At 38.3% G+C, this 144,179-nt stretch overlaps 4 protein-coding genes, 1 long non-coding RNA gene and 1 other non-coding gene across 6 annotated transcripts; 2 read left to right on the top strand and 4 right to left on the bottom strand.

The window, feature by feature from the left end:
- The first annotated feature begins 19,492 nt into the window (after nt 1-19,492).
- Nucleotides 19,493-22,791, top strand: LOC135072313 (uncharacterized). Its single transcript, XR_010257404.1, has 2 exons — nt 19,493-21,850; nt 22,379-22,791. It is a non-coding gene; the product is annotated as an uncharacterized LOC135072313 (long non-coding RNA).
- Nucleotides 22,792-38,222: 15,431 nt separating this feature from the next.
- On the bottom strand, nt 38,223-53,447 carry LOC135072071 (uncharacterized). Its single transcript, XM_063966014.1, has 3 exons — nt 53,383-53,447; nt 41,132-42,497; nt 38,223-40,958 (listed from the first exon to the last, which is right to left on the bottom strand). Exons 1-3 carry the CDS (start codon nt 53,403-53,405, stop codon nt 39,246-39,248), a joined length of 3,102 nt encoding a protein of 1,033 aa, XP_063822084.1. The 5' UTR covers nt 53,406-53,447; the 3' UTR covers nt 38,223-39,245.
- Nucleotides 53,448-57,298: 3,851 nt separating this feature from the next.
- LOC135072312 (lymphokine-activated killer T-cell-originated protein kinase homolog) lies at nt 57,299-61,877 on the top strand. Its single transcript, XM_063966243.1, has 5 exons — nt 57,299-57,570; nt 57,656-57,951; nt 59,391-59,589; nt 60,172-60,378; nt 61,215-61,877. Exons 1-5 carry the CDS (start codon nt 57,471-57,473, stop codon nt 61,370-61,372), a joined length of 960 nt encoding a protein of 319 aa, XP_063822313.1. The 5' UTR covers nt 57,299-57,470; the 3' UTR covers nt 61,373-61,877.
- A 3,881-nt stretch (nt 61,878-65,758) lies between these two features.
- On the bottom strand, nt 65,759-102,627 carry LOC135072070 (ankyrin repeat domain-containing protein 29). The gene is made up of 8 exons (XM_063966013.1): nt 102,236-102,627; nt 75,325-75,435; nt 72,701-72,799; nt 72,176-72,274; nt 71,584-71,682; nt 70,987-71,184; nt 69,567-69,662; nt 65,759-68,504 (listed from the first exon to the last, which is right to left on the bottom strand). The coding sequence occupies exons 1-8, from the start codon at nt 102,245-102,247 to the stop codon at nt 68,328-68,330; spliced, it is 891 nt and encodes a 296-aa protein (XP_063822083.1). The 5' UTR covers nt 102,248-102,627; the 3' UTR covers nt 65,759-68,327.
- A 1,502-nt stretch (nt 102,628-104,129) lies between these two features.
- On the bottom strand, nt 104,130-140,929 carry LOC135072069 (zinc finger protein 624-like). The gene is made up of 7 exons (XM_063966012.1): nt 140,863-140,929; nt 140,462-140,559; nt 112,807-114,734; nt 112,213-112,707; nt 105,377-105,472; nt 104,822-104,978; nt 104,130-104,428 (listed from the first exon to the last, which is right to left on the bottom strand). Exons 3-7 carry the CDS (start codon nt 114,732-114,734, stop codon nt 104,237-104,239), a joined length of 2,868 nt encoding a protein of 955 aa, XP_063822082.1. The 5' UTR covers nt 140,462-140,559; nt 140,863-140,929; the 3' UTR covers nt 104,130-104,236.
- Trnam-cau (transfer RNA methionine (anticodon CAU)) lies at nt 128,536-128,607 on the bottom strand. The gene has a single exon. It is a non-coding gene; the product is annotated as a tRNA-Met (tRNA).
- Nucleotides 140,930-144,179: the final 3,250 nt, after the last annotated feature.

Below are 144,179 nucleotides of genomic sequence, written 5' to 3'. Positions count from 1 at the left end.
TTCTTATTTTTTTTTTTTACTAATATTTTGTCTGTTACTTGTTAGGTAAGTTAACTTTACTGAACACACGTCGGGAGTATTTATTTCGTGAGAAACAAATATTACCTCAGACAGGAGCAAACTTGCAATGTTTAAAAGTCGTTATAAGCGCATAGACGCTATTCGAACTTAACATCATAACACTTGTTCCGCCTGTTTTTTTTTTCTTTTTACTATCCCACGTTTTTTATTGCCGCAGTAATTCTGCCAATGTCAAGTGTTTAGGGAGACGCATACATAAATTAGTCTGCTTCAGTACCACCTCTGTTAAAAGTCACAGTTGCGTTGAAAATATAACTGAAACGGAGACTGTCTACCCGTCACAATCGAACTCTTCCAAAGAATAAGATGCGATCACCCGTTTTCTCAAACATTACTATGACGTCCCACAGTGCGCGTGGACGCACAGGGTGACACATGAACGAACCAATTACAGAGCTTTATTAGATTTGCATTTACTTTATTGCATTAGATTTGCTGCTTAACTTAAGCAGCATCGTTTGTGAATACGGGCGTAAGTCTACTTAGCCGTACTTACTCTTGACAAAAATGATTTTTCCATGGTAGGTACACTGATACAACTAAAAATTGCAATCAAGTCCTATCTACCCACTTTATGATGTCTTCGCAATTAAATGCCTCACATCACAATTTAATATGTCATTGCACTGGAATGCACCATCGCAATTTAATGCGTCACAGCAATTTAATGCGTCACAGCAATTTAATGCGTCATTGCAATTTAATGCCTCAATGCAATTTAATGCGTCATCGCAATTGAATGCGTCATAGCAATTTAATGCCTCATTGCAATTTAATGCTTCATTGCAATTTAATGCCTAATCGCAATTTAATATTCCATTGTCTGATTTCATCATCACTAAACCTTGTTTGGATAGTGTAGATTTTACTATGTTCTTTTTTTTTTAAAATAGAATAGGTATATCTACATTATATTATATTGACTGAACAATATTATTTACTTCAGTATTCAACAGATTTTATTATACAATTATACAATATTCAGTATATAACTGCTCTTTAGTAACTATTTCAATTTCAGTATTTATCTACTCTATTGTAACAATTTAATGTTCAGCATATACTGCTGTTAACAATTTAATAGTCAGCATTATTATTTTACTGCTGATAACAATTTAATGTTCAACATTATATAATAATGCTCTTATGTGACAATTTAATGTTCAGCATATACTGTTGCTGACAATTTAATATTCAGCATATACTGGTGCTGACAATTTAATGTTCAGTTTATAACAGCTGTTAACAATTTAATGTCCAGCATATACTGCTGCTAACAATTTAATGTTCAGTTTATAACTACTGATAACAATTTAATGTCCAGCATATACTGCTGCTAACAATTTAATGTTCAGTTTATAACTGCTGTTAACAATTTAATGTCCAGCATATACTGCTGCTATCAATTTAATGTTCAGTTTATAACTGCTATTAACAATTTAATGTCCAGCATATACTGCTTCTATCAATTTAATGTCCAGCATATTCTGCTGCTAACAATTTAATGTTCAGTTTATTACTGCTGTTAACAATTTAATGTCCAGCATATACTGCTGCTATCAATTTAATGTTCAGTTTATAACTGCTATTAACAATTTAATGTCCAGCATATACTGCTTCTATCAATTTAATATCCAGCATATTCTGCTGCTAACAATTTAATGTTCAGTTTATAACTGCTGTTAATAATTTAATGTCCAGCATATTATACTGCTGCTAACAATTTAATGTTCAGCATATTTTGCTGCTAACAATTTAGTGTGCAGCATATACTGCTGATAACAATTTAATGTTGCATTTATAACTGCCCTAATATTTTAACAATTTAATGTTCAGGATATAACTGTTCTTATGTGACAATTTAATGTCCAGTTAACACTTTGTTGGACTGTACAATTTAAGAATTACTTCCCAAATGACACTACTTATTCATATACATTGCCTTTGGGAGCAGTTTCAATGTTATTAAACGAATCAAAACTATGACGTCTGTTATGTAAGCGTTCTGTCGTATCATCCTTTACTACCTGAACGCTCGTGAACGTTACTGTCCATTATTGTGTTAAATTTAATAATTGCTGTTATGTAACAATTTTATGTTTAGTACTGTTCTTATGTGTCCAGTATATAGCTGCTATGTTGCTTCTATAATTTGTGTGCATAGGTTGATGTGTGCGTAGGTTGGTGTTATAGTTTATAAACGTTTCAAAAATAAATGTAAATGTATAATCCTTGCGAATTATTTATTTTGTTAATTCAATTTATTTTATTATGTGATGAGGTAACGACATTTGGCCGTTAGTAAGCACCTTTAGATAGGTAATGGTATTGTGAACATAATCGTTTACATGTTGTAAACTCAAAGTGCCAACAGACAAATCTTCGTATGTTTATTCTAAATATTGATCAAGATAATAATCAATAACAGTGAAACGAGTTTTATTTCAAATAAATATTTCCATTAATTCATTTCTCGATTAAAGTAAATAGTACTAACACCTGGGTTATAATTGTACACCTACGCTTATGGTAAGTCAATAAATAAATTGCCATAACACTACGATTTATTTTTAATAGTGACTATAGTCACCATACGCCATCGAGCGGAAAAGGTAATTTATTTTATATTAAAATATCACCAACATGTTTATACTAATCTAGATTTGTACAACAATTAGTAATTAAATAATTCATTTCCATGGCATTAACCAATTTTAAGCATAGAAGAAATGGGTACTGCTAATTTGGTTTGAGTGTATTGCATCAAACATTTTAATTCAATCAATAATTTAAAAATAAATACCATTATTGGATAGTGATCGATCACAGCATTCCTCTAGTTAATTACGTTGCATGTATCTGCTGTATTTTACGTAATTGTATTACTGGATAGGTAATTAAACTTCTGCTGATAATTTGATTGTTAAATAATAGATATTTACCTAGCCCATAACATATTTTATGACTATGTCATAAATTCCTGTCATATTTCTATGCGCAGACCAGATTAACTTTCAGTATAAAATAAATGATTTTAATATTTTACTGATTATTACTTTTCCGCTTATTTTCGTGAGTGTGTTATATGTATAGTCACTTCTTAATGTAGGTACAATGTTACTAACGTAAAATATTAAGAATCGTTTTACTGCAAAACACACCCACAACAAAAAGTATTTTCGTTATTTCTGATCGATAAAATAATTTTAAAAACACCATCACTTATCTTTATTATTACAACGGGAATATCACTCTTCACACATTTACACTTTGGTGGCTGAGAAAATATAAAGTAAACACTTCATATTTAAGCACAATCTAAATAGATACTTTGTTTGAAATTAATAATGTTCCGTGAGTTAATTTATAACTTTGACTTATACATGTACCTACTCACTTCTTTTTTTTTTTTTTTAATGCACTCCTTTTTAATCCTCGTCGCCATTGTATTGTACACCTTTATCTCCGCCATTAGATTATTATTTGGCTCGCCTACGCACACAGCACGACCTGCCCGCACCACGGTCGGACGCCGAATGCCCCCACCGCCGACTAGGCTGTGACGTATGCGCTCGAGACAAATGTCTATACACTACATGACTGTTCACATTTACACGGATCGTCTAGAACAGTGTTTTTCAACCTGTGGGTCGCGACCCCCTGGAGGGTCGCCAAGCCTCACTATAGAGGGGTCGCGAGAAGTCGTAAAAACTACCTCAGTAAAAAACAGTTAAGTTGTAATTTATCCGAAATCTAATTATTGAGCAAATGCATAAAATGTTCTATAGGTTGAAATATTCGGTTCCTAGGTACCTACAACATCTTTGTAACATTACAAAATGTATGAAAAAAAGCGAACGGTCGGGGGGTCGCAAAATATTTTTTTATACTAGGGGGGTCGTGTCTTAAAAAAGGTTTAAAAACACTGGTCTACAAACCTCTCTTACCAAGTAACCATACTGCACTCAACAGCGAATAAAATTACGATTATTTTGTATTCCAGGTAGAGCAACGCGATGTGCCGGGCATCGACTGCGCGCACCTGGCCATGGACACGGAAGAAGGCGTGGAGGTGGTGTGGAACGAGGTGCAGTTTTCCGAGCGCAAGAACTTCAAGGCTCAAGAGGACAAGATCCAGATGGTGTTCGACAACCTCACGCGGCTCGAGCACCCCAACATCGTCAAGTTCCACCGGTACTGGACAGACACACACAATGACAAGCCGAGGGTGAGTTTACACCAGTATTTTTAAAAGAAAAAATGTTGATTCTCTAGCACCATTATACTATTCTAACCAGCTCACTCATTTCATATTTTTTGACAAACTGTCTTCTCTCTTTTTCTCGTTTCATGATCATTTTTAATATTTTATGGGTCAATGTTGTCTCTCTTAAAATGAAGCAAATGTAATATCAAAATAATGTTGTTAATTTCCCATCATCTATTTTAATAGCGTAAATCAAACTGAAGTCCTAATTATTTTGTAATTTAATGAAGCTATGATCCCATTCACTAACACCTAATTAAAATCTATTTTTGTTCAACAGGTTTTGCAACGATAGAATCCTTAAATTCCTTGGTAGGAATATTTAATCATAAATAACCGTCTTTGTTTTCAGCGTGGGCGCGGCTGATTTGGCTCTCGATGAAGACCCGAAAGTTTTCTATAAAATTTTCTTTACAATTGGTTTTAAAAGCAATAATTTATACATTCCAGGTGATATTCATAACGGAGTATATGTCATGCGGCTCGCTAAAGCAGTTCCTGAAGCGGACGAAGCGCAACGTGAAGCGGCTGCCGCTGCAGGCGTGGAAGCGGTGGTGCACGCAGATCTTGTCAGCGCTCAGGTGAGACCAGTAGAAACTGGCAATCCTGCAAAGGAATAAGGTCTTCTAACAGGAATACCTCATTGTTTTTATCTCAGGATTATGAGCAAGTGTATTTTTGTAGGGATGTTTTGAATAATATACGTTCAGTGTGCTTACCATGAGTTTACGTTAGGTGTGCTCGCTAGCGAGTATGTCAAAAATTTCTATGAAGATTTTATTTCTTGAAAGTAGCCGCTAGGGGCGCTGCACAATATGTCATACATTAAAATGACATTTTTTACGCAGTCGCTAGCGAGCACACCTAACGTAAACTCATGGTAAGCACACAGGTCACAATAACTGTCGTATACAGATTTTTTTTTCTTTGCCCCATGAAAATTGCGTTGTCCCTAATCCACGTCTTTTATTTTTATATGGTGTATTAAATCTGTATGCGACATTTATTTTTAAGCTTGTATAACATACTCGTTAGTTATTTCAAAAATGACTTGACTGTCGATAAAATCAAGTAGGTCACGGTTTGTTTGAATGTGTCCGACAGCTACCTGCACGGGTGCGTGCCGCCCATCGTGCACGGCAACCTGACGTGCGACACCATCTTCATCCAGCACAACGGGCTCGTGAAGATCGGCTCTGTCGCGCCCGACGCCATCCACCACCACGTCAAGACCTGCCGCGAGAACATGCGCAACATGCACCTTATCGCCCCGGAATACGGATGTAAGTACACCCAGCACTCGTCCCCTCCGCAAAACTTACGGTTTCTTCTGCTTGGATTCTTGCATTACCTCTAGCTTTTTCTGCATCCCTTTTCGAACACTTTCAAACGATTAATCGGTGCCATTTTTTGCTCAGTGTAGAAAAAGCGAGAGCTGCGTACCAGGATCTTAGCAGGAGAAGCATCACTATACGTATTTATTCCAATTTTGTTTCCCTCGAATCAGCATCGCAAATGGTGACACCAGCGATGGATATCTACTCGTTCGGAATGTGCGCTCTGGAGACCGCCGCTCTAGAGATTCAGGGGAACGGAGACTCGGGCAGCCACGTCACGGAGGAGCACATCGTGCGAACGGTCGAATCCTTGGAGGAGCCGAGACAGAAGGATTTCATATACAGGTACTTTTGAGCAGGTTTGTGGCGACTCACCGCCAGGTAAGTGGTGCGGGTGAGTTGACTGTGGCTGTGACTTGTAAGGGTTGCCAGGTCCAAAAACACAAAAGCCGGACTATGTGCTTCATTTGGCCGGACATTTTACCCTAAAAGCCGGACATGCGACAATTAGTGAGCTCACGAGTGAGTACTATCATCATCGGTTGCCTAACGTCCTGATGCGTGCGTACCTTATTCTGTGGCTCGACTTTCGCCTGGCGCGGCAGCCAAATAAAAAGCCGGACAGGCCGGACACGCAATCAAAAAGCCTAACTATGTCCGGCTTTATCCGGACGCCTGGCAACCCTGTGACCGTGCTGTGTGTGAGTCGCGGGCGGGCGCTAACCGGCGGGCGGTGCTTGCAGGTGCATTAACAAAGACCCGGCGCAGCGGCCCACGGCGCGCGAGCTGCTCTTCCACCCGCTGCTGTTCGAGGTGCACTCGCTGAAGCTGCTGGCTGCACACACGCTCGTCAACACCACTGGTGAGACATTTATTACACTTTACTTCAACTGAATTAAGATCTATTGTTTTAGCCTAAAGTCTGTTCGCCGAGAGTTGATAAAAAAGTTAAATATCAGAGGTTCTAAACTCATTATAAATTGCGGCCAGCTAATTATTTTTGTCGATATAATGAAAAAGTTGGTAGATTATTTGGCCCGGCCTTTTTTTTGGCCTGGATTCTCGGCTCGGTTATAGGGTTTCTGATTTCTCGACATATTTTTTTTCTCGAGTTTCGGGAATTCTCGAGGCCAAAGTCTCGAGTTTTCTCGGGTCTCGAGTCTTTTAATTAAAACTGTTGAAATCGGTTGAAATTTAATAAAAACACAGGTTTTTTAATCTAATACACCTACTTTTATATCAACAATCAATATTAGAATTTAGTACCACTTATTTTGGTAAGAAAAGAAACAAAAAATAAAATCTTTCATAATTAATATTAACTAAAAATCATAACTTAGTTATTAGCTAAAGGAGCAAAAGTCATAAAGTCACGTGTATTTTAAGGATATTAACAATAAAAATAATTTTGCTATTTGGACTTGTTTTCCAAAGAACACAAGTCCAAATAGCAAAATTATGACAAATAGTTTTTTTATACATACAGTAGAATCCCGATTATCCGGATCAATTAAAACCAGGGGTGATCCGGATAATCGAAAATCCGGATAATCGATTTCAAAGTAAAATCAAACAATAATTAACTTTTTACAATAGAAAGGGTTTTCAATACATCATTTTAGAGTCTAAAAATCTAAATTTTATACCATTGGTCATCCATTTCTTTTAACAATTAACCAAAAAGACGTCCGTACCATGTTACGGTGGCGGCGCCTTCGGTTTTTATGGGTCCAGATCCTGAATCGGTAATTAGAAACCATGAAGAATGAGTCCGGATAATCGGATATCCGGATAATCGAAGTCCGGATAATCGAGATTCTACTGTATAAACAAAACATTTTTTTTAATAAATTTTTAATTACAACGACTTAAATAAACGTATTTACGAGGAGGCACGAGTATCTAACCTAACAGACAGTTAAAAAAAATTTCAGTTTATTTTTAATTTCAAAAAATCAGTCCGCGTTATACATATAGCATACTCGTAGGTGAACATTATTACTTAGTTTCGATTGAGATTATTACTTGCAAATTAAATAAGTTAAAAAAGGGAAGACTAGGCCAGTCTAAAAGCAACGTTAACCTATTAAATAAGTAATTAAAACTTACTTTTGTCTAAGAAAAATAGGCTTTCAAGAATATTAAAGCTTCAAAATCGAAACTCGAGAATTCTCGAGCTCCGGTAATTTTTTTCTCGTCTCGAATGAAGCCAAATTTCTCGAGTTTTCTCGAGTTCGAGAAAGCTCGAGCAGAAACCCTACTCGGTTACAATTTAATTTTGGACTACCATTTATAAGAATGTTCTAAAAATACCAATTGTCTACCAAAATCTACTAAACGATTTCGCACTACTAAATCATAGGTCTCTTTGCCTCAAATCTACCAAAAAAGTAGAAATCTACTAAAAGTGGTCACGCTGTGGCCGCGCCGCCCGCCGGCCGGGGCGCTTGACGACAGCTGCGTGGCTCGTACCATGGTACTCAGTGCGCGTTGTGACAAACGACGCCCGCCATACAGAATGCGATAATTAAGCGACAGTCGCTATTGCAAGACATTTCATAATATTTATCAACTCTCGGCGAACAGACTTTAGGCGTAGACCACCGACTTTTAGTTGGCCGATAGTCAGGCTCGATTCTAATTTGTATGAAGAATCTGCCGATACCAAATCGGTGTACTGTGCGCACTTTCATACAAATCTCCATACTGATCAACAGCCCGAACCAACTATCGGCCAAATAAAAATCGGTAGTCAGCGCGTAGGCTAAAAGTTGCTTCATTTGTTTCTACACCTTTTTTACGTGCTACTCGTATAATATTCATAATTTGATTTAACTTGTAATCGGCTGGACAAATTAATTGTTCAAGATAGTTAAATTATTTTATGTTAATCATTTTTACTCGTAACGTACACGCAGTTGGCGATAAATCCACTGTATTTACGACAGTTTAAGTTGCGGTAAACGGGCGGGTAATCTGTCACTGATTTGTACACTTTAATGTTGAGTGAAAGTGATCACGCAGTCGTTACTTTACATTGATATGATGTAACATTTTTAAATAATAATATTTGTTAGCTATACTAAATTTTCAAAACAAACGGCGAACAAACCTCTTTTCCACAGTGCCAGCCGCGTGCTCAGCCGGGCCCGGCGTATCTCCGAAATGCAGTTTGTTTGTGAAGTATTAGCACATATTGATGAGAAAGACCATAGTTCCATAGGGGCTGGATCCCGCACTCATTAGATTCACTTGATTTTGGAAATTGACAAACGCTTATGTGGTTGCCGAATTAAAGAACACACCGCTGATGCGCACGGGCGTCCTTCCGAACTCAAAAACTCTTGCGTCACTGGGGGGCGTCGCAATCGCAATCGCGAGCCTAGCTCCATAGGATTGGAAAGAATGTTGCCAGTTTGTGATTAAAAAATGCAATTAAGAAAAAGAGCAAATTCCTTCCAGTTTGTGTTGTTTTATCTTAAACTAAAATTAAGAAACTAATAAATATATTTCGGTACGAAACATACCGCTCACCTTAAAAGTACCGAGTATCTTTTAACAAGACAAAACCTACGATAAGAAACTTACAAGTATCTAAGCTATTTGTAGAGTGAAACCTAACTATAAACCTAAAACTACTCTAGCTTTACTTAGATGCAAAACGTACTTACTCCCTACTCAACAGGAAGAGGACACATCTTAACAACAGCTCGTTTGAAGAACGACTGTCCAATTTGTAAAGTAACGACCCGACAGATCCCGTCAGGACCTGGGTGTAAGGCGTGAACACGCGCAAGTCTCCACTGCAAGGGAGGAACGTTGTCTTCGCGTAACACCACAATCATACCCTCACGAATCGGGGCACCGCGATTACTAAACCACTTGGTTGCTTGTTGAATATGATGTAAATACTCAAGACTCCATCTCTTCCAAAAATGTTGAGTGGACTGTTGGATGAGACGCCATCTTACTAAGCGGCTAGGATTCTCATCCACTAAAGAAATGTCAGGAATTGACGTTAAGGGCTCACCTATTAAAAAATGTGATGGAGTCAAAGGGAGAGGATCCCTTGAGTCTGCACTTAAAACACAAAGTGGGCGCGAATTGAGAATCGCCTCTATTTGACATAAGAGCGTATGCATCTCGTCATATGTCAAAGTTCGTGTGCCGACCACACGATGAAAATGATGCTTAAAGCTTTTAACACCCGCTTCGAATAGTCCACCAAAATGACTAGCGTATGGGGGTTGAAAATGCCAAGTGATGCCTTGACCAAGAACTTTTGAATTGAGCGTAGTTTGTACTACGTCATTACGCAAGAAACTATACAATTCCGTAAGATACCTATCGCATCCCACGAAATTCTTTCCACAGTCTGAATAAATATCGGTACACAAACCGCGTCGCGAAACAAAACGCCTAAGTGTAGCTAAAAACGCTTCTGTGGAAAGCTCCGAAACGATCTCTAAATGTATAGCCTTAACGCTCATACATACGAAAACTGCTACATAACATTTAACTATTTTAGCGTTACGAACCTTATTTGCCCGAACGTAAAATGGACCTGCGAAATCTACCGAAGTTTTTATGAATGGTCTGGCCGGTCGCAAGCGAGCTGCGGGCAACAAACCCATTGACGGCTGCGTGTGCGCGGGGCGCGCACGAACACAACGGACGCATCGATGAATGCGTTGGCGGATGACGTCACGACTTGATAATATCCAATACTTTTGTAAAAGTGTATATTGGGTGCTTTGAGCCCCACTGTGCAAGTTTGAAACGTGAATAAAATCAATTAGTAAATAAGTTAAAGGATGTTTTTTAGGTAAAATCAATTGATGTTTTGACTCAAAAGATAAAAGCGATTTATGAATTCTACCGCCAACGCGAAGCAACTTGTTTGAATCTATAAAAGGATTAAGACGTTTTAATTGATTTGATGGTGATTGCCCATTCCAAATCTTCAAAATATCATCATTGAAAACTGAATGTTGAACAACTCGTATAAGTCGATTCAAAGCGAAATTATACTCTGACACAGTAATGTGTTTTGAACTCGAAATATTGACCTTTCTACACTTGTGATAGAAACGAAATATCAAAGCCGTAACACGAACAAGTCTACCGAGTGAAGAAAAACGTGAAATAATTTCTACGTCCTCGTTTGGAGTAGAAGTACTCGAACACAACACAACATTACGCTTTTCTTCATCAGTAGGAAGAACAGGCTTTGGAACAGGCCACATACTTTCATCCTCGCTCAACCAGCGAGGCCCATGAAACCACATCTCATGGTGCAAGAAAGCAGCGGGTAACATGCCGCGCGAAGCAGCGTCCGCGGGGTTGTCGGCCGACGGGACGTGCCGCCAACAATCCGCGGGGACAATATTCAATATCTCCGTAGTACGGTTTGAAACAAATGTTTTCCATTCATGGGGCGGTGAACGCAACCATGCTAAAACAATACTTGAATCCGACCAAGTATGAATTTGATCACTTTGTATTTTATCACTATAATTTTGTAACACCTTTTTAATAAGTTGTGATAACAAAACACCTCCCATCAGTTCGAGACGGGGAATAGATACGCGACGCGTAGGCGCGACGCGTGTTTTCGCTAACAATAAGGACACACACACACTACCATCCTCGCGCTGCGCGCGGAGATAAACACATGCTGCGTATGCCTTTTCGGAGGCGTCTGAAAAGCCATGAAGCTGTAATTTACAATTTTGAGGGAAAACATGACGCGGAAAGCTAACTTTAGATAATAGTGGAAGCTGACTTGTAAAGCTGGCCCACGAATCGACTATGTCTTGTGGTGGGGTTTCGTCCCAGTCCACAGAAGAAATCCACAATAATTGAATTAAATGTTTTGCAAATAAAGTCACTGGAGATAAAAGACCGAGAGGGTCGTAAATACGTGCAATTTCTGAAAGAATGGACCTCTTTGTACATTTTTCAGAGTAACTTTTCACACTGAAACCAAAAGTATCTAAGTTCGGGTCCCACTGCATGCCTAGGACCTTAGTGGATGAGTCATTCTCCATGTGTGCGAAGGGCACACTTTCGCACCGCTCACCATGAGAAACTGTCGGCTGAGAACCGAGAAGTAAGGCGGGAGAATTACTATGCCACTTGTGCAACTCAAAACCTGCGGATTGACAAATACCTATCAACTCTTGTTGTAGGGCGAGAGCCCGTGACTCATCACTTTCACCTGATACGACATCGTCTACAAATACGTCGCGCATGAGGACCTGCGATGCGCGCGGGAAGCGTGCGGCCTCGTCATGAGCGAGCTGCTGAATGGTGCGAAGAGCAAGATAGGGCGATGAGCTAACTCCAAAGGTCACAGTGCAAAGTCTATAATCGCGTAGGGGCTTCTCGGGCGAGGTGCGCCACACTATACGCTGAAAATCCCTATCCGATTCACGAATCATAATGTTACGATACATTTGTTTAATATCAGCTGTGAAAGCAATTAAATGAATGCGAAATTTTAATAACACATCAACAATATCTAAATGAAGCTTTGGACCAATTAACAAATTGTCGTTTAGAGAAAAACCGTTTGTAGTCTTAGAGCTTGCGTCGTAAACTACTCTGGTTTTGGTGGTTTCACTAGATTCTTTGACCACGGCGTGGTGCGGTATATAATAGTTACCACCTGCAGCTGCTGGACTATCGACGGGCTCCATGTGGCCGAGCTCTAAGTACTCCTGGAGGCACGCGTGATAATCATGTTTGAGCTGCGAATTGCGCTCGAGTTTGTACTCTAATTTACGAAATCTAGAAATAGCAATATCCCGCGACTCGCCGAGGGGCGGTGCGTCAGGTTTGAAGGGAAGAGCGACCACGTATCGCCCACACTCATTACGCGTATGCGTGTTTTCAAAAAAGGATTGACACAAAAGTTCATCAGGAGTGAGAGACCTTTGTTCAGAAATTGTTTCTAATTCCCAAAATCGCTGGAGGTCAAAGTCGTCGTTAACAGAGCTGTGACACACCTGGACCGGAAGAGAAACCTCAGTCGATGAATTCCAATCGAGTTTACCCAACAATAAATAACCAAAAATACTATTCATAGCAATTGGTGAACCTGGTAGACCCGTGATTGTGTTATGCAATAAAATTTGAGGGATAATGTCAGCACCTAAAAGCATTTCCACTGGTTGTGGTGTATGAAAACTCGGATCAGCTAAAGTTAAGTTTTGAATATGAGACCACCCTGTATAAGGTAATTGACAAGTAGGCATTTGTGTTGTAATTAATTTGGGCAAAATCAATGCATCAACATGAATCGAAGGTTGCGATTGATTTCTAGGCGCAATGAAGAAAGAAGCCACTCCCTTAGGGTAAACCGGTTTGTTATTATTTATTCCATAAACTTGCGGAACGTTCACACGTCTACGTGAAATACCTAAACGTTGTGCACACGCTTCCGAAATGAAAGTAGCCTGGCTGCCCGTATCAATTAAACAGCGCACGGTTGATAACTTGTGATCATCAATATAAACATCGACAAGTGCCGTAGACAATAGCACCGTACTCGTACGCACAATAGAATCGTTTTCCTTATCTCGAGTTGACGTTAAAGTCAGCTGGGCATCAGTCGTAGAAACAGAGACAACATTATTACACTCCGCCGTGAGCGGGAGCGGGACGAACTGATTAGTACCGCTACTCGGATCGAACGCTTTGTTTACATTATTGTCAAAATGAATTAATGTGTGATGGCGCTTCTGACAATTCCTACACGAAAAATTGGATTTACATTGGCTCACGTTATGGCCGAGATGTAAACAATTGTAACAAACACTTTTGTTTTTAATAAAAGAAAATCGATCTTTTATTGAAAGATTCAAGAACTTAGAACATTTCGTCAACGTATGTTGAGCATCACATAACAAACAATGTGCCTTATCGCTATGCCGATTAGGCTGAGTGTTGCCTGACACGTCAGAGGATTGCGGCGCGAAGTTCGCCGCGAAGGCTTGTCGCTGACCGGCGGCCATATTGCCGCTAGGGGGCGCCGCTCGCGAGCTAGACTGTGAGCCAAATCTACCGCCTTTATTGTTAATAATTTTACTCGACTGCCCGAAGTTATCGTTAGAAAACTCCTCAGCGACAAGTTCACGCTCTAAAAATGAAATGAATGTGTTGACCTCTGGAATGTCTGAAGGTGAACACAATGATAACTCGAATTGCTTACGAACAGATGCGGGAATTTTACGTAGTAAAATGTGTAACAAAACGAAACTCCATTCACTGGTGGGAAACTTCATTACTTCAAGAGGTTTAATGTTCTCTTGGAATGTATTTAATAAGTTACGTAAATCACTCGTTGATTTTACGTTACAAGATGGAATGTTGAGTATTTTATCAAGATGATTCGAAGCTATGATTCTTTTGTTTTCATAACGTGAAGTTAATATTTGTATTGCTACGAAATAATTAGCATCAGTGATTGGAATGGACTTTATAAGGTTAAATGGTTCATTTTTTAACGTAAGAAGCAAATACCTAAACTTTTCCGCATCCGTGTAGGCAGTATTGTGGTGAACGAGAGAGCAAAACAAATCGAAATATGAATTCCATTCTGTGCTTTCGCCAGAGAAACTGGGCAAAGGCAAAGTAGGTAATTTAGCATTACTAGAAAATTCTGAATTAGCAAAGGGACGACTCATTCGTCTGCTTTGCTCCTGACATTGTTTTAATTTATCTACTTGAGTGACAATTGCATAATACGAATCGTCGAAGTCGTTTCTAATTTTGATTTGTTCCTCTTTATTGAATGATTTAGATTTAATGAGAGACTTTTCGACTTTAGTTTGCAATTTGCTAAACTTTCTTTGAAGAGCTGACAAATCTTTGGTACGTGAAATGAATTTTTGAATATCTGTAGTTGCAAACTGTAATGTTCTCTTTAAATCGTCTAAAATTAAATCTCGCTCGAAAATATCCTGAACACATGAACTACTACTCTCGCTATTGGAATCTAATGAGGTCTTGGAATCATTTTCCACTTTCGATTGCGCCATTTTGCGTTACAAAGATGGTCGCACGTGGAATGAAAAATGTGGTACGTATGTACGCTACAAATTACGATAAAACTACACAATTGGAAGGAAAATGAAAATTCGGGTCGTAGGACCAACAAATAATATGTTAGCTATACTAAATTTTCAAAACAAACGGCGAACAAACCTCTTTTCCACAGTGCCAGCCGCGTGCTCAGCCGGGCCCGGCGTATCTCCGAAATGCAGTTTGTTTGTGAAGTATTAGCACATATTGATGAGAAAGACCATAGTTCCATAGGGGCTGGATCCCGCACTCATTAGATTCACTTGATTTTGGAAATTGACAAACGCTTATGTGGTTGCCGAATTAAAGAACACACCGCTGATGCGCACGGGCGTCCTTCCGAACTCAAAAACTCTTGCGTCACTGGGGGGCGTCGCAATCGCAATCGCGAGCCTAGCTCCATAGGATTGGAAAGAATGTTGCCAGTTTGTGATTAAAAAATGCAATTAAGAAAAAGAGCAAATTCCTTCCAGTTTGTGTTGTTTTATCTTAAACTAAAATTAAGAAACTAATAAATATATTTCGGTACGAAACAATATTTTTTTATGTTAGCAATTTTTCTATGTGAACTTTCCACGTATTTTGCGTGGTGGAATTTCAGCAATCCCGTTTTACTTTTCTTGACTTCACGTATGTTTGAAATTTTAACTAAAAAAATTGAGGATCAGCCCAGAGGCTGGTTTCTGGGCCGGTACTTAATTGAACAAAACCATCTAATAATAATATGACATAAAAGTGTAAGATACAAGTTTGAAGCTGACTACTCACAGCATTAGCAGCAAACGATTATACAGGGTGTTTGGCGCATCGTGTGCCAAAATGATTTGGCGGATAGAATGGGTCATTTCCTATATTTTCAGCCCCCATAACACGTTCCATACCAGGCGGCTACTTTTAAATTATTTTTTTTAGTAATTTCACCAAAATACCCAAATCGTATCATTTAATTTCGATTTCAAAAAAAAACTACTAGGCGCAGCCCTAAAGTAAATATTTTGTTTTGACGTGCATTAATGTAGGGTTGCATCAAATCTAAATTTATTGGCAAATATCATCTAGTTTTTTTAAAATTCAGCTTTGAAGTTTTCCGAAAAGTTAAAAATGGACTGAACATTTAAGTTTACATGGGTACAATTTTTTTTTTAAAAGAGATAGCGATCTTCGGATTTTATCAAAACTTCTCTAGTCTATCCTCATTCAAACGGTATACTAATCTTGTTTAAATAATAACAACAACTTCACAAATTCCTTAAATTAGTGCATTGACTCTACTCTGACTGATTTGCGAAATTTGTGTTTATAGCTCCTTTATGTGTGAATAGCACGTTTAACACCTACAGGTAAAAATTATTTATCTTATGCAATGTAAAAACCTTTTCCCAATCGTTTTTCAATGTGGATTTCTTGAATTTAAAGACGAAAATAATTATTTTGATCGTTTATTAATTATTACAAATTTTGTTCAAAATGGCCTCGGCAACGTATACACTCACGACATCTTCTTCTAATTTTCTCTTTTTATTACTACAAAGGCGTTTTCTACTCGTGGATTGGAAGAGATGGCCCTATACAGTGGCCTACACGTTCCCCAGACCTAACTCCGTTCGATTTTTACGTCTGGGGACAATCTAAAGAACTGGTGTACGTAACGGATTCAAACAATAGAAAAACTACAACGAATAGAAAACGCCTTATTAGTAATAAAAAGAGAAATGTGGCTGCATACGACAACAGTCGAAATTAGAAGATGTCTTGAGTGTATACGTTGCCGAGGCGGACATTTTGAACAAAATTTGTAATAATTAATAAACGATCAAAATAATTATTTTCGTCTTTAATTTCAAGAAATCCACATTGAAAAACGATAGGGAAAAGGTTTTTACATTGCATAAGATAAATAATTTTTACCTGTTAGGTGTTCTACGTGCTATTCACACAAAAAGGAGCTATAAACGCAAATTTCGCAAATCAGTCCGAGTAGAGTCAATGCACTAATTTAAGGAATTTGTGAAGTTGTTGTTATTATTTAAACAAGATTAGTATACCGTTTGAATGAGGATAGACTAGAGAAGTTTTGATAAAATCCGAAGATCGCTATCTCTTTTTAAAAAAAAATTATACCCATGTAAACTTAAATGTTCAGTCCATTTTTAACTTTTCGGAAAACTTCAAAGCTGAATTTTAAAAAAACTAGATGATATTTGCCAGTAAATTTAGATTTGATGCAACCCTACATTAATGCACGTCAAAACAAAATATTTACTTTAGGGCTGCGCCTAGTAGTTTTTTTTTAATCGAAATTAAATGATGCGATTTGGGTATTTTGGTGAAATTACTAAAAAAATTAATTTAAAAGTAGCCGCCTGGCATGGAACGTGTTATGGGGGCTGAAAATATAGGAAATGACCCATTCTATCCGCCAAATCATTTTGGCACACGATGCGCCAAACACCCTGTATATCTATGAAATATTACATCAATAACCCATCGTCTGAAGTAATTTCATAGACAGTATGCTGTACTCAAGTACTGTCGTGCTGCTGCGAGTCGGCTTCGAATTTGTACCTTTAAAATGTTGTCGCCACAGTCGTTTCCGCCCGGAAGTACAATTTGCCGCCGCTAGAGGGCGACACCGAGACGTCATTCGAACAACGAGCGGCCACTCGATCATTCCTTGTCGAAGCGTCGAGCTAGTAACACTCACCTTGTCTTGCTGAAAGCTATTATTATTTTTTAAAAAAAACGAAGTACAATTATTATTTTATAAGTGATTTTTATTTTAAATTGGTAATATTGTAAAAGAGTAAAGTATCATTTCAATTATTAATAAATATGATTTCACTATAGAAAATTGAGCTATAATAATTATTACGATGGTGAGATTGTGTAGGTAATGTAGCTAAATATTAATAAAAGTGTTTTGCAGAATATTGGTGTTTAAGTTGATTTACATCAGAAGTGGTACGGAGCCGTGCCAAAATGCCACGCCATCGCAAGAAAAGTAAAAGGAAATCTCGAAGAGACACATCTTCCGACTCCAGCACATCGATCTCATCGGTGGCTTCCGCAAGTAAAAACTATGACACGGATAAAAGTCATAAACGGCATAAAAAGCATAAAAGACGTCGCAGAGGATCGCCAACCGTAAGTCAAAGTGCATTATTATCATCAGTAATTCCGGAATTCGATCCATTAGTTGATAATATTGATATGTGGATAAATGTAGTTGAAGCAAACGCCAGAGCATTTGGGTGGTCAGATAATATGATTCAGTACCAAGCTCTGCAAAAGCTGCGTAATACGGCTAAAACTTGGCTCGATTCGTTACAAAAAAATGAGACCCAGTGGACGACATGGAGGTGGCGACAATGGCGTAATAAATTGTCGGATACATTCCAAATTAAACGTGATATGTTTACTTTGCTAAAACAGTTAGTAGATGCAAAACCGCTTTCTGATCAGTCCCTTTACGAGTTTTATTTTCAACAAAAGGCAAAGATTGATAGATTGCAATTAGAGTTTCGTGAGCAGGATATTATTTCGGTCATTGTAGGGTCAATCGGGGACCCTAATATTAGCACAGCTGCGCAGGCAGGTACTTTTCGATATTGTGATGAGTTAGCATCATTTTTACATGGCAAAGTTTATGTGCAACCTGAAAAAGACAAGACTCAATTTCAAAAACCGAGCATGTCTAATAAACAAAGCACTCGTTCGCTACCTAATGAGACCTTAAGTTCAGATCGAAAGTTTAGTGGCAATAATAAAAGTGACTCTTTTATGAATAATCCCACGACTTCACAACGCGATATAAATATAACATGCTATCGTTGTGGGGAGGTAGGGCATAAAAAAACCACCTGTAAGTTGAACAGTAACGTACAATGCACTTTTTGTAATAAATTAGGGCATGTAGAAACAATTTGTCGTTTAAAAACAAAGCCTAAATTGGAGACTAAACTTGAAGTAAAGATGATCGCTGAGTCAGAGACTAAGCAGAAATTTTTCAAAGATATTATGTTGAATGATTACAAAAGTAACGCGTTTTTCGACATGGGAAGTGATTGCTCACTCATCACAGATAAATTAGTGAAACAATATGATTTGAAACCATTTTCTTTGAATGCGCCTATCAGTTTAGTAGGTTTTACATGTGAGTCGAACGTGACTGTTTCCAAAGCTGTAGCCGTTACCTTGAAGGTCGACACTGTTGAATTAATTGTCACCCTTTATATTATCGACAAATTAGCGGGCTGTGACATACTCATAGGGCGGAACTTTACTGAGGACAGAAGTATTATGTACATACGTGTGGGTGATTCTTTAACTTTTCAACCAGTAGAATGCCTAAAAGTTTTAAATGTTAACGTTTTAAAATTTAACGACAATTCGAAAGAACATGCATCAGTGTTGAATAAAACTTTTGCCAAATACCCTCAATGTATTTCTCATGATTTATCAACATTAGGAAAAACTGACTGTGTTGAGTTAAGCCTTGAACTCACGTCTAATAAGCCAGTCTTTCAAAGACCTTACAGAATGTCTGAATCTGAGCGCTCAGTTATGAGGAACATCACGGATGACTTACTAAAAAATGGTATCATTCAAAACAGTAATTCTGCTTATGCTAGCCCTGCACTCCTTGTAGATAAAGCATCAGGTGATAAAAGATTATGCGTAGATTATAGGCAGCTAAACAAAATTACTGTTAAAGAAAAATACCCCATGCCATTGATTGAGGATCTCATTGACCGGTTACGAGGGTGTAAATATTTTACATCCCTCGATTTAAAAAGCGGATATCACCAAATTGCTGTAAATCCTGAAACAATACCTAAAACAGCCTTTATTACGCCCGATGGTCATTTTGAGTATATTAGAATGCCCTTCGGGCTGAGCAATGGACCTTCAGTCTTTCAAAGACTAATGGATACAGTGTTAGGAAATATGCGTTTTGGGAGGGTTATATGTTATATGGACGACTTGCTAATAGCCACTGAAACATTTGAACAAAATGTAGCTTGTTTAGAGACTGTTCTAGATATATTCCAAAAAAATGGTCTGACCATCAACTTGGAAAAATGTTCGTTCTTCCAAAAGGAAGTAACATTTTTGGGGTACGACATTTCAGATGAAGGTGTTCGCCCAAGTTCACGTAAATTGAAAGCTATTAAAGATTATCCTACCCCCAAAACAATTCACCAACTTAGACAATTTCTGGGACTCATTAATTATTTCAGAAAATTCATAAAAAACTGTGCTGTAATGTGCAAGCCCTTAACTAATTTGTTAAAGAAGAATGTAACCTGGCAATGGGGTCCTCAACAAACACAGGCAGTAGAAGATCTTAAAAAGGCCTTAATTGATGATGCCGTTTTAAATATTTTTGACCCTAATTTACCTATCACTCTCTATACAGACGCTAGTCGCGATGGAATAGGATGTATTTTAGTCCAAACCACTTCCAACGGGGAAAAACCTATTTACTTTTATAGCCGACAAACTACTAATGAAGAAAAGAACTATCATTCTTTTGAATTAGAGCTTTTAGCGATTGTAGTGGGATTACAGAAATTCAGACATTATTTACTAGGAAATCAATTTAGAATTGTAACCGATTGCAATGCTGTTCGTCATACTTTAAACAAAAAAGAAATCATACCTCGGATTAGCAGGTGGGTCTTACAAACTCAGGAATTTACATTTGAGATAGTTCATAGGGCTGGTACACAAATGAAACATGTGGACGCCTTGAGTCGGAACCCCGTACAAACTGAGCACTCCTTGTCTGTTCTGTCTATTACAGAAAGTGATTGGCTCTTATCAGTCCAGTTACAGGATCCTAACATTTGCTGTATTCGAGATATACTATTATCAGGCGAGGCCGAGTCTAATAAAAAAATATTCAATGAGTATGATTTATTAGGCAATAAGGTTTATCGTAGGACTCAATACGGAAGACGTTGGGTTGTACCTAAACAGTGTATATGGCATGTCATAAGAGCCAATCATGATGACATTGGGCATTTTGCAGTTGATAAGACTGTTGAGAGAATCAAAGCACAGTACTGGTTTCCTCGACTTAAGAAAATTGTTACAAAGTACATTAAAAACTGTTTAAATTGTATTTACTACAAGGCTATAAGTGAAAAAAAACCGGGACTGTTACATCCAATTCCAAAATATGCTAGACCTTTCCACACTTTACACCTTGACCATTTAGGCCCTTTTGTTAAAACAACACAAAATAATGCTTATCTTTTGGTAATAGTAGATTCTTTTACTAAATTTGTGTTTATTGTCGCTGTCAAAAATACCAAAAGCAAAATAGTTATCAACGAATTAAATAAGATTTTCAAAATATTCGGGAACCCTAAAAGACTGATTTGTGATGCCGGAAGCGCTTTTACATCAAAATTATTTACTGGTTATTGTAATGATCATAATATTCGACGTCATATTATTGCCACAGCCGTACCACGTTCGAACGGTCAAGTCGAACGATATAATCGAACCATTTTAGATGCGTTACGGAGTCTTAGCGCAGATGCAAATAACAATAAATGGGATCAACATGTAACCCAAATACAACAAGGTATAAACAGTACAATAAACAAAAGTACTGCAGCAGTACCTAGTGAAGTATTTTTTGGATACAGAATTCGGATGATGAATGATAGAATTGCTGATGAGGATAATACAGAAAAATCGGTTGACGTGACAGCCTTGCGTGACAAAGTAGATCAAAACATTAAAAGAGCTGCTCAAGTACAAAAAGCAGCTTTCGACTCTAAAAGGAAATTGGCTACTAATTATAATATTGGAGACTTGGTTGTGATTAAAATACCAAGTCACTCAAATGACGGTCACAGCACAAAGTTAATGCCATTGTTTAAAGGACCTTTCCAAATAACAGAAGTCCTAGGGCATGACCGTTATAAAGTATCCGATATGAGAGGAGCGGAGCGGAGTACAAAACGTTATGATGGCGTAACCTGCGCAGAGAATATGAAGTTTTGGATACGCATTTCGGATGAGGGCGAGGAGGAAGTTGCACCGGATGTTGTCCAGTAATCAGGTACTCATTGAAACACATGTAAGTTAAACATTTATTATTTATCTTTATTAGAGACGTGAGCTTGTATAAAGTAAATAATTCATTTCGAGTTATGTGGGCCTAATGTGTCAGCTTCAACGAAAAGTTCTTAGAGTTTTTGCACCAATTGATGGGAATCCCTAGTGAAAGCTGTCGTTGGTTATATAATGGTGATACAAAACTATGTTGATGACTATGCTTAAACAGTATCAAATAGTTCAAGCCATTATACCTACAAATACTAAGAACTTTTGTGTTGCTGTGATATTTGTTGGTCTCTATTTTCTTATTAATATGTCTTTACACTTATGAGCTTGCAAGTGTGTTGTCTTCAAACGGGAATCCAAAGTGAAAGCCGTTTTTAAGACGTAATGGTGATACAAGACTAAGTGACAGTTAAAGTCATTTAGTTCAAACTATTATTAAAACATGAATCTTGCAGGCGCATAAGGATAAAGTGATATTCTGAACTATCTTAAATATAAAAATAACATTATTATTTGTTTACAGCTTCCACATTAGACCAATACGATGTCCGAGGACGGCCACGTATGCAGGACGGCCGGATGTTGTCGCCACAGTCGTTTCCGCCCGGAAGTACAATTTGCCGCCGCTAGAGGGCGACACCGAGACGTCATTCGAACAACGAGCGGCCACTCGATCATTCCTTGTCGAAGCGTCGAGCTAGTAACACTCACCTTGTCTTGCTGAAAGCTATTATTATTTTTTAAAAAAAACGAAGTACAATTATTATTTTATAAGTGATTTTTATTTTAAATTGGTAATATTGTAAAAGAGTAAAGTATCATTTCAATTATTAATAAATATGATTTCACTATAGAAAATTGAGCTATAATAATTATTACGATGGTGAGATTGTGTAGGTAATGTAGCTAAATATTAATAAAAGTGTTTTTGCAGAATATTGGTGTTTAAGTTGATTTACAAAAAACACACGCATTTCCGATGAAGTACAGCATTACAGTACAAAAACATACAGCAGCCTTGTTAAGTAAATGTGATGACATGACTTCTGCGTATGCAGCCTAGATTCGGCTCGAAGGATGAAAATTTAAAGATTGTGTACTTTTTACTTGTTATTGATGTTGGATGTAGTGATAGTTTGTATTTTCGGCACGGGATGTATGTGGTAACAGCGGTGTAACCTATGAACAGCGTAGTGTAGCGCGGACGCCTGTGACGGGTTCTCACACGCGCAGCGGGGGGCGGGGTGCACGTCGTGAGCTTGTATTCGGATTCGGAAGTCCGAAGCGTGTACATGTCCCTTGCACCCGTGAGTCTTAGGCTGGTTTTAGAGTCACGCTGACGCACGCTGACCGTCAGCGCTGACAGCTGAAATGTATGAAGCGTTGGCGCGGAGCGATCAACGTCACTCAGGAACGTTCCCTTCAATTACATACATATTGATCTGTCAGCGCCGACGATCAGCGAGCGGTCAGCGCGATTCTAAGGCTTGATTTCCTCCTACGCAGACGTCGGTTGCGTACATCGGTCGAGCGTACGAATACACACAATGTTCTATGAAGCACCGCACTGCAACGCCGTCGTCAGGGGCAGATGATTACATAGAACTAGTGTGTAATCGTGCGCGCCGCTGACGTTGGTCACCGATGTCAGCCTAAAAGGAAATCAAGCCTTAGGCTGGTTTTAGAGTCACGCTGACGCACGCTGACCGTCAGCGTTGACAGCTGAAATGTATGAAGCGTCGGCGCCGAGCGATCAGCTTCACTCAGGAACGTTCCCTTCAATTACATACATATTGATCTGTCAGCGCCGACGATCAGCGAGCGGTCAGCGCGATTCTATAACCCGTCTTAGCGTGGGCTCTAAAGTTAATAAAGTTAACAGTGGTGTAACTGTGTTGCGATGTGCCCTCAGCGAACATATCGGAGACGATAACGGACGAGGTGGCGGGCGGCGGCAGCGGCGAGGCGCTGGCGTGGTGCGCGCGCGGCGGCGAGCGCGTGGAGTTGGCCGCGCGCGACCTGCCGCCGCACGCGGAAAAACTGGAGAAGTTCGTCGAGGACGTCAAGTGAGTGCTTCACCCTACCTACCTCTATAGCAGCGTATGACGGCCGATGGGGCAGCAAGATTCTGGAGTGGAGACCAAACCCTGCGTGGGACGTCCACCCACAAGCTGAACCGATGACCTCATAAAGGTAGCAGGAAGGCGCTAGATGCAAGCCGCTACCGTTCGTTCGTTCGTTCGTTTCAGCCAAATGACGTCCACTGCTGGACAAAGGCCTCCCCCAAGGTTTTCCACAATGAACGGTCCTGCGCTGCCCGCATCCAGGCTCTTCCCGCGACCTTTACCAGATCGTCGGTCCACCTAGTAGGAGACGATAACGGACGAGGTGGCGGGCGGCGGCAGCGGCGAGGCGCTGGCGTGGTGCGCGCGCGGCGGCGAGCGCGTGGAGCTGGCCGCGCGCGATCTGCCGCCGCACGCGGAGAAACTGGAGAAGTTCGTCGAGGACGTCAAGTGAGTGCCTTACCTTGTTCGTCTTCTTCGTTTTTGATGATGTTGGCAACACACGTCGAGGTCGACTTGATTTGTTCCATTTTCAAGTAAATAAGTGATACGAGTTACAAAATGAGATCAAGTAATGATATACAGGATGTTAGGTAAATGGGTATATGAGCCGACACTAGTCCATGCTAACATGGTCATATAAATGGTATGGTGAAGTCAGAAAATTGATATCTTCATTTTAATAATTTTATTTTTCATACAAATCGAATTTTATAAAATTTATTTTGTATGAAAATTAAAAAAATAAAATGATGATATCAAATTTTTTACTTCACCATACCATTTATATGCCCATGTTAACATGGGCTAGTGTCGGCTCATACACCCATTTACCTAACACCCTGTATAATGAAGAATGATAGATGATACCCCTTCCCACCCTTTGAGTCTCAGTAAAGTTGTGGTGCTTTACTGAGACCTCCTATGGACAACTTGAGAGAACCAGAAGAATCACGATGCACTGTTTTGCTTCACTTGCCCACACTCATGCACGTTCACGAACACTTAATGGTTAATAATCCACCATTATTACACATTAATAGTCGCCCAAACACGAATTTGAGGAAATAAAACAAAACCGCTAACATGACGCTTCAGATTCCCGCCAAGAAGTCCCCTTACCTTACCTTGTTGTTGAGTTGCCTAACAAAAAAAAAGTCATACCCCCCCTTATATGTCCACAAGAAATACTGATGACACTAATTGCAGACCTGAAAAATATGCCTAAGCGCCCCCAAAATATAGAAACCAAGTCTCTGTAGCTGGTAAGGACCCCCTGCTTCGTCTGGTCTTTCGAGTGTCATCGTCTCGGCAGTCGCTCATCATTGGTCGCGTATCCACTAGCTAGAGGCAGCCTCGGGCCGAGAGTCTACCTCCTGAGGCAGAGCAAGTAGAGACGCTGCCTCAATCTGCCGCATCCTGAGGCAAATTCGTCGCGGCGAGTCAAGCCATAAATTGTAACGCTCGGCCCGAGGCTGCCTCTAATGCATTGGTTCCCAAAGTGGGGGGAGGTGCAAAGACCTTTAGAGGGGGGCGCGGGCCATCTGTGTCCTTAAGTATAAAAAACCTGCGACCGCATTCCAGACTGCTCGATACGACCAATAAATAATCTTGACTGGCGGAGGAGGGGCGCGGAATATTTGTGTGGCCGAAAGGGGGCGCGTCTTAAATAAGTTTGGGAACAAATGCTCCAATGTATACGCCCCCATTAGCGTCGCGGTGACTCTGAGTCAGCGCCGCGTCGACGTTACGCGGGCGCTGATTAGACGACGCTGGAAATTCGCTAGTGTGGGGGGTTCTTAAGCGCTTGTGGGTTTAGCAAGAGACTCCGGTCTTCATTAAAATAGTAAGACACGGGTCTTAACGCGACGTTTATTAATGAGTTACATTACGTACGGCTTGACGTTTCGGCTGCGATGTTGTAGCCGTGGTCACAAGCAGACTGGCGGTTCGCGGCGTCGTCCTATTTTAAACTACACTCATCATCAAATAAATCGTACCTTCCGCGACGCGTACTTTAAAGATTTTCTTTTGACACAATCATGGTGCCTGAACAATATTGGTGTTATTTGAAAGCCCAATAAATAAACTTAAAGAAAAACACATTTAATTTTTTTATAAACAATTAACAGGTACCATAAATGTGACTTGAAAAAAGGCCTCACTTTGGGCTCACCTATGGGCCCAAGTAGACCAATTTTTGTGGTTATAAAACCAAATAATGATGTTACGTGTCCTTTTTAATAGATGGATAGCAATTAATCCCAATTTAACAGTTTTATAACCATAAAAGTTAGCCCAAGCGTAACTACCTACTTTTTGAAGAAGTGACTCTGGATCCTCAACACATTTTTGGGGTAAAAACCTTTCCTTTAATGAAATGAAGTTTAGAACTAGGCTTTTAAATGGTATTAATGTTGGTGGGAAGTGGGGATGCATACGTTTGATAAGTGCTCGCGAGAGGTGCGATTTATTTGATGCCGATTGTATTTTAGTTGAAATGGAACGTGAAAGTTTAAAATCCGGTCTTCATTGCTCCAATCTGATTTGTAATATTGCGCTATGCCGTGTTCCAGATACGGCATCTACCCGCTAACGGCATACGGCTGCGGCGTGGGTCGCGGCGTCGGCGGTCGGGCCGCGTCGCCGCTCGAAGCCGCGCCCGCCGCGCCCGCCGCCGACCCGCCGGAGGCCCGCCGCGTCGTCAACATGATGTGCAGCCTCCAGCCGCCGCCGCACCACCACCACCAGCCGCCCGACCTGCTGGTCAGTGTGTAGTGTAGCACGACCGCCGCCGACCCGCCGCCGCGCGACCTGGATTTCCACCGAAACAGAGACGAGGCTATGTGTGCAGAGACAAGTGGCATAGTGAACAAGTTACTTCCACCTGGGTCTGCGGGTGTCTATGGGCGATGGTAATCACTTACCATCAGGTGTTCCGTCTGCTCGTTGCCTCCTGTCACATAAAAAACAAACCAAAGAGGCGTGGAGCTTTGCTCAACCGTTTCCACTGAAGAATAACAAAAAGACGAAATTGTTGATTTCTGCTTTGATGGAAAACGAACCTTACACATTACTCGAAATTATATTGGTGACTATCAATACAGATATCTTAGGCCTCAATCAGACTACCTGGAGCGGGCGCGGGCGCTTAGATCTTGACGTTTAACGTTCACAGTGCCGCGCTTCGACAAGCAAATCAAAACCTAACAGACGATATAATATCACTGTGAACAATACGCGCAGACTAAGCCATTAGAAACGTCCGCACCCGCCACGTCCAGGTTTGAGTTCGGATTGGATTGGGTTGTTATGGGCGTTGTGCTGGCAGAATCCTGAGAAGCCATATCCACAATGAGTGAGGTCTCGCCTTCTTCTCTCGTCTCCGATTTTCAACCGACTTCAAAAAAGGAGGAGGTTCTCAATTCGACCCGTATGTTTTTTTTCTATGTTTGTTACGCGATAACTCCGCCAATTATGAACCGATTTGAACAAATCTTTTTTCGGCGTATAGGTAATACCTCAAGGGTGGTCCCATTTAAATTTAATAATAGAAAAAACAACCCCCAAGTGTGGAAAATTGGGGATGAACTTTTTTATACGCAATATCTCCGCCGATTATAAATCAATTTGAACGATTATTTTTTTGTTGAATAGGTATTGTCAAAAGGGTGGTTTCATGCGAATTTGAAGAAAATATTTCACCCCCAAGGGTGGAAAATTGGGGATGAACTTTTTTATACGCAATATTTTTTTTTTTTTTTTTGTGTTCACGCATTTGAAGTCGGTTTTATTTTTTTTTAAAGTTAATTATATAGAAGCCCGGTCCTAACTCGTTATCTACCTTTCTCGCTCGCTCACCGTGCACTCCTCACCCGCAGATGACGATCCTGCTGCGCATGGACGACAAGATGAACCGGCAGCTGACGTGCGCCGTCACGCGCCGCGACTCTGCGCACGCGCTGGCCCGGGAGCTGGTGCAGCTCGGCTTCATACACGAGGTATGGAATCTAACTATTTTCTGACTGGCAACATACTTTTTTTTACAGAAAAATTGCTAATGCCCGTTTTCACCATCAATCCCTGATATGGTGACACATAACAGGCATTTTGTTTACATAGGGGTCACTTAAAAATTAGGGATTGATAGTGAAAACGGGCAATAAGATTCCTTTTTTTCGATTGGACATTACTAACTTACTTTTTATTTTATTTAATTTCTACTAACCTAATACGACTCAATGATGTTATGTAAATTTGTACGCCGACCTTGGGCCAAACATAGTGATACCGACTTAATTTTTAACACCTGTAATATGTTATTTACCTATGTTCCACAAATAAACGAATTTGATTTGATTTGATTTGGGTTGACCGACGGGTTTCTTTTTTATTCCACAAGGTTTGAATTTTTTTTTGTAAATTCTAAAGTCTCAGCTAAACGACTTATTTTGACGCTTCGGTGAAGCACCGAAGTTGCCCGAGTCGTATAGTGTGTTGAAATTTTGTCACGTCCGGGCCCTTCGACTCGGGCGCAAAACGCGACATGTCGGGTGATCTTACTGCGATTTTCAGCCAACTTCGCGAGTAGTAGAGTTGAGGTGAAAATTCCTAGGCGCAGATCATTGACTTTTAATCGGCCGATAGTTGTGCCCGATTCTAATTTGTATGAAGAATAGGACGAGTCGGGCTGTTAATCAGTATGGACATGTATAAAAGTGCGCACATTACACCGATTTCGTATCGGCCAATTCTTCATACAGATTAGAATCAGGTGTAACTATCGGCTAACTAATAGTCTGTGGTCTGCGCCTAGGCTTACTGTTGCTTTGAAATGTAATTTTCGATTTGTGAAAGTTTAAAAAATGTGTCAATCTATCAACAGCGTCATGTCAACGTAATGAGGGCTATCGTTTTTATACTTAACAGTTGGCACCCCTGGCGATTGACAGGACCTTACTCTACAGTGGCGCCATCTTGATGAGTGCAAATACGATAGTCCTCCTACCACTTTAGCGCTCACAAGTTGGCGCCACTGTCTTCGCTACTAGCAAGTGACAAGACCTTACTCTACAGTGGCGCTAACTGGTGAGCGCTAAAACGATAGTCCTCATTAAAGCATCACATACATTTTCCAGGCGGACCGCGACAAGCTGTGCCGGCTCATGGAAGACTCCTTACGCGGCAGCTTCGGCGACCCCGCGCCGACCGCGCCCCTCCGCGCGCCGCAGCACGTCGCCAGCTAGTGCCCGCCCACTATAGTCGCGGGGCCAGGCAGCCGGGCCAATGCGCCTGCCGGGCCCGCGCGGCCTAGCAACCGGGCTGTAGCACCTGCGGGCCACAGTGTGGGACCCACGCGGGGCGCTACTGTCGTCGATCCCGCGGGACCTAGTAGCCGGGGCTTAGCACCTGCCGACCACAGCGCCGGGCCCGCGCGGCCTAGCAGCCGGGCCGTAGCACCTGCGAGCCACAGTGTGGGACCCACGCGGGGCGCTACCGTCGTCGACTCCGCGGGCCCTAGCAACCGGGCCGTAGCACCTGCGAGCCACAGTGTGGGGCCCCCGCGGGGTACAGCGGGGCCTAGCAACCAAGCCGTAGCACCTGCCGACTTTAGTGCGGGACCCACGCGGGGCGCTACCGTCGTCGACACCGCGGGGCCTAGTAGCCGGGCCGTAGCAAGTTCCGGGTCCACGCGGGGCGTAGCGGTCATTGACCCCGCAGGGCCTAGCCGGGGCGTACCTGCTGACCACAGTGCGGGGCCCACGCAGGGCGCTATTGTCGTCGACCCCGCGGGGCCTAGCAGCCAGGGCGTAGCGCCTGCTGACTTCAGTACGAGGTGCATACGGGGCGCTACCGTCGTCGACTCCGCGGGGCCTAGCAGCCAGGGTGTACCTGCCGACCTCAATGATGGGCCCACGTGGGGCGTAGCGGGGCCTAGCAGCTGGGCCGTAGCACCTGCCGGGCCCACGCGGGGCGTAGCGGTCGCTGACCCGGTTGAACTGATCTGTGCCGTCGACGCCGCAAGTGAACCGACTCGGGGATTCACAAATGTAGAACCATTACAAAATACTCACAAGACAGTTATGCGTCCGCTTCAACCTAACAAAGTATTGCAGTCGATTGATGTTCAAACGAGCGAGCCGGGACCGTCTCAATCGAAATCGTATCAAACTTCCACTAGCCGTGATGACGTAGCAAAAAATATAGTTTTCCCGCCGCGTGGCCGCTCACAAACGCACTCGGGATCGCTAAAAGACCTTAAACACGGTAGCAAAGAAGCTCCTGAATCCTCTAAAAATAACGAGAGAATACTGCGCTATAACCCAAAAATAATCCAGCCGAAGTCGCCGCAGCGGGGCCCAGGTAGTCTAATTAACAAACAGAACCCGCGAGCTCACCCGATGGGCATCAAACGAACGGGATCACTTCAGTGCATCAAAAACGCACCCCAAAAACCTGCACGTATACAAGAAAAGCCGCTTCGCGACGCGAAAGACGTTGCGATGCTTCCGAATATACGTCCCATTCAGTGCACCAAAGATCAAACGCACGTTAATCCACGGCAGTTTGCTAAGGACATAGCTCACATACGCGCGGTCACCCGGCCCAATATGCGCGGACAGAGTTCGGAAGACTTATGTGCGCAGGCAGACAAGCGTAGTGAAGATATATCTCCTACACAGGAACATAAACGTATTCTCCAGCGAAGCAACACCGCTCGCACTGCGCTATTACCTCGTATACTCATCACCCACGCTGATACTGAATCCTTGCGGATTAAAAAACCTAAGGACGATTCGGAAGTGTCCACCGCCACCCGCCATCTACCGTCGCGTCTCGATAAATCGAAATTAAATTCGAAAAAATCCAAGCTGGCTAGCACGTTACCCCGTCGATTGCCGAGCCAGAGTAAAATTTCTAAGCTGAATTCGGAAGTCGATTCAACAAAAGATATTTTAACAGAAAAGTCTCCGTTGGAGGCCAAGCGTGCCTGCTTCAAGCGCGCTCGGACGCTCCCACATATTGAGCTTCTAGACAACACTCCCCGCCCACCGCCACCCTCCCCTCTAGGCGACCTCCCGATACCGCAACTGAGGCAAAGACCTAACGCGAAGACTTTGTACGTGTATCTGGTTAGATGCTGCTCTTTATTCTGAAAACAAAAATATTAGGCAATTTTAATTGAAAACAACACCGACGATTAGATACGGTCGATTCGATCGAATCATTATTATGTAACCGTTCCTAGCACCGACGTTAACTAACATCCTTATTTAAAACTAATCGGTGTTTAGAACCGACCGGCTCTAATTGACGAATTTGAAATATAATTGGAACGTTTAAAACAAAACAATCATAAAAAAAACATTTGAAAATCCGTCTTACCGTCAATTTATCTAACGTTAAATAGAAGTGGACTCATAACTGTACCTTGTGCGACCCCACGATTAGAGCAGAAATAGACTCGTCATCCGTCACGCTTTCGCCGCGAGAGTGTAGAGTAAAAAGGTTCGTGTACCGTTCGATCTTCAGCTTTAAATAGACCTCACACATCGGTCCGCAGGTGCGAGTGACTTTATCAGTAGCTTTATCGAAGTCGACAAATTTGTTAGTGGTCCCGGCGAAAACATGTAACGTTAATCTTACATATGATTATACTTCCGAAGCACTTAGCTTTTATTGATATTTAACAAGGTTTTATCTTAGTCACTAGACGCGAGCACGAATTTGAACTTAACAAAAAAATCTTGCATTTCTTGAAAAATACAAAAAAAAGATATCAAACTGTTAGGTTCAAAATCGCTCCCGCTTAGGTTAGGTTAGGATTAATGCATATTTATACTTAGAAAAGGGTCTTATGAAGAGATTTTGTATCGCCGAATATGTATTTTTGCATACGAAAGATTTCGACAGACTGCGGTTCGATGAACATATTGTACGATGTCTCGTCACTGTCATCTTGTGACTCGTCCACGATTGAAATAGTAAATAAATTTCGGTTAGCTTTTATATTGCGGTTACAATACTGTTTCGGTCACAAGATGACGCTCGTTTTAACAGGCGGAGAAATGTTGAAGCATCAACGTTCCGACGCTGCGAATATGTTCCTCGGTAACTCGCTCGTCGACCATTCCAAGATAATATAATGTTCAAATAATCGTTGAATTTTAAATTATCGATAAATCCAATTGCGTCGTAATTGGCTGATTTATGTTTCGTTAATCCTTTTGACAGTTCGATTGCAATCGATCAATGAATTAATAGTATTACATTAGCGTGAAGTCGAGGAGCGAGCCAGCGCCGCCCAAACAAACTACTAGTCGAGTGTGAATCTGAACCCAATCAACCGGATCGTTGTATTAATGAAATTGATACGCTTTCGAAGGAAAATGTAAAAATTGTCGTCGTTCTAGAAAATTGTATGTAAATTGTAAACTTAAGATTCGAAAGGGTCGGTTGGACATCGAGAACGCTTTAGTGATTTAGAGTTTGTATGATTGTGTAAATGTTACAAATGATATTTAAAAAATATTTAATTGAACGATTACTTTAATTATAATATAATATGTATGTATAGTGAGGCTTCCTCCTAGAGCTTTATGGATGTGGTTTTAAGTATACGGAAAATGAACATACTCACTATGAAGATAAGTTACACGTCTTGCTTCGGGGCTTCGCGGCGGTTCGGCAGGGTCGGCAGTGAGTTTGTTATTTTTTCCCTTATAACTGACGTAATAAGGGTCAAAAGATTTCATATACTTTGCTGCTGACTGTCACTAACCTGTTTAGATGAAACATTGAGGTTATAAAAGTATATTTGATGTTTCCCCTCGACAGTCCAAAGCTGACCGCATCCGGAGCCCTTCAACTTTAAAAGTATTCGGCTAAAGTCAATTGTTATTCGTGTGATGTTTATCATAATGATAGCTAAACATTTCTGCATTTATAAACATACATTTGTTCGGAGGTTTGAGTTATACGTAACGCTATAGTGGTGCTAGTTAGTATGTTCCACCGTTGTATAAATTTGGATTCTATGATCAATGATAAATGGTGGGTCATATTCTAATCATTATTTGCAAATTAGACAACGTAGCGGCGTCATAATTTGCAAACAGAACTATGCACGCGTTTGCTAGGATTAAGATCTTATGTGACGTGCAGTCCGTTATTATTGATCGTGAATTCCAGTCGATATACAGATCAGTCGCCATGTTCCTAGTTTTCATTCGTTTCGGTGCTGATTCCGAATTTATTTCAAATTATATTGTTTTGTATAATTTGTTTGAAATTGTCCTTTTGGTTATGCTAGTGGTGCCAAAAATACGAGGTGCCAATACGATAGTGACCATAGTTCCGTCAAGGTGCGTATCGCCACCTCCAGCTTGTCTTAACACGTTCGCTTTAAACTCATGACACGATTTATGCAATTTATTTTATGAAATCGATAAAAATAATTATCATAATCGATGGGAATGGCATTCTTCTATGATCCTACAATTCCAATTGCCCTTTCTAAGTCGCTACGATGTGTACGAGGTATCAACTGTGTATTTAGATTTTTCCAAAACTATTATTATTTTTATTTTATAAAACAGAATTTCAAAGACAAATGCCAGTCCCATCGACATCCGAACGCAAACTTACACTACATTCAAATAACATTTTATTCAAACGATGTGTTAGTTGACAAATTAGTTGTTCCGTCCTCGCTGTCTCGTGGACTATAGTCTTACTGTTGTGGATATAGTTGTATCATTTCTGTAGGTATTGCGGAGTTATATGTTTTGCTGTGGAAATCGCGTTGCACGATCTTTTACGTTAGTTTTTAAAAGTGTTATAGGAGCTTATGTTTTTTATAGGCGACAGAATTGTATAGCGCCCTTTTATTTGATGATGTCCCCTAACCATGAGGTTGGTTGTCAACTGTACAGTGTAAGGTCGTGCACGCGAGAGGAGTGCCGAGCCCGAAGCGGCTGCGAGAATCGTCGGCTGGTCACCTTGTTTGCCTTCAGTGAGTTACTGTACCACTGTATTTTGTAGTGATAAACTTTGGTTTTGAAGTCCTAATGAGAGCTATCGTTTTAGCGCTCACCAGTTGGCGCCACTGTCATCATGTAAACGCCAGTGTGTCATCTGGGGGCTTATAGCGAGTCTTCAATTAGGGTTTTCGGGAATGAAAGATCCGCTAGATGGCGGGACGTGGATGTGGGGTCTGACTGCTGTGTGATTGGTGGATTTTGACATATCTGACAATGTCATGTCAAAAATAACCAATCATGCAGCATTTGGACCTCGCGTCCACGTATTGCCATCTGGCGGATTTTTCATTCGCGAAAACCCTCATTGCGATTGCGTAAAAAAATGACAATGTGTGACAGATTGTACAGCGTCCCTAGCGGACACTTTCAAGAACTAAAATCTTCATAGATTTTTTTGACGCGCTCGCTTGACCTTTGATGTAAACTCACACTAAGCCCTCAGATAAGTGTAGAAACGATAGCCCTCATTGTGTCTTGCGTTGATTATTTTTTTGATTTATATGTATAGTATATTGTGGAAATCGGTAATTTAAATTAACTAAAGTAGATAGATTAGTATTGTTGAAGATTGTTTGCCTGCAAATCAGTTATCCTATTATGGATTTTTATTTTATTATAGTGGTGCGTAATTTTTATTATCATAGTGGTCAGCAATCGTGTCTGGCGACCAAGGTGACCAGCTGGTTGACTTGCAGCGACTTAGAGGCGCGGCGGGAGCGGTAGCGCGTAGTATATGTAAACGAAAGACTGGCTAATGTAACGAGTAGAGTACGGTGGCGACGTCTCGCGGCCTCCGCTGCCTTAAGTGACACTTATAAACGGTTATAGTTCCAAAATACTGAACTGTCCTATCCATGACACTGACAGTGGGGCGCCACCGTCAATACCGGATCGCTGGTTCCGATTTTTGCCATGTTGGAAATCATATAGTTGAACGATGGTAGCGCCCCCCCTGTCATTGAGTTTGGTGGGACAGTTCAGCGTAGGTAATCTATATTTTGGCCATTTTCAAAATCGAATCGAAAATACTACATTTAGAATCTTATTCGCTTTGTATAAGTAAAGCAGAGTAAAGACTCGTGCTGTCACAAAATTAATAATATTTGAAAGTCGCGGGCAGTCGGAGGCGGCGCGGCCGTGTCGGGAGGCAGGTATCTAGCTAGTAGAGTGGCGTGTCCCTGTAAATATTCGCTTCTAGTATAAATATAATATAAATGATTACTATCGTTACTGAACTATGTACCTCCTGCGTATCGTTACAGTTCACTTTAGTGTTTGACCGCGTTGCGAACGGTTTAATATTAACTTGCTTTATTTATTCTTTATTTCTATTACGTAACTTTGTTATTATTTTCAGTCATATTCTATTACTTTATTTTAGAATACATAACCAGGCTTTAGTCTTGCGTGTGTCTATGCTCTAGTAAATGTGTAAAACATTATCCTACAACAGATGTAATAAATTTGAATAACGACAAATATACACTATGTACAATAGGTTAACATCGGATTGTGACCTCATTTCTATTAATTTCGATTGAATATTAAATTAATATTATTATTGTCCATACTTTCTAAAATACATTATGTATTAATACCGACCTTAACGTATACTGGTTCGTTATATTTTTATGTTACAACAGCAACCTATCCCTTTGCAAAGATATTAAAAGAAATGAGGGTCCAATTTGTCTCGCGTCAGCTACGCAAGGAACCCTCCGTTCCTTGCGGCTTGACACTATATTACTATTATTTCTCTTTGATATTCCTTTTTGTTTCTACTCTGGACAAAAGATCACTTACCCAAATAAAATGTTACCTTTTGGATTTGCTTTTGCAATGAGCTCGACTTCTTTGTTCCTATGTCTCGTCGAACAAGTTATTATGTATGTACATGTTTTGTCAAGTTTTTATTTTACAATAAAATGGACACATTGACAAGGTGTTAGTTTCGAATTCGTTGTACATAATCAGTGTTCCGGTATTTCTTTTTATTTTATCCAAAGAGGAATGTGTTCATTTTAAAATTGTCATTTTTTGTTTTATGCATTGAGATTGTAACATATTTATTTATTGGATCCAGAAATGCATTTCCGGTCGTGAGCGATCCGCAGAGTATGATTTAGCTGTAATATGTAACTATAACTTATTATGATTATGCTCAAAATGATGTATAACCCATTGCAAGTGATCCGACGATCGAGTGCTGTTTGCATACTATTCTAAAATGAGAATGTCAATAAATTGTATTTTAAAAACGAGCTTGTGTTTTCTTTACTTGCTTCTGAATGTATTGTAACTTCCTACTTTTTTATATTTTTAAACCGGCAGACAGTGGTGACTGAGTTTGTTGCGGCTAGGGTTGCCAGGTCCAAAATCACAAAAGCCGGACTTTGTGCTTCATTTGGCCGGACATTTTACCCTAAAAGCCGGACATGTGACGGGGGGGGGGGGGGGGCAATTAGTTCATGAGTGAGTACTATCATCATCGGTTGCTATCCAACATCCTGATGCGTGCGCTTCATATGATTCTGTGGCTCGACTTTCGCCTGGCGCGGCAACCATATAATAAGCCTAACAAAAGCCGGACAGCGCAATATTTGGCCGGACAAGTCCCTAAAAAGCCAAACATGTCCGGCTAAAGCCGGACGCCTGGCAACCCTAGTTGCGGCGCTTCTTCTCAGCACTTGCCAAATGTTTGTCTCGAAGCGCTGGTAGGGCAAAAAAAGAATGAGACATGTTTAAGCTCCTTAAGAGCATTTGACGATTTGCAGGTACTAATTTAATTAGTCTAAACAGATAATTTTGATTTTGTTGATGGTTGATGTCCGATTCGGGGTGTTTATGACAGGTAAAGACCCAATACAATGAAATGTCCTACCCTAGACATTAACAGGGGGGCGCCACCGTCTATACCGGGTTGCTGGTTCCGATTTTTGCCATGTTGGAAACTTTAAAGTTGAACGATGGTGGCGCCCCTCTATCAATGAGTTTGGTGAGACAGTTCATTGTAGGTCATCTATAGCTAGTAGACTCGATTGCATGATTATTTGAGTAGTTATCAGTAAAAATAGATAAAAGCCCGTCTTCCGAATTGAGATTTTTGGCTTGAGCGTGCACATCTTATAATCAAGTATGAACTTTCATATTAAATTAATCCCTGAGTAGAAGGTGAACGCTGAAGCTGGAAATATCAATTCAGAAAACGGATCCAAGTCTGAAATTTTATTAAAAGATTTATAGTTCCAATATACCTATTGAACTGTCCTATCTATGACATTGACAGCGGGGCGCCACCGTCAATACCGGATCGCTGGTTCCGATTTTTGCCATGTTGGAAACCATATAAATGTAGTTGTAGTACGATGGTAACGCCCCCCTGTCATTGAGTTTGGTGGGACAGTTCAGCGTGGGCCAACTATATTCTCGATTTAATTTATTTTTGTTTTTCCACACACGATAACTTAATCGGATGAAGCGAGAGTCTATCGAGATCAGGTACGAGTTAAAAGTGAGTTAGTGAATAGTGGTACCAACGTCGGAAGCAACTTAAAGAGGGTAGACCGATTTGTGCGCCGATCTACAACTGCCTGCATTTTCTTCATTGGTGATCATGGCGCATTCAACTTTGACGAAAAAACGGAATCTCATCCAAAAAAGGTACAATTTAATCTGCTATTATTTTCAAAGTTAGTGAAATAATTAATTTCATTGTGTTTCTCTACTATTTTTATGAGTGTGAATATTTTTAGGACCAGTTTTGTATTGCCCCTCTGCCCTTGCCGATCTCTCCAACTAACTGAAGTACCTAATTCATACGATAATCAACCTGTTTTTTCAGACAGGTGTTTCTTCAAGCTCGCCATTGTCAATGATCCCTGTCGTCGGATTGATCTACCCGCAACGAAGCGAGGCGCTGGCACCAGCGACGCGACAGGGTGTCGCCGCACGGAATCCGGTCGCCATTGTGGTAAGTTTACTAAATCTTATTAAATATCTAAGTGTCTATACCTGTCTTGCTAATATTATATTATTTGATTGTATTTACTTGGGAATCAATTCGTTTACTTCGTTCCAATTCGCTGACTCCATAAAATAAATAGGTGCAATTCTAACACTTAACGAATCCATTATTGATTTCTAGCAATTTATTAATGGTTAATTTAATCAGTGTGTGAAAAAAGCCAATCAAGCGAATTAATTGATATGATTGGACCAGATACTCGTTGCCATAGTCTCGTAGACAATAAAAATGCAACAATACGTAGGTAATGTACTACTTACGAACATGAAAGTTTATTATCACTTGCTCACAACACGGTCACTAGAATTACAGGTAACAACCTTAACACATAATACCTGTTATCAAATACGACAAGTAATCTAATACATAACTTCAAGCCGCATTCATTTACCAACGTTATGATTCAATATTTTAAATTTTTAAGTACTACTTTAATAAATATAGTACTCGTTAGTGTTACGAACGAGTGCAGTCGCCAACACTGACCAAAAAGATAGAAATACTATTTACAACATTATCTTGGCTTAAATATCTTAGTCAGTGCATCTTTGGCAATGTAATTATACATAATAAATTCAGTCTACACATACTGTCAAAAGCAGGTACCAATGCCTAGTTATTTGTCTGTTACAATTGTTAACGAAACATTGAATGTGACCAACAATGCACAGTAAAAGTAGTTTACAGTACAAGTGAAATCAATTTTTAGCTTACTGCTAGGAGCTTCGTATTTAATAAGCATAGTAATAGACGAAAAATATCAACAGAACGCTGAAGCAATTTAGGTATTCCGTGTTACCTGTGGTATTACTATGATTATCAAGCACTGAAACATCCAAATAAAGGACCTGACTCGTCTGACAATCCAAAGTTTACTCAAGATCTCCAGCTCGTATTAATAATCGAAACTTGCATTTACAGCTCAAAATTAAATGTTTACTCATGCCTCCAAAATCCAACTTAAAAGCCCAATCGCAAGCATCGGTTATTAACAGGCGCCTAAGTAGTAGGTAATTAAACTTAGGTGTAGCCTATATTTAGGTTCCTAATTAAGTTAACTTTAAAAGTATCTAACTAGCACTAATTAGTTTTCATAACTTATAAGGCACACATTAATTGCTACAATACGAAAACTCAACACAACTGGATAATATACCCGGTGAAAAAGTTGTATCCGTCGCTCTCTATCCGGCCACTGAAGTTTTTATGGCAATCTACAGCTACAAAACCTTAATCGTAAGCTAATGGGGCGCGTCGGTTTCATAATCTATAGCTGAAGGGCATCGTGGCGGGCTTTTCGGCCTCTTCCTTCTCCTCCTGTTCAGGCACGTAGTAGTGCAGCTCGTAGGCCGGCGACAGCTCCACCTTCATGTCGCAGCAGGGTCTACCGGGCAAAGGTGCAGGCGCCCCGCCGTATTGTCGCTTCAGGAAGGCAGTCGACGACGCCACCACCCTCCCGTTCTCATCCGCCTTCATGTGCACGACGCTGTTGTTATACAAGATCGGGAAATCCACCTTGAACCGCTCGCTGTTCTGGTTGAAGTTGTCCACGAACCTGCTCAGTATGTCCTTGCGGAAGTTGGGGTCGTAATCATAATCGTCGTCGAGGCGCACCCGCGTCGGATCCCTCTCCTTAGCCGCGGTGACGCCTACGAGCGGAGCCTCCGTGTAGGGCTGCATGAACTCCGCGCTCTTGTCGTAGTCGTCCTTCACGGCCTCGTCGATCAGGTCCTTGAAGTGCCTGATGACATACGACGCTCGGTTGAACGTTTCGTCATTGTTCGCCGGGTATCTATTATTGTGGTCGACTACGCGTGGCGGACTCGTATCGTAAACTGTCTTCGCCAAATTGCCGGGTTTGAATTGACGCATCTTGCCCGGTATTGCGCTGGTCTCCTTGAGGCGTTGCGTGGTCTTATACTCCATGGAGGCGGGCGGCGGCGTGAAGGGGGACACGGGGGAGCTCTTCGGTGGCTCGCTGTACGCGAACATGTTCACTTTTTTCTGGAAATCGCTGTCATAATCGTTTATGTTGACCTTCTGGGGCTCGCTGCGCGGCTTCTCGCGCGGTGGGAAGTACTGCACAGTGGGCCTCCTGTCCGGCAGCATAGTTTTCATCGGTTTGGTAAACATCGTGGGCATCGTGGCAGGAGTTGTGACCTTGTCCTTGCCGAACAGATGCGTAGTAAACTTCTTCAAGTCTATTTTGGATAGGCTGAGGTAATCGGCATCGTACTCGTCGGTGGTGTCATAGTATTCGGCGAATTTATTCATCTTCTTTGGTTTTTTAGTGGTAGTGACTGTCTCCTCCTTGTACATGTACACGCCGGGTGTAATCGTGGGTTGTGTTGCAACTTCTTTTCTTACTGAAGGCGTCGTTGGAAAACTCTTAAAGAAAAGTGGCCCCTCTATGTCCATCACTGGTACAGGAACCGCGTCCTGTTTCGGAGTACTGGAGGTTTCACCCGAGTTTTCTTCGTAGTCACTATAAACCATATCACCGAATTGATTTAACTTCTTCTTTTTAGACTTTCTTACTTCTGCTATTTTTTCAAGCCTCTCTCTCAAATCTGGTACTTCATTTTTATTTTCCTTTTCAGACCAGTTATTCAGCTCAGCCTCTGTTTTGTTCTTCAGTACTTGAGTGAATGGTTTAGATGCGTTTTTAGCTTTAAACACGATACCCAGGTAACTAAGGCTTTCATTTCTCCAGCTGTTGTCATCGGGGTGTCTTATGTAAGGTTTCGACGGCTGCACTTCTATTTTCTTCATGGGTTTGTAGTTCGACCTTGAGGTGTAAAGAGCGTTTTTTCCGAGACTGATTGGTTTAACACTGAGAGAGTCGTCTGCATTGTTTTCGAGAGGCTTTACTTTGTTGATATCTTGTTGTTCTTTGCTGTATCTTTTAGAATTCTCCTCGTGGTCGCTTAGTACGGCTTCTTTCATTAATTCTTCTTTTATTGCATCATCGGCCTGTAAAATAACAAATCAATGTAAGAAACTAGCCATTAAATCAGATGGGTTAATTTTATGCAAAATCTAAGTATAATGCAAAGTTATTGTAAAACTTGAGAACTGTTACTTTAATAAGCTGATAAAGTTGTCTTAAAGTATCTTATGACATAGTAGGTACTGTAATAACTTACCAACTGACTCTGCGATTCTACTATAGTAGAATTCTTTAATTCAGGTCCATCATTATCTTGTGTGTCTATCTCGAACATAGACCCAAGTAGTTCTGTTTCATTTAGTTTAACATCTTCATATTGTTCCGTGGTGGTCGCTTCATCAGTGTCTTGTCTTGCGGACAAATCTAAATAGCCAGCTCTTCTCGAAGCCAGAGAACCACGAAGATTCTGTTCATTTTTGATTTCTGAGCCTAAGGGACGAGTCGAGGGTAACGACTCAGTTCCCGTTTCAGGTATATTATTAAAAACTTGCGATGTGGAAGACCATTTCAAACCTTCTGTTTCTAAGGCGGTGGTCCTCGTATTTGAGTTAAGTCCTTGTGTTGTTGGATAACCGCTTACGGCGTTTTCTAACGTTATTCTTGATGAAACAGATTCGGCTTTCTCCAATTCTTCAGCCTCAGTGGTTACACCCTCAGTTTCTGGAGTCGGGATTATACGTTTTCTTTCAATAGTGGTATATTTCTTCCACGAAGGATCGTTAGTTGGTGAATTAGAAAATGCTCCAACCATGGCTTCTGTCTGTGCTGTAGAATCCGTTGCAGTGGTGTCTTTCTCAACTTCATCCAATTTTGTGGTGTCAGTTTCAAATTTAGTTTGCGGTGTAGTACTTTTTTTAATGATTTGATAAATTATAATTTCTTCTTTTGTTGTGTCCGAGCTGATTGAGTCGTCTTGAGGTTTTGTGACAAGTGTAGTTGTTTCTTCTGTCGGGTTATCTGTCGTTATAAATCCAGTAGTTGTTATGTGTGTGTCGTCTGTACCAGAGCTGTCTGCCTCCGAACATTCAGTACTTGTTGAATAATAATCACTGTCATCATTTGTTACTTGAGTTTGGATTTTTAAACTTTGTGAAGTTGATTCAACTGGAATGGAACTGTTCCTTTTATTTGAGGCATTGGCAATAGACTCTGCTCTGGCTTTAAATGTATCTGCTTTACCAATAGCATGTTGTGTAGTCGTTTCTGTGTTTTTTCGTATCGTTGTGTGATCAGATTGCTTTGTGACGTCATCACTCTCGTTCGGCAGTTTCGGCGTGGTAGTTTGTATCGCAACTCTCTTACCAGCTGAAGCAAACTTATTGTCTGGTCCTAAAATATTAGCCGAGTTTCTGATGGAAGATTTTCTAGTGCCGTATTTAATGTACTCCCTTTCATTGTTCAACTTTGACGATTCGCTTTTCACCTCCAATAAGGCACTTCCTTCTGCTGCGAGATCCAAATCCACGGACTTTAACGTAGTAGTTCTCGCTCTACGGATTGTGAAGGCACTCACCGGTGATTCAGGTATTAGTATGACGATTAACAAGTAAATCGCGAATGACCTGCAACAACAATACAGAATTGTTAGTAAATTGAAAAACATCCAAATAACGGCAATACCGACATCCAATGGGAAAAAAGATAAATAAGAAAACAATAGTCAAGGATCTCAACAACAATAATAAACTGAAATAACCATTAACAAAACTTACTTAAATTCTAAAAACGCATGCATTATTTGAGATCAACGTATAATCTACTGGATAAGCATCATCTCCTACTGCCAGAAAGAAAATGAGACCTCGTGTCACTGGAAACTACTTATAACATATAATAAGTTTCTGGTGTTTTTTACCGGCGCCCTCGTCAGCCGGCGGCGGACAATGGTTGTTATCAAACATCACGCACTGTTGCGGCCCCCTCTGTTATTATATAAGTTTTATCACAGTTCTCGGCTGTTTATTAAACTATGACAGGCGCCATTGTTACATTCTTTCGTCTAATGTTTTTCTTTATTGTCAAAGGTTTATTAATCACGTAGGTATCTATCTTCGATATTATCGACTACAATTAAAAATTTTCTGTAACATTCTAAAAACTTTGTTGTTTTTCCATCTATTACTTTAACTTGAAAGTAACTTACCCTTAAGAACCGATGATATCTAGCAAACAGATTTTGGACCTTTTTTCGCGCTGTTATCAATAACACTCAATAATTAGATTTTCAATAGCCTGTGTTTCGTACCTAAGCATAATCAATCATAAATTATTGGCACATAAACTTTGTCCCTTTGAATTATGTCTAAACACTAATTTATTGACCATAGTGTTAGTGTTGACTTATCATCAGCTATAAGTTTTTCTCATAATTGCAGATTTTTAGTTAGAAAATAATTGCTACGTTGATAATGGCAGGTCGAATTAGGTAGGCACCTGACGATGTCAAATGATGGCATTGGACATACTTGACCTCCGCTAGTTCCGTAATTTGCTTCTAATTTTGCAGCTTATTATTTAATTGCCAGATATTACATGACTACTTTAGCAATCATTATTTATTTGTTTTGAAAGTTCTTCTCTAATTAGAAGTCATTATCATAATTTCTTAATTGGTTTATAAATAAAAGAGATATAAATATCTTCTAATATTAGCACAAGGCACGGGTCTCCTCATAATGAATTAGCTAGAGTAACTTGATTAACAAATACTGTTATAAACAGCGTATTTTATTGGGCAAAGGATACACGCTGCCAAAGCTGATATCATTAAGTACCATGTAATTAGCGGATTGAAAAGTAATTGCGAAGGTTTCAAACTTTATCGAATTCAATCATAACATTTTTTTTATTTCGATATCCTTGTAGTGCAAACTGAAAATCGTCAGAGGAAATGGACCATCGCGTATTTTCAAAACATTTATTGGGTAATATTTGGAAAGGGGGCGTCCATAAATTACGTGAGGCTTTTAGGGGGGGGAGGGGGCAACAAAAACCTCACCAAATCTCACGTGGGGGAGAGGGGGGGTCTCGGGAAATATCACGTATTTTTTTCCACAAGAAATAGAGAAATAGAGTTTGCCAGAAAACTGGGTTAAATCTTAAGTAAAAAAATTGGCCAAGTGCGTGTCATGCCACGCGCAGTGTAGGGTTCCTTAGTTGTCCGTCGTTATCACAATATATTTCAGAAGTAAGCAATTACTTCATCTAAAGTCACTTTTAATATTTTCTTCTAAGGAATTTTTATTAGGTATGAAATTTTATAATACATGAGTAAAACGACTATTACTCTTGAACTAACTGATCTATCTTAACCGCTATAGTTTTTCTTGAAAGTTCATAAAAAGCTATAATCTTGAATTTTTCCAGATTTATCAAGCCAACAGTTTAGTTTTTAGTGGGGGGGAACGCCCTACTCGGACAAAAATTGGCACTTTAAACTTTAACATTTTGCAAACGGATCCCTAAATCGAAAAATGGTCTTAGAAACCCCAAAGCCATTTTAAAAGATCTATCCAACGATACCCACACGATGGGGTAGAAGACGAAAATAAAATCATCCCCACTTTACATGTAGGGGAGCTACCCTAAAAAAAATTTTTTTTTTCAAAATTTTATTCTACCGTTTTGTCGGCGTGATTAATATACATACCTCTACAAAATTACAGCTCCCTAGTGCCAATAGTTTCCAAGCAAAACCTTGGACAGACAGACAGACAGCCAGACATATCGAAACCTTGTCAGGACTAAAAAATGATATTTGTATGATGATAATGTCATTTTATTCTATACAGTCTAAACAAATAAAACTAAAAATGCTTCCGTCTGCATGTGTGAATACTAAATTGCAGAATAAATGACGAAATTACGAAAATTATAAAACAAGTTATTTTTTTATCAAAATCGATTTTGATAGATTATTAGTGATTTTGTAGAAAGGAACAATTAGACTAGGTACTTCTGTAAAAAACAATGTGACCCTAGTACTAACCGCTGTCACTACACGTGTTTTTCTGGATCTATTCGTAATCAGTGGGCTTAGTGCGACTTTACACAATCGGCATACATTAAATGTATGATGAGCGTCCCTAGCAGATACTTTCAAGAACTAAAATCTTAACTTTATAGATATTTTTGATGCACTCGTTAGCAACTACGTTAAAGCACACAAAAAAAAATGATTCTCAGTTATATTACTCCAAAACTATAAAATTTCGGATTTTTTTAAATATCACGTGAGATTCGGGGGTGGGGGAGGGGGTCAGGCAAAATCTCACCAAATCTCACCAAGGGGGGCGGGGGGGTTGAAAAATAGCCAAAATTGTCTCACGTAATTTATGGACGCCCCCAAATTTGTAAAAATATGTGTGGTTAACGACCAATTAACAATTACTCATAGTAAAACCTTCATTATCACTTCTCTGATCGTTTATTTCAAAATTAAACTGACTTTTATTGCTACAAATAACTTGAAAAATATATGTTCGTTAAACCACAGAATAATAATGTACTGTTAAACTGCTAATGGAACATATTCCCTGAGCCCCGATTACGGTAATTTTTAACGTCAACAATCCAGACACGCTTCTCGATTCTGCGATACGATTGGTCGTTCAACAGCGTACGTCAGCTGTTTTGACCAATCGTATTGCAGAATCAGAAACGCGTCTGGATTGTAGACGTTAAAAGTTACCGTAATCGGGGCTCAGGTTTGTTTTATTGAACACATTACGACTTCCCGCCAAAGCGAACACGCAGAGTTCGGTCTTCGCAGAAACCGTGGCGTGTCGGATATCGGTTATTCGGGAAAAGTGGAAACCTACGGTTAATCGAGGATATTAATCTGATTAATTACATCCCCAGCTGGCCAGGTCTCCAATTACAACAGGATGCACTGCATCCTCGTGCTGTAAAACGTTTTGTCCGTTTCGGGTAACAATACCATCTAATATGCAAATAGGTATGTTCGAGTAGTTTTCAATATAATTAGACTTCATTAAATCTACTCGTACCTACTACATTCAGAAGTAGTAACCTTAAACTCAAATAAAAAATATTTTGTTTCTTTTAATTAAAATGAAATAAAGAAAATAAACTTGAATGTTGGCAGCGTAACGAGTGGTAGACACGATGTTTATGAATATTGGTAGGTACTAAATTACAATGTTTTACTGCATCAAACCCTTCACAAAGTTACAATTGAAATCAAATTGCAATCGTGTTTGTTTTATCAATTGCTTTGCTATGATACAATCCGCAATGAAGCGGCCTGGACATTGTTCCACGGGTTACGTAGCTCGCTGTTTGCTTACATAATGGCCGCCTAAAGCATTGTAGAATAGTGTAAAAATAAGACAATACGTGTTTGTTTGCTAGCGCCTCGCGGGGGTCACGGCTTCGATTCCCACCGCCGAATGTTCCTCATGCCAGATATATCAGGCTGGGAGCCGATCATTGTTTGGCGTGAGGGGATCCGGGTCAATGTCTGTTAGATAATAACTGATTACCGGCGTTTTGTAGTTTTTCAATTGCCATAATCGGCTAAAGGTCTTTTTGTGAGGCTAACTGTCGAATTTCATAAACAATGACAAATAAAACGTTGTCTTGAGCGGCATGAGGCAATTAAGTTAATCAACTTAAAAATAAATAAGTACCTACTAAGCAAGACATTTCATAGAGCGAACTCTACATTTTCTTCTGTTAAGATATTTAATTAGTTTCAGGGTTTATTTAATTGAATAAAATAAGCTTTAAGGATTTTCCCGAAAAAAAAATGCTTGTGTGTTGGAATCTGTTGTGTCTGAGATTCCAGGTGAACTCACTTTTCACAAGTCTTTATCTAAGCCTAAGCCATAAGTACTTTGGCCAATAGCAATAGCTAAGGTGACAATCAAGGTCTGAAACCATGACTGTGAGTCTGTGACCTTAGCTGTTGCAGCCCAAATGATAAAGAAGAATACAATAAATTACTCGTAGGTATGTCTTCTTTCATTGTGCTGGCTGCTGACTGGCAAAAAACAATGACGCCTTACGTATCCGCTATAGAAAAATATTTTCCGTGTCGGACAACCTAATTTCTCGGGATTTTCACATACTACTGCGAAGTTTCGAGAATGATCTACTAGAGTGTGGTTTCGAATCAGCGCCTCGTGAAGAAACCAGATGACACGCGCTTGACAATAATTGCGCGCGTTACGTCACATGCGCGACTGCGCGTGCGACTGGCCATCCGAAACATGGAGTTGTTTGCGTATTGATTGGCTAAGCGAAAAGTGGACAGTTCACTCCTCTGATTTTAATTATTGGATTGCTTTTAGTATTGAAATGATATTGTGAAAGGTTTTTTAATTAGCGCGATAAAAACTGATACAAAGAAGAACGGTCATCTGTGACCCAGGCCCGACAGAAACAAGACATACCTCATTTTTTTTGTCATGTCTTAATTAGTTAAATTATATATTTTTTATATTCGAAATCTATGTATAACACCAAAATATTACCCTTTGTTTTTGTTCAGGCGTTATACAAAAACTAATACAAAATGCCTATTTATCACCAAAATATGTATGGTAAATGTATGTACCTAAATGTCTATTACAGCTGCTATGGAATGTATCTAGGTGACCTGGAGATACAGCCGGATTATACAGGGTGGAAAGGAGAAGTTACAAAATCCAAAAATTCAATGTTACCAGCTTCCATAATCTGTATTATTGGTACCATTTGAAAGAGCTCGTGAAGCACTTTCAAAATCAGTAACTAGTTTTTCGATATCTTGTATCTATTGTTTAGAAATAATCGAGTGAGATCACTTATCGTTCCATATGTATAACCACCCTGTATAATCCGGCTGTATCTCCAGGTCACCTAGATACATTCCATAGCAGCTGTAATAGACATTTAGGTACATACATTTACGAATTTTGGTGATAAATAGGCATTTTGTATTAGTTTTTGTATAACGCCTGAACAAAAACAAAGGGTAATATTTTGGTGTTATACATAGATTTCGAATATAAAAAATATATAATTTAACTAATTAAGACATGACAAAAAAACTGATGTATGTCTCGTTTCTGTCGGGTCTGGGTTTTTTTGTATGGGGCGTGACCGTTCTTCTTTCACTGATAGAGTCACAGATTCGTCAAGTTTATCGATAGATTAATTTTATTTTACAACATTAAGGATTTCCTGTTGTCTTATTTTAACTGGTAATATGTACAGTCGCGGAATGAAAAGGTTCGTCACCTTAGTGTCGGTTTTCGCTTGCACTAGGTACTGTAAGAGTCAAACCTGCCAACATAACAGTGCAAGAAACAGTGCTGCTAACATTTAAATAAATATGACGTTTGCTAACGAATAAGGTTTTGCTTGTTTATTTTTCTATCCCATCAGTGCAATGCAATGATGACATTGACCAATTGACAATAGTTTTTTTTATTTATTAGAAATAATAATGGCAGGTTGAATCAACAAGAAGGTATTAGTTTATCAATCATAATAATCTTCTTGACAAGATAAATCGTCAAACAACTTTGATCTGAATAATTTTGAACTTTGCTGACGAACAGTTAAAGATTATTTTCTCTAACTCTAGATTATTCTGTAACATAGTTTCAAAAGGTAATATGTGCTCGCGATTCGTTGAAGGAATCAATTTGAAAACTGACGAACCTTTTCATTCCGTGACTGTACATACAGGTGTCCAGGTACCTGCTGTCTTTCAGTTTTTCTTCTTCTTCTTGTCGTATCGACAACAAACTTAAACAGTGTCAGCCGAAAACTCCGCTACAAAAGTGGCATTGTCAGTAGCATTCATTTAATCTTCCTGCGTGCTGTTGTTTGTGCACGCAGGGCACGACAGTTGCAGTTCAAAGTTCATTACAGATTTTTAATGGAAATGAATCCATTTCAATTACCTAGTCTACTTATTTAAATTAGGCAAGTTGAAACCGGCAGAAAGTTTAACACCCAAATATGAATGATCTGTAAAGGTAACATAATATTTGTCAAGGTTACCATGTCAGACAGAAAGTGGCCCATGAAATCTGACACTAGGATTTTGCCTCTAGTTGTTGCAATATGAACTTTTGTCGAGATTCCGTGGAGGGTAGTTGAACGGGAAGCATGGTCGATCTGTTTTAATGGTTTCAATTTATTATTTATTGGACTTAAGTGTACAAATTTGGTGTTATTTTGTGTTCTAAAGTGCAGTGAAGTGATAAATTATAAAAAACATTGAAATACTTCGAATTTGAGCGCGCATCGAGTGTCGCTTTGGACCCGGTGGCGTCTTGAAACCTGCTTACGGGCATACTTAACTCCACGGAATCCATGGAAAATCAATAGAACTGAAACACCCACGTTCTATTGATAACTATGTCAATTTTCACTCGACATTGGCAGAAATAAACCTCCCAGAGAGGTTTGGTTGCCATTAAAAAAAAAAAAAAAACTTTTGTCAAATGACCAGTGGGTCTAGTCAAAATGCCATCGCAAACCAATGTGAAGTTTTCACTAATGTCAGTCGCCGCGTCACCAGTGATTCGATTCGATCGGAAAATGGCAGCCAAAATGCACATTGAACCACCAACGACGCGGCGATATAAAAGTTCATTCAAAATCGAATAAAAGTTAAAAAATGTCTATGACTTTGCGATTGTTTTTACTTTTTCTAGCTTTTTTTTTTTAAATTAGTTTCTTCCTTCTTTCTGCTCTCTGTTTACGTCTATGCTTCGCTGTCAAACTAGCTGTCAAAACGACATCGCGATACGGATTTGTCAAAACAGCCTTAGGGTGGGTTGCACCATCTTAGTTTAACTTTGACAAACGTCTAAAGTCTGTCAAACTCCATACAAAAAACACCGGTTAACGTCATAGTTACGGTCAAAGTTAGGTGGTGCAACTCACCCTATTGGTTTTCGATATAATCGAAGCTTATCACCGGGGTTTAAGTAATCGCAATGAAAATGGCGGGTGTTGCGATTCGATTCGATTTTGATTGAGTCATAAATGCATGTTGGCTAAGCCTTTGTATGGGAAATTTCAATCCAGTCTTTCGATTATCGATAGGTAGGGCTTTGCGATTCGATTTTTTGCCGTTTGACTAAGCCTTTTTTGTTATCGACCTCTTTTGCGATTTGTTTGTTTGTTTGCGACTGGTTTGCGATGGGTTTGCGATTTTAAAGTGCGTTTTGACTAGACCCACAGGCAGCCAGTTAGGGTAAATGAGACTCAGTTCATGTTCAATGTTCATTCTACTACACATTATCTTTTCTAGGGTAGAGCCCATAATCTCGAGATAAGTATTATGAAAGAGGTGTCAAATAATATCACTTGTTTAGCCTATATCGTCCTCCGAGTAGTAAAATACAATATTATAGTATAATAATATTAATTATTCACTCAATCGCATTCTCTGCGCGCGCGCTGCCCAAGCGTGAAATTCACGCATTTCCAATATTTCCATTTTGTTCTAATTATAAGCATTTCGCAAGTTTGACGCAATCCGGTGGTCGGTGTTATTGATGAGCCCTGGCGTGCCTCTGTTTACAATACAATTCTTTTTCCAATTAGATTAGTGCCGACTTATAAGACAATAATAAATAGGCTGTTTTATTTGTTTTCGAATATGTTGTTAGCCTCAATCAACTTTGACAGGGCATCGCAACTAGCGAGTGCGGTGTAATAGAGCAGCCAGCCGATGCGATTATTATTAGACTCTGAAATTTAAATATCCAACTAAGAATTTGAATTTTCACCAATGGTAGAGCTCCAGAAGAGCAACTTTTTAAGTAAAATATTATTTTGAATTTTACACAAATGTTAATTGAATTTAACAATTTGTAAGTACTTTATGATTTGTGAGAAGCTATAAAAGAATGTTTATTGATAGGAAGACGGAAGACTATCGTAAAGTAAATTGGATTATAATACTCGCAGTAAGCTTGACATTGCAGTTAGCACATGCAATCCATTATCTTGAGGTCTTTGCTTCTGGGGTCGGATCTGAGCCGCGTCTAACATGCATCAATTGAAGCGGATTGTAACAGTAATATAGACAATATTATACTGGAGATAGACAGCTCAATTTAGGAATCTTAGGTAAAAAAGTACATAATAAGATGTCAATCACAATCGAGTGGATGTGCAACCGTCTCTACCTTACATGCAACATCTAGAGCAGTGTCCCGCAATTTTTTCTGTCCAAGGTTCATCTAGGAAATCGGAAAATTTTGGAGGTACCTACATCATAGTTACATGAAAAATACATTATTACATAATAGTTTATCGAGTGGCTAACGAAACAATATTATTATACCTACCTATTAGCTTGTGCGCTCGTGTTTTTAGGCTGTTGGCTTTTTTCTTCGTTGTGTTGTGTATTTAACTTTAAAAGCCAACTTATTTTTCCGAGCGCACTAACTGGCCCATGACCATTGCGGAAGACTGATCTAGAGTTTTAGACGTATTTGAACATTATTACCATTTAAATCAAAAATTGAAAGTAACTAACTAAAGTTAATTAATTAAATTCTATTACGCGACGTGAATGATGAATCGCTAGGAATGTTGGATGCCTAGTGTTTCAGTGGGTAAGTAGTTATGAATTATTAGTAGTAGAGATCTCTGTATTAATATTCTTATTTATTATTACTTTCAATTAACTGTCTATATTTTGCACTGACGCGTATAAAATAACAACCGATTTCCATCTTTAAATAGATTTCTCGATCATTAGGTAATTGGATAAATTTGATTTGTCCTCAATAAATGCGAATAAATAAATATTTTCTTTGAAACCTGAACTGTTTTAATGAAAACGAGCGTTTACGCATGCGTGTGCGCACATGTTGACATAATGAACCGAAAGATGGCGTCTGGACATTTCACGCGAACTAAAACAATCGTGTTGCGGTTTTTATTACTTACTTCTTCGTTCTTGTTTTAATCAAAACAAAAAAAGGGTTGCCTGCTTAGTGCATCTCTAGAATCTCTACATCAAATAAAAATAAGAGACGAAAGAAATGTAGAGAAAATAATTAATTTATTAATGTTACATGTAAGTAATATTAAAAAAAAATAAAAAATACATTTGTATAACTTTCAATCATATTATCTGTCTTCCACATAACTTAATCAAGTGGACTTTAGCGTCTTCTAGAAGCATTTTGAAGGATATTTTATTGTTTAATGAACCTAGTGGTCCCGCCTAGGCAGTTAGATTTTTTCAAGTTGTTTATTTTTTAATTTAGTTTGAGAACCGACTCTAGTCGCTAAGTTAATAACTAGTGTTTTTCTTCAAGTGAATATCAAAAGAAGAAGAGACAGTAAATATTTACATTCGTTATTTTTTTCTGCTAGACAGTTGAACTTGATTTCTTTCAAGGCCACGGAATACCATTTAGGGAATGGTTTTCGACTTTCAGATGAAACTTGATATTTGCTTTTCATTGACTGGACTAATAGGTGAACATCATACAGTCGACATCCTATCAATGTAAATAACAAAAGAAGTATATCAGAAGCACTACTGCGACATCCTTGTCGTGCGTTGCCGCGCTGGCTGCGCGCAGTCGCATCGTAACCGACGGGTCCGACGACTCGGCAATTAACGAGAACCGAAGGAAACTAGAAAACTGTCCGTAAAGAAAAAACGCGATAAATCCGATCAATACGTATGTAATTAAGTGGCACGTTGGACTCGGATTACGAATCATTAGCAACTTTTTGTAACTTTGTACAACTACTTACGTTTAGATAGCTTTACTTAAATTCACCTACCTGGATTACAGCGTAAAATTATTGTAAATATCTGCGATAATATGTCATTGATTTAATTATCGAATACTTAGTTAGTCAGAATTTATGCAACAGAAAATAAACCCAATTTTTCACTGATGAATATAGATGTAAAACCTTTGAATGTTACCTTTGCTCTCCATGATTATTAATTAAAAATATCTAGACACTCAAAACTCATAAAACTCTTTTAATATGCAAGTAGGCTTTTAAAAAGCAATTTTACTTTATTTTCAAATCAACCATGAACTCAAAAATTAATCCAGAGATTTAAAAACTTATTAAAATATTTGTACAGCACCCGGTGGTTTATTTTTATTAATTACCTACTAAATATTTTATTGTAATTCCATAAATTATACACATTCACAATACCAAATCTAGGTAGTTATGTGTAATTAATTTTGTAGTACATACGTAATTACTCGTAATTTAACATTAACCTAAATAATTCGCTACATTTAACATTAAACTAACATGTCAAATTGCAAGGGTTTCAGGTATCAGTTAAAACTAAAAACGGAGCCCTGCCTATAATTTTTTAAAGTTAGTAAATCACACCATAACATTACACAATTTAATCTAAAACCGCACACCACAAAATAGCACCCCATAAACAGCGTTGGGCGCCACTCCTGCGCAACTCACCTGTAAGTGTTGCACGGCGACATCTTGCGGCAGTGTGCGACACTGGCGCGGCCGTTACTCGCGCGCTCCGCGAAGTCACTGACGCGCGCGCACCGAGCTTCCTTCCATTGACCAACCGATTAGAGAACTAAGGACATTTGCTCTTCACCTATTAACTCCAGCACCCTAGTTCCTCAGCCTTGGTTTTCCATTTTCACACACGGTTTAACCGCTAATTCAGTAATTTTGTGACAGTATGATTGCTTGAATTAAGACATAGGTATCCATAATGTATGCATGCACCTTTTTCAGATTCCGCTATGCGCCCGCGCGTAATGATAGTGTAACATCGATCGATATTCAAACGAATGCAGATTGATGCGTGTTCGTGGAGTAACGAGACTTCATAAGACGCATCGGTAACAAACGATATCAATGAAAGGTATAGTTTCTCTGATTGGTGATTTGCGTCATAAGAAGTATTTAATTTATTTCATCCCCAATACGTTCCTATCTACCATCTATCTCTTCACTGCGATTATTGTGGCAGTATTCTGATAAATTGCTTATTTTTAGAATCGAACGAAGATTTCGTGTCTGAGCAAGCACGATCAACTGCTGTTAATCGTGCGTGAGTTCCACCAGCATAGACTCAATGCAATATTATTATACCAACAGTCACAGTTCGGATAAAAAAATTAAAACAGACAATGCCCAAATAGGCCTACATCTATTTGGGCATTGTCTAAAATAAGTCGTCACAATTACGATGGGCAGTGTCTTTTAATTTCTTTACGGACTCTAAAAATAAAGATTTTTTATGATTAAAGCCTCTAAATTTTCCTGATCTAGGTAACTAGCTGACTCGTGATACAAGCATATTTAGCTTAGTACGAGGGACCAACGGGACTATTAGTTTGTGTACCTACCTAATAACAAATTACTAATAATCTTGTTTTTAACAAAAAAATACCTACAAGTTTGTACGGAACCCTCGGTCCGGCTGGGTTTTTCAGTTGTTTTTACGTCGAGTAACAAACATTCATCACAAACTTTCGCATTTGTTTGTAGATATATACGTAACACTTATCCCAACTATCCCAACTAATATTATAAATGCGAAAGTAACTCTGTCTGTCTGTCTGTCTGTCTGTCTGTTACGCTTTCCCGCTTAAACCTCGCAACCGATTTTGATGAAATTTGGCATAGAGATAGTTTGAGTCCCGGGAAAGAACATAGGATAGTTTTTATCCCGGTTTTTGAAACAGGGACGCGCGCGATAAAGTTTTTCTGTGACAGACAAAATTCCACGCGGGCGAAGCCGCGGGCGGAAAGCTAGTATTGCATATTTTTCAATGGTTTCAATTTCAACAGGGTGATTGATTTAATAGGTACGAGTACTTAAACTAAATTATTGCGCTGTGCGTGTGCCTAAATGAGACATCCCTAAGGAAATTACTTGAACAAGCAATAATAAATAAACTTACATCCGCACTACATTAGTCAGACGAACGGTGTTTTTCTACATTACAGAAGAGTAGTAACTTTAAATTTCGAGGCTATTTTTTGTCTGTTGGATGTTTCTTAGGCTGAGTTGCACCATCTTACTGATCTAATTTTAACTTTGACAAACGTCAAAAATCTGTCAATTTCCATACAAAAATCACCGGTCATCGTCAAAGTTACGGTCAAAGTTAGGTGGTGCAACTCAGCCTAAGTAATTTGACACCACTAAGCAATAAAAGTTTTTTTTATTTATATAATATACCTAATTTATTTACTTGTTATGAGTTGTGAAAACGTGCAGCAGATCCTCCCATTTCCCAAAGGTTTTTTGTGACTTCACCAGACCAGCTCGAAAAATATTGTTTTACAGATTTGTTTTCGGAGCTTTATTGAAGGTGTTATAAAGAAGCTGTTATTTAACTAACTCTAAAACTACTTGCAAACGTACTTTTTTCATCTTATAATATTTTTGAATAAAAGTATAGCTGTGTATAGCGTTTGAATCAATATCCAACAAACAGGTTTATTTGATTAATGTATTCTAAATTAATAATAAATAAGTAGTCTGTCTGCTAATTTATTGTGCGTGATCGCACGTATAATATCTTTCAACATTACGCCACATATTTGGCGTGCGCACGCGTCATTGGCGGGCTCGCCGCGGAAATGTCTCAACAACCGATCCTTGGGCTTATGGCTAGATTTCTTCATTAATTATCCACTGTCAGTACTTAACTAGTCAGATGTCACAAATTAATTTCCCTAAATATCGTATTTCAAATATTATTATCTAAGTTAGGTATTACATGTAAAATAAACCAACAGGCTCATTATGGAGAAGGTTACAAAGTTATTTTTCTATTAGATATCGCAAAAAGCTTACAAAAACTAATATTATATCCCAAAGCCATTTTAGTAAAAGTGCATCTCTGAATCCCATTTCGAACTTTGCCGCGTTGGTGTACCCACCTTGTTTAAATTCCCGCGCCGCAAATTAGGCCGTAGATTAAATAACTATGTTGCCAGTCTTAACAATTCTTTTTTGCCAACGAACTCGAAAGAAAACGGGCTGAAGGACGATCAAAATTCGACGTAACCCAGTCGCAGACTAGATTAAATTATTGTTAGTTGATATCATGAAGCTACAGATAAAAATGGAGGCCACACTCCGAATACCTACTTGAAGCACAAACTAAGTATCACTATCTCGCTCTCTGTGGGCAGACTCGCTCTTTCTAAATAAACAAAAAATATAAAATTGCTCAAATTCAATGAAACCAATGTAAAATCTTTATTTCTTGACATAGGTATCATTAAAAATTATAAGTGTAATTACTGGTAAAACGTTTTAGGAAGAAATTACTGTAAAAATGTGAAAAATGTTTACAATGATCCAATGTCGGAAATCACGAAATAAACACTTACGCGTGGAATCTTATGTCACTTCCAGGACATACCGCAACCACGCACTACAAAATTTTGCACCAATTCTTGTCATAAAACAATGATTATTTCCTGTAAACAATCTCAAACGAAATTAACTGCTTAATAAACAAAATAGTAAACAACCGCCATGATGGGCCGGATTGGGCCGATGTTGCCACATGGTACCGATTACCCAGGAATTGGGATTGTAATTCCCTGATTCGCCAACACATTAAGCCTAAATGGCCGACAATTTTGTGATTTTTTATTTAACTAGGTAATCTTAGTTTCAAATATTAATTATTTATTTGTTTAACTTCTGATTTGGTTAGTGAATTGGCTATTTCGAAGAATTTACAAGGAGATTTAAATCAGAAGATAGCAATACTACAGTTCACACTAAAAAGAGAGGTAGGGCCGCAGAGAGCGAGATAGATATAAGTAGGTATTTGACAAGCCGTGTGGTGACGGCAGAGTAGAATACATTTGTCACCAACCCCTACTCTTCCCGCGGGTGTCGTAAGAGGCGACTTAGGGACTACACATCAAACAGAGAATGGGCAGCAGCGCTCTCTGAAAAACATCAGTCTTTTAAACTGCGATCTCCAACCCGCCTGCCTAGCGTGGAGATTATGGCAAAACCCTCCACTATAGTGGAGGAGGCTCATAGTCCAGCAGTGGACTGTAAAGGGCTGTTGATGAGGTATTTGACTCAAGTTTTTGTTCCAACTTTGCCCTCCATTTTTATCTTTAGCTTCATGGTTGATATCCAACCAACTATAAAAACAAACATTCAGATAAGTTTCAATTGAAAATAATGTTGCAACATTTTAAATTCGAACTACAATTTTCGCGTGAGGTCTCAGCCAAGTGTCGCTCGCATCTATCAGAAATTAATACAGAAACTCATTTTACATCATTTTGAATCTCCTTATTATTTTTTATTTATTGGGTAATGTGCAAACCACACACAGCCAAAGCCTTAATCCAACCGACGACAAAAAAAGATGGCGTCGCTTTCCGGCTAATGCCAAAAAAGTTTTAAAATTCGTCCGTTGGGTGGGAGTGAAAAACAAAACAAACATTTTTGTTGAAATTAATATCTTGCAAAACACTCTAATTTATATAAAGTTTAAATTAGTGTATTACACATAAACAAGAACATATTTAAACCAACCATGACAGAATTTGTGACGCCGATTAAGAAGAAGACAGTGGAGTCAGAAGTTGTTACCATTCCTCCTTCTCCCTTTCTAAACAGACTTGGATATGGCACAGGTACGTCTAAAATTAACTAGTCTATACGCTAGATATATTTAAATATCAAGTGACTGTTGAAATAATCAATAATACATAATTTCAGGCGTGAATGTAATGCAACTAGTAAGATCGCCTAGAGCTGGTCAAATGCGGTCTCCATGGGCTCTAAAAATGTTGAACAAGCGAGTAAAACCCTGCAAAGTGTACTCTGAGCGCTTGAAAGTGGAGGCGGACCTTTTACAGAAGATGTCCCACCCGAACATAGTTGGGTTCCGAGCGTTCAGTAACAATAAGATCCTGTATTTGGGCATGGAGGCCTGTGACCTGTCTCTGGGAGACATGATTGAGAAAAGAGTGGAAAATGACGGAGAGCCGTTCGCTCCTAAACAAATTTTAAAGGTGCGTCTTAGAATTACAATCCTTCCTCCAGTATAATATTATCCCACCAAAAACATTCTGTAAAAAACTAGCCAAGTCTCAATGGAGCTGCTTGTTTATCTCTAAAAAGTAATGAAATCTAGACAAAGTCGTGCCAAGTCTATGGTTCTTTACTGCGATTTCTTTATTATTATAGTTAATGTTGTGTGACTTGGCCGTTGAAGGGTACAAAACCAGGTGCTCCATGACACCATTGCACCAATCTGTTGCCAGAACCGCTACCCATTGACGATGGAATATTGCCACTTGGAAAACCAGTCAATTGTAGGCTTAATAAAGCTGCGTATTTCAATAATACTTATGCATGATTTATTGATTATCTTAATAAAGATTGTTCAACGGCCAAGTCACACAACATTAACTATAATAATAAAGAAATCGCAGTAAAGAACCATAGACTTGGCACGACTTTGTCTAGATTTCATTACTTTTTAGAGATAAACAAGCAGCTCCATTGAGACTTGGCTAGTTTTTTACAGAATGTTTTTGGTGGGATTTCACTTCTTTTTGTAGAATGTGGCATAATTATTTAACGACGTCGTCCTTTAATATTATCGACATTTTTTTACGATATTAAACATAGCGACCTTTAAAATGGACAACGAATCAGAATTGTTTTAATAATAACTTAACCTTAGCGAACCTCACGATATAATAAACGAAATCAACCAAATTCAAATTACACAACGTTCAACTTAATCGACGGGGGGGTCTAGAAAAGGAAAAAAAAATCTGGACACCGCGGTGCAGAAAATCGACGCTCAAAGTGCTAGCGCCATCTAGCGGTAAGCGGTACAGGCGAACACCACGGTGCCAGTGTGGCGCTAGTAGTATTGATTATGAATGTGGTGTTACTCCAGATCTTCGATTTTCCTAGTTTTTATAGTTTTCCCTTTATGTGGCCATTAAACCCTAACTCTGTACCAAATTTCAGCTCTCTGAGTTTATGGGAAGTACTAGTTCTATTTTGATGATCATCAGTGAGTGAGTGTCATAAATGCGAAACTTTGCTTTCGCTTAACTTCGGAACTAAATGACCTACAGACTTGAAATTTTGGATTTTAAGTATGTGATTATAGCTTACTAGATGACGAAAATTTCTGCGTTCTGGTCTTATCCAGAGGTTCTCAAATAGGGGCCTGAAAATGCGGCGAAATGGTTCCAGTAAAGGATGGTACGGCAGTGTTTGCTTCGCGCTCGACTTGGCGGGGGCACTACCGTGCCCCCAGATGATGTTTTTTAACATTATTTATATCCGTTTAATATCTGTTGTCTAGTACCCATAGTACAAGCTTTGCTTAGTTTGGGACTAGAAGCGCAGTGTAAAAAAATGTCCAAGGATATTTATTATTTAGATTGATTATTCAACTGTGTTGAATAATTGTTTTTATGATTTTCAGGTGGCTCTAGACATTTCAGAGGCACTTGACTACCTCCACACGAAGATGCAGATTTTGCACGGAGACATGAAGTCGTACAACATTCTTGTGAATGGTGACTTTGTAATCTGCAAACTGTGCGACTTCGGAGTCACCCTGCCACTTGACGAAAACGGTGTCTTTGACAAGAAGAAAGCTGGGAAGAAGGCAGTTTACTTTGGTATGTTATAATACTATTTTTCAAAAATATTTTTTCTTTGTATGAACAATAGAGATCTAGAATGATGCCAACTAATGCACTGAGTTCGAAACTCAGTGTCGCATTAGAAATTCACACACACAAAGTAATCAAAAAGCCCCACCCCCTTGTCACATCAACCTTTAGTTTTTGATCTGTGGTATGAATCAATAATAGTAAGAACTATAGATACAAAAGAATACACAAGTCTATACTTCTATACTAATATTATAAATGCGAAAGTAACTCTGTCTGTCGTGTCTGTCTCACTTTCACGCTTAAACCACTGAACCGATTTTGTTGAAATTTGGTATAGAGATAGTTTGAGTCCCGGGAAAGGACATAGGATAGTTTTTATCCCGGTACGCCAGGACGCGCGCGATAAAGTTTTTCTGTGACACAAAATTCCACGCGGGCGAAGCCGCGGGCGGAAAGCTAGTAATAATTTATTGCTTTAAATTACACAAGTACTTACAGTGGATGTTATTTCTAGGTTATTAATTTGATTAGGTAATTCTAATAGGACTTTTTGGTTCATTAAAAGATATTGTTATATTATTCCAGGCACTGAAGCATGGAGTGCCCCAGAAGTGATCCACGGTGGGCAGATCACCACAAAAACAGACATCTGGCCGCTCGGGCTCACGCTGTGGGAGATGATGGCGCTGATGCCTCCGCACACGCAGCAGGACGAGTCCATGGACGCTAGTGTCGTGGAGCTTAATGACACGGATGCCAGCATGGAAGAAGATTACTTCTCTGAGAGATATGGTGAGTGGGCAATAATTGCAATCTTGTTAATTAATTAAATATGTTTATTGCTTCTTTGTGAGTTTTTGTTATTTTTAACATCCTTTATTCATATTTTTTCCCAACAATGTACTTTTATAAAAAGGGAAACCTTTCATTGGCTATACTATCAGTTTAAATCTTATAACTAACATTTTCAATGTATCGCTGTTGGTTTCTATAAAATAAATAAATAAATATGTTATATGTATATCCAGGAACGTGCTGGATGCAAGTCACTACCAGGTGATGTGGAAATCATTGGAGAGGCCTATATTCAGCAGTGGATGTCCTAAATGATGATGATGATGATGATGTAAATATGCTCATTAATACTGAGTTCAATAGCTTTTCACAGTGCTCTATTTATGTATCATTGTAAAAAATTACTTTTTCCAACTTTACTTGAACCTATAACTTTAGTTGTCTTTGCAGACACCAGTCCAAGCTAGGAACGGCCTTCAATAGTTCTACATCCCAACTAATATTATAAATGCGAAAGTAACTCTGTCTGTCTGTCTGTCTGTCTGTCTGTCTGTCTGTTACGCTTTCCCGCTTAAACCTCGCAACCGATTTTGATGAAATTTGGCATAGAGATAGTTTGAGTCCCGGGAAAGAACATAGGATAGTTTTTATCCCGGTTTTTGAAACAGGGACGCGCGCGATAAAGTTTTTCTGTGACAGACAAAATTCCACGCGGGCGAAGCCGCGGGCGGAAAGCTAGTTTCAAAATAAAATTATTATTAATGCTGCAAATATTGTTACGGACATTCATGCATCCATTATCCTTCTGAACTCATCCTAAGTCCTTCCTCTAGGCACGCGTCCGCACGTCCCGGGCAACATATCGGAGCAGGCGTACGCGCACGCTCTAGCTATCTTCTACTGCTGCACAGAAACCATGGCATCCATGCGGCCCAGCGCACGGCACCTCGCCACGGCGGCGGCTGATATGTTGGACCAGGCTGACAGATGAGTGGGCTATATATAAGTAATAGACATGTTGACACCACCAATCAATTGACGTACTTTTTAAAACTGTCAAAACGAAACTCTCCCATAGATTTTGTATCGCACTACAAGCAAGTGACGTCACTATTTTGTCAACTCAATTAAACTACTTTTTTCAATTACAAGGCGATCAAAAATCGTAATTTACAGGTAATTTAAAATCAGTTAAGTTTTTAAGTCCAGAACGAAGGATCTTTTTAAAAAAGTTGTGGTTTCGAATTATTGGGGTATGGTGTCAAACTGTCTATTGTGACTGAGCACTGCTCAGACACTACAAACTGCTCACTGCTCACTGAGCAGTTTTGTAGTGATAAGATTGTATTGTTAGCACTTTGACAGCGTGGCGTTTTATTGCTGCGCCACGGACTGCTACGGACGGACTGAGTCCAAGAATTGCTGTCAAATTTGTATATCACATAACTGCAAAGTTGCTCGCAAAAAATATATTGTACAGATATAGTGCTGGATGCATTTATTTATGCCTGTTTTCAGCAATGACAATTGTAAGTGTATTATTAAATACATCTTATCCTATTACATCCCATGTGAAAATTAAAAATGTTTATTTCGTGTGTATTATTGAAGAAGACAGATGTTTTCTTCTTTTATAGTCATCGAGGACATGTGCTCCACCAGTATCTATTTACATGATGACATGTCCATGAATACACATTTTGAAAGACTATTGCATGCAAGATCAAGATCATTTTACAGTTGCCTACTGTAACAGACTTATTTTTTACTATGTGACCTGACCACTTCTGTAAGTATTTATTATTATTACTGTTTTTCTTCTGTACAAAAAAAATGAATTAAAATTATTTAAATACACTCTTATAACATTATCCACTGCATAAATAGTCAAAAGCGTATGGTGATTTTGTTTTTATTTTTTGCTAAGCGACACTACATGTAAGGAGTATCTGTCATTTATAAACCACTAGCTTTCCGCCCGCGGCTTCGCCCGCGTGGAATTTTGTCTGTCACAGAAAAACTTTATCGCGCGCGTCCCTGTTTCAAAAACCGGGATAAAAACTATCCTATGTTCTTTCCCGGGACTCAAACTATCTCTATGCCAAATTTCATCAAAATCGGTTGCGAGGTTTAAGCGGGAAAGCGTAACAGACAGACAGACAGACAGACAGACAGAGTTACTTTCGCATTTATAATATTAGTTGGGATTAAAAAACCATAATATCCTTCCTACTATCCTACTAATATTATAAATGCGAAAGTTTGGATGTCTGGATGTTTGTTACTCTTTCGCGCAAAAACTACTGAACGAATTTTGATGAAACTCAGAATAATATATAGGCTATAATTTACGACGATCTGTGACAAACTGAATTTCACGCGGGTGAAGCCGCGGGCAACAGCTAGTATTAATATAATTATGAGTGATGCCCCTCAGAATTACTTACTAGATGAAACAGGAGGAGGTAAGTTATTGTTTACTTTGTTCTTTCTAGAAAGTTTTATACATTTATTTTCGTCGCGGTTGTGTTTTACTAAATCTGTATACATTTTAGGATAATTTGAACCAATTTCGAGACACGGCGTAAAATCACTCTCAATATGTGGTATATTTTTTTAATAACCAGTCAAGTTCCACAGTAGTGAGTTAGACAGTTTCAAATCTAATTCATTCATCAAGCAGTTTTTAAATGTAATCGCAAAATGCTTTTATCAACGAAACAACACAAACTTATCTCTAAAACTCATTGAAAAACTTGAAATCAGCAAAAAAGTTTAAAGTATAATTATTAAACAATTTAATGTGCGTTAAAAATTAATCTACCAATTCATAACGATATCATTAGTGTTAATATTTTGCAAAACAAAAAGCTACTATTCGAATAACTAATCTAATGAAGGTAGCACAATAAAAAATCGCAAATTAAACAGTTTACTAACGACACGACCGTGCGCTTGCACATTGCTCGCAGTCCCGACCCGATTTTTGCGCGGTTAACGTCCAGTTATCGATATTACATTAAAATGAGCGGTGCCTACTTTTTCGACGCGGAATCGATGCTATCGTACAACGAGCAGTGGAAGAAACTTGAAGAAAAATGGGGGAAGCCTATCGACCTGGATACAGATGATTTGGAAGACCTGACGCCCTCGAAACTTAAGCCTGTATTCAGCTCCCTTGACCTGCGGCGGTCGACTTTTGACTCGTCGTTTATCATGAAGACCGTCCGCAAGAAGCTGGGGAGGCAGCTGTCAAAAAAGTCCTCCAACATCGACTACAAGAAGTTCATCCGGGAACTGCACGACGACATCCCCGAAGATGCTCCAAAGAAGCAGTTTTACTACATCAGCGGTCAGATACTCTCGGCGTTCTCGGTGGAGGAGATATGCGAGAAGATTGACGATATTTTCAAGTCGGTGGAGAAGCTTTGCTCCGCGACCAGCACCATCCGTCACAGGAAAAAACCGCTGCCAGAGGTGGTTCACTGCAGCATGTCGGTGGACGGGCTGTCCTTCGACGACACTGAGGACTCGCAGCGGGAGAAGCGCGACAGTGACGACGTGGACCGGTACATCGATGAAGCGTTCGAGCAGCTCAATTCGACTATTGCCAGCGTGGCCAACGGAGACGTGGAACTTGATGATGCCACTCGAGATTCCGTCACAACCCTCGTGCACAAGTTTACTTCTGTTCTGAACAACCCAGTGAAGTGTAGCCCGAGGAGGAAGCGGCAGTGCAACGAAAGGTTCAGAGATTTAGCTGATTTTTGGAAAAATCGCATCAGTGTTGTGGAAGAATGAAGAGTGTTTGTTCCTGTACCTACTTTTGGAAGATAAAACTGGCAGAAATATGTAGGTGGATGTGATTTTAGACGTTTAGTTGTAAGTGAGTACTGAGTGTACTGATTGATTTTAACTTAGGTAAGCTTAGGTAACTTCTAACTTATTACAAGATTATGTTATAATATTGTGTACCTACTAATTATTATTTAAACCAGGTAATTAACTTTAATTGTATGTTATGTTAAATAAACTATTAATAGATTTAACTTTCTTGTGTTACAAACATTTAATTTTATCGTGTAAACTTGTAGAATTTTAATTGTTATGTTATTATTACAGTTATAAATTAATAATGTACTTTTTAGGAATAAATAAAATTCAAATATTATTATTTCAAATTGTTTTTAATTAAATATTAATCCGTCTACTTTGATTAAAATATACGGTATAAAAGTACGGTTTATAATTAAATATTGATTTCATACCTTATGAGTTTATTAGGTGCTATGCACTTTTTAAAGGTTCAATAAATATTTTATTTAAAAGGCACATAGCCTCGTAAGACCGAGAGGTTAAATTTTACAAAAGGAGGTAAGACCGAAGGTCCTTCAAATAGAACTAATATTTTATAGGTCAGTCCCAGCACTTCGAATTAAAATTTTGATATGTTACTTACTTCATATTTTTATATGGAACTTACGGTTTTACAAACTAAAAAGTTAAAATTGAAATTTCTCATTTGTAGGGTTTTAGCAAGAATAGGTTATCGATTTATATCGTTCGTTCGTTCGTTTCAGCCAAATGACGTCCACTGCTGGACAAAGGCCTCCTCCAAGGTTTTCCACAATGCACGGTCCTGCACTGCCCGCATCCAGGCTCTTCCCGCGACCTTTACCAGATCGTCGATCCACCTAGTAGGAGGTCGAGGAGTCGTTATTTATATTTGAAGTTTTTGTTTTAATAATCGTTTTACGATTTTTCCAACCAACATGACAAACTATATCGATCGAAGGACCTTTATAGTGAACTATAAAATTGAAGGTTTATAGAGATTAGAACATTCAATGAAAACAAAAAAATTGACTTGCGACATCAATCACAATTTCTAATTAAGGACGAACGTAAGTAAAAATACTTAAATATTTTCTTAACACATCGGCGCGGTCGCTCCATTTTGTCAAAGTAAAAGTTACATTTCTTGACGGCTGTCATATGTCGGTGCGTTCAGGAATCGAAGCTCGTTTGGATACACGTTCAAGGCTTCAGTCATAAAACAATTCAATCAACATTTGGCGCGAAAATTTAAACGAATATTATGTATCATGAAGTTTTGGGTCACTGGAAAGGATCTTCGGTCATACCTACTAAATTGATTTTCAAATGTTAAGGACGGAACGATTTTGAGAATTTGATTCTTTTAAAGGGACTAACGTTATTACGAGAATATCTTTAGGCTAAGTTTAATTTACAATAAATGCCAACTCTAAATGACAGATACTCCTTAATTTTAATGTATTATAATTCTCGTTCTGACTTAGAAACTTAACAAACAGTGAATAGACTAAGGTGACTTTCTTCAAATTAATAAAATGCATTATAGGTTTATAAACAACTATATTTCGTAATAAATAAAAACTCAACAAACACCATACCCTCGTGTACTTAATAATTATTATTACACATACATTCACTCACTGCAATACATTGTATTTTCTTTATGCAAATGCTTATGAATAAAATAACCCTACACGAATAGTATGATTTTTACTTTTCGGAATATAAGAGCATACATGTAAAATGACATTTAAAATATCATGACAATAAAAGTAAGATTATATAATTACTATAAAATATTATTAGTTATTAGTATGTAATAAAGTAAATATTGTATAAAACAGTTTTTTTATTTGCGTACTCCTCGTGTAGTGAATAGTGGTATTATGAATAACAAAATAATTGTGATTATAATCCTTGCGAGGACAAAGACAAAGAATACACGATTGGTAACAAAATTATGCGAGTTTATAATCTTAAAACAAGTAGTGTTAGTTTTATACTTCGATTACATACTAAGATTCAAACCTCATCACACATTATATCTCATAATTACGATATCTTAGACATATACAACAATTATTATAATAATTGAGCGCTCAGCCGCCCATTACGGATGACATTAGTAATTTTATATATAAAAAAAAGAAATAAATATTTATTATTATAATACAACCTATTATTTTTTCTTCAATTTCAGATATTACAGCTGAAACTATAGATAACAAAAGCTATTCTAAAAATAAATTACACCTACATGCTCCGATTAAAATATCGATACAACAGACAGATTCCAAAGTACCTTATAACATACGATTATTATGCAACATTTACCTATGTGATTGTATGAAAAATACAATTTCCTAGGCTAAAGGTAAGTGTATGTTTCTAGTTTTTTATATATTTCACACCAATTGACTATTTTATCACAGTGTATATAAGTACAAGTGCTGTTGCTTAGTATATTCGGTGATAAGCTCAGTATTTATTTAATCAATCAATTTTAAAAATATATAATGTGTATTTTATTAAGAAACAAATTTAAAATAGAACAATTGGTGTAAAATAAATACAAGTAACAAGTAAATACATAGCTAGTGTGACTAGTCAAACGAAAAATGATTATGCTACCAGCACCACAAATCAACGCTCATAAGATTCATGAAAGATAAAAACGGCGGTAGATGTGCAATAATTATTGCCACAAGGTATTGTAATACAACATAATAGTTTAATAATATGCTATAGAATTAATAAATGATTATTTTTTAACTGACATTTTTGGTAATTTTTAAAAGTTAACTGATTTTCAAGAACAATAAAATTTAAGTTCATACTAATAATACAAGTTAAAGTAACATCTACCGCCATTTGCTTATAACAAATAGTAGATAACAGTAATGTGTGAGGTATTCTTGCATAAGGCGAGTGGCTAAAGCTGCACGATATGGCTATGAAAGTGTATAATATACAAAATAGTATACTTTTATGTCTTATGATTTTACCCTATGAATACATGAGAGTTCGTGTTAATAATATCATAAAATACATTAAAAAATTACATCAGATATTTTAAAATTGCATTGAATTCGAGATTACCCTTAAATTAATTTTAAAATGTAAATTTTTTTTAGATTTGGCTTATATACTGAGAGTTCTAGTAAAGAAAGATAAATGTGTGCGTTTTGTAAATATTTGATTCATGTAATAATAATAAATAATGGTGCGTAAATGCTGTTCTTCGCTGTGTCAGCATACCAGTTACCGCACCTCAGTAAAAAGTAACGTAAGTATATTATTATGCTTCTACAATTTAAAACCGTTTGTAGTTGAGTGCGTGGTCGTGGCGGCGCAACGGTCACGGGCTTGATTGAATCCAGAGTGATTCATGCTTGAGCCTGCTGATCAGGCGTCAGCATCAGGTGAGAGTCGTGATGAGGTGTCAGCATGCGGCTTGTGCGGGTATCAGGCGTGGTCGAGGCGGCGCAATAGTCACAGGATTGATTGAATCTAGAGTGGTTCATGCTCGAGTCTCCCCTGATCAGGTGTCAGAAAAAGGTGAACCTCGTTGATCAGGCGTCAGCATGCGGCTTGCGCGAGTATTAGGAGTGTTCGAGGCGGCGCAGCGGTCACAGGCTTGAATCCAGAGTGGTACATGCTCGAACCTCCTCCTGATCAGGCGTCAGCATGCGGCTCGCGTGGGTATCGGGAGTGGTCGACGCGGTGCAACGGTCACAGGCTTGAATCCAGACTGGTTTATGCTCAAGCCCCCTGATCAGGCGTCAGCAAAAAGTGAACCTTGTTGATCAGGCGTCAGCATGAGGTGAGCGTCGTTGATCAGGCGTCAGTATGAGGTGAGCGTAGTTGATCAGGCGTCAGCATAAAGTGAACGTCGTTGATCAGGCGTCAGCATGAGGTGAGCGTCATTGATCAGGCGTCAGCATGCGGATTGCGCGAGTATCAGGAGTGTTCGAGGCGACGTAGGTAGGCGACGACGTCGGTCTTGCTCGAGCCTCCTGATCAGGCGTCAGCATAAAGTGAACGTCGTTGATCAGGCGTCAGCATAAGGCCAGCGTCGGTGATCAGGCGTCAGCTTGCGTGCGCTTGTATCAGGAGTGCTCGAGACGGCGCAGGTAGGCGACGACGTCGGTCTTACGCGCGGCGGCGGCGGCCTGCAGCGGCGTGAGGCCGGCGGCGGAGCGCGCGCGCGGCGACACTCGCGCCAGGAGCCGCACGCACGACAGCTGACCGAACATCGCCGCGCCGTGCAGCGCTGACTGACCGTTCTGAGGAATAAAAAATAAAATAAATATCCTTGGACATTTTACACTGCGCTTCTTAGTCCCAAACTAAGCAAAGCTTGTACTATGGGTACTAGACTATATAAACATACTTAAATACTTTTTTTTTGTAAATAAATAAATATCTTTGGACAATCTCACACAGCGCCATCTAGCCCCAAAGTAAGCAATTAATATGCTTGTGTTATGGGTGCTAGCTTAACGGATATACTACTTATATACTTTTTTTTTAAATACATACATATTATACATAGTTACTGTAACACCCAGACCCGTCACAGAAATTAAAATTCATCATTTCAATTTCTACCCGGCCGGGAATCGAACCCGGGACCTCTCGGCATAGTAGTCCGTTCTGAACCACTACACCAAACGGCCGACCGAAATACATACCTACATATTATACATAGAAAACACCCAGTCCAATACAAACAAATATGTTCATGCACACAAATGTTTGTACTGTACGGGAATCGAACCCGCATCCTCCGGAATAGTAGTCCGTTTTGAACCACTACACAAAACGGCCGACTAACCGTAACGAATAGTAACCGTAAATTAGTCATTAAAGAAACGGTTAAGTACTTAGGGTTAATGTTACTACTGACGTTCAAAACTTATCCCACAGCAAGTTACGAGAATGTCAGCGAGTTATGGACATGTCAGTAAACTACGAAAATGTCAGTAAGCTATGGAAAATTTGTCAATTTGGAAGATTGCGATTTCTGGAAATGTCAGCAGTCTGTGGAAACGTCAGCTAACTATAAAAAGGTCAGCAATCTATGGAAATATTGTAGTCGTTTGCAATGACTTGTTATAAAAATAAAAAGCACTGAGTTAGAGTATGCGCACACCGTTGATTTTTAGTTGGCCGATAGTTGTGCCCGATTTTAATTTGTATGAAGAATCGGCCAAATTGAATCGGCGTAGTGTGCGCACTCCTATACATGCCCATACTGATCAACTGCCCGACTAAACTATCGGCCGACGAAAAATCAACGGTGTGCGCCTACTCTTAGTCTACATGTAAGTAGTGAATGTAATTACCGGCAGGATCCCGAGGTTGGGCTTGTACTTGAGCAGCTCGGCCACGACGGCGGCGTGCCCCTTGTGCGCCGCCTTGAACAGCGGCGTGGCTCCGTCCTGCAACCACCAATAAACGTACCTACGTTAGGATTTTATTCTGCAGAAGGTTTAGTGTGACATCAGCTGAAAAACCTTTGCAAGAGGGTGATGTGTAACATATCTTACATATCATCACATTTATTAGCCAGAGGGTAAAGCCCGGTCCGTGAGCACGTAGAATTTTGTCCAATGACCCGTAGCTCGCGACTGTGCGACGGGCGCCCGCAGTGAGTGTGCGAGCGCGATAGCAACATAATTACGCGCGAGCGATAAGGATGGGTAGCTTGGGGTCATTGGACAAAATTCTACGTGCTCACGGACCAGACTTTAGCAGTCATCACAGGTCTCAGCCTCAGTCCAGAAGAGAGGTTCTTGATAAGTTTATTCTTTCTGCGAAGCTCTTCTTTGGCCTCTGGGTGTGACTCCAACCCCAACCTCACAGTGGTTAGCGTCGAGCGGATTCTTCTGCCTCCAAGCGTCAGCAGTGTAGTGACATCTATCATCGCGCCACTACGAACTAGTGGTAGTCATCACCCAACAGATGGCGCTGATACATACGATACTATGGCATACGCTTACCATAATTAGTACATTATCGAGAACTGAGATAATAAACGATTGGACACTAACCCCCTTACTAATAAAACTTACACGCTCGGTGATCAGTGTTTTAAAGTGACGTTTAGTATGGAAATGTCATTTTAAAACAGTGATCAACAACTGTGTAACTTTTTATTAGTAAGGGGGTAAGCATATAACCCGCTCGGAAGGAAGCGTTTACACCTTAGCTTCCTTATGTGGTCGTAATCAAATCCCACAGCAGAACATTGGTATTTGTGGATAAGAGAAAGAGACCACACGGGAAGAGGAGTGTGTATGACTTAGGTACTTAAGAAATTCTTATGTAGGATTTTGTGCAACTGACACGAAGGTCTGACGACGATGACGATCTGGTGAAGGTCGCGGGAAGAGCCTGGATGCGGGCAGCGCAGGACCGTTCATTGTGGAAAACCTTGGAGGAGGCTTTTGTCCAGCAGTGAACGTCATTCGGCTGAAACGAACGAACGACACGAAGGTTCCGTGGTTCACTAAAGGAGATAAAGCCTGGTCCGTGAGCACGTAGAATTTTGTCCAATGACCCCAAGCTACCCATCCTTATCGCTCGCGCGTAATTATGTTGCTGTCGCGCTCGCACACTCACTGCGGGCGCGCGTCGCACAGTCGCGACAGCAATGTAATTACGCGCGAGCGATAAGGATGGGTAGCTTGGGGTCATTGGACAAAATTCTACGTGCTCACGGACCAGGCTTTAGGCGTCACTTGTGGTCTTCATAAGACTGACCTGTCTGAGCTGGTCAACAGGCGCGCCAGCAGCGAGCAGCGCGCGCGCCACGTGGTCGTGCCCGCACTGCGCCGCGATCCACAGCGCGCTGGCGCCGTCGGCCCGCGCGGCGTCCGCGGCCGCGCCGTGACGAAGTAATGTGACGCACACTTCTTCGTGCCCGTTCTGTGCTGCGATGAATAGCGGGCTGGCACCATCCTGGAATGGATAGACTGTCTTAAGTCAGGTTTCGATAAGACCTCGTAAGACCGGCAGTCCCTTTAAAAGAACCAAATTCTCAAAGTAGTTCCGTCCTGAACATTTGAAAATCAATTTAGTAGGTATGACCGAAGGTCCTTTCCAGTGACCCAAACTAAAACGAAGTTAAAGCGTTTCGAAAATGTCATCATCACCATCAGGTAACTGTAGAAACATGACCCTCTTTAATTTAAAGTGTTGGCAGTGAGGCAAATGGAGGATTTGGCGTACACTCTAACGAGAGCTAGAGCTAGACGGATTGAAGGGGATAATATTGCATTGAAAATAATCTGCACCTGCTTCAGAATATTATTGTATGACTTTTGTTACTCATAAATTCCAAGTGATTTAATAACGAACCTTCATACAAGCGTTCACGTTGGCACCACGTCGGATAAGCTCTTCGACCACCGGCAAATGACCGCACTGGCAAGCCACGAACAATGGGGTGCCACCATCCTGTAAAACCATAAACGAAAATCTTTTGAAAATTAACTAAATACATATTGTAGTTCGAAGCATATTTTAGGGTTCTAGCAGCCATGCAATCTTAGAAAGTACTACTTTTTAGGGAGTGCTACAAGGCACATTTCTTGGACCATTGCTGTTTCCTCTTCATACAAACAATCAAGTTTAATAATGCTGGGTGTTAACCTCCCCAGCAATATAATATTGCTTTAATACACCTATATACGTCGTAGTGAAGCAGAAAGCTGGGTGTAGCGATGAAGTTCAACAAAGTATTACTGGCTGGATGGCAATTGGCAGCTGACCTTGTGGCAGTAGCGAAATTTATATTTGGGACGTGTTTTTGTCCTGGAAAGGGTCTACATTTTTATAGTGTTAGAATTCGCCCGGCAAGCGAAGTACCGTGATGGGTTCGATTCCCACATTAGGCAATCAATTTTTTTCATGTTATTAGATAAAGAAATGGAATTTGAAGTGTAGTTACCGTGCTGGGCGCGTCGATGGCGGCGCCGGCGTCGAGTAGCAGGCGCGCCACGTCAAGGAAACCGCCCTGCGCCGCGAAGAACAGCGCGCTCGTTCCTGTCTAGCGGGAACACGACTTTTACTTTATTCTTCCATTCTTGTAATTAAAGAAAGCAAGAGTTCTAAGGTTTGCTTCCGAAAAGGTAGGGGAGACCGAGGAGAGTTGTGATATTGTCGATTTTTTGGAAGTTATTAACTAATAGCGAACTCGTAACAGTGTGTCACAACTCTCACAACTCACCACGGTCTCTCCCCTACCTATCTCATAACATTTCATCTCATTGGGGTTATTCAATAATAAATAGGGCTACATTATCAAGACAAATAGATCGATTTTATCTTTAATCTTAAATAATACCTTCAAAGAACTGTCATAACCTTTTTTTAGTCTCTAGCAAGTTAGTTGAAGTTGTTCAGGTAACAGTTTGTTTAATCAATAAAAATGTAAAATATCAGAAGTGATAATATGTTTCACAATTTTACATACCGTTCTACAACAGGCGGGATCAGCCCCCTGGGCCAAAAGTTCTTTCACGCACTCTGTGTGTCCCATCGCGGCAGACAGGATCAAGGGCGTCGTACCATCCTGAAACGGAATACTGATCACATTAAACACTGAATAAACTAAAAGTAAATAAACATTTACAACAGAGGACCTAAAACTGTACCCTGAGGAACTCCCAAGTGAATTCGCGAAATAACGTTTCTGGAAATTGCAGCCGGCTTAGCTGTGATTTATTCGCCGATGGCTTGAGCGAGTGTCGGATGTTTCGCAGGGTGATGTATGAATCCGGCGTCTTTATTTAGATTCTGGAAATGGTTTTGCTCTTAATGGATTAGTGAAATTCGTGCGGTTGTAAATCATTAATTTCAATTTGTTTCAGTGATTCGTTTACATACCTACTCGCTGTGGCTATCTAATCAAAACGTTGCCGTTTCGTGATACAATTGAATCATGAAAGTGATTGTAAGATGTGAATGATGTGATTGATACCGGATGAAACATTTCATGCTATTTCTGAATGAATGGACTGTAGCGTTCATCTTACATCTCTTTCAACATAAACCATGGCCAATCTATAACCTAACATCAAATGCATCGATCTATATTTATCTCGAGAACAAACGAGTACACTCACAGTGCAATAAACACGCCATAAGCGCACTAACTGTAGAACCGGTCCGCTGCGCGTGCGCTCCACTTCTGCGCATCGCTGTAGCGATTAACTGCTTCTGGTTTTACTCGTCTCATTCACTGAATGCAATGGATTGATGACTATTGTACACTAATTGCTTTCATGGATTGTCGAAGTTCATGTATTATCTAGTCATGACCATTGCTTGGAAATTGATTACACGGACGCTTGCAAAGCCTGTGTTATCGCCAAAATAAGGGCTGTTTAAATCCGTTTTCGGAATCCTTTGCATTGTAAAATGTGCATGTGGATCCTTGTGTTGAGTGATCCTTGCTTCAATCTTAACAAAAATCGAGGAAGTTTTACTTAAAATGCAATCACAGAAAGATACCATCGCCTTTCCTTGTCCGGGAAATCCAATTTTACTGGTTTGGGCAGGCTTAAATCTTCTAACCCTAAAAAAATAAAGAGCCCAAGAAAAAGAGAGAAGAGAAAAAGCTCTCCCTTAAAAAGAATTAAAGATCTTACAATTTCTGTATTACTAAAGATGGTTCATAAAGAATGTGCCAATTCTTGAGCATTACCAATTTTAACGAGGGTAATAAAACAATGCGTCCGTTCACTAGGCAATCCCAGAGCCGTTATGCAATAGGCCAAATATTATGACAAGAAACCTCATCAAAGGGTTACGCAACGACCTGCGTAGGGAGACGACAAGAAACTAGCAAAATAACAAACTGCGAACTTTTGGCGTTGGGGTGAAGCAGGAGTTGAAGCGGTGGAAAATTGCGAGCAGGAAAACAAGAATTAGTAAAACTGGTTCAACTACAAATAATTACATCAAACATTAAGGGAATGACCGTAAATATGGTGATAGATAATAATTATTCAGATGTTAATGAACATTCAGCCATTCGTGATGTTGGAACTTGGAAAGTTTTATTAATGAGCACTTCAGTTTACAATAGGATTGAAGAAAATGGTCCCGTTCTTGAAGAGAAGGAAATCTTGAAACAGGTAAATATTGTCCGCTCATCACTTGCGCCAAGCTCAAAGTAATTTTATAGAATAGCAAACGGCTGAAAGTGGGGCACGTTTTATTTTCGTACGAAAGCTCGATTGTTTAGCGGGTAGCTGAATAGTAAGTACCTACGTGAGTGCCGAATACACTACTATGCCATAACTATAAACAGCACTGCTGAGGCTGAACTTTGGACTTTATAATTTTAGAAATAATGCAATTTAGAATAGTTTATTAACAATCGGTATTGTTACGTTGACTGTACCAACCATTAATAATGAATTTACTATCAGATTTTGTAGTCGCGCAGTGAATGAAGAACAGTGGAAAATTTAGTAAAAGTAGGTCAAGGTTGTAAGTTTAGTACGGATATTGTAAGGCGGGTTTGTGTAGAAAAATCTAACAATTGAAAAATACCTACAAATATCCAACTGGAAAATATGAATAAGTTTTTACGTTTAATTTACTCAATGAAACATACGAGCAGTAGCAATGTTATTCTACCCCCGGGTACAGTTAGGGTCTCAGGTGCGGGAACGAATAAGGGTTCATACAGGAGACACGTAGCTACCGCTGCATTGTTAAATGGTCATTCAACCCTCCTTACGAACCCATCCCTAGCCTTGATGAAATTGCAAATATTTATTGGTAAATTAATTACGTATAGCAAGGCTAATAAGCCATGTGGATGGAAAAATGATTTGATTCGACGAAGAACATAGATAAATTGAGATCCTCCTCTTTTTTTGAAGGCATTTATTAACACGCTAGGCGCATTATTAAAATTAATAATCAGGTGTCTGAAGTTCACAGTTACAGTTTTTCCATGTAGCTACGCTGCTGCTTTATTCTGGAAGGGGTGTTTCCAACCCATGGTAGGGCAAGCTTTGGGACGCGTAGAAGTGCCCTGAAGAGGCTAATAGAGAATTAGATTTTGTTCAGTGTCTAACTTACCCTGTCCCTGGAGTCGATGTGCACCTTGCCGGTGTCGAGCAACTGCCGCAGCCGCTCGCAGTCTCCTCGCAGCGCTGCCAGGTGGAACTGCACGTCAGTGCGAGATTCTTTCTGTAACAAAAGATGGAACAAATGAAGATCTATCCTCTTCAGGGCTGCAGAAGAATTACATGGTACCTACGTAATAATAATAGCTTAAATTCCTGTTCTATTTAGGTATGCAAGTTATCTTCTACTTTTGTTCAAAAGCATGCTTCCAAAACTGAAGGGAGATACAGACTTTTCCGAATACTTAATTCAATTCAAATTATACAAGCTACAAAACATCTTGGAAACCTTTAATAATGCTTATCGATCCGACGATCCTTTCAATTTATGCATCGTTTGGTAATAAAATTAGAAACTTTTTGAATGCAAATCAGTGAGAATTAAAGTAATTAACTGCAGAATAAGGAAAATGCAATAATGAAGCGTTTAACAAATGCTGCAGAAAAAACGTCATTGGCTGAATGTACGAGCTCGGAAATCTGTCTGCTAATTAAGTTTTGCAAATGAGCAGTAATCAGCGGAGTATGTTCGCGTGATCAACTCGCGCGAACCATACTTAAGTAACTGTTTATAAAGCAAGAGGTGTGAATATTTATCGTAAAAAAATCTGTTTATTTGGACAAAGCCACGAAAGTCCGATGAAATTGGGAAAAGAGGAGCTATAAAATACAGTCTCTTCTGTTCATTCAATTTTGTTCACCAATGCCAACATTTCGACATGAGACTGCAGTGTCATGATGCTCGGCAGAATATAAAGGAAGTCTTTATAGGATCGATCACCGTTGACACGCAAGAATACGTAAAGCAGATTAAAACTAAGTTACCAAGACTGTGATTGGTGAAACGGAGTAATTGATCCAACCCAATCAATCAAGAGTTCGACAGTTTAATAGCAGGATCTGTTTTCTTTCAAGTTTTGAACTAGTCTCTCGTTGCGCATTTACAAAATCAAGTTTCAGTTGTCCATTTCCATCGGTTTCCGTGACTTCACTAGTTAGTTTTCAGGTAACTTTTGAACTTTCAGTCATTTCACTGCACTTTCTTTCTTCAACTTTGCTCACTTCTTTTTTCGTAGCTACGCATAATAGTATTTTGTGGAAGATCAGACGAAAACAGTTTTGCGTGACTGTTGTATTCATGCAAATTACACCAAATTGCAGTTTTTACTCAAATAACTTCCAGACAAAAGATTTTCTAACCTAAAATATAGCATCGTTAATTTTATGTTTTTGTAAAGGAGTCATCAAGGTAAGTTTTTTTATCGTTTTTGTTTTATTAGCTAGTATATCGTAAAAAGCTTGTATAATTTGGTTCATTTCACAGTCACGTTTTAGGCAAATCAATTTTCGAGAATCTAACGTTAATAGAAAAACCTACGAGTACCTACTCGAACTCGTACATAAGTGCGAACCAAAAAGAATATTCTTGAAAGAAAATCTTCTGCGTCTTGAACGAACATAGGTTCTTTGGTCGTGGTAGGAGTAGGTAGGTACTTGGTAGTGGTGGCAATACAAATTAATTATATTCCTGTCGTAATATTTATTGCAAATGGATGTGGACTGTGGAGTGTCATCATAACTCTTTCCGATACTGAGTAGGAGTTACCATAAGCTTATGAGCTTGTACTAATTGGAATATAATAGTTTATAGCGGACGTGGTTATACTTCCTAGAAAATTGTAAATATCCCGGTCGCATCAGGCAATCAATTAGAACTGAAGTTGGAACGAGCAAGTCGTGGCTGCATTAGGGCAGCCTTTCGTGTACCGGGCCGGTGCTGCTAATGTACCCAGGAAACGCGATCCGACCATTCCATAACGTCGCCGGAGCAAAGGGTTGCATAATATCGAATTTAATACTTATTTCTTCACCCAGTGACCCATTGATGATCACAACAGTCGTAATTTTGGAAGCCATTCAAGGATGCGGCTTACTGAATAGCAAATAAATCTGAAGCAAGACATTGTTCCAGTTATTTTTGGTATGGGCGTTTTGATTCCTTTTGGACTCGTTACCTACAACGTGTGACAAAATTTACTAAAGCAGCGAATTGGTACATCTAACATCAAATTAAAATTAAATTGCCAAAAATTATTGCAACTGATCCAGTACCTGCATTTATGTTCCACATCTAAAAATACGATATAAACTGATGATGGCATATGAGAAAACAATCTTCCGACAGCCCTACTTCACAATTTTCTCCCGTCGCATATTGGGTTTCTTGTAGTCCGCGATTACGGTATCAGCTCGTATCGGCTAATGCTTGATGTATCGGAATTTATTGCCGACATGACGCTAAGAAAACCCCGCTGCTTTGTTCGAAAGCTGAAACTGCCTTTGTTTTATTGAAAGTTTGCTCGTTAAGTGTTGGAGAAAGCCTGATTACAATTCAAGAGACGGTAAAGACTAAGAGTGTTTGATCAGTTCGACTCACAATGGACCATTAAAAACTTAGATACTTCGACCATAAAATATCAACTGTAAAGTGTGTCTTTAGGATCCCATATGATACGAAGGGCCTTAAGAAAAGAAATCATCCCAAAAAAACCGCAAAGGTAAAAGCCCATCTTTTAACACTATTATGGAAGCCGTAAGAGGAAAACTAGAAAATACCGAAGGCCTGATACTGAAGAGATTAATGGCCTCACATTTGGCGTCTCCCATTTGCACCCGATTTCACCTTCGATTCAACACATTGAACCCTTTAAAGGTGGGCTATTTTCAGCGCCATAAAAGGGAACCTGTTTGATGTCAGTGCTATCATTCCAACCGTGGCTCAGAATTGTTTATTGATTTTACCACCTGTATTATACACAAGTCGTTTCTAATTCCACAACGACTTTTTAAACATTGTAAGATGCAAAGATTATAATGAAAAAGCCATTTGCACAGTTGGAACACTATAACATAGTATTTGAAATGCTTCAGTCGCTAGCTACAAGAAAGGTAAAGTAATACGGGCCAACAGTAATAAAAGCAAATGATAAAGACTTTACTGCTGCTACCACAATACTCAAGATAATCTCTTGGAAATGGACGTAAAGTATGCTTTACATTTAAACGGATTTCAGCGGTTGTTAATAAATAAACCTAAAGGAGGGTTTTGCAGTTTATTTTATGCAAAAGAACGTAATAAAAGAAAAAATGTGGGTGTCATGTGACAGAGGAGGCGGAGGATAAACTCGAGCTGAATACAGATAAAGCGACGAGGTCGTCTACCTCACCTGTGTAAATATTTGGTACCCTAGTTGCATTGTGAGAAGCCGAGCTAGATGAATCACACCTATTTTGCAAGAAGTACCCACATATCCGTAGTTTTCGAATGAGCCAGAATTTTTCCGATGTGGGTATCTAAATTTAAAGTATTTTGTCAAGGACGCGTTTTACCATTACCAGTCTTCACGATTTATTTAGGTATGTCTTCGTAAACACAATGATGTCATCCAAGTAGGTACTCAGTAGAGTAGTTCTTAACTTTGTCATAAGGTGCTATTGAAAACCATGACGACATTGAAATACTCCATTCAAACGTGTGGTCACGACCATGATTAGAGTGCGTTTGTCATTTCTCTATTATCCAAAGCTTTCATCTCCCGTGAAACGCAAATGACGTGTTTGGAATGATCGCTCGTGCGTGGTCACCGGACTGGACACCCTCTATTACTGCAATAGCCACAATCATTGATACGCAAAAGAATTTGAATTCTTCTTGTTTCCATGTATAATCAGTATTCCGGATATAATAAACGTAGAACTTGCAAGCAGGTATGTAAATATTATGTTCACTTCAGAACAACCGTTAACATTGTTTATTGCCCACGAGTTAATTTGCAATCTAATAGCTAACTTTTTGATTACCCCCACCCGTTGCAGTATGTGTAGTTTGTTGCATAAATTAATATTTAGTTAGATTAATAGTAACAAAGCAGAAATTAGTAGGTAAAAACCTAGTCGACGACTTGTACATTTCGTGATATCACACCATTAGTTTTGATTTGATTACTAACACTGAATCTAACTAATTGTGGCAAAACGTTGAATTTAAGAAGTCACGGAAATGGACCAGAAGCCGTCAGGCCAGTTATTTGATCAGCGACGTCCTCGCCAGTCAGGTGTGTATTTGCTTGTCCTCAGTTTAACACAAGTTCAAGGCCTTTTACGCGTGTTTTAGTGATTCTTGTAAAGCAACTCCATCCAGTTTTATCACGTTGAACACTATCTATCACATAATGTCAAATGGGTTAGCCTGTTAATTTGAGTTTTATTTGGAAGCAAATAAATTGTTTACTGATAGGTGAGGAGTTAGTAATATATTATCATCATTGCCATTGTCGTTTTTTGATTATGGTTACTAGGACTATCAACAGCACACCAAAACACATTGTTAAAATTGACGCCTATATTGCCTACGCCAGTGTAAAGTTTAATGTGCAGTCGTCTGTACAATCATAATCACACAAGTATCACTCTTAATTAGACAGTCATCATAAAGTCATCGATCATCGTTACCTGTCGAAAATACTATAAATAATAAAATATCATTAACGAGGCGATTTTGCATAAGATTTACAAATGAATTCAAATACTTGACATAAGTAAGCATAAATGTGAAGTTAAATACAGATATTCCGGTGTTGATAAATGTCAATAAATTCTCAAACACCTACATTTTTATGAGCGGCTAAAGTAAATTTAGAGTATCGGGTTCCTGCAATCTTTGCATAATAACGTAGGTAGTAAATAGATCCTTAGTTGCTTTCAAACAAAAAGGGTAATTGCACTTTCATTCTGTCTACCTGCATAATTAACGGCGCAACCGATAAAGGCAAATGCCCAGTGATCGCTAAACACACGCCGTCATTTGCCGCAGCTTCCGCGGTGCGCACGCGCATTACGGCGCGTCAATCGCCGGCAACAGTAATGCGCCATCAATCAACGCAATGGCGCGCGCTAGCGTTATCTGTGCTGATTCCAGGATGTGCAGACATCTGTGTGACGTTAAGCAGACTGATGCCAGACTATTAAATGTGAAGTGTAATGTTTTAATACAAATTGAGTTGTATAAAATGACAACTAAGATCCGAGTAGTGCGATTGATGATAGGCAAAAAGTTACAATAATTCTTATACATTTATATTTACCTACAGTAAAGTAATTCATGTACAATTCCTTAACTCGAAATAATACTTAGCGCCCAGTTTCGCCACTAACAAATTGATTTGTTTTAAAAATAATAAATAAAACAAGAGATGATAACTGTAATAACAAATATGAATGAAAACAATCTAATACAAAAATATAGGTGCTACTAAAGCATTTATTTTACAATTTAACATGTTTAAGCGAAGTTATAACAATGTATCAGGCTGATACTATCAGAGTCGATTATAAATTCGAAATACCTACTCCAAATGGTTGATATTTTATGTTTGATCCAGACCAAGATCTGAGATCTCAATTCGTTTTATAGCTTGGCGTTTTTATGGCGTCTTCGGTAATAGCTTATTTTTAAACTTCAAAATATGATCAAAGCTGGCATTGTCTTGGACACGTCCGACACATTTGAATTTATTTGGATTCTCGTCATCATTATGATTAGACGGATTTCCAAAAGTTACAAGTCTATTAAAAAATAATTCACCTGCTACGTTTTGTTCTGAAACAATTTAAAGTAAATAATCGGATACTATTCAAATATGTTTATCTTTGAATGATTACATAAGTAAGTATATTAAACAAAAAGTAAATAGAAAACATAAAATATTATTGTAAAACAAATAATGAAGACCATACCGAAGAAGATTTTCTTCGCCAAGATAGCAAAGGTATTAAGATTAATGACAACAAACCACAAGAGCAAGTTATTAGAGCGCGTCTGACGATGCTGTTTTGTTAAAACTCCTGCAGCCGGCGCGGAATTAATGCCTCATTACAAGGAAGGGATTTTAAAGTTAAATTGCGAAATGAAATTATAAATTCTTCGAGTTAACAAGCTGTGACCATGTTGGAGAATTTAGATTGGTCACGCCATGGCGGTCGCTCCACGGGCTGTGATTGTGATCACGGCAATATTAAAGTGAATTGTTTTATCATAACTAAATATGCATGATCGGTATCTTATAGATCCTATGAATCAAATGCATTTATTATGTAAAGCGTAAGTAACGGAACAGACGAGGTAGATCTCATTCGATACATTAGAAAAATTAAAGGAACAAGTGTACTAATTCATAATAGGTAATTACATTTAAGAATTGTATTTGTACTTAAGCTATTATAAGCAGTTATTCGCAACGCATAATCACATTCAGAACCGACAAATCATCCACGTATATCTCGAAGTTACGGAGTAATTGAAACGCTTCAATTACACGAAACTTTGATTTTTAGACGGCGTGGCCAACTCTCTCCACAATTTTCCCACAGGTCCGTCAGACCGACGGCGATAATTATGAAGCTTCGTTGCGTAATGGCGTACTAGAGGGCATACTTGGATAGGCAATTAGGCGTTGCACTATCATAAAATTAATCTTTTGAGAAATTCTAATATGTCAATTTACTGTAAAATGGTGTTTTTTGGGATTTGGGAGCATAAAATACCATCAAAAATCGTACAAAAGCTGTAAAATCCGGTTAATCTTACACACGGGACTATTCCCACCTCTCGTTCCCATCGCTGCAACTCATGTGTGTAGTCAGGATCTACAGCGTGACCGCTTTTAAAAACCTAACCAGTGAAGGTCAAGTTTATCCCGGGAAAAGTTAAACTGTCATTGGACCCTCAACGAAATTAATCAGAAGAACATACTTAGGAGGAGTGCGAATCCGTTAATCTTAGTGAGAAAGAAGCTATCGAGCTTTTGTTTCGAGTTTGGACTATTGCGTTAGTGTAATAATAACCAAAGTCTCATATCGAGACGAAATAACCTACAGCCATTACAGAAGCTAAAGTCAATGCTTCACTTTAATGCCAGTTTCATGGTGTTGTGACGCAAGAGAGCAATACTCGGGGCATTGTGTTGTGTCAGTGACCGACAAACTTTTTGCCATAGACAAAAACGCGACCGGATGTAAACAACTCTCTATTTCGATGGCATGCCTCGGGCCGCGGGAGCCTTTGAGGATCGATAGAACAATAAATAGTAGTAATTTTAGCCGTTATGCCATCACATCAATGCTAGATTAGAGCCGATGTTTTGTAAACAACTAAGGAAAAATCTTTTTTATTTATTTCAGTAAGTTTTGTATTGCTATCATAAATATAAACTCAAACAAAGCTAACGATAACGGTAGCTGTATAACGGAACAAACAATGTATCAAATCAATATCGTAAGACTCTTGAAAAGAAGGGCATTGTAAAAGTCGCTGCACTAAAAACTCATTGAAAGCGAGCTTTTAGAGCAAATGCCCCTTGCACTCCATCACGGAGAAACACTCATGTCACAGGTCAGCGCTTTTGAACGAGCTCCTTGCTTTGGAGGAAAAGTGCACTTACAATCTCGAAAACAGAACGAGAGCCGCAAAGATGACTGGCAAATTACTGATGATGATGACGCTGATTCTAACAGAAATAAGATTGCTATTGCTACATAGTACAAAATAGAAAACGCATAAGTATCCAAACATCGAAAGTAAATTACATCTAAACATTAACATAATGTTTGGCCGTACACTCGCAAACTTCGGCGCGTTTTAATTTCCTATTTTGCTATCCCTCTTATAAAAAGAAGCCCTCGCTAACATTTTCCCTCCCTTCCCTCTTATAAATTGAAAATTTCTCAAATATGAATTCCGAAGGATGTATAAAAAGCCCTTCAAACTTCCTTCTACAAAAGAATTTTGGGGTTGCAGATTGGGGTCGAGAGTATTAAAATTGAATTTTTTCCCCATGTTTCAGAAATATACAATGAGAAAACTTCTAGTTACTTGCACACACACTGCCTAAGCCTGCCTGTGATTATTTTGAAAGTAAATCATCATGCAGTGTTAGAAATTGAAATAAGTCATTACACAAATTAGTGTGCGAAGTATTAAGACGACATCCCGCTAGCAAGCATGACGGACGGCAACGCGCGGATTTCACATGCACTTACACATTTTAATGCCGCGGTTAGGCGCAGGCGCAGCTAACATTTGCTTGATGACTTCACACCTCACCGAGATGATAATATTATTGTCGTAACCGCAAATAATGACATATTTTTAGAGAAAGCTTCAAGTAATCGTAACGAAACTGTGCAGAAGGCAGATGTTACGCATGTTTTTTATTTTGATCGAATTAGTGAAAATATAATGTTTAGAGTGGTGCTGAACTCATTACAACAAACTAAAATAAAACATTATTTTAATCTTAGAATAAAAAAAATAAAACCGACTCCAAAAAACCTACACTAAAACGTAGAAAAATAATTACTAATTACCTACTTATTTATTAGGACGAATTATTAATATTTATGTAGGTATACCATGATTGATACTTCTGGAGTCGGTGCCAAGGTTATGAAACATGTAAAGTTTGCCTGCACCGACTCCAAAAGTATCAATCATGGTATACCTACCTACATAAATATTAATAATTCGTCCTAATAAATAAGTAGGTAATTAGTAATTATTTTTCTACGTTTTAGTGTAGGTTTTTTGGAGTCGGTTTTATTTTTTTTTATAAAATTTTACTTATTTCTTGCTTTTTAGTTAACTAATTATTACCTTGATGTTACCACTGAAGGTAGGCAGTACACTGAGACCAAAAAAAATTGGTTCATAATCGGCGGAGATATTACGTATAAAAAAGTTCATCCCCAATTTTCCACCCTTGGGGGTGAAATATTTTCTTCAAATTCGCATGAAACCACCCTTTTGATAATACCTATTCAACAAAAAAATAATCGTTCAAATTGGTTTATAATCGGCGGAGATATTGCGTATAAAAAAGTTCATCCCCAATTTTCCACCCTTGGGGGTTGTTTTTTTTATTATTAAATTTAAATGGGACCACCCTTGAGGTATTACCTATACGCCGAAAAAAGATTTGTTCAAATCGGTTCATAATTGGCGGAGTTATCGCGTAACAAACATAGAAAAAAAAAAAAAAAAAAAAAAAACATACGGGTCGAATTGAGAACCTCCTCCTTTTTTGAAGTCGGTTGAAAAGTTTGTAATTTGATGGTGAAAATGTACAGTAAATTAACACAGTCACTGTCATTCAAATTAGTTTAACTACCGTCACTAGTTTTTAATGTTAGTAGCACTCACTGAAATAGGCTTTCCGTGATTCAGCCAAATTAAAGCCAAACCGTAGGCTTCCAGTTTTACTGTTAACAATTTCTTTGTATACCTAAGTATGTATTTTAACTGGTCAGACTCATGCGTTGAGTAAAAAATAATTCTTCAAGAAATATTCTAACCAGCAATGTTAAAATTCTTAGGTCACAGAGCGAAAGCTAGTAAACATGTTGACTGTCTAGATTCGAGATAAGTGCCGTGTCGCAGCAGCTCGTAAATTCCCATGGCAGATTTACATCTTGAGCAATAACTAATTAGACATTACACTTTTCTACAAGCAGATAACGTGTCACTTCAGTGCATCGTTATCGATAAGGCTGTCTGCGCACACTTTTATTATTTATCCTAACGTTATTGAACTAATATCTCTATCACCAAGGATTGGACAATCACGGGTCTTTTGCAATTGAATATTGATCAATATCCTTTGTCTCTTTCAAACCTTGCAAGTGGTTGTAATTTGTTTCATCAGGCTAAATGATTAATTCATTTCTAACTATAAGAGTAACTTCTGATTCACCAGTCTTTGTGACTTATCGCAAGTCTTGCTTGAGTCGATGCCCTAACTGGGCTGACGTGTGGATTAATCTAGCGCGAACACGGGCGACCCGAGGTGCCCTTATTGGGCGACTTTCCCCAGGTGTTGCAGGTGACATCGCTTGCATCAATCAGTCAATCACCGTGTTGGAAAGTCATCATTGATCGGACGGAGTGGACATGACAGGTACGACACGTGCTATTTTGCATTGTTGGTATTTTTGATACCATTAGAATTAATAGACACCGCTAACGGGATTGGAATAGGTTTCCATGATCCAGTCCAGATTATGGACTCTAAAATTCTAGATAAAAAAGCCTGCAGCAGATTATTTTCATGCAGGACTTATTATGCTAAGCCAAGCATTTTGTTTGCAGAACGCATAGCATTGGCAAATCTTGACGCGACGAGGACAAACACGGCGCGACCCATAAGGATTCTTATCGAACTTTCTCGTTGTGTGTGGACGACATCACTTGGGGAGTTATGAGCCATTTGTAGCCGCCGAGAACAGATAAATAAATAAATAATTTTTTAAATTAGATGAAAGTATTTTTATCATTTTTTGGTTAGTTTTATCTATCTGATATCTGAAAATTTGCCTCCTGCCTGGGCTTAAAAGTCTACTAACTTTAGTCCTCTTTGTCGTTTATGTATTTGAGAATTTAAATAGCATGCCTAATGTGTGTTTACAGTTAGTTGTACGACGGTGCTGCATGATTTGACGATAAACAGTTCGAGGATACTTTATGCCAAATCACTCTAACAAACAACATCATCATTATTGGGTACTTACAAAATATTTCAAATACCGACAAAGATTCTTTCTTATGACGAATGGAATTCAGTTCTAATGAAGAGAATTATTATTCGAAGAAATTCTAAAAAGCGAACGTAACTACCATTAAGCAAATTCATATACGGTCTACCACCTACCACATCTTACGCAAACGGTACTTTTTCAACGAGCACTATTTATTAAGTCGTCAAGCCGAGAAAGCCAGAGATCACCGGGAGCAGCATCAATCACCGCTTGTCATAGCAGACATGTTCTGACTCCTAAAATAACCGGCCTTACATGTTTGTTGTTAGTTTTGTTACACTTTCTTTTCTAATTTAGCTATGTCTTCCTAATGTCCTCGAGGCAAGAAGTAAAGTAATTATTTCTTTGCCTAAAAATATATGATCAAAAAGTGAAATTAGGAAAAGAAGGTCGAAATCAAAATCCAATCGAAGTACCTAGACCTACAAATAATCCCAAAACAAATTGATCAAAGCGACCACGATGTTTACAGTTGCCGGAACTACGAATCCCACAAAGGTCAAAGGTTTCGTGATAAGCGTTTGCAATTTTGTACGTGATTCACGGTCCACGGCCGCTACAAGCGAATTAAGGGCTTTATTTTGTAAACAAACAGTTTATCGTGAAAAGAATTATTTATAAGAAACTAAGGAACGTAGGTACTGTAACTGAATACTACAAATATTGAGTCGTTTAAAGTCGAACAAGAGAGGATTCACGAGGTCGGGTCGTCAGTGATGGCGATGAGTCAGCGGCGAAAGTGTAGTGGATGCGCGCGCTCTCTTCGTGCGTTATGAATTGTGAATTTGTGATAATGAGCCATCAATCGCGCACTTTCAATCCTTGAAAAGGAGACTTCCGATTTGGAGCGGAGTTAGGACATGGACCAGAGCCGTTGAATATTTAAGAGTAAGGTAAGTGTAAGAAGTTTCCTAGTAGCAACATGATGAGACAGTGATGAACAAAGTCACCGAAATAGCATTGAATTCGTAACTTTAGTTTTAGTACTTGCGGGCAGATGGGAATATAAACGCCATCTATTTATTGCCAATCATCACCCCGGTGGCAAGCCCGAAAGGTGTACATAGGAATACTACTCGTAGAAGCTTAAATTTATTCCCACTGCCAATGTCGGGTTCGAGCAACGTAAAGAATAAAGGCATTGTTATTACACATTTTTCTCGTTCAAGGTCCGACAGATGCAGCTCAATGCAGCCGAGCCCGCTGCCCTCGTGCGCAGGCGCAGCTACAAAGGGCAATGTTCCCTTACTAAAGGCAAACGCGACTGCGCGTGCGGCGGCACCTATTCAGTTCAAAAAATATAAATGACCTACCTACTTTTACAACGCGAATTTCTCAGGGGAGCGTAAAGTAAGAAGACATGTTTCAAGGACTGCATGATAATATTATTGATTTTGAATATGTACTACAAGAGGATCACATTTTTGTGTCTGGCAGCTGCACTGTTGCACAATGTAATGTCGATGGTGCAACCGAATGATGTGATGGAATGCAAGCGATAGCTGCAATGTAATTCGAATTGAGTTCAATACGAGATGAATGAGATAAGGAATTATGCAAAGGACATATTTTTGACGGAATAGAAATACCTACTAATGAACTAACTAAAAATATCTCAACAAGTAAGCAAATTGTAGGTTCATTACGAGTAGAAGGCAATTACTATTCAATGATGTCAACTGATTCTGGTAAGTATTAGTGATAGATAGATATTTTCCCAGTGTTCCCGATCCACCCCACCGGCGCGACGGCAAAATAAAGGATTTCCCCTTATTATACGGATGATTTAGCTCGTTCAATGATGACTACACATTCAGTGCTTTCATTCACGTTGACATGTACCGGCCCTAATGGCATGCACGATTGTTTGCAGACAAAAACACAGCACTCTACATACATACGTAAATAATGGCCACTTAACATAGTATCGTCTGAATTCTAGAACATTCTTGCGGAGACACGTAAAACACTAATGGTGACAATAAATTCCTAGACTTGTATATTGCCAGGATTGGCCAAGACGTCTCGCCAAGTGTTGAGATCGTGACTGGAATAAGAAAAGTGATTTCAGACAATATTAGTGAGGAGAAGCGTATCTTAGGTATAGGCGCTCAAATAACGGTAAATGAAAAACGTGACCTCCGATCAATTAAATTCATGTTTACGAATTTGATAATGTGAAAATTAACTCCATTTAAAATGCAGAAGATGGAGGAAGAGAGAAGAACACCCAATGGCAATGGTGCAGCTTGGGAATCTTCAGCATTAGCAATGATGATCTGACATCATTCCATCATCTCGAACTCTGAATCGGAGATAAAACGACCAATATTATACAGATACAAGAAGAAAAAAACACGGACATTGCGTTACGAATTGCTCGCTGATTTGAAATGTAAACAAGATTACTTGCATGGTGTTATTCGTCAGAAAAAAGACGTAGAAAAATCTAGGGCCAGGATCAACCGCATTGCGTCAGCCATTTGAATGAAAAAAGGCGAGCAAAAGACGGAACGAATGGGTTGGCCTTGTGTATGCATTTGTGCAGCTCTGTTCAAATGGGCGTAAGGTGTATCAGTATCCAATTAATTTTATTTTATCGGTTGAAAAGATAAGTGTATGGTCCCTGATTCACTTGTCAACCATGAGTCACATACGATTTGAGATGTAGTCACTTCTAAATAAATAAAATTAACAGCCCAGGATTTTTGTGTACGCTGTGTGTAGCTCTAGCTAGAGCACATTCGAAAGCAAACTTAGAAACTTCAGCCTTGAACTAAGTGACTTCTATGAAAAGTAAACAACCGACACTGTTCTTTACTGAACGTAGAATGTAATAAAAATCCGTCAAGCCGTCAGTGTTTTGTATCAATCAAAGTATAATTAGGTTCATATTTTCAAATTATGTCGATTGGAATTTGACAGTATGTATTATAATATCCTGTTTGATATTGTTTTAATACGATAATAAGTAGTCGTTGGAGACGCTCTATTTTCTGTTCTACGCAAGTTCTATGAAAATAAAATAACATTGTCTAATAATTGAAAAATATTTTTCATTATTTTTTCGTTGTGTGTTTTGCAACGCTAATTTGCTGGGACGCGTTGCGAAACAGTCGATTGTTATTGTAATGAGCGATCGATTCAAAGAAATACTCACTTCTGTATTCGAATGGTCGGAAAAATAATGACGACCTTGGTTATACATATTTACTTTCGACTGTTTACAGTTTTCGATACCTATTTACTATTTTTAATTTCGTAAAACCCTAGGGTTTCGTACGTTCTTGAATAATCTCGGAATCTCTTTAAACACATTGCGTGTTCAGAACAAATGCTTAAAATACAACGGAAATAGCAAGCAAACAAAAAATATTAGTGGCATAATGTGTTCGTTACAAAAGTAGATAAAGGTCTGCAAGTTTCTAGTGAGGAACCTTGACATTCAGACGGTCCCACCAGCTCCTTTCTTGGCAGCGGTGCCAAATGGGGGTGAAATATATCATGGGCCAGACAAGGTCATAATTACTTAATCTTTATTATGTATTATATGGTTGGAACAAGAAAGGACCTTAAATAGAATTATAGAGAAATGTTGGTGAAATTATAATATTTTTTCTTTGTTAAAGCTTAATTTTGCTAGATACAAGAAAATCTGTATCTTCACAGTGACACAAGTAAAGGTAAGAATGCAAATAACAATAAAAAGAGATATAAAACAAAGAAGAAAAAATATCGTATAGGTAGATGGATATTATTGGATATGTAAGAAAAACTTTCTAAAAAGTAATATTGGCATGTTCGAGGGAAATCCTAAGTTGACATCGCTCCTAGCTTAGGCTATTTGCCAAGTTCCCGACCCGACAGATCGAAAGATCGTGCCGAAAGTTTTGGCATTACTTTAAGCCAAAATCGAATAACAAGTATGATTTGTTGTAATATGTTGAAATATGAACCTTGAAATTTTGTTAGTTTTCTTTATAACTAGAGCACATTACGTGAGGCAACTTCTAATTTGATTGTTTTTTTTTTATCAATCGTTTACGACAATCATGTGGATGTAAACCGTTTAAATATAAAAATACTTTTCAACTTAAACTTCTCTTTAAGATGAAATTAATCCAATGATTTACACCAACGACTCAAAAGACAAAGTTGGAATAAGCGTTCGCAGCAGGATATTTGGAAATAGTATCAACAAGCTAATGAGGAAATTGCCTAAATGCTTCCTCTCGTAAAACATAAGACGTTTGACTGGCTGTTTTTGTCGGCCACTTTGTTCTTTTATGTCGGATGGAGACAATTTTGAACCATTTTGAACTAGTAGTTTTTTAATGTTGTTTTCAAAATAATTTAGGATAAGTTATAGATCGGCTATAGTCGGAAATTTGGAATATTAACTATCACATTATGGGTAGCTGATCCTCAATAATTTAACACAGTTTTTTTACTTATGAATATTGTTCCTGTCCTGATGCGTGGTTGGTGGTCGCTAAAGTAGTTACCTACGTCCAGTCGTTGATCCACGTACTAGCAAAATGCACACTATTTGTCAAGGTCCATCATTGATGAGACGGGAGATAGTACCAAGACCTTTCCAGTTTATTAGTGGTACACCTGTAAATCGGATTAGCTGAAGCCGTGTCTGATAGCCGATATAAGATCCGCTGCAGTTTATATCGTCGGATAATCCGGAATGGCTCGTGTGTTAAGGGTGGCCTTTATTTTAAGGTTGGTTTTCAGTTAGAAGAAGAGAAGGTGATATAAAGAGGGAATTTCGTTAGTGTAAATATAACCAAGAAATACAAATCAATGAGGTATTTACTGCCTAACTCAATATCGCACTTTAAACATCAGTTAATATTATATTCAATTTGACGGCCGTCTGGCCTAGTGACTCGCACTCAGTAAATAATAATCAATCATATTAAAACTACTTTAACACGGTACAAATACTAGTTTCATCACGCAAACCATGTCTTCTTGAGGCTTCAAACTATGACCTTTTACTTTGTAGAAATTGTAGTCGGGACAGAATTATAAAATAATCCATATCATTCTGTAAAAACAATCCACCTTTTCAGAATTTCGCACACGCTTAAAGCATCAGGAGGTGGTTGAAACAGAAGACCTCATCGGAGAATATTGCACTTGCATTTTGCATTACTTTTTTGCTATGCATCGCGTAATACGCCTTTTACACCGATAGGAAACTGGGGTGACCACAACATTACAATGTTACGTCCTACTGGTTTATTGGGAAACAGCTTAGTCAGAGCAATTAATTCCTTTAACAAGCATAAGACCTATTAGGCCATAAGTAATCACATAGGTGCAGTTTTTAGTTGACCAAAGTTGTCGTGTGAAAAGGGTGGTCCGAATCAGATAGGTAAAATGGAGAAACACGGGTCTTAGTAAAAATGGAACGCGAAAGATGATAGATTTACTGCCTGTGTTGTTTAGTGTGGTCGCCCTACCAGCCTTTGATGCCGTCGGTGAATGGTGCAAAGCTGAGCGCAAGCGCAAGCAAGCGCTTTTCATGGCTCTTGGCCGCGAGCCAGCTGAAAAGATTCAGGCTTTTTGCACGGCGGGTTAGCATGTTTTACCTGTGACTTCGCTTTATTTACTCCGTTCATAATCGATTGCAACCTTCACTAACCCGTATGGCTGCTCCAATTAGAACTTGTTTGAAGGCGACAAGCTACCTATCCTTTCAAGGATTTAAGTAGCATTTTATTTCAAGTGATACTGATTTCTAGTTCTGATATTTAATATCGCGAATTACAACATAATAAATAATATTCTGCAGAGCGGAAATGTAATCAGCGACGTTCATTTGAACGTGGGCGCGGACAAATTGCTTATTGATTTGATTTGTCTCAAAAAATCTAATTTAATAGTGACAGATCATAAATTTTAAATATACCTACTATTATTTATTTTATAACCTTGGTATTTCGTGTGATTTCCTGTTACTATTCCATGTAGTCGAGTATTTATTGTCCGTCGCGGCCAATTCTAATGAGGTTTACTGCTTCTCCAAGCATTTCACAAGCACATACCTACTTACTCAAGTTAATTACCGAAATTCCCCAAGGCTGACCATTAATTTAAATTACGCCGAGCGAGTCACAATAGTTCCTCAAACTAACGCCATAAAGGCTACCGGTAAGTCGATTACAGTAATAAGCAAATAATCTGTGAAGGAATCTACAGCAAGGTTCGGCCACAGTAGATAAATCAAACAGTACGGAAGCTTCATACAAACGCTCGAAATCAGACTCACGCACACAGACGCACGCTTTACACGAGCTCTAAGCGAACCTCGCAGTCCATCCGTCGCGAGTGTCGCGCGCGTTGTGTTTTTAATAATAATTTTATTGCATGCACTGTCCGCTGTATTTTTAAAAACATGCCACGAGTGTATTGCGTAGTATACGGCTGCTCGAACTCGGCATCTTCAAAACCAGAACTTTCATTTTTTAAACTTCGTAATAATTCTGAATTGTAATAATGATAGAAATAGATGCTTACATCTGATGTTGTAATAGTTCTTTTTAAATTACGTAATTACGCTTTTTAACAATTTATGTGTTCTATTTGATAAAGTAATTTGCTCCGCACGCTTTTGTACTAAGTGATGAACTGTATTTAAAATGAAGCAATAGGTAACTATGTGAAAGTAAGTATCCGGTATTTTATTTATGAGAATAGATCTTCTACCGGCCTCTAATAGTACTTAATCAATTTATTCGATTATGTATTCCATCATTATAGAACCTAATTAACGTTTTATTTTTTTGTTAACTACTTAGTCAATTAATTTATTCCATTAGGTATTTCATAATTTAAAAACCTAAATAAACGTTTTAATAAATAAGTAAGTAAGAACCTTATTAATTTTATAAAGATTAAGAGTGCCAACCCTAACACTCAGTTGAAGTGTAGGTATTTAACTCGCCGAAAGGGCTAAGTTTCCGTACTGCTTTAGCTCATATATATACTGTGGTTCGGCTGAAGGAAAACTGCGTGACTTTGACAGGGGATTACACCATACAAAACTGTTTTTCCGCAACCTTTAGCATAATATTAACACTCTGGTCTGCGAACCACTATAGCAGCTAGATCTACGTCAAATAATATGGGGAATTGAGACCTAAAAACGAAGACAATATTTCACAACGCAAAGAATAAGCACGTGGTTATAAATATGGCACAGGGTCAACCATATTACGCGGATTACATAAACGTATCGCGTCATGCGCATAAACAGCTCACGAACTAAATGATTCTATTTACGTCGTTTTCTTGTTAACAAGCACATAGTATTATCAGTCGTCAAAATATACAGATTATTTTTGTGACAATTTACTAACAGCGAAAACGATATGAAGTTTCAAATAAAATAATGGAGACCGACTTCATTTCGTCCTATTTAGTTACCTCCGTTAGACTTTGCCTAGTATGAAGTTCAGTCAATCAATATGAATAAATCAAACATTTATGAAAGAAATAACCTACACAATATTATAGTTAATCCGCAATGTCACGACACTAAGGTCAGCAGGCGCCAGGCGGCAGGCACTGCAACATCTGTTATCTCCATTGATTACACTGCGGCGTGCGTTTGTTTAACAGACTCCAAAAACGATTACAATTTATACACTGTTCTATCTTTTCTTATCAGCGTTATTTCATTACATTTTACTATGCGAAATTATTTGACATACATCCTGAACATGGACAAAACAGACATACCCTCCATTAACAACTCGTTGCAAATCCCATCACTGTATTCCGCAACTCCTGTAGATATGCTGTCTGTACCGAAGTTTCCAGTAGTAAAACTTTAAAACTGCAGCGTGATAGGAGCCATTTAAACTAGTGCCATATATCTACACCAGTTGCATGATGTGATGTTTAAGTAGATTACCTAACCTACACTAGTTTATGATGGAATCTAGACATTTTCTGTTTATTGACAATGGGTCGCACATGGACATAAATGATGAACCAGTCACCAGATCTATGTCACTCCTATTGAAAACAAAGCAGGATTTATACATATTCATAAAGCGGATGATTTTTATGTTCATCTATTACTGTACCTACTGTCACAAGTGGTTAACATGTTCTGTAGACTTGTCACTTGCGCAATGTGGCGTGGGCCCGCTAACGTCAAGGCACTAACAGTCGACACAGTCGAGAAGGCGCAATTAAGGGCAGTTTTAATTAGAACTAATGGCTGTCCGTCGCAAACAATTTGTACAGTAGCTTCCTTTACACATGCTTTGAAGTAGGGCACCACCAGATTAGTGGGACCGTGTTTAGCCCTTGTAAACGACATTCACGTTGAAATCAACATTTACGTTGAATTTTATCAACAAATTGAAGGTTTCGTCACAGTTCGGATAGTTAGTCTAATACTCTAAGTCGCTACTGAAAGCTAGGACAAATTTTAATGTACTACTACATACACATTTCTAGTGGTCATAGTATAAATCATAGGCAACTGGTCTAGTATAATTAGGCTATTATTCCATCCAGCTATTTCAATGAGCCTTAAATATCAGGATCGATCCTGGTCAATTCAAAGCTAATTCAATCAGACTGCTAATAATTTGCTGCTGAATCACGTACTTAAATTACATGCCAAAAGTCGTAAAATTCTTGCTATAACTATTATTTGCCACAATACTTTTAACTGCTTCCCAGATAAGGTACATAAAAATAAAGTCCGTCTGAAAACAATAAAAGTGTCTCCGGGTTATTTCCCCAGTCGGGCGGTTATGGCCCGTAAACTGTATCGTTACCAACGATCCGCACTCGGCTGGATCCACCGCACGCCCACAGTCCGGGTGTAAATTAATTTGAATTATTCATTTATTTTATACCATTATCACTACCCGCTGACGCAAATTTAAACATGTGGGAAGACGGTTTATCCTCACAAGTAACCTCGAGTATTATACAACCAAATCTAGTATTTTCAGTAGTTTGATCAGAGATTTAACAGTCCCCATGGAAGAGGATGAAGATTCAAGACGTTTTACATGATTTAAAATGTCATTAAAAATACTTATTGTAACTTTCATGCAAGTCTTCCATTTAAATTGATGTAGCCTGCTTTTTATATTATTACTTCCATAAACATTGAGTTAACTATTCCAGATTCCTGAATTGATGTAAAGGCCTCGTTTATGAGCGTGTATATGCCTTATTCAGGGTGTCGAGTCCATCAAGACAAGGTACACTTATTAGACTGTGAAAGTACTGCATAACTGCAATTGGATTTGGTATGCTGATCACCATTCGCAGCAATCTAGTTGTAAATATCTGAAACGTCTAGACATATTCATCTCGCGTCGTTAGCAGGGAATGCAGAAAGATCGATTCCATTAAGTCGGAAGACGTCAGGTTTCCAAGAATCCAATATCTCCGTAATGAAACTTAGATTGTGTCCATTTAAATGTATTAACATACCGAGAACTGATCGATTAGCAATGAAGACGTCCAATTAATCATGAGGAGAAAGAGCCAGTCCTTTTATAGTTAAATGGTATTAATGACTGCGAGATCGCATGTCTGAGGAAGTATTAGCATTATTATAAATGGATGTATGTTTTACAAGACTAGCAGATTTCTTTGGCGTGAGAATTTCCTACGAATTGGGGGTACAAGAATTATAACAAAAACTTTACTTAAAATGCAAGGTGACATCGCACTATTTGAAGGCTAAATTGCAGAAAATAATTTGCATAGCGTTGTAACCCAATGTGTCAACCTTCCTGGCCATACATTTGAATTGTATAGATGACGACACAAATTTACAAGTTGAAGAATGTAACTCTTTTTGTTTTAACGTTTTTTCAAACAAGTTTATGGGCTAGGTCAGTGTTTTTCAACCTGTGTAAAAAAACAATAGTTATAAAGACAGTTTTATCCGATATCTAATTATGCAAATGCATTAAAATGTTGTATGGATTGAAGTATTCGGTCCCTACAAACATCTTTGTAACATTATAAAATGCATGAAAAAAAAGCGAACGGTCGGGGGGTCGCCAAATATTTTTTCTTACTGGGGGGGTGGTGTCACGAAAAAGGTTGAAAAACACTGGGCTAGGTTGTCCTTTAAATATCAAAGTAAATACGGGTATTATTGCTTCTTAATACGAAATCTGTGCTAATCCGCAGTCTAGACCTGAATCCAGACGGTGTGGGCAGACGAGCAGTTCCAGTGTATTTATAGATGACCTAAACGGGAATAGAACGTGTAAAACATGACTCGAAGCACTTTGCGGGCGTAAAGGTTAAATGTTCATGTTATTATAGGCTTCATCTATAATTTGTATTGAGAGGTCTTCGTCCCTTTTGAGAGCTTTTGACCTTCATAATACAAATTTAACTCAAGAATAACATCCTAACTATGATCACATAAATATTATTTGTATTATGCTCTTGATTTATGTTTTATACTACTGAGGTAAGTACTGTAACAAATAACTTCTCGAAATAGGTAGTAAGTAACTCATTTACAGACTTGAAATGTTAGAAAAGCGTGGGTATCAGCCCATCACTCGTTTATGGAGTTCTGAATGATCTGAATAGATTAGACCGTAGGCGCTTACTCGCCGATCTCGTGATCGATCTAGGTTACAATCTAGAAATTCTATCTGGGACCTGACTATTTATAGCTCAGCAATTAATTACAAGTGGTCATTTGATGGAAGATGTAGTCATAATTCTGTAAGTTTTATGATGACATAGATTCAACGTCCTATTTTCAACCGATTTATTTCTTAACAGAAGCACCTAAATTCTCACCGTTCACTAAGACAATCGATGTTCTTTTTGTACCATTCGACTTCGGCGGTATTACAAATCGATGATATAATTTTTGAGTGGGTAATGCTGATATAATAATCGCTTGATTGAGATTAATGGGGGTATCCGTACTTAGCGTTACGTAAACTTTAAGTAGTCGATCACTCGGCAAGCATAAGCAATAGGCCCTCGGTGATGTATGAAGCTGTATTGCAAAGTTGGCTTGTGCAACTATTGCAAAATGTCCAGTTGGGTGAAGCATGCTTTCGTATAGTAGCGTAAGGACATTAGTACAGTTACCTACACTGTGATTTTAAGCGGTGGGTGATTTTATTTACCCATCAGAATCCAACAGAAGACCAAGACCAAGCAGTCTTTACTTCTTCTTCTTTTTTTCTTTTCGTGTCGACAACAAACCTACACAGTGTCAGCCCAAAACTCCGCCACAAGAGTGCGTTGTCAGTAGCACTCATCAAATCCTCCTGAGTGCAGTTGCTTGGGCACTCAGGGCATGACATCAGGTGCCTCATCGACTGGGGAACAAAACCGCACCAGTCTTTACTTAGTTGATGACAAAATGAAAAATGACAAGCTCGTGGCTGAAAACTTAAAACTGGGGTAGCAAGGCAAGGCTACCCTAGAAGGGACTGTCGGGACGTAACACGAGTAGCTTCGGTTCAGTGACTCTCGACTGGTTCTCGTGCCGCGATCACACATCAGCCATAATTGCAATTGCAAGTATTCATTATCGGGCTCAATCAACGCACCATTATCTAACTAGATTGTGATTGGCGACATGGGTATGAATATTGCGATTGCAACTGTCATAATATGCTTAAATATTCTCTTGCAAAGATCAGAATCCAAATGCTTCAATCGATCCAACGAAAAAAGCAATTTAGAGATTTGGTATAAGATCGTCTTGGGTTCAAAGTGAGGAACAACGGTTTTTAAGACAATCTTGGAACCAAGGACCAAAGATGTCTCAAATAAAAATAGTTTATTCAATACTATGTATTGTATATGTCAGTGCCCTTTCCAGGTCACTGTCTTATACCGTCCCAAATATAGCTTGCCTTACCACCACTTCGGGTCGGGACATGGGCTGGTGGTGAGAAGAAGTGGCGGAAGAATCTCAGTCACCTTTGACAGCCAGTCACCAATGTGACCACGGCATTATCCAGCACCACCGGCACCCGACCGGTTTGCGGCGCGCGCGCCGGCGAGAGATGCGCGGATCAACACACCTACGCAGAACCGATGCGACAAACTTGCAAAAACAGGCCATTCTGGTGTCGGCTTTATTTTTCTGATACGTCAAGCAAGCGACATCTTTAAGGAAAACGTTTATGGGTGCTCTCTCTCGATATTTATAACGTTTATAACTTCTTTTGTGGAAGGTACGAGCTGTTTGAGCTGGTAGGCGGTGATTTGAAAACAATAGCAGAAGTAAGATTGAAAAAGAAATTTAAGCTAAGTATGAATCGAAGGAGTTTTTCTCTGATTCGAAAGAAGTTTTGAATCAGAAAAAAAATATGATAGCGTGAAGATGAAAGCACAGAGGACATTGTTAGAACTATGGAGTGGAAATTGCTGGAGTGGACTTGGTTAGTGGAATTCTATGACATTTTCTTCAATTAAAAACTTTTTAATAGCAAATAGATGTGTGATGACAGCACAACCTTGACATTATTCGTGCTAGGCCCGATAGTCAAATGCTATTAAAACAGGCTCTGAGTCCTGCATCGAAAAATAGTCACTTCAGATAAAAGGTTTACATTTTTACACCATGGTTGAATGATGCGAGACAACCTGCTGTACGGCATCAAGTTTCCAGATACATTATGCGAAGCGTCTTTCCGTTCTATACATGGCCAGAACGCACCCATAGGAAACTGCTCGTGTATATTTTGTAGTGCCCGTTTGTAAATCTGTGACTCCAAACTATACACGAATTTTGCGTACTAATCGTGTATAGTTTGGAAGAGCTTAGTAAAAAAAGTAATATCCAAACTATACTCGATTAGTTTCTACTACACCACTTACACTTGACTAGAGTGTGTTTAGTTGATATTGATTTAGTAAAATATGGAATTATATTTAAAATTACATTTATTCGATATTATTACATAAAATATTATTATTTTACTGAATCTAGATTTTAAACACTATTAGTAAGTGGTTTTTGAAATTAAATTGATTAGGTAGATTTCAAATTAAATAACAATTATTAGTGTAATCATAAATTCATTTAAAATGAGAGAGAGTGAGAGAAGAAAGTTCAACGTGCATTATTAATACATTATGCGAGACTTTAAATGCTAGGTTTGTATTATCTGTTTGGTGTAGTGGTTCGAAACGGACTACTATTCCGGAGGTAGCGGGTTCGATTCCCGCACAGTACAAACATTTGTGTGCATGAACATATTTGTTTGTATTGGACTGGGTGTTTTCTATGTATAGTAAGTATGTATTTACAAAAAAAAGTATTTAAGTATGTATGTTTAATACTTAGTATTATGTACAAGCTTTGCTTAGTTTGGGACTAGAAGCGCAGTGTAAAATGTCTAAGGATATTTATTTATTATTTATTTTATTTATTAACTTTTATCTCAAGAACAAAATCATTTTGACATATTTCCATACCTACATAATTCTTAATTTAAGAGTTATTCGAGAATTGGTGAAAATTAAATATCAGCCCCAAAACAAATATCTTTTCTATGGCAGAATACGTGTCGAAAGATGATTCAATGTTTAAAGTAGACACGCAGATATGAATTAATATGTAATAGAAAGAGAGGTCAATAAGACAAAATGACTAGCATGCAACTGCTCGCGTATAAATTGTAATCACGCACTTATTACAATACATACATGATTAGTCCGTATGCGTACTGGCGATGTATATTTTGGAGTAAGATAATTGACCTAAGTCACTACAAAGTATACGCGAGCAGTACGCAGCATATGCGTACTGGTCGTGTATAGTTTGGAGGAGCTTAGTAAAAAAAGTCATCTCCAAACTATACTCGATTAGTTTCACACCCTTGCGTTCTGGCTATGTATAGAACGGAAAGACGCTTATGCGAATGCATTAGCCGTAAAAGATGGACTCAAATAATGGCAGTTACGCCACACCTCTGTCGCGTCGACAGAACCTGATGGTTGATGGATAGGTTAGACAAGGCATATGATTTTTTTAATTAAAACAAAAACTAGCAAATTCCTCTTTTCTACCTTCGTTCGTGTTGAAATTGACAAGACGAACATGTGGTTCGTTAATTTTTAATGGGATGTTCTTGTCTGCACTGCTCATTTGGCTGGTTAGGTATAATGCACTGGTGTGTCTACAAAAAGTAAAGAGTTAGGTAGATATCATAGAATAGTAGAGGTTTTATCGTAGAATACGTGGGCTGAATTAGGGAGCAAGTACCTACCTATTAGTAGTTTTTTACGAATATTTAATTCAAGTAGTGGAGCAGTGTAGCTGCTGTGATTTTAATTTAAACTCGTGTTATATTTTTATTGCCTCCGCGTCTCCAGATGTGTGAAATGGGACGGGGTGGGGTTCCCGCCCTTCCTATTTCGCCAATCTGTCGGGTAATCCAATTTGTGTATGAATTAGTTATTTCAGATGACTGCTACACTCAACAAGGGTAAGACAATGATTAGTGTTTTAGGGTTTTGTAAACTCAAAAGAAAAAAGGAACCCTGAGGATAATTTCCTTGTTCAGTATCACGAGCACGAGCCTTTTCTCGTGAATGTTTCGTAAAATAATGTCCAATGCTTAGGTCTCTGATCCCTCTGACGCGACGCTCGCTAATAAATCAATAACTATCGGGTAATTCCCGTTGACATTTAGCTAGAAAGAAGGCTTTACAGCCTGTCAGACAGGGCCGAAACTACTCGTAGAAAATTCTTATTTTGACAAGTCTTGGATAACAAATATCGCGTCGCACCAAAAGTCCGCATCGTGTGGCCGCGACCTTATTTTAAGTTTTTTAAATAAAAAAAAATATTCGTTTTATTGGTTAGGCTGTAATTAGGTATTATTGTCTCTAAGCTGTGGTAGGGTTAATGTCATTAAGGTTGACATGTAAAAGTTATCTTTACACCAACTGATAATTAATTAATTAAGCAATTAATGAAAATAATAATATGAAAAATTATTATTAGATAGGTACCTAATAATTACCCACCTCAAAATGTTCTATCCTCTTAGTATTTAAAAAGAATGTTCATATAGATAGAACCAAATGCAGGGCTCTTTTACTAATAATCATAATAAACATTTATTAAAAACTAAAAAACTCATAAAACTTATTTATTTTTGCAAATAGGCTTTTAAAAAGCACTTTTACATGTATTATTAAAATATTATCCAATAAACCACTGCTTCGGGTCACTGCTTCAGTGTTTAGGCCCTCGCCAGGGCACTTATAATATTATACACATCCCAAATAGAACTTGCCTTCCCACCACTTCAGGACAACAATTGGCTAGTGCTGAGAAGTCTTTACATAAAGATTTTTTTTGCATCCATAAATGTTTATGAATTTTTAATTTCATAAATTTTCACTGTCACATAATTTATCTACTTACATAAATCATATTTTGTAAAAGGTATAAAATAATATAGGCAGTTAAAACTCATAAAACTCATTTATTTTTGCAAATAGGCTTTTAAAAAGCACTTTTACACGTCCCAGTATTAAAACCCTACCACTGCTTCGGGACAATCAATGGATGAATCTGAATATTACAGTTAAAAAATTCATTATTACAATGCAATGAGATATTGAATGAGATGTTGAATCCAAATTGGATATTTTTTCATTGATACCTAGTAGGTAAATACTTCTCTTTTCCATGCGAGTAAATAAATAAATTGAATTTTTATTTTTTTACCTAACATAATGGTACATAATTATAACCCTATACTAAATCAAAGAAATTAACATTAAAACAGACAGCTACAAAAAACCTAGTTATCAGACAAATTAATAATGATTTGCCATAGGTCCATGGTTCAACCTTTAAACATATTTTATTTCAGTAATGCCCAAAATTATTTAAAATTGTATACAGGAAAATGTGAAAATTTTAAGTGCGCAATTTTTATTATAGTAAAAATGTGTCTCGCACGCAGTTTTGTTATTGTTTGCAGAATGTTTTAATTTACACTTGGGACATGCTTTAAAAAAATCAAGTAAGTATTAAAAAGTAGATAAAATCTAGGTATAGCTACCTTGAAAACTTTAGGATACCTACCTTACCTACAGTTAAAAAAAAACGGTAGGTAGGAAACCTACTGGAAATCGAGAAAATAATGGCAGGTAGGTGAGGTAGGCATTCATTTGTTTTCATTACTGAAAATAATAAATCTTACCTTCAACGACATTTTCAGGAAAAAAGGTCACCCACTACACGGAAAATACAACTGTCATTATTCTTAAATCAATTAAAATTTTGCACTGCACAACAATTCAACGATTTGCAAGTCTCACTCAATCAATATTTGTACAACAAGTCTTGTATTAAAATAGTGTGATTCACAGTAATTATTTGTAAAATGTTTAATACATTAATATTGTCGGGTTTGCGAGGAAATTCGATCGAAAATTCAGAATCAGCTGACAAAATAAGACACCGATACGCAGCCCGCTCGCGGCTGCCGCGCTTGCTCGATTATTTTTTTCCGTTCGCACTTGGCTCGCATTGGTCCGCTGCCCGGCGGTTTGACGTTTGGAAGCGGGAAAAAATATTGCCATAATCAATTTTCATTTACTACTATAGATTGTTTTTTAAAATATAAAGTTTATTATTTTGATGTAGTTATTGGACATAATATTTAAATAACAGTTATATACTTAATTTTGTTTCATTTAAAATACTTATGGTTAGTTCGTAAAAAATATTATTCTAAGACACTAGCGCCATCTTACGCCGCTATTGAAAATATCGTCTTATCCAGCACACAGCTCGCATTTTGTATTTTTAACCCTTAATCTAATTATGTTAAAGTCCAACTAGACTAAAATCACAGAAACAAAAAGTCCTAAAACAAATATCTGGGGGCACGTCGAGCAAAAAAGCGGCACGGCCGTACCATCCTTTTCTCGAAGCAATTCAGGCCATTTTCGACCGCCTGTAACTTCGTTGTGGATAAAACTAGAAGGCTGAATTTTCATTAGCTATGCAGGCATTGTAAAGACACGGTATATTTAAAATTTCATTCAATTTGAACCAGTAGTTTAAGAATTATAACGGGTCAAAGTTACTTAATTTTGTCACTCACTGACTCACCGATCATGAAAACTCTAAGGCACTTCTAGCAGACCTAGAAGCTTCAAATTTGGAATATAAGTAGTGTTTGGTGTATGAATCAAGGAAAAACTAAAATATTTGGGGGCACGGTAGCGCAACCGCCAAGTCGAGTAAAATTTTTCAATTTCGGTCCAGTTTTCTAGATACATAACTGCTGTCTACAAAATACAAAAAGAAATGAGATCCCATCAAAAACAATACTTGTCAAAAAAACCAAGTCTCGCAACTCAGTTGTTCTACGGTAAAAAGTTGTGAGATCCATGTAATACCAAGTCCAGGCCAGGAAATCTTTAACGTTTTACATAAATATATTGACTTGGCCATCGCATGAAAACACGTGTAAATTAAATTATTTAGTGCGATGGCCAAGTCAATAATTTATGTAAAACGTTAAAGATTTCCTGGCCTGGACTTGGTATTACATGGATCTCACAACTTTTTACCGTAGAACAACTGAGTTGCGAGACTTGGTTTTTTTGACAAGTATTGTTTTTGATGGGATTTTATTTCTTGTTATTAGTATTAGAGTCATTAAATACTTACGATGTAATACAAAATCAATAGAAATATTTTTTGTGACAAAAGATATACAGGGTGTTAGGTAAATGGGTATATGAGCCGACACTAGCCCATGTTAACATGGTCATATAAATGGTATGGTGAAGTCAGAAAATTGATATCTTCATTTTAATTATTTTAATTTTCATACAAATCGGATTTTATAAAGTTTATTTTGTATGAAAATTAAAAAAAATAAAATGATGATATCAAATTTCTGACTTCACCATACCATTTATATGACCATGTTAACATGGGCTAGTGTCGGCTCATATACCCATTTACCTAACATCCTGTATACCTTATCAGCAAATCAAATCATATTGTTAAAACCCTAATCCATATCTGTGGTTAAAACATTTCCAGAATATGATGATAAATGTTATGAATGAAGATTAATAATTTAAATGTTATATCGGGTAAGTGGGGTAATAAGATACATTACAAAATTTTAATGCTTCAGTCTTTCATTCTTAATTAGTCACTCTTGTAATCATCTGGAGAGTTATTCCTTCTTCATGAGCCACATCTTGACAGCGTGCGTGACATTTTTGGTGTTGTACTTGGCAGCGTGTTCAGCAACGAGGTGCTTTCGCAGCGCGGCGGCCATGTTGGTGTGGAAGGCACACTCGTTGCACTGGTACAGGGACACGTTTGAGTGCATGCTGCTTCTGAGGGCGTGCTTGCGAAGGTTCTCCTGTAAAAATCAAGTGGTTTAATCAATGATTACTAAGTACTGTATTTATTTGCTTTCAGCTGAATGACGTCCTCTGCTGGGCAAAGGCCTCCCCCTAGGATTTCTATAAAGACCGGTCCTGCGCCACCTGCATCTAGGCGCCTCCCGCGACCTTCACCAGATCGTCGGTCGACCTAGTGGGAGGCCTGCCTATACTACGTCTTCTGGCGAGCGAGATAAATATTGAGTAATCTGTAGTGACATGCTGATAGAATCATAGGACCCTAGTCTACTCGCCAGTGGCGCCAACTGGTGAGCGCATATCATATTTTAGCGTGTTAACCCTTTTGACAAACATTTTGAACATTTTTTAAACAAAATCTTGTCTCATTATTAACATCACAAGTTCCTTACCAAGCTCCCACAGGTGAAATCACAGTGTGGGCATAAATAAGGCTTCTCGCCGTCATGGCACCTCATGTGCCGCTTGAAATGGCTGGACTGGTCCGTCTGGAACGGACACAGCTTGCATTCAAGGTATTTCACCTTCTCACCATGAGTTCTTCTGTGCCTTAAAAGTAATTGTTTGATATTAGTGGTGAAATCAAAATATTTTAATAACTAGATTTTAGTTTTTTTAAAACAACTAGAGGCCTCTATCGTTACTTTTTCGAAAATAGTTTCACTCGGTTGCAGACTAGCAGCGACATCTATCGTGATATTTTGTAACCTGATAAATGAAACGCCATCTATTGGCGAATTATAGTACTAAAAGTAATAGCAAAGCAACGCTGCAGCGCTGTCCCATCGCGCGCGGCACCGCTTAGCATTTTAAGTGTGTTATGCGTCCGCTACACAATAGATGGCGTTATTTGCTTAAAATGGTATTTCTAAATATTTTTCAATAATATGTTGAATAAATGCGATAAAGTTGAAGTTTTTAAATAAAATAATTTATCATAATATTACTTGGCCAGGACGCAAGAGTTGGCGGCGACAAACTCGCAGCCTTCGTGAGGACACCTCTGCTCGCCTAAATTACACTCGTGCCGGCTCAGCGCACTCCTGGAAATAGAGAACATTGGTAAAAATAACTGATAATACACTGGTCATCACAAAAATCGACCCTCCCGTGACAAGCAATTTCAAACGTATGCATTCCCACTTCCCACAAATGTTTCATTTTAAAGGAAAGGTTTTTACCTACCCCAAAAATGTGTCTTTAGAAGGATCCAGAGTCAGTTCTTCAAAAAATAGGTAGTTACGCTTGAGCCAACTTTTATGGCTTTAATACTGTTAAGTTTAGATTAATCGCTATCCATCTGTTAAAGAGGACACGTGAAATCATTATTTGGTTTTATAACCATAAAAATTGGTCTAATTGATCCCAGAGGTGAGCCCAAAGTTAGGTATTTTTTCAAGTCACATTTATGGTATATGTTAATCGTTTGTTAAGAAATTAAATGTGCTTTTCTTTATGGATATTTATTGGGCTTTCAAATAACACCAATATTGTTGGGGCACCATGATTGTGTCAGTAGAAACGAGTTTTCCTGTAAAACGTAGGTGGGCCGATTTTTGTGATGACCAGTATAGTTAATAATTAATGTAATTAAGAATATTCCCCAGGAAACATGCCATGTAACGTAAAAAAATCACTAAGAAACATCGGTACCTATTTCATGAACAGGAGGAACCTGGATAGAGCTTGTGCACAATCAGGTAAGCTAAATCATAGCACTATTTACATTTCTTGTCCTAATGCAAATACATAGTTATGATGGTAGTATAGTAGTAGTAGTAGAATATAGATATTGTTTTTTCCTGTGTGTCATTTATTTGTCCCCAGCCAGACAATCGTATTTGCTTAGCACCTTAGATTAATAAAACCTAGATAGATAGTCAGTGCACGAAAGGTGAGGCAGTTTATAGGGAGCCGGCACGGCTCACCCGTAAACGTCACATGAACTGTCAAAGTGAAAAATTGGTAAACACGTCCGACGAATTTTAATTAATTAAAACGGTTTGTACTGTGAAAGGGTGTCTAAAATACATCAGAAAAACGAAAGAAAGTGACCAGTGTTACATTTCATAAGTAAGTACTACAATTCGACGCGTATTTTGCTTGAATTTGGCTTTCAAAAATTAAATACGGGAATGATACCAGTAACAAGAAAATTTATTTCCCAATAATTGTTCGCCGTACAAATACACTTCCTTTTTTATGAAATCGAGACTTTTAAGTCGATTTATCTTATTGTTATTAGGTAGGTACTTTGAATTCAATAAATAAGTAAGTACATGATGCGTTTTGTTTTTGTTAATTATAAAATAATTAAAAACGTATTAAAATTTTCCCTACTTTCGGGAAAATCGCCTTCACTGTCTACACTCCCCAACAAAATTGACACTAATGACATAAGATTTTTGCCTCACTCTTGACAAAGCGTTTGTATGAAGACTATCCATCTAGGTTTTATTAATCTAAGCTTAGCACCATCTCCCCATTTCTTATAAGTACTTGGGTGGTCACAGTCACAGCATTCCATCTAACTCACGCTAAATCAGTGTCCAGCCCAGAGAATAATGGGCAATATTCTCACACCGCGCGAGACCTCATCTCCTTAAATTCCCTAAATGACCGACTGCAGCGTCACACATTTAGCGCCATTACCGCGCGCATAAAAACGGAAAAGTGGCTAATATTTAAGCGCCATAAACAAGTCCGGGCGGCCAGTAATTACATAAGTCCACTGGACACCCAGCAAAGATATTCACACTGCATGCTTTTGTGCTCTAGGGGTGGGATTTTGGTGTCGAAAGAAAAAAGAAAGAGTTAAAATAAATAGCACCGTTCATGGTAAGGAAAAAATACTGCTTTTTCCTGATATTTGATAAATTTAAATTAATAAAATTACAAATTTTTTCTTATATCGATCACTGTATAATACAGATTTTATCATTAAGGGCGATATTATTTAGCAGACCAGACCAGCAGCAGATAGTCTTCATTTTTTCCTCAGATCATAGAAAGAGAATAGATATGAAGTCGCGCGTAACTACAACGAGAACCAGTGTCCCCACATTTCCCCCACCACAGCTCCCACACACACATTCAACTGTGTAAAAACAAAGCGACTGAGAGTCTACGACAACATGTGCAACCGGCTTAAAAGTGCTGTGATTGGCCAGAAGGCGTGCCTTATGGCCAATCAATGGCCGCGTGACGTGACGCACACTTTGAAAAAAGCAATTAGAGAGAAGAAAGATAAAATGGAGTCGATAAGATATCGATACTTTAAATCCTGGGGGCAAGGCTCGAAATTGGTTTAAAAAATGCTTGTATGAAAACCTTTTTATTATTATACGTTATTATTAATTATGTTCTTTAACGATTTTTGCATAAAGGAGTCAGTTCCATTTTGTATGGACGAAAAACTCAGAATCAATTATTGGGACTAAATGAAGTTACCTTATATTAATTTATCCCAACCAAAGCTCAATGTCGTTATCGATGGAGTATAGAAGTTATAGACTGACAAAGTTTACATATGAAAAGTCATGGGTTAAGTAGGTACTTGCGATTTTTACCAGTATTTACAATATTGGTAATATATTATTATTTACTTTAATAATAATAACAGGATCACTGTAATTATTATTAACTACTATCGCGCATTAACTTTTTAATTATGGCGAAATTCGTACCGCCTATGTTTATCAAAAAAAATGCCTATATTAGGCTTTCAACTAGCTCTTATAGTAATTACATAGTTGACAGTTACTAATCCCTTCTACTATTGTTATTGTTTTTGTAAAAACTTAAAAATCGCAAGCAACTCATGATTTTTTCATTCAAAATTAGAAAATAGAAAATAATAATTTACTTCTATTTATCGATAATAGGAAACCGTATTAGAACACGAGCCCTGCACTATGTTACGACCGGCACATGCGGCCGTACTGTGTATTTTCACGCGTCAGTGGATATCGGAAGAAATAAAATACATTGCGCAGTAGTTACGCATGACATAAAGTGGTTGCTAACTAAATCGTCAATGTACAACGTGTTTGAATTTTTATCACCACTAATTTCGATATCGCAGTAAATGTCACGGCACTGAATTCGTTCGTAAAAATGTTTAGTTTTTTTTATTTATAAGCAAAATACCAACGGATTTGCAATACTTACATGTGGTAAATGACTTCATTGTTCCTGTAGTTCTTCGTTTCACTTATGTTATTGCACGTTACGACGCATTATCCAACAATATCGGAGAACATTTCCTCAGTACGACTGAATCGCGACTAACCTGGCGTCGCGGGCGATGTTCGTTTCTGGGCATATCGCGAAGACACGCGCCACGCCCCCGTTTCACATCTATTCCCTTCTATGATCTGAGATTTTTTCTCAAACAAAAATTTCTTAAAAAATGTTATGACGTAATTTTAAGCGTTTCTATCTAAGCTATAAAACCTATAATTTCTGAACGGAACGGTTTAGTAAGCCTGAAAGTTTTTGTAAATTAATTTCCTTGTGATAGAATTCATACCTATGAATTCTTGTAGGTACCTATGTTACGGTCAAAGTGATAAATGTGAAAATTATGAATAATCGCCGGTTATTATGAATAATTACCGCATGATTTGGTAAATGTGATTAATATGAGGTCATTTATGTGTGTATAAAACTAAATAGGCGGCTTACCCCGCCGCACCTTAACCTATTTTTCACTTTAAATCAAAACATTATGTTATAGGCATCATGGAAAAGTAATATTATGCAAGAAACATTCCAAACTCATTATGTCAAATTATATTAATATATGATATCAAAACGTTCAAAAGTTTGGCTGTACACGAACACGTACACAAGATGTTGTTCTCTTTTATGAAATTTGGTAGTACCTACTAAGGCTGAATTATTAAATAATCACTGTTAAATGTGATTAATTTATCACTTTTACCGCGACTGTCGAGAATTGTTCATAATAACCGGTTATTATTAATAATTTTTAATTTATCACATTAACCGTAACACCTATACTAGATTTATACGAAGAAATGATGTTATTCAAATTTTCTATTACATTGCTGCGAACGCAATTAACTGCAGGATAGTCGATCGGTACCAGACTAAGCACCTTGCGTAGGAGTGGTTGATGACAATGTTCTTTCGCCGGGTTCCGCATGCACGGTGCACGCGGCTGACCCCTGCACTTTCAACATTGTAGCAGGGATCCGCGGAATGTTTGTATTATTGTGACAAGATTACCACTGTAATAGATTTGTACTTGTTATGAGGAACTGGATTTAGATTTTATTTCAAGAGAAACGTATGAAGTTATGCGGACAGATAAAAGTAACTAACACATATTTTTACAATGTTACGTCATACGTGTTTATGTTATTAGTCAATTCTTTTTCTAGTTTCTAGTCTAGAGGACCTTTAATATGGGTTTACTTACTTAATTTCAGATTGATATAAAATAGATATTAAAGTAGTGGTCGTAGTTATTAATAACTTTACTCAGATTTATACTACCTAACTAGAAAAAGAAGTTAAATCAGTCTTTCGTTGTCATATACAGGATGTTAGTTAGGTAAATGGGTTTATTAATAAGCTGATATTAGCCCATGTTAACATTATTGCATATAAATGGTACCTATGGTGAAGTCAGAAATTTGATATCATCGTATTAATTTTTTTAATTGTCATACAAAATAAAATTTATAAAATCAGATTTGTATGAAAATTAAAATAATTAAAATGATGATATCAATTTTCTGACTTGCATTTATATGCATCATATGTTAACATGGGCTGGTGTCGGCTTATAAACCCATTTACCTAACACCCTGTATTATGGTAATTGAAGTAGTTGGTAGATTCCCAAAGCTTTCGTCACCAAGAATGCATCGTTAGAAACTGCAATCGTTCCTGCTAAGAGCCCATTCGGATCTGACCGCGGCATTAGGACTCTGAAGACAATGCGTATCTTTGGGCGACCGCAGCCCGTCTACCACCGCGAGGGGCCAACTTGGGCGATATCTTAGCCTTATGGCTGCATTAAGGGCAACACCACACGGACTTAGGGAGTAGCGAGGGCTACGATATTGGCAGGCGACTACGAAGGCTACAATACACTACGAAACTGTACGCTACAAAGTGTTACGGTAGGTGATTCTGTAGCAGTCAGATAGAACTGCTACGTGAGTATCTAAATAATAAATAAATAAATAATTTATTTCATAACAATGAGTACATTACAATGTTAGTGACCGTAGCTCCCTTTTAAGCTAATGAGCCTGTATCAGGGAGCAAACACTCTTCCATTAATTTATTCATACTATAGTAGAGGATGTACAGTTATAAAATAATATTATTCTGAACATATTAACTTGATCTGGACGACAATATCAACAATACACAGCGCTACGTATTGCTACGTGCTACAGTTTGACTACTTGTAGTTGAACTACGGTAAACTAATGCTACAGTACTGCATTAGGTTTTTCTGTAGCAGTCCGATAAAATTGCTACATGGGTGCGTAGACGACACTACATACAGCGCTACGTACTGCTACGTGCTACTATTTGAGTGCTTCCGTAATGCTACAGTTCTGCTATAGATCTCGAAGGCTACGTTTTTATCTAGGTGTGTTTGTAGCAATGCTATACAGCGCTACGTACTGCTTGATACGATAGATTTTTGTAAGGAATAAGTAGATGTACCTAATTAGAAAAAGCTTAGAAACTTATTGATACTATGTACAACTTATGTTTGGTGTAGTGTGACCCTAATACAGTGCACTCGGCAAGTCATTTGGTGTTGCCGTATGGGGTTTGATATTATTCTAATGGACCGCTTCGAGTTTTGAGGCTTCCACTTGCATATTACGGCGCAACTTCGCGATAGTAAGTCCGTTTTATGATAGAGTCCGCTGCATTAGTGCTAAGTGGCGTATTTGATGACGTACTTGGCTTCAGAGGTGTGGTGTGACGAGCACTCTGATTGGCAATGGCAATTAATTAAACCTTATTATTAGTTGTCATGTGAATGTTGTGGAAGACATCAGCAGGTAGCGAAATTTACCGAGGAGGTTACAGAAAATTTTTACTGAATGCATACAATGTCACAAAAAGGGTAAAAGAGATTTCCCAATGAGTCTCTGAGGACGACTGTAACATCCAGAAATAAGTACACTTTGTTGTTCATACATCCATCTTTCAGTACTCATCGTATATTCGTCACGGTAATCTTTCTCCCGGCCTGCACTAATCTCGGTCGTGTTTACGGACTTTCAACAGATAAATAACGCAATAAAGTGGCGGTTTCGCAACCGAATCAAACGCGTCAATTCGCAAAGCCCGCCACTTACAACACGTGCCTACAATAAAGTGGGGATCCACTAATATTTTGATCCAGAAATATAGTGTATCCGGGGGGAATTTATGTGAGCGGGGTATAAAAACGTCGGCGCGTCGTGCAGCGCGCGCGCAGTCAAAGCGCGTCAAATTATGAATGTTTCCCGACATTTGCGCGAGTTGTGTGACAGGTGACATGGCCGCATCCGCCGCGCGCGGTGATCCGTGCTTTATTTATAATAGATGCTCTCTCGGATTCAGGAGTTATTGAATCCTTATGTCAGATCTCCCGAAATAACGATTGTTCTTTGGTGGTATGGAATTTTAATTGACATGTTGTCCTCCAGAAAAGAAAACATGGGCCGCGTACGTGTGGTCTCCATTCAGGATTGTATTGTAAACATGAAATAAATAATAATTAACTGAAATGACTTACCGATTGCTGAAGGTCTTTGAACATTTCGAGCAACTCCAAGTGTCCTTCAGCGAGTGTGGCACCGGAATCACGATCTTATTCACCTTCGCCTTCCTTGCGCCTTTGATGTGCACCATCCTGTTGTGATTCGCCAGCGAGGACTGTCTACAAAAGGAGGCTCCGCAAGTATTACAGACATACGGCCTTTCGTATGTGTGCTGCTTCAGGTGGGTTCGGAGGGACTGCTTTTTGAAGACCTTAGGGCATAAAGGGCAGGTGTACATTAGGACTTCTTTGTTCTTCCCGCAAACATTCCGAAACTCTTTGATTCCGTCCCCGTGCAAGGTCTCGTGGTAGTAACACTCGGCTTGGGAATCGGTGGTGAAGAGGCATTGGCTGCAGTTCCAAACGATCGAGGAACTCAGAGTACTTGTGCTCGGGAGCTGACAAGCATTGTTTCTAAGATGCCAGGTCACTTCTTGTGGGAAGATGAAGGACATTCCACACTTGGGACAACTGAAACCAAACAACTGGATTAAGTAAAAAGATCATAAGCAGGTACAAATTGGATATAAGTGACAAGTCAAATGCTTTAAGTGTTTTCACTTCACTCACTTCTTTTTGATGTCAGGGTGCTCGAGACGAATGTGTTCTTTGAGTACCAAAACATTCTTTAATATCTTTACGTCAGTGCAATATGGACATTTCTTCGTCAAATCTTTGGTAGATAGTCCTTTCTCTTTTATTATTTCATGCTTTCTTATTCTGTGCTCTAACGTGTATCGGTGATGTTTCGCTTCTAATGAATTGGTAAACATCTTTGAACATACTAAACAGAGAAATTCCTTTTGTTTGTGCTTGAACTTCAAATGTGCGGCTAGCTTCAAGGAAGTTTTAAACTTAGCTTTACAGAATTGGCACTTGTGAAGTTCTTGATAATGGTCAGTAGCTGTATGCGATAGTTTGTGACCAGTTTTATTACTGTGCTGCTTTAATTCTATATTATATCGAAATTCCTCGCCACAATTTTCACATTTGAAGATCGCCCTTTTTCTTATGATAATTGGCATAGATCTATTTATAACTGCCACTACTTCGCTATGGTCAGATCCTGTCATGTGTTCCAACATTTCCTGAGATGTAATGCACTCAAATTTACAAAATGAACACCAGTATCTACCATCTAAAGAAGATGTTGTCGATTTGTGTTCTTCTGAATACCAGTGTTGCATGAAATTTGAAAGCCAATTCGTGTAAAATTTACATGGGCTGCATTGGAATGGCGCCTGATGGACTATTGCGTCTATGTTGTCTAGAATCAATTGCTGGTAGGCCTCACTTTTAATGTTATTTGCTTTCCTGAAGTGGTAGTGTGAAATCAGATGCTTTCCCATTAAATGTAATTTTACACGCGACTTGCAGCCAGAGCAGTGTACATAAGCGGGCTTCCTCTTTCTTTTTTTCTTTTCTATTTTAACGCTCAGCTTAGCTTTAGATGACTTTGGTTTTTTCTTTTGCGTTCCAGCATAAATAGTATCGTTAGTAAATCGCGAAGGGCGTAATAGCCTTTTGTCGACGGGACGAATTGGTTCTAGATGGCCAGAAAATTCTAATTCATGTTCTGGAAGAACTTTTCTCATGTGCAAGCTGGACATAAGATGTTTTTCATAAATCGCCCGGGAGCCTAAACGTCTATTGCAAGGTCCACACCAATATTGAACCGATCCTTTATTTTGAATCGTAGTTTGCATAATTTGGGTTTTCTCGTGTCCAGGCACCCATTTGCCCTTTGTGTGCCCAGGGGGTGGTGCATCATAATCGTCGTCTCTGTCATGAGTATCAGTCATTATGGGCTTCCATTTGCCCCCAGTATGTTCTTGTTCCTCTCTCATATCCCAATCTTCATGATCAGGAGAATCCGGTCGCCATTTTCCCCCGGTATAGTTTGGAGGTGGTTTCCATTTCTCACTGACATTATGAACTTCTTCTTCATCATCTTCCTCTGAGTCATCAGATTCGTCATATTCAACATCTGCTTTGTAGTCATTATAATTGGATATACTGTACGTTGATGTTGGCACAACTTTTTTGACATTACCACTAATGCTAGCAACCGCATTGATTAGTTTTGTTTGGTTGTCTTCGTTGCTATTAATTCTCAAGCTAGGCTCTCCGATCCAGTCCTCTTCTCTCAAGTTGGTCAAAGGGCTGATACGTGGGATATCCCTAGATGTGGATGCTTCGGAGAGTGTTGTTTTTGTGTCAAGTACCGCTTTAGATATAGGTGGAGTTAGTCTTGATAGTGAGGACTTTTTGACACTACTTTGCAGTTCTAACGATTGGAAGAAGACATCAGCGCCAAGACTATAGGTTGGATCTAAGCTGTCAATGCTGGGGAGTTCTGGTTTTGAAGTGGAGGATTTGTTGTTTTTCCCGCATCTTTCTTTTCTGTGCTTGACGTAGTTGTCGAGGCCGACGATGGTCGCGTTGCACTTGATGCAGAGGTGGCTGTCGTCATCATCGTCGTCTCTCGGCGACAGCATCTGTGAAGTTAGTGATTGATATTACGTGGAAGTTAGGGTATGAGTAGTGGCGCAGATAGGCAGATAAGACGGATGGGGGTGAGCCGGTGACATCGTCGCGGCGGTAATGGCTGCTAATCGCGTGGGTAGGCGGTATTAGCGGTGACGTCGCCGTCAGCGAACTAGGCCAATAAATCCGCTTCGAATTATTTAACTGCGGAATACCTAGTTGTTTCGTGATGATCGATAATGTATGCGCTACGGGCGCGGGCTCATTACGGGACTAAGTTCCGATTGCAGAATATTTGCATGGGGCGATCTATCACTCTATTAACGGTAATTTATTGGTTTTCTTTGTTTTGTGTTAGGGAATAGTTGTGGTTAATAGACTGACTGCAATATGGTTTGTGTTTCGACGAGAAAGTATTTCAATAGGTTTGACACGCGTGAGTTGCAAAGTAGAATAATTATAATCAATTAACGAATTCAAATAAAGGAATAGTTAACTTGTGATTGCTTTCTGACATAGTTTCCTATTTTCTTACAAATAGATTAGCGCTTTGACAGAATGTTTATATTAGTCAGTCTAAACTTAATTATCTACATTACCAGATTCCGTACAGCGTATCACCGCCATTATCTCCTTCTTGACCGATATTGTATAATAAGTATGTATTTACAAAAAAAAAGTATTTAAGTATGTTTATAGCCGTTGTCTAGTACCCATAATACAAGCTTTGCTTAGTTTGGGACTAGAAGCGCAGTGTAAAATGTCCAAGGATATTTATTTGTCCAAGGATATATTGATGCAAGTGCGGTGTTTACGTAGGTACTAATATAAATACATATTATGCAAGACTCACTTAAATACACTGAGTAGAAATAAAAGGAAGCTTTGCTCTGCCATGACCTACATTCGTAAACATCCTTGAGCATTGATTCGCAAAAGCTCTACAAAGCTGCAACGGAATGAATGATGACGGTGTAAGGAACTTCGTGTAGTAACCTTATTTTATGAAAACGACAATTTAAACAGGTGAGTTTCCACGAACACACAATTATCTTTAAACAAGTTTTACACTGTGCCGTCTGACTAGACGTTTGGACTCCAACCAAACCAAATCACATCTTAGTGAACTATTGAAATCCTTGGGGAGGCCTTTGTCCAGCAGTGGACGTTATTCGGCTGAAATAAACGAATGAACGAACTATTGACGAGGAATTGATGACATAATATGATGTAGTTCATTTGTAGGTCAAGAAAATCTACTTCGTACTGAAAAATCTGAATCCTCACTTAAAATACCTGACCTGATTTTGAAAATTTCCTTTTTAAAACTACACATAACGAGCATCGAGTTTCTTTTCTCAATAGGTTTTCCTCGTCTCTACCACATGGTGTTTTCAGTTTAACCCTATTCACGGTGTTTCCAGCGAAACCCCATCAGTCCGAGTGACAGCCGCGGTGACGCGCGTCAATCGCCGCCTGACACCATTGTGCGGTGACAAATGACGCGTCATTACCGTCACATTCGTGGAACTTTTAATTATTCCCGCGTCTTTCGCCGCTGACATGACGTATTGATTTTTACTATTGTTAGAGAGGGAGAGGAATATGGCATAGAAGTGAATCCACTCTCACTTGCAAAGGATGCATTTAATTCAAACCTTTTTTCCTGATCATTTCTTAACTTACTTCATTTTTATTGGCCGTCAAGCTGGCTACACAGGAGTTGCAGCGGTGGGAACGAGAGGTGGCAAAATCCCCCGTACGACTTACTTCAACTGCTAAATATTATATTTTGCATTCGCATGATGGCGTCTTCGCTAATTTGGTTTCGGAACAAAGAAAATTTGTCAATAGTCAATAATGTCGTGTCGTTACAATTAATTTCACCAATAACTTCATTTTTGTTTTTAATAATCGTAGCATAAACGGCACCGAGAAGTTAAATCGTCGTCGTATAGGTAGCTTCTATGCTTTCTCCTTTCGCTTTTCGAAGGGTCACAGCAGTGACGAGTGACATAAGCGCTGCCAGGAATCGCCTGCATTTTTAACGGGGCAATACCGGTGGCTCAGTGGGACATATTTTCATTTGCTTTTCTTTAAAACATTACAGTTTTTTCTGAAAGTTGTTTCAGCTACTTCTTGTGTTTATTTTCTAAGTGCACCACAGTATTCACGAGTGATCTATTCAACTTATTTGAGAGCTCTCATTTAGGATCAAGATCAAGCTACATATTAAATACAAATTATTTAAAATTTTCTCTTGAAATGTAGAGATACAGAATCGCACTCTCTAGAATTTTCAAGTTTTTAAAGCAAGCTATACAGAATGCAATCTTCAAACTGTACAGGTATAGATTTTTGTGAAGATTATTTTTTCTTTCAGCTATCTGTGAAAAGCGGGGTGCATACTATGCTAGTTATTTTATCACCTGCTTGCAGAAAAGGAAAATTTTCCAAAAAGTACATGCTCTTGCAGCTTTAAAGCGTCTCATGTAATTTATATTGTTAGGTCTCTGTTTAAAAAAAGCAATGGAAACTATTTGAAAAGACTAAGCATTTATCTGCATTGTTTGACTGAAGAACTTTAGTAGATCTAGTTTCTTTGTTTGTTAGTGGTTTATGTAAGTAGGTAATTTTGTGTTCTTCAGAAAGGTTTATTTTTAAGTAACTTTTAGTAAGATTTTTCACCTACCTACATCAGCTAAGTTAACTTCTTTTATCAGTCAACGTAATATCCTTTGTCTAGTAGGTAAGAACAAACAAATTATTCGAGCTGAGATCCTAAGGAGTGAATCGTATAAAAGATAGTAAAAATAAATGGCAACACTATGATAAAATAGATCTTTGTGTTTATTATATTCGCCCGACTACTCCGAGTTGTGAGCTGAACGGTTTGAACTTCTTGACGCGTCTGTCTGTCAGTCGTCCGAACTGCTGTGTTCCACTTGGCACTCTTGGTTGTACTAATTGTCTAATAAAATGTTCTGTAATAATTGAACGAAGGCTAAGTAAACTTAGGTACAGGACCGAGGCATTACTACATACAATTATTATAAGAGGAAATTAACACTCAACATCAGGTGCGATTGCTGCCAAATACCTGATTTGTTACCTTGTTGCTATGTATAAAAAAAAGAAAATTGTAACTTTGAACTTAAATTTTGTAATCAGTAAGTACCTAGATGATGATGAAATTGAAGGGAAAGTAATATCCAGGGAAATTTTTGAAAGAGCGAGAAGGAAAGCAAAGCAAAGAAAAGAAAAAACTTTTCACAATTTATATAATATATATTTACTGGCAGCATTTTTTTTTATCCACAACGAGGAAGCTCTTGGCCTGTATATCACCTGATGGTAAGTGACGATCAGGCCGAAGGTGGAAGCGAGCTTCACCCGGAATCCTCAACCACAGAGGAACTGGCTAAGTATATAAATAAAAGAGGACACTATCTGACATTTAAGTTATCTTAAGACTAGATTTTCTATCATAAAAAGTAAAATAAGCACATTACGATGTAGAGTCCAAACGCTGCCTCTATCCATCCAGCTCTAATGAGTTGCCAATGCGCAAAAATGGTTCCAAATTCAAAATTTAAAATTTTCTTTCAGGCACAAAAAGTGTACGGAGTGGAGCGAACCCAGCGTCGTCAAAGGCTGTCGCCCGAATAACGGCGTCGGCATCGATCGGCGCGCGCTGCCCGCCGTCACCTCGGCGATTGAAGTGTTTAAAAAAAAACTTTAAAAAGTTACACGCGCGATTGTTAGGCAAAGGCGTGCATTTTGGACTGACGAAGGGGTTGGATGGTGTTTTGTTTTTATTTTGCTGAAATGTAACGTATAAAGTTTGGAATTTAAGGGTGCACGTATTTTTGCGATAAGGTGCTGGCAGCTCGAAGAGGTTTTATTTTTTTGAGTTGCAAACTCCTTGAAAAGTAAATAAAGATAAGAAACAAGCCCAAATTTTGAAAGTCCAGACTCCAGGCTGACTAGAAGTAACTGTTTAAAAGTAAATTATTATTAGTATCATACGTTTTTGCATTAGGTAGACAAAAGAATGCACTTCGAAAAGCGTAGATATTATATTTACATAGACAATGACGCAGTTGTGTTTGTGTTTAATTGCATAAAGTCACTCGTAATGTCGTTTATTTTTTGCAAGTAGAATTTTAATAGGCGCTTTGGAACTTAAAAAAAATTGCTTTTAAGACTTTATTAGATAAATAAATTTTATTTTTCCTTACAACTTTATAATTAATTATAACTGCTAATAAATTGTAACAGGCATGTGCAATTATTGTGTTTGCATACATTATGCTAATGAGCGTACCTACTAAGATAATTGCGAGGTCTTAATTAAGTGCAAATTACACAATATTGTTAATATCGTATTGTTACATAGTACGCGTGAGTGTTCACACCCGGCAGGGCAGGCGGTAATATACTGCCTTTGTTAATTTAAGTATAATATTTTAAAAGTTTATTTCTTTATGTTGCAGCAAGGGCATAAGAATAGACATGTTGACACCACCAAATCAATTGACGTACTTTTTAAAACTGTCAAAACGAAACTCTCCCATTGATTTTGTATGGCACTACTTTTTTCAATTAAAATGCGGCCAAAAATCGTAATTTACAGGTAATTTAAAATTAATTAAGTTGTTAAGACCAGAACGAAGTGTCTTTTTGGAAAAGTTGTGATTTCGAATTAATGGGAAATGGTGTCAAATTGTCTATTGAAGCGTCAATTCAGTCAGATTCTAGAAGAAGCTGCCAACATCTTTCAGGAAATTACAATTTTACAATTGACTTTTACATTCTTACGCTCCTCGAAGGATGTCAGTGTGAGTTGAGAGAGAAAGGTCAAGTGATATCGAAATCGTATTGTTGTAAAGTTGATCCTCATTCTTAATTTCCAAATCTATTAAACCGAATTTATTGGCTGAGTTATTATGATCAGTTGTAGCCGTTGTTGGCTACACAGAGAACTTGAAAAAGTCCAAGTAAAAGAGTGACGTAACACCTGGGTCCGCACGATTTCTGAAGAAAAGCTGTTTTCGTGAGAGGAACGGGATTGTCATATCTTAAGTATTTTTCACCTCGGCAGATTTTCGATAATTTATCATTGACTTATTAGTATTTTGTGTTATTTTCATAGTTATTCCGATTAATAAATACTGATTTTATGTTTAAAATCTTGGTAAGTAAATTATTGAAAAAATACTGAAAAGAAAATTACATTTCTCATTTTTATAAAGCCGATGGTTATTTTAATAGAAAACTACAATATCACACTTTTTAAATACCTTGGAATATTAACCGATTTTTGGATTTTTATGTGACAAACCAAAATCAAAAGTGCATAGAGTTTATCCTAATGTTCTATCTCGTCCGTTTTTTGCTCAATTTCCTCGTTTTTTTCACTGTTAACATCGCAATTTTTTATACTTCGTAAACTAGATATAAATTGCACATTTTCCCTGCAATTCCCTAATACAGTCGTCAGGCGGAATGCAAGGTGCGTCGCCCGCGCAGCCGCGGCGATTTTTACCGCGCGTAAATCACTCGGCCCGCCCTGCCCTAATGGGAATTATAATTGATTCCCTCCCAACCGACGTACGTTTGTTAGTAATGTCGGAATTAAATTGTCGGACGACTGTACACTAGGGCTAACTTGCAATAAACAAAGTTACGAGGAGTAGTGGGAAAGGGCGCGGGACTGAGCGCGATAGGGTTTCAGCCATGCGAACTTATTTTTTTTTATCCACAACGAGGAAGCTCTTGGCCTGTATCTCACCTGATGGTAAGTGATGATCAGGCTGAAGGTGGCAGCGAGCTTCACTCGGAATCCTCAACCACGAGGAACTGGCTATCTTACCTCTAACTGCCGGAATACAACAATGCTGTTAACATTGTTGTTATGGCGACAGACTTAGGTAAGATGGTGGTTGCTAGACTTGCTAGCCAGGCGGACTTAGAACAAGCCCTACCACCAACCAAACCGAACAGAAAAATCTGCCCCCACGGGGAATCGAACCACCTCTGCGTCTGAAGCAGGTGGTCTTACCACTAGACCACAAAGGCGGTTACATGCAAATCACTTATGCGTTATCATCTTCATCATTAGGGTCGACGTACGTATTTTTGAATTAGGGGTGACGTATTTTTGACTTGTGCGAAATTACTAGCGAATATAGAAGTTGACGCCTCCAACCAGACTAGCTATACTATCGCTTAATTTTATTTTCATGTTTCTAGCAATTCTAATAGATCACATGATCTACGAGGTAAGTACATTCCCACGGTAAAATACATATTTTCACTTCTACGAAGCATAGCCAAATTAATATAGAAATTAAGCTTGGTTTTAACACCTGAAAAACAATTCCTTCTCATTAATCTCTAGATTATAGTGTTACTAAAACAAATATCGGTCAAAATAGGCGAGAAGTGTGTTACATAAAAATGAATTTTGGCTTTTGAAAGCCATCCTTCACAATATTACCCGCTCATTCTTCATCCCTTTTAGAGCCCAAGGAACCCCCGACCCTGTCATTCTATCACGGCATAATTACCGTCCAGCCAAGTTCCGTGCTTGATCAATTAAAATGCGCATAACGTCAGGTCTCTGAGGACTGATCCGTTACCGGACTGCAGGACCCAGGGAACTTTGCTTTGAAGGATTACCCAGGATTATCGGAAAAGTGCGCATTTGATTTGTAGTTGTGAAAATTAAAACAGTTTCAGCTTGATATCATACGAACGTAAATAAAGGTGGCTGATTGCCTACCTTTAACTGTCAGATATCTCTATCAAAGACCTGTGAAACCAAAAGTTCAAGTTTATCTTGCAGATAAACTGCTTAAGCTATCGGGAAGTTTGTAAACTAGTGGTGAAGCAGGCCTTAAATTAAACCATCTACGTGTCATCTGCTAGGAATGTAGAGTCATTTTGTGATTATTATGTGTATGACTTAAGGCTTTTCTTTGATAAAATTTGTAAATCAAATGATGAGTGGTCGAAATTAGTCATACCAAATGCATACTTAAGATCTCTATCCTTGGTAATATGTGTTGTAAACAAATATCATAAACAATAACCAAAACTTTTTTTGTGTCTATGATACCTTGTATCTGGTTTATCTATGAATAAATCTCTCATGTTCTTGCTTTCAAAGAAGACAGTCGTTTTATTTTATCAGAGGTTATGGGCCCAGAAGTGATCGTTAATTTTCGTGTCGTATGAATTGTGAAGTTGTGACTGTGATGGCGTCGAACTTTTTAGTTAATGTGCCTCGACTCAGAGGGCGTGAGAACTATTCAGAATGGTGTTTCGCGGCAGAAAATTTCTTGGTGTTGGAAGGAATGCTTGGGTGTATAAAGACTGAGATGGGCCACCCAGGAACTGCAGATGATGCGAAAACAAAGGCGAAATTGATCCTCACAATTGACCCCAGTATCTACGTTCACATCAAAACCGTCAGTACATCGAAAGAATTGTGGGATAGGTTAAAAATGCTATTCGACGACTCAGGATTTACCAGAAAAATAAATCTTTTGAGAAATCTAATCTCTATTCGACTGGAAAATTGCACTTCGATGACGTCATATGTGAACCAAATAGTTGAAGCTGGCCAAAAGCTACTTGGAACGGGATTTGGCATTACCGACGAGTGGATTGGTTCTATCATGCTGGCAGGGCTATCTGAAAAATATATGCCAATGATTATGGCCATAGAACACTCGGGGATAGCAATTTCAACGGACGCCATTAAAGCAAAATTATTAGATATGGAACCGGAACAGGAAGATCGTGATGTAAGCAATGCACTTGCGTGTTTTCGAGACAAGAACAAGTTCCAACATAACAAAAGTCAATATGATGGGAACAAAAATGTCGGAAATGCGGAGTCTATGGTATCGACTGTCAAAGGAAAACGAAACGTCAAATGTTATTGTTGTGGTAAACTTGGGCACTTTCGCAATCAGTGCAGATTTAACACAGAAAATAATTTGTCCAAGAATGAGCAAGGCAGTTCGGAAAATAAAATACTGCAAACGACTAACGCATTCAGTGCAGTGTTTATTAGCGGAAAATTTGACAAGTGTGACTGGTACGTGGACTCTGGTGCAAGTTCACATATTACGACTAATAGACACTGGATGATGGATGAATATTATTCTGGATTTTCAAAAGACATCATGGTTGCTGATCAGAAAAAGATTCCCGTGTTGTGTTGTGGAAATGTGAGAATCACAACATCGGCTGGAGATTGCGAATTTGACGTAACTGTTGAAAAGGTTTTATGCGTCCCGAACTTATCGACCAATCTATTGTCAGTCAGTCAATTGATAAAACAAGGCAATCAAGTACATTTCACAACCAATGGATGTGAAATTATGAATCGTCAAGGGATTTTGGTGGCTACTGCCTCGCTGACAAATGGTGTTTACAAGTTGGACACACCTACGTGTTTGATGGCTGCTGTTGTTGAATCTGCAGAAGTTTGGCATCGCAGATTGGGGCATGCCAACAGTTTTAACATGAACAAAATGCAGGAAGCTGTGGAGGGAGTGCTATTTGATAAAAAGGTCAACATCAGTAAGTCGAACTGCGTAGTGTGCTGCGAAGGGAAGCAAAGCCGATTGCCTTTTCCTCATGAAGGCAACAGGAGTGCTGAGCTGTTGGAAGTAGTACACTGTGACATCTGTGGGCCGATGGAGAATCTCTCTATAGGAGGATCGAGGTACTTTCTTATCTTTGTTGACGATCACAGCCGCATGACTTATGTTTATTTTCTAAAGACTAAGAATGAAGCTTTGCAATGTTTTAAAGAGTACAAAGCCAAAGTAGAGAACTTAACTTCAAAGAGAATAAAAATTCTAAGGAGTGATAATGGCAAGGAGTTTTGCAATAATGATTTTGATAATTATTTGAAGAAACAGGGCATTATTCATCAGAAATCTAACACATACACACCTGAACAAAACGGGCTTTGTGAACGTATGAATAGAACACTTGTAGAAAAAGCTAGATGTCTTTTGTTTGAAGCTAAGCTGGGTAAAGAGTTCTGGGCTGAAGCCATTAACACTGCTGTTTATTTACAGAATAGAATTGTGAAAACTGGATTGAATGATCGCACACCATATGAGCTGTGGACAAAGACAAAGCCGAACCTAAGTCATGTAAGAATATTTGGCAGCTCAGTCATGAAGCACATACCTAAGGAGAAAAGACGTAAGTGGGACAAAAAATCTGAGCACTGCATTCTAATTGGGTATCCTGAAGATGTTAAAGGTTATAGAGTTTATAATCCTTCAACTCGAACAATCACAACCAGTCGAGATGTCATTGTAATGGAAGATGGTCATTCTTATCTAGAAGTTGAAGTAGCAGGAGAACCTAAAGAGAGTTCAGTATGTCAAGATTCAGTGGGGGATATCGCAGACATCACAGATGAGGATTCGTTTACTTCTATAGCAAATGATGATAACATGGAAGAGACTGTGGTGGATGAATCTGTGACTACTGATGAAGAAGTTCCAGAAGTTATAAGTAGAAAAATACTACCTCAAAGGCAAAGAAGAAAGCCAGATAGATATGGCTTTTTGTGTTCAGAACAAAATGATGAACATTACAATGAACTGACACTCGAAGAAGCTTTACAGGGACCAGAAAAAGAACATTGGAAACAGGCTGTAAAAGATGAACTGGAAAGCTTTGAGAAAAACAATGCATGGGACATTGTTGATGCTCCTGTTGGTGTAAATATTGTAAAGTGTAAATGGGTTTTGAAAAAGAAAAGAGATTGTTTAAGTGTAAACAATGTAAGGTATCGTGCCAGACTTGTAGCTAAAGGATGTTCTCAAAAATATGGTGTTGACTATGACGAGACATTTTCTCCAGTTGTGCGGCACACCACACTTAGATTATTATTTGCATTATCAGTGCAATTGAACTTGGATGTAACACACCTTGATGTAAAGACAGCCTTTTTGAATGGAGACTTGCATGAGACAATATATATGCACTTACCTGTTGGTTTTGAGTGTAAAGATAATTCAAAAGTTCTTAAATTAAACAAAGCCATATATGGTCTCAAGCAGGCATCCAGGGCGTGGCATGAAAAGGTTGATGACTGTATGTTAAGGGCTGGTTATCATAAATCTAAATTGGAGCCATGTTTGTATACTAAAATTGTTGGTAGTAGTAGAACCATAGTAACTTTGTATGTCGATGACTTTATTGTTTTCTCAAATGACAAGTCTGAAACAAAGAATCTTAAAGATATGTTGAATAGTAATTTTGAGTTAAAAGATTTAGGAGAAATAAAAGAATGTTTAGGTATGTCAGTTAACATTGATAAACAGAATTGTACAGTCAGTTTAAGTCAAGAGAAATATATTGATAAGTTGTTAGCCAGATTTAACATGACAAATTGTAAAACTGTTAATTAGTGATTGGTTATTGTTTGGATATAGTGGGGGTGTTGTAAAATATCATAAACAATAACCAAAACTTTTTTTGTGTCTATGATACCTTGTATCTGGTTTATCTATGAATAAATCTCTCATGTTCTTGCTTTCAAAGAAGACAGTCGTTTTATTTTATCAGAATATGCAAAGAAAAGAACAGGGTTGAGATTCAGAGAATAATTCTCATTAAATATGACGTCATTTAATACGAAATATTATAATATTTCTCTGGAAACACTGAAAACAAGTTGGGTTTTAGAGATAAAGCAATCAGGCGAACCTATTTCACAGCAGCACTAAGATTAAATCTTCACCCAGACAAAGAACTTAATCAAGACTCAAACTTCTCAAATCTTAATAAATAACAGCCTTTAATCAGCTCCTCAGCTATCTGCAGCCATTTTTACTACATATTTATCTTAACATAATTCATGAATAAATAAAGCGAGACACGCTCGCCACAGAATATATCGCGAAGTCTTCTTTTCATTAACTCGTATGAATAATATTATTATCAAACCTACAGACACGCGTTTCTTCTTATTACAGAAAAATAAACACGCTCATCTCCCCTCAAACGAATTTAAACTTTAAACTCATCCAACTTGAAGTTAGGATCGATCATCGCTCGCGCAGGTCATCCTTTCGATCGCATCCATTTCCACAAATCCGTGTCAGACGTAAAAAAGACAGCACTACTGTTAATAAATAACTCGTTTTTGTATTTATTGGTGTTGTAACGATGACGAATAAGAGATACGTTTGTAAAGGGGCTTTTGAACGTTGACGCGTGAGATATAGGCGCGGGCGCGCGCTATTAACTACGCGACGGGGCGCGCGCCCTGATTGGCGGGATGCGCCCGCGCCGACGCGGACTAATGACGCCCGCGCACTAAACCAATGACGGATCGCCACCTTTGAACCCATTGTCCGTAATATATAAGGGCATTAGTGACTTGTAATGGCCGATTTTATGTATTGCATGCATTTGCGCGGTGTGCTTACATAAGTGCAGTATTTGCTCCTCAGATCAAAGTCGTGGGCAAGAGCTAACCACCTATTTGTTCGCGCACAACCATAAATAATGTAAATCTGTTAACTAATCATCAATTAAATTATCAAACTCCAGAATTGACAGAGCCAGTGCTTTGATAAAGGCAACGACTGGCCTCCTCCATAAAGCGTCATATCACTTCGACCCTTTGCTGAGACCATGCTGTTTTTCCAACTATCATATTGATAAGCTATCGACCTTGTGAATGTCGTTCAAAACTTGTTTCTTTCTTCATAAGCTACACAACAGCTACAGTCAAGGTCTTCGGAGGATTGATTCCTTAATAATTTGCAAATATTTTCTGTATTTAGAATACAATTCCGTAAGTAATACGTCCTAAAGGCATGTTAAGCTATCGGTCCGTTTGAGATAGGTACATATATCGGATGTCTGTGGCAGTTTATAAAATCTGACAACAGTGTAGTGATCAAGACGGCAAAGATGGCAAAGAAGAAAAGGCCATGATAAAAACAAGTTCCATCGACTAGCTGACCACGAGTGTCCTTTATCTAGTCATCCGTCCATCAGGCAGATATTCGTATCGCTGTGTTACTAAATGTTTCAGCCGTTAGCTGAGAAGTAATCACGATCGTATTCGCAATATTGGCACGTTATTAGACGATTTCTATTCAGCACGTCGTGACGGATTTATGGCGTACAAGTGTACATTGTGCCTGAAGGATTGTATTTGCATTCAAGAATGTATTCTGGGTATTCGTGAAGACTTTGATTTGTATCGGAACATCTCACTAGGTGGGTCATAATCAAACAATGTCGATTGTTGCGCGCCGCCGCCGGCGACACGGCAACACTTGGCGATGTCGCGGCGATTGTGCGCAATTGGCAGTTTTAGTAATCCGCAATAAACCAAAAACATACATAAGCTATCTAGTTAAATAAACCGGCTCCTTTTCGCAGGTTCGTATTTCAATTAGTCTGTCTCTATGTAGAGATGTGTAATATCGGACCTAAATCAAGTTTCTGAAAGCATTGAGTCTGACAATTATACTTTTTTTTGCTCTAAACTTTCGAGTACTGTCATTATTACTTGTAAAAGTGCTCCTAAAATGCCAACTTATTCATATTTTTTTAATTAATTAGGTATATTTTTCAACAAACGGAAAACTGCAAATTTTTGCTCAAGTCTTACGTAACTGTCGAGAAACTAGGCCTACCTGTACAGTACACAGTAGAAAATTTATTGTTTTGACACTGGTGACCATGGCGTCCAAAATAAGATCAAATAGAAAAAGTAACATAATACCTCTATCTGTAACTTTATTTAGAAAAGATACAGATTTTTTCTCATCAGGCACATCATCGAACGATCGTCTTTCCCCAGTGACCGCGACCGGCCACAAACGCGAAGGTTTCAATTAAACATAAATCTCTCGCGCTCTGGGAATATACGCGGTTATTACTACTGAGTTTTGTTTACTATTATTTATTATCTCCATTACGGGGAAGGAATTGAAAAACTACACCAAGTATTTACAGGACACGCTTTGAAAATAAATACGACTTGCTAACTTTATGAAATTGTGACTGACAGATACAGCTTCGAACGGTGGTCTTATTGTGGGTTTAGGTTTAGATAATCCTACTTCTAAATTAAAAGAGGATCTATTTTTTCCGATACTTTTGAATTCAGTTGGATTCGTTTGTAATTTCGACGTTAACTTTCCGTTTTTGAGCTATCAAAAAGTCAAGATTCTTTTTACCCAGAACTTACCTTGCGTTTTAATTTTTTCAAGTTATAAATAAATAGTCTTACTCATACAATCTATTGAGCATTGTTTAATTAAATTAAAATAAATTATTATTATTAAAATTATCTTTGATTAAAATCTACAATGGCTAAAACGGATTGGAAAAATATAATTTAAAGTATGTAATGTAATTTGCATCTACGAGTAACTTCAATAAGTAGACGGCGATAAAATGATTGTTAGTGACAGGTATTAAATAAAATAAAAATTGATTGCATTCTTAGGCCCGGTTTTTTGATTCGTAGTTAAAATAACCAATAGTCAAATTTGACAGATGTCAAATGACAAGTGGTTAAATATCAGAGAAAAATGTTTTTCGAACAATGGTTAGCTTGACTTTTAGTACATTTTTTAACTATTAGTTAACATTTTGTTAATATTTAACCATTAGTAACAAAATTTAACAATTTGTTATTTTAACTATGAATCAAAAAACTGGGCCTTAGAAACAATAATGCTTCTTCTTTTACTTTTATAAATAAAAAAAACAAAAGCGAAACCTTGAAAGAACAGATTTTAGCAGAGCGTAGTTTCGATCTACGGACCTCTGGGTTATGGGCCCAGCACGCTTCCACTGCGCCACTCTGCTTGTGACAGAGGCGACGAAATTATCAAATAGTATTCGTGTGACTCAAGTCTATGACGAGAATCACGCCCGTATTCACAAACGATGCTTGCTTATGTGAAGCAGCAAATCGAACGCACAGCTTTGAATAGAGCACTGTGATTAGTTCTTGTTTGACCCTGTGCGTCAATGCCTACTGTGAGACCTCATAGTAATGTTTGTGAATACGGGCGTCAGTATTGAATCCTGGTTTCTACCACAAAAAAATCTGTTCTACCATTTTTATTTTCAGATTCTTTGTTATTTTTAGTGGATAATTAATTTATGGAGTTTAAAAACAATTTAAAATCAATGTCAATAAGATTCTTAAGTATTTTATGAATAAAATTACTTTTCAGATTCTAGTTTGAAATTAGGTATATTTGTATGTTGAATGAAAAGTGGTAAATTAGATTTCAAAATATTTTTGATATTACGTATTTACATAGGTCAATTGCCACTTTTTACTAATGCCAGTTTAAAGCTCTTAAAACGTACGCACAATTTAATCCGAATTTTCAGCTACCAAAAGAGGCTTAATCCAAACAATTTCTCAAATTACTCTCACCCTAAAACATTGTGATTAAATTGACATACGTGTTAGCAATCACATGTCGATGGCGCCATAATAACGAAAGCTAGCGTCTTGCGCGCGCAATAAAAAACAGAACAATGTAGCTGCGCGTTGACGCGCTTATTAACGGAGAAAATTGAAAATTGACTGAGCTACGTGATTGGCAGCCCAGGGCTGCCACAAAGGCTTAGGGAAAGGAGGTAATTTAAAAAAAGTTTCAGTGTTCCTTTGAATAATGTAGGTCGTGGGGAGCCTACCTAGATGCGGGCTGGTAGCGTATAGGACCGGCCGTTTGTGGAAATCCTTGTGGGAGACCTTTGACCAGTTAGTACCTAGCGTCAAACAAACAATAAAACTACACAATAATAATTTTAGATGCACGAATGAAAAAGTTAAAATCTTATAAGCTAAAATTAATTTTGAAATTAATCCAATTAGAAAAAGCAAATATAATTTAATTTACGTAACTATATGAATTAATTGTTAAAGTTTTAGATTTTTAGGGATTGTAGCTTTTGTCAGACTTAATAAATTGACATGATCCATTAATAGATGCCTAATTTTTTATTTAGGTAGGTAGTGTTCTTGTGGAAGTTGTAGATTTCATTCTTGAACCAAACATAATTAAGAGTTTTCATCGTTAAAATGTCTTATTTCTTATTTGTTATTGTTTTGTTCAGTGTGCGAGCCCTAGCGGCGTATTAGCCGTGTGCAATATCGCTCCTGTTTGCGTTTTTAAAGCGCGCGCTTGACGCTAATCCATCATTTTGGCGGGAAATTGTTGGCTACATTATAAATTGAAGTAAGTACTCGGTTTACTTTATTAGTTTTAAAAAATGCCTTCATTCTGCTTAAAAATGTTTTTTATTTAATTTGTAGATATTTTTGCGGTATTACAGTAAGTTTGATAAATTTATTCTTAAGATTGTAACTAAAAATATTAAAATAAGTTCAGTTTCAAAAAATAACGTGAGTGAAATTCTTATTTCGTTAAACTTTTTCTCATTTCGCATCTAAAAAGTATTGCAGAATAATAATTAATAGTGCATAGTGCGGAAAAAACATAACAGATGGCGTTAGCAGTTGAAAATGTTTATCGAACGAATCAATATTTTTAAAGTTCACGACTAATTAAATTAACGTTTAGATATTAATGATAACAATAATTTCAATTTTGTAATACTTCAATTGATACACTGTATCAGATCGAGAAAAAGGTTACTTTAAACTGTTTCAGTATCGAACATAAAAACTAAGGTACTTGATACAAATAAGGCCTACGTTCTAATAAGGCCTATACATCAGAAAACACAGATAAATAAATCCAACCGGGATAATACTTCAAGGACACGTACTCATATGCCCTACAACCCGGTAGAGTGCAAGAGCGTCCCGATCCACGATCCCAGCACCAATTGGCACGCGTTCTTCTAAGGTGGTGGGTGATTTCGTGCTCTGTTATAAAAATCTGGCGATTTCATCTTAAATTTTCGGTAAAATGACGCTGTTTTAGATTAAGCTTTTCTTACTAATCGTTTCTAAATATTTCTTACTCGCTAATAATTACCTTAATTTGTACTACTGGCTATAGATGCATTATTTGTAAATTTTTAAAGACAACAAGAGCGAAATATCTAATAAGGCCTAGGCCTTATTTCAGCATGGTAGGCCATATTAGATGTTTATGTCAACATCTGATTACGGACAAATTCATTAAACTAAATGAGTCAAAGAGTAACTAAATATTTATTTAATAAGAATGTTACTAACAGCACAGAAAAAAAAGAAAACAGAGTCGAAAAAGATTACAAAACCTGTAAAAAAAAGAAAAAAAATACAAAACCAATAAAAAATAAGAACAAAAGAAGCCGTATGTATAATTCTTAAGGAAAGGAGAATAAAAGCTGGTATTATCATGCCTGTCTCGAAGACAATGTAGCAGATATGCGACCATAAAGATCTGCTTTTGGTGGTATCACAAAGATTGTGTAGGAGTTCGTAAAGATGATTCAGAAGCCTTTTTATGCCCTGGTTCTAACAAAAATTGAGATCTCATTTTGTTTACAAAAATTCATGACTAAATGATGTTCCTAAACTGATTTATTTAAAAGGTTTTATGTGTAGGCCTTATTCGAACACGGTGTTTTAATAAGCCCTATACAAAAAAATTGTATTGTTTGTTTTTGATATTATTTTTGATAATTTAAGTAAAGAATCATTACTTTGTTACTAGGAATATATAATTTTATCTATAATTTATGTATTATTCTTAATAAGTGGAATTTAAGTTTATCTAGAGATATACAGTATATTTCTGTTTACTTGGTATGTAAAATTTTGATAACGCAAACAAATCGACGTGTTTAATGTTATAAGACCGCATTTTGTTAAATACAGCCTCAATTTTAAGGTCTACAGGCATTTGAATCATATAGGCCTTATTCCGTGTAGGTGATTTATTAAAGCCAAAATCAGTGATTTCGTAATTTGCTTATTTTGAATAGATTTAGTTAAAAATTGTGTTATTTTTTGTAATATTGCTAAAATTAAAGGATGGAAGAAGTTAATTAACCTTGTTTTTGTTGACTGGCGTTAATATTTATTGAAATATAAGCGTTTAAAGTTAGGTAGGCCTTATTTGTATCAAGTACCTTACTTATTCTGTAAAATTAACGGTGATATTAAAAGAAGTACTGGAATAATGAATAGACACGATATAAACATTTTGAAATTATTATCGTTACAAAATTATCATGGTGTTCTACCGCCTAATTACTATCACAGAATCTCTGATAACGGCAATAACGGAGGCATTAAAAACGCTAACGAGTGCCGATGAGTAATGGCCGTGAAACAAAAACGACGTCATTAACATTTAATTATAACATAAACAGTCGCACGCCGATAGATTTTAATCATTCAGCGCGACGACAGCGCCCCTGGCGGCACAGCTGCGCCCGCGTCATTATTGTTGTATTTCCAATATTTTTCGCCATCTCATTACTCCGCGGTGACGCGCTAATCCGGCGGGAGCGCCTAATGGCGGTGATCACGTGTCCTGGCGCGTAACGTATTGAAATATGACGTATTGGATGTACCTCAGGGATTCAGCAAATAAACGAAAAAAGAGATTATCGCCCGCGACGAGCAGGCGTCGCTATATATCTCCGCGCATGACAGCCGCGTGATAAATCAAGGCTGTGAGAAGAAATGCCAATAAATATCGCGCCGAATCCAATAATTACGAGGCAATGAGCCGGCCGGCCACAAATCAACGCGGACGAGCGCATACTAATGTCTTATCCTAATATCAGATTAAAAACATCAATACTTGTCAATAGAAGATGCCTCCCACGTAATTATAGCCAACAATATCCCGGGAGGCCGGCCCCGAAAGGATTAACATATATCAACGTGGAATAATTGAAGGAATCGATTAAATGAAGAGTATTAATTGCTGATGCGCGGGCGCAGAGCGGCGATCCCATCGCGCGCTTTGATATGCGCCGGACAACGCGCTGTCCGTGCTCCGTCCGCCGGCGAACATCCTCGACGAACCCACTGAATTTATCGACTCCGTATAAATTTTATGTTGTCGTTCCGAAATAAATAATATTTCATTAATGGTTTAACGTCACGCCACGCGTAAATTACGGATTATTTAAAAACTCGACGACAGAGACGTATCTGTTGGCGTTTCCGTTCATTAGTGTTAGATTTATCTATTTTTTTGTCTCAACATCCTACACTACATCATAATTTCAATGGGAAAGTATGTCGGATCAAAAGCGTTCTGTGTTGCCACTTAATCACCATAGAGTTAATTTGTTTACTATTTTTCAAGATCTCAATGAGTCTAATAACATAACTTTCAATTTTTAATTAAGCACCGAGTGTTTAGCTGCGCGATTAACAGTTAATTCCCAATTTAAAAACCGAACAAACAAATGTATGTAAATTGCGCAACTCTATGTAAAGGCCGACGATAAGCGCGCAAAGTGTTCTGGTACCCGTCCGTGCGAAATTGGACTTTGTTTTTTGTGGATAAGGCCGGGGAGGGTAGTGTTGCCAGTGGGAAAATTGGAGTGAAGTCGAAACAACGCGTTCAGAAACTGCTTACACGAATTAGCGCATCAGGGGGAGGGGGTCGGAATTAGAAAACTCCCTGCCATCGCGCACGTCATAAACTGGCTATTTACGATATGCCGGATTAGCCTGTTTGTCTGTATTGCATGCCTCAAGATATTGTTGGGCGCAATTTTGAGAAGTGGCTCCTCGCATTTGAATGTTCAACAAATTTGAGCGAACGAGTCTGATAAGAAATGATTTGGTGCAGAACGCAGTTCAACTTATATTAGGATTCGGTGGGAGCAAGGGCAAGATTGTAATCGATACTGGAACACTGGAACTTTGGACAGAATTGAAGTGGAATATAAAATAAAAATAAATGTGCACTAAGATACAAATATTATTAAGTCAAAGTTATTCCAATAATCACTTAAAACTTTTGAGATTCTGGGTATTACGATTATTGGAAAGAAAAACAACGTTTGCTGCGCAGACATTCCCTTCTCGTACAGGTACCGAGACAATGTGTCCTGTCATGCTCGTACCCGTGCTACATATTATTATTGATCAAATTATTCAATGACATATTATTTTGTGAGAACTACTTATTTCAGTCAATGATTACGCACGCAATTTGTCCCAATTCACAGTCAAAGATTTTCAGCACTTATCGAACAGTCATTATTTATTTACGAGTTCGTACATAGATTTTTAAATTAAACAATGTGTGACAATTTAAAAATTTCAAATCGTGTTACATTTATATTAAAAAAATATTTCAAAAAGAGCGTTTCCACATTTACGTGGCGCGAATTCTATCCAATCATTGAGAAAACAAAAAGCTCGCATCAATTTAATTTATATCCCTCCTTGCTCGTTGGATTCTTGGAAGTTCCAGTATTAAAAAAGGAAATAGCCGCATGAGATCATTTAAAGAAATTCACAATCAACAGTATCCTGTATCTACTCAAAGACTCTACCATTGTTTCTACAAAGTTCCTTTGCACAGATCGTGATATTCATAAGCTGCCCGACCTCCAGCGAAATAGGGCAAGGCTTCGGACGTTAGGAGCCGCCATTGTGCCCGCGCCTACCACGCGCTAATTTCTTAGCGCTCGCGCACCATGAATAATCGTCGCTCCAAAAGAAACCCAGCAAATCTCGCGATTACCATAAAAACCACCTAAACAGCCCGGAAGCGTCGCCGCTGCCTTCCTTCCGCAATATTTGTCAAAAAATTACACATTTCCGCCCGACATTTTGTCTAGAGGAGCGCCTGCGACCCGCAAAAAAGTAACAAACGTTAATTGCTCCGCTCGCAAAATAAAACTGTAATTAATGAAGCGAACTGTAAAAAGAAACTGTTATTGCCGGCCAGGTAAGCCGGGGCAAGTTTCAGAAGTTTCGTGGTGTACTGCATGATTCGTGACAGTCTCCAGACATCTGCTCCCGCCCGCGCGGCGGGGGTAAACATAGAATTTTATCGTGTCCATCATAAAGCATGGGGGTCGTGGGGGCGCATAAAAGTTTACAGGCATTCGGCTAATAAATCGTGTGAAATAAATAAGTGTTGAGTCGGTAGCCGGCATATTGATTCGTCATGTGCCGCCTTGGAGGGGCGCGGGCGGGCCGGGTGGCCATAAAGGTGCGTAATGGCCGCAGTAGGAAGACAGCGCAGTGGCGCGCATCGATTAGCGTTCGCCGACGTCGCGCGTCGCCATCGGATCGCCGACGCACGCCGCCGACGCTCGCCGACACTTTCGTCGGCAAACAACACGTTAGCGATGGCCCATGTGTAATTAAAGGCGGTAATTGTCTCCCAAAAAACTGCTGCCCATGCACCCCGACGGAGTTGTTGCTAATCGCCGCTAGATGGCGTTAGTAGTCTTATAAAGATCCATATTTTAACATACGACTTTCAAAATTGTGTTTCTTTAGGCAATATTTTTAGATTGATGGCGATTGCTTTGGTGTATATTACCTACCTACATAAAAATGTAAAAACAAAACTGTATCTTTGGGTTCAATGAGTATTTCTATGATTCCAATGGCTAACAAACATCAAATAAATAGTTGCACTACCTAGGCACATAATAGTGTGTGTAAGTGCGATTACTTTTGAACTGCGTTTAAAAATAATGAAACTAGCTATTTAACCATTCACATTGACTTAAAGTCAAACAAAATATTTTATTTGATGCCGTTTTACGTTTCCGAGTGCCTTTAAACGACATTTATAAAGCATTCATTACTGGTGTTAAAATAAAAACTGTCCTTATGTCTCTCAGAGGATATTTTAAAAGAATTTATAGACGTTTAAGTAGCCAAGTGTCGGTCGACGATCGCGAAATGTGATCTCCGGCATCGGATTAATCGTCGCATTTGTCGAATTGGTACCACATCGATCGATACCGAGAATTGGTACCACATCTCGTTAATTAATCGTTTAAAGTTAATTACTCCAAGTACACTCGTGATACGGCCGGTGCATCGCGGCCGACATATTGCCTGCTCGGACGTTGATTAAAATCTCTCACTACATTCACACAAAGCCTTACTTTGATATATGTGTAAATCTTATGAAACGTCCGCTGCGACCCGACGACCCAACTCGTCGCTCAGCCGAATACCACCCTTAACCTGCGCCTGATTGAGTTGCAACTGGCGTGACGGAAAACGCAGACCTGCCTACCACCTGTCAAGTGATATATTGGCTTTAAATAACATATCTTATTTATGTTGAATCGGAAACAAAATGTATAAAAAGATTTTATTATAAATAATCGAGCGAGCCGAGTGGGAGGATAACTAAATTTGTACGCAGCCTTGTATTACAAGTTATTGTTTGTCCGTGCGTACGCGTCTCCGTTGCTAGGCAGCTGCAGATAAATTGAGCGAGATAGTGTTTCTTTCTCTGGTTAATAAGCCGATTGTGCGCGCGCGCAGCGAGGATTCAAATGGCTGCCGTGATGGAGATTTCTGCGGGGTTATTCTGTCATTGAACGAAATGTTCACTATTAAACCCTGTTTTGATACCAGTGCCAGATATTGAAAAGTTTAAGTTGATCATTTTGACACTTGTCCATCTGTAGAAGTCGCCATTGTTCAACAAGGCTGATTTCTTTCTGACTCAGGCTTACTCTGAATTGCCTCTTCTTTGATGTCAATCTATTTGCATTTGTAGAAAAGCTTTATTACATCCAATAAATAATCTTTTAAAAAATGACAGTCGAAAACAAATGAAGAGAGTCTAGCTCGGAATAGGAAGTGGGAACCATATATCGGAATAAAAATAATAAACAAGCCGAACGAATGTCCACTTGTCGACCCAACAACATGAATTTAAAACGTGCCGTTTAAACGTCGATATATTATTTGGTCCTTTTTCGACGTGCACACCGCAAGCTATTAAAACCGTTCATAATTCAACGGAGATCGGACGCGGAGTCTATGACAATCTCAGCGAAGGCGTTTCAGCCCATAAATTTTTATTCCCTAAATAAAAATAATAAAATAAACAAAATGGCGGCCCCGCCGGAAACATTTGTCCTGCCACGTCACGGATAATCCGGGGACACTTGATTTATTATTAATTAGCCCGCATTTATTCTAACGAATTTATTCTAAATTTTAATCCACCTGTATATTTGTGAGACTCACTCTGTGGACGGTACAAATCAGGCATCCAAACAGAGGCAATAATAATGTTGTCAAATTGAATAATAACAATTACTAATTAATTAACGTTAACCAAAAAAGTTTCAAATTCTAAATTATACAGGGTGGAAACGATAAGTGATCTCACTGGATTATTTCTAAACTATACAAGATATCGAAAAACTGGTTACTGATCCTGAAAGTGCTTCACAAGCTCTTTCAAACGGTACCATTAATAGGTTAGAAAATAAACTGGAACTGTCCGAAAATTCAATGTTTCCAGCTTCCATACTAAATGTATGCCAACCACACAATATTAGAAGTGTAATTTATTTTTTGTTTAATAATAAACATAAATAGTCGGTTAATTAAACTCGTAACTTGCAACTTATTTAAAATTATTTGTGGAAAACATTAGTTTTAGGCTTTACTTGCTATAATATTATCAAGAGATGAGTGCCATGACTGTGATAGTACTAAATGTATGGAAGATGGAAACATTGAATTTTTGGATAGATCCAATTTATTCTGTAAGCTATTGTTGATACCGTTGGATAGAGCTCGTGAATCAGTTTTAGGATCAGTAACTAGTTTTGCGATATCTTGTGTAGTTTTTAATATTATGTAACTTTACCAAATGTATGGAAGCTGAAAATATTGAATTTTCGGATAGTTCCAGTTTATTCTGTAACCTATTATTAGCACCGTTTGAAAGAGCTCGTTAAGCACTTTCAGGATCAGTATCCAGTTTTTCAATATCTTGTATAGTTTAGAAATAATCGAGTGAGATCACTTATCGTTTCCACCCTGTATAACTCCCATTCCATCTTCAAAAATTTTTTTTAGACGAAGAATTTCGTGTTGTAGACTTATTTTGAGGTATAAATTTTTTAACATTTTTATTTACATCAGGGTTTTTAATAGTCCATCTACACAATTTCTGCCAGTTTGTGTATCAAAAGTCTAGGATTACTATTTTTTTTATCTTGAACAAACAAAAGAAAACAAAAAATATCCTAGTGAAACTAAACGAAAACATCGCAATCTCTTTGAACGATTTTTTTCTCATCGCTCCGTTGTCAATTGCAATATTCAAAATTGGATGAGCAGTGAAAGTTTTTTCCCATCTCGTGGATGTTTTTGTGCCATAACTGCCATAGAAGCACGCAGTTGCATCTATTATGCAATCGGCCGTAAATCTGTCACGCGGGACAGACGTAATCTGTCCTTTATGACGAGTGATGCATTACCCTCATTGTTTGTACCTACTCATAAATTTTAATTCTTTTAGCTTAAAATGTACCGTTGTGGGCTGCATTGTTTTCGGCTCGGCTGGGGCGATAAATTTTTAAAGTTATAATGGGATATCATTTGAGGAATTAGTGCTTTGTTCATTGTTTCAAGTTTTTCATTGTTTCTAAACCACTTTACTGGAAACCCTTGATTCAATCAGATTTGGATAAGTCTTGTCGGAAAACAAAAAAAACACGTAGATTTTTAAAAAGTTTGAAAAAACATCAAAATAAATTGAAAATAGCAAAAAAAAAGTACGGTCAACAGCGAAACTCAGGTGTGTGTAATAAATAAAATAAATTCAATCGTGCGGGATTTAGAAGAATTTTGAAAATGGAACGTTTTAATTCGAGACGGGCGCGGGGCGGGGAGGGCGGTGCGTGGAGTAACGGCCACGCACGCCATAAATCTGTCACGGGCGGCCCCCGGCGACGACTTGGACCGTCCGCACCGCATCAACGTTTTTCTACGTTTCTATTTATATTTTATTGCTTTTACTAAATGCTGGACGCAACAAGCAAGGCTTAAGTGCATCGTAAGTTTGGTAGGATTAAAAATAATTTGAATGTCATTATCACATGAGAGTTAACATATTATTTAGATAAGAACTCGAAAGAAGCTCAATTGTTAGTAAGTTGGTAAAAGTTCTAGTAGAAGCTACATTGATAGGAAAATAAGAAACTGAGAAGAAAGTTTAAAAGCTTAGACTTTTATGTTTTCACTGGCAATTTTTTATTTTATAAAGTTATAGCAATAAAGAGTTAGACGCAATTTGACAAATGGACAAAATATTTTAATATTAACCTTCATCAGAAAATCATAAGAAATCATCCAGAAGTGTGTCATCTGAAATATTTTTTTCAAAATTAAGATCAATCGAATAAATTGTCCAAATAAAAAATCCATCCCAATCAGTTTTCTGCCGACGCTACCCAAGGAGGCCGCAGTGGATCAACAGCAGAGAACTGATGAAGAGGGACTGAGTGTACGGAGGTCGGAGGGAGCCCGCAGCTGCAGTGACCCATTTATGAAGGGCAGCATTCAGTGAGGCCATGAGATGTAACATGAAATTGTTCTATCAACCACGAATGGGACAGAGAAAAGTAAGTATTAACTTCATACATTTTGCATTTTGGATATTTTCATGTGAAATATAAAGGCTGAAGGCTCTTTACTACCCCACGTTAGTCTGGTGAAGCTACAGAAGTAAGTAGTTTAAGCCACACTTAAAACATGCAACTGATGCAACCGATGTTTGCTTGGCACACGAGGCTTTTTAGATTTGTAGGTTTTATATCAATAAGTTATTAAAAAAATGTTTCTAACCCCTAAAATCTATACTTATAATAAATCTGTAGAGAGGTCAATTCTGTACATGAAATATATTTTCTAAATAACTATCAGGGGGTGATTAGTGATCGATACTGATGCCAAAAATGCAATCAGTAAAATTTTTGTCTGTCTGTCTTTCTGTCTGTCTGTCTGTCTGTCTGTGTGTTCCTTATAGAAACAAAAACTACTCGACGGATTTTAACAAAACTTGGTACAATTATTCTTCATACTCCTGGGCAGGTTATAGTATACTTAGGAATTCCCACGGGAACGGGAATTAGCGGGAAAATCCATTTGTATGAAAAATCTAAACCGCTTAAGTTAGACGCTTGAAATTTGGCATGCAGGTACCTTAGTAAACTTAAAGCTTAGTTACAACAGGATATTTCAAAATTCCCACGGGAACGGGAGTTAGCGGGAAAAAACATTTGTATGAAAAAATCTAAGTCGCGTAAGATAGATGAAGGGGGTAAAACGGGATCTACGCGTACGAAGTCGCGGGCGGCCGCTAGTAAATAAATAAAATCCTTAAATAGTGTAAATAATATAGAAAGGTAAGCTAACAGTAGAAAAAGACAGCATCTTAAAAGTTCATAAAAAGACTTTCAACAAATCTAAACATTTTGTATCTCAAAACATTTTGCAGTGTTTAAAAATACAGTAACCCCAGACTAGACGTAACAAAAAGGTCGTGTAAATACTAAAACTGTATGTTTGAGATCCAGGCAAAATACATCGTGGAATGATAAAGTGTCTATTGTGCCCCAACAAAACAAATGAATCAATAAATAAGAGAGATTTCAAAAACTTCCAGTCCATTACTGAGCCGCGTATTTACGAGCCGCGCGGGTTCGTGGTTCGACGCCATAAAATAAACTACGTTTTATCTAAAATTTTCGACGATTCCAAACTAACCTTCAATTATCGCGAATGACATACGTCTAGCGATCGCAGTTAACAAACTCCGCCTCTCCGCGTGGCGCCATCTGTCGGCGAGCGGGCGACACCTGCACCTGTCAAACAAAACCATTTTGAGGTTAAGTTCAATAAATAAAACTTTTATCTTGTTTGGAAGTCCTCGCAAGTCTTATTACTGTTAGAATAAGATCCAAAGATTTATTATGCAACGATTTTTCAGAAAATTCTATCGTATTAATGGACTTTGCACAAATCAAAACAATGCAAGAAAGTACAGACTTGTTGTTGACAAAAACATCATGAATTAGTCAACTTATCGCGTAGCACAAAGCAAATCAATCACAGAAAGCACTCTAATTAATTGTTAAAATCGAATTATGATGCAGAAAATAACTTACCAGTCGTCAGAAATTTGATAATGAATAAAAATAGGAGCACTAAACGGTTGTGACTCAGCTCGCCTGCTGCACTACAGAGCGAGCGTTTCCGAATCCAGCCGAGTGATGTCGAGGCCCGGCCCTCGGGTCCGCCCCCGGCGTTTGACGGACATCGCGGCAGACGCGCGAAACGCGCCGAATGTTTTGTACGCGGCGCGCGAATATCAAACGCTCGGAATGCGAGCGACACGATTCCAAATTCGAATCTCGAAGTAAACTCGAGACTGTATGTGGGTATGCCTTTGCCAAATAAAGAGGTAATTAAAATGTTGACTATTTTTATGTCAGTTCACCGTCGTTGAGCAAACAAACATGACCGTGCGTGTTGTTGTTGCAAAAGAAAATATATTTTGTAAGCGTATTTGTATTGAATGATGCGTGCTTGTGGTGTATTTTGAGAAGTAAATAAATTATTGAAAATAAAAGGTGGATGACGCGGCCTAACCGGTCGGCAGCGGATTTAAATCGGCGCGCAGGTAAGTCGGACAATGCCCATCCAGACGCCGATGCGTTTAATTAAACATTGCAAATAAAACAAAATCATAAAGGCTATCGACTTCTGGCTGATAGGCATTATTGTAAGTCGAATAACCTTTTAGATATTCCAACACTTTGATAAACTTTTTTATTTTATAAAATCCTCTTTATTGTGTTGAAATTTATACGTCTCTGCGTATTTTATTTTGAAATTAGAATGCAGTTTTCCTTGTTTCTTTGAACTCCGTTTGTACGCCGTTTTCCGATAGATGGCGCTAGCGGTTCTCAAAGTTGGGGTGTTGAATGTAAACTTGATGTTTAGGGAAGTCTATAAAGTTTTTTTTAGTAATGAAATATTATTAAGACAATGTAAGCCGATAACAATTATAATTTAAGCTTATTAATATTTTAATATTATCACTTCTATTTTTTTGGGTAAGTGTTATAGTGAGATACAATATTTAATTATTTATTTTAATTTACTTATGTACAACTTTTTTGCTTCGATTTATTTATGTAATAACATTTTTTTCCAACATTGCATTCTAATGAACACTACTGATTTCGCTTGTGTGAAATTCAAATGCCGCACGAAGAGACCATATTATTGTAGGTAGGTAGACGGAAAAATAACATTTTTAGTTTATAAAAGTAAAACTAGAATTCAAGGCTTATAAAAAAGGAGTCTGATGCCCGTTTTCACCATCAATCCTTAATTTTTAAGTGACCCCTACCTATGGTAACTCATAACAGAAATTTATATAGTTTTCATCGGGGTTTTAGAATTAGGGATTGATGATGAAAACAGGCATGAGGATCATAATGACTGATTACTTATCTAAAATAACAATTTCATAGCATGTTCTGGTCATGTTTATCAAAATTTTGAAGACATTTCTTCAAAATGGCATTTTGAGGAGAATATTTAGTACCTAGGCGTTTCCAACACATTCCACACTAGCTCTGTCTTGTGAAACTAAATTAATAAATTCATTTTCCGCAATACCTACCTACTACTACACATGCATAGGTATTATGAGAGCTTCAATCTCCTTCAACCAACTTGGAAAAGTAGTTTATTTATTTTTCATCAAAATTCTTAGACAACTGGCAGTTTTCCCTGAAAGCTTTCGAAAAAAGAACAAGATTTCCACATTTTTCGGGACAAAAATTTCATTTCGCCTGATCTCATCACGCGTGTAGAACGCAGCATTACAACAGATTACATGGCCCAACCTCGCACCTCCAGGCAATCTAACTTAGCTCGTCTAGTGTTGCCACTCTCAGGAGTTTAGCGAAAATTCTCCCAAAAAAGTACTTTTTAGACATTCATTCATTTTCACAGCAATTAGGTGCTACACAATATAAACTTTTCTATGTCCATCTGCCTAATAATCGTTAATAAAGTTTCGGTAGGTAGTAGGACTAAGTGAAATGACACTGAAAATTTATTATTTGCCTTGAATGAAAATAAGAGTGTGGACTGTTTCTTGTTAGGGTTCCGTAATCCTGACAAGGAATCTATAATTATTAAGACGTATGCTTTCTGGAGCTTAACATAGACTCAATTGCTGTAGCAAAGTTTCGAAGCAGCGAGGTAAATCACCACCCTTCAAAAAGGGACCCTATCTCTTCTTAACTAAATTACTGTCTTATTTTTTCTCTTTCGCCTCAGAAATTCCATCACGTGTTCAATCTTATTTACCAACACTTACAACAAATTACATCGGCCAAAAAAGCTCGCACCTCGGTATCGGCCGTTATGGCCCAATCTAACTTGGCTCGTTGGTGTTGCCAGCCGCATAAATACGCGGTCATCACTGGCGAACTTTTAATGAATCGCCTCTCTGTGCGTAGTTGTTGCACTTTTATGGCGACATTGGCGCTGATTTTCGGAATTCGAGTTTTTAAGTTTGGAATTCGGCGGTTTTTTTCCAATTTGTGCGATGTTTACTCGCGCAGAATTTGAGTTTACCGTCTTAGGTAATCTTTTTTGTCATCACTTTGGTTAATTTTCAGGCTGTAGGTAGGGCCTAACCAACATTGCTTCGGATAACTTCAGAAAGTCTCAATCTTTGGTTTTGGAGTGTGACTATAGGTAGGTACACTCGTATGTAATATGCAGTTCCATCATTGTTGAAAATCTATCTATCTATATAAATAAAAATGAATTGATGTTCGTTAGTCTGATTAAAACTCGAGAACGGCTGGGCTGATTGAGCTGATTTTGGTTTTAAAATGTTTGTCGTAGTCCAGGGTAGGTCTAAATGGTGAGCAAATACGCGCGCGAAATTGTTTTTCTGTGGCAGACAAAATTCCACGCGGGCGAAGCCGCGGGCGGAAAGCTAGTATAAAATATAAAATGAAATGACGGAAGCCATATAAAGTTCTTTTGGCTATCTTTTAAAAATGAAATGATCCATCCGAAACATATCCATATTTTTCTTTATCTCATTGATGAAATGTCATCAGTCATCAATAATAAACCCTAAGGCTCAAAGGGAATCATCGATCTTTCTTCTGTACGATATATTTATCTCTACTACAGCTATAATAATATCAGAAACACTTGTATGTCGTATATTAGTCTACCTGCATTTGTTACATAGGATTGGATATGTTTGTAGGGCCCTATAAACAGTCCCAAATAAGGACATTATTACTACATAGTTACTTTAAAATAATTGGACTAAAATTGAATAAAACAAGCAACAACAAGGGCAAATGTTAGCATGCTAATAAAATGTAAAGCTTAGACCACACTACACGAGTAGGTACGACGATCTATGATATATTACATT

The sequence above is a fragment of the Ostrinia nubilalis genome, chromosome 5 (genome assembly GCF_963855985.1).
Source record: "Ostrinia nubilalis chromosome 5, ilOstNubi1.1, whole genome shotgun sequence".
Classification (NCBI taxonomy): domain Eukaryota; kingdom Metazoa; phylum Arthropoda; class Insecta; order Lepidoptera; family Crambidae; genus Ostrinia; species Ostrinia nubilalis.
This window is presented reverse-complemented; position numbering and strand designations above follow the sequence as displayed.

Excerpts from the sequence above, each read along its gene's own strand:
- LOC135072312 (XM_063966243.1), top strand. The coding sequence starts at position 57,471 with ATGACAGAATTTGTGACGCCGATTAAGAAGAAGACAGTGGAGTCAGAA. Across the intron at positions 57,571-57,655 it reads CAGACTTGGATATGGCACAG|GCGTGAATGTAATGCAACTA; the intron begins GTACGTCTAAAA and ends ACATAATTTCAG. Across the intron at positions 60,379-61,214 it reads TTACTTCTCTGAGAGATATG|GCACGCGTCCGCACGTCCCG; the intron begins GTGAGTGGGCAA and ends TCCTTCCTCTAG.
- LOC135072071 (XM_063966014.1), bottom strand. The coding sequence starts at position 53,405 with ATGTCGCCGTGCAACACTTACAG. Across the intron at positions 42,498-53,382 it reads TCGCCGTGCAACACTTACAG|GTCATTCGCGATTTACTTGT; the intron begins GTGAGTTGCGCA and ends TTGTTGTTGCAG. Across the intron at positions 40,959-41,131 it reads TAGAATCGCAGAGTCAGTTG|GCCGATGATGCAATAAAAGA; the intron begins GTAAGTTATTAC and ends GTTATTTTACAG.
- LOC135072069 (XM_063966012.1), bottom strand. The coding sequence starts at position 114,734 with ATGCTGTCGCCGAGAGACGACGATGATGACGACAGCCACCTCTGCATC. Across the intron at positions 105,473-112,212 it reads TCAAAGACCTTCAGCAATCG|GAGTGCGCTGAGCCGGCACG; the intron begins GTAAGTCATTTC and ends CTCTATTTCCAG. Across the intron at positions 104,979-105,376 it reads AACTCTTGCGTCCTGGCCAA|GCACAGAAGAACTCATGGTG; the intron begins GTAATATTATGA and ends ATTACTTTTAAG.
- LOC135072070 (XM_063966013.1), bottom strand. Across the intron at positions 72,800-75,324 it reads ACATCGACTCCAGGGACAGG|GATGGTACGACGCCCTTGAT; the intron begins GTAAGTTAGACA and ends ATTCCGTTTCAG. Across the intron at positions 69,663-70,986 it reads CTGTTGACCAGCTCAGACAG|GACGGAGCCACGCCGCTGTT; the intron begins GTCAGTCTTATG and ends TGGTGGTTGCAG.